Here is a 144179-nt window from a genome sequence, read left to right on the forward strand (position 1 = left end):
TCATAAATATGTTCATTTGTGTCACATTTTAGCTTCCACTTGTGAGTGATATCATACAGTATTTGTCTCCTTCTGACTTACTTTGCTTAGTATGATAATCTCTAAGTTTCATCCATATTGCTGCAAATGGCATTATCTCATTCTTTTTATGGCTGAGTAATATTCCATTGTAATATTCCATCATGGCATCTGGTCCCATCACTTCATGGGAAATAGATGGGGAAACAGTGGAAACAGTATAAGACTTTATTTTGGGGGGCTCCAAAATCACTGCAGATGGTGACTGCAGCCATGAAATTAAAAGACGCTTACTCCTTGGAAGAAAAGTTATGACCAACCTAGATAGCATATTCAAAAGCAGAGACATTACTTTGCTGACTAAGGTCCATCTAGTCAAGGCTATGGTTTTTCCCGTGGTCATGTATGGCTGTGAGAATTGGACTGTGAAGAAGGCTGAGTGCCGAAGAATTGATGCTTTTGAACTGTGGTGTTGGAGAAGACTCTTGAGAGTCCCTTGGAATGCAAGGAGATCCAACCAGTCCATTCTGAAGTAGATCAACCCTGGGATTTCTTTGGAAGGAATGATGCTAAAGCTGAAACTCCAGTACTTTGGCCACCTCACGTGAAGAGCTGACTCACTGGAAAAGACTTTGATGCTGGGAGGGATTGGGGGCAGGAGGAGAAGGGGACGACAGAGGATGAGATGGCTGGATGGCATCACTGACTCGATGGACGTGAGTCTGAATGAACTTCGGGAGTTGGTGATGGACAGGGAGGCCTGGAGTGCTGCGAATCATGGGGTCGCAAAGAGTCGGACACGACTGAGCGACTGAACTGAACTGAATATTCCATTGTATACCCACATCTTCTTTATCCATTCATCCACTGGTGGACATTTAGGTTGTTTCCATGTCTTGTCTATCATCAATAGTGCTATGGACACAGGAACAACACCCTAACACTGATTTCAAAATATTACTTTCTACTAAAAGGAAACAGAACTTCTTAAAGAAATGACTGATTCCAGGTCTAAGGGGGGAATGTACAAGGTAAACCTAACATATATATTGTTCCAGATTCTTTATTTGTTATTGCAGATTCTTTATTCTTTACCATCTGAGCTACAGGGAAGTCCCATAGGACAGTAATGAATACTGAATAAAAAAGAATCCAAAAGTCAATAATAAGTTGGTGGGGGTAATTTAGTAAATGGAGGAACTGAAAGAACTAAAAATTTATCATTTGCAATATCTGGTATAGTACCTGATTTGGGTAAGGATGGTCCAAAAATCCTTACACAATTTGGTAAAATTTTCTTAGGAAACAGGATTTATGCAATCTTGAAGTATCAACCCATAGATTACTAAATAAGAGATAAAAAAGTACTTTATGATGGAAACCCTGGCATGTACCACCTTAACCAAGTGATCACACTGACATCACCAGTAACTGGACAGTGACTTTACGTGCTGCCAGAATTGATTCTTTGAGAAAGACATAACATTGCTATTAATTGGTGATTTTAAGTTTGAACACTTGGTTGATGTGGTACATGCCCAATTTCTCCATCATAAGTACTTTTATCTCTGTTAGTACATAATGTATGGGTTGGCACTTTTGAGATTGCATAAATCTGTTTCCCAACAAAATTTCACCATTGTGTTAGCATTCTTTGGATTATTACAGTAAATATTTAACTCAAATCTCAACATGAGAAAACACTGGGAGAAACCCAAATTGTGGAACAGTTTTTTGAGGACAGCCCAAATTCTTAAAACACAAATGCTACGGAAAAAACAAAAAAGCAGGTAAACTGTGCAAAATAAAAGGAGACTAAACTTAATATACAATTACTGACTGGATATGGGATTGAAATAAATCAGTATAAAGAACAATATTGGGGCAATCTGGTGAAGTCTGAATATGGACAATTGAGCTGAATTTTTAAAAATTGTGACAATGCTGTTATAGAATATAGAATGTCTTTTTCTTTTTTAATTTTTATTTTTACTTTATTTTTCTTTACAATACTGTATTGGTTTTGCCATACATTGACATGAACCCACCACAGGTGTGCATGCGTTCTCAAACATGAACCCCCCTCCCACCTCCCTCCCCATAACATCTCTCTGGGTCATCCCCGTGCACCAGCCCCAAGCATGCTGTATCCTGCATCGGACATAGACTGGCGATTCGATTAGAATGTCTTTTTCTAAATTATGTACAGATATGGTGCCTGAACCTTTTAAATGAAGGCTGCAGGGAGGAAGGAAAATGCATGTGACAAAATATTAACTAGTAAACTTAAGTGAAGGGTATATGAGTATTTTTTTTTTCTTATAATAAAAATTTACAGAAAACCCCAGCGAAAAGAAAAAAAAAAGAAATATAATCACTGATCTTTAGGAGAAAATCTATTACATTATGATAATTATATTGCAAAAAGCAACATCATGAGTTTCCTGCAGTAAGTAATGAAATCTCCTGGACTTATTCTTGTTAAACCGGAGAGACACTGAAGCTCCTCATGAGGTTCCCAGAGTCCAAACTACAGGTGTAATCATGTCTATATCCATAGTTAATCAATTAAATCACAATCCAAAATCTATTTTTTCCCAATTTTGTGACTTAATCTTCATTACCCATGTAGGATTAATATTTATTTTCCAAAGAAACCCACTGTAATGAAACTCAATGTAATAACTGTACATTAACTTTTATATCATTTTAACATTAAGATAAAACAAGATTTATAAAATTAAAAAAGAAATCTTTTGAGACCTAAAATTTTAAAAATCCATTTAAAATAAAATTAACTCTTGAGTGGTCAGTATAATTCTTAGATGAGTATAAATAAAGTGAACACTTGAGTAGCTATTGAATAGAGTTCCAGTAAATATCCACTAACAGTTTCAAAGAGATATCAACTAAAAGCCAGAAGAGATTGGGACAGATTAGGTTTGGTTTGTATTCAGAATCATTTAAACAATCAAAGTTACCATTTTTTATCCAGTTTTCCCATGAGTGAGGCTTTGAAGAAGACATTGAGAAAGAAATCTCAGAGCTTACGCTTCTAGTCATTTGCAGTCTGGCTGGGGAGGTAGGAGTTATGTTTTTAAATATAAAAACAAAAACCCAGAAAATAAAATCAATACACAATTTAAACTTCTGCTTTTCAGATGTTTAAATTGTGTATTACATACCATATTATAAAAAATGTCATGGGAAAACACTATAGTCAGTGGAAAGTGTGATAACAGTGCAGTTTTGTTTTTTTTTTTAATGTACTTTTGTTTTATAAAAGCAACATGTATTATGAAGAAAAATAATACCAGAAACACACACACCAGGTATACAACTATGGTTATCTTAAGAGTGGTGGAATTTATGATTCTTTGATTTCTATATCAAATATTTTTGCAACACTTTTATAACCAAAGCACAAATATTTTAAAGAAATAATTTAAAGATATCATTAAAAATACAAAGTAATATACACTATAAGCACCTAATTGTCCTGAGAAGTTAGTTCCGCAACATCAACTTCATAGGGCTGGGGTGCCCCAGGATATCTTCCTAGAAGAGACAGAATGCCCACACAGCTGTAACAGTGCCCTGTGCATGACAGAGTGAGTGCTTAATAAAGTCACTCAGATTATATTAATTCTCACCTACCCCATTAGGTCAATAACCCCCCATTCTGGAGATGAGGAAACAGAGAAATTTACTTGACTTTGTAAAGATCACCGAGCTAGTAAATGGCTGAACCAGAATTCAAGTCTAAGTTGTCTAACTCAGTCTTTACTCATACTAAATTGGCAATTACTAGCAGAATATAAGCTCCCTCTGTAGGTCTGTAACACACGGGCAGGGGGACCTTGTCAGTCTTGTCATTATGGTTTATAGGTAATGGGAAACTTAAAACTGGCATTCAGAATCAGTCAATAAAGATAATAACTTTGTATCTGTGATCAAAATGATAATACTAAAATTTTTAAATTAAAATAGTGTAAAAGAATAAGATATTAATAACTGATGTTAAAAGTCACTAAAACATCTATTTCAGGATTATTGGCAAAGTACCTGCTTTTTGACTTAGAAAATTTACATCACAGGATCCCTTAGTGTTGCATAAGACAGATTCTATAAAAATGATAGCTGTCTGGTTTATTTTCTTTCTTTTAGGACCTGTCATACTTAACACCCCCCAAAAAACAAAAGGGGACTCCTTTATGCTAGTCTTATATTGCCTTATTGTAAGGGGTATAAATAATTTTTTTAAAAAACTGAAATTTAACCTTATACTCACTGAAATATCTGTGGAACTTAACAGCTAAATTTTATCATTTTGTAGAGTTTACCACTTACTTAAAATCTTAAATTGGTAGTAATTAAAATGTATAATTTTTCAAGCAAGGGTAAGATGGCATGATATGAACTGTAGTATAAAAGATGCATTTATAATTATGTAGACTTATACAAATAATACATCCTTACAGTAGTATATTTAAAAAGCATATTGAAAGTTAAAGGTGAAAGACCCACGACTCTCTTCTCCCACAACCAGTGGTAAGCAGTATACTCAAGTTACTAGTTTCTTATATATTTTTCCCCAAATATTCTAGGTGCATATATAATAGCACGTGCTGCCCACCAAACCCCAGATATTATTTACTACTCTTTTCTTTCACTTAGCACTATATCTTGAATATCATTCCAAACAGCTCATACAGATTATTTCTTGTTCTTTACAATAGCTGTATTAACACTCCATTTAACTTTATTCCATTTTAATAGACATTTAGATTATTTCCACTTACTAGCTATTAGAAACAATTCTGTAATATCCTTGGTACATTCACTTCTGTGTACACCCACAGGCTATTTGTCTGGAAGATAATTTTTAGAATTAAATGGAATACGCAGTTAACATTTTGAAGAGAGACTTCCAATAGGCTCTCCAAAACAATATCATAAAAATTTATACTCTGACATGTTTTCTTTGTTGGGCTAGGTCAATGTGCTATTATTGTTTTTAAGAAATGCGATTGTGAGAGACTGTATATTTAGTATATAATTTTTGAAACATCAAAGAATGTATTAACAATCCAAAGAAATTATTTGCCATTAATAAAACCTATTTCTCTGTAACTAAAGTAATTAACAGTATGTGCTTTGAAGACAGACAGAAATGGGTTCAAATGCTATTGTGTAATTTTGAGCATGTTATCTAGTCATTTTAACCCTTAATTTAAGTGTTTGCAAAATGGGGAAAACAGTGAATTATTCAGTTCAGTCGTTCAGTTGTGTCTGACTCTTTGCGACCCCATGAACTGCAGCACGCCAAGCTTCTCTGTCCATCACCAACTCCCGGAGTCCACCCAGACCCATGTCCATTGTGTCAGTGATGCCATCCAAGCATCTCATTCTTTGTCGTCCCCTTCTCCTCCTGCCCTCAATCTTTCCCAGCGTCAGGGTCTTTTCAAACGAGTCAGCTCTTTGCATCAAATGCCAATGTTTTGAAGTTTCAGCTTCAACGTCAGGCCCTCCAGTGAACACCCAGGACTGATCTCCTTTAGGATGGACTGGTTGGATCTCCTTGTAGTCCAAGGGACTCTCAAGAGTCTTCTCCAACACCACGGTTCAAAAGCATCAATTCTTTAATTTCATGGCTGCAGTCACCATCTGCAGTGATTTTGGAGCCCAGAAAAATAAAGTCAGCCACTGTTTCCCCATCTATTTGCCATGAAGTGATGGGACCAGATGCCATGATCTTAGTTTTCTGAATGTTGAGCTTTAAGCCAACTTTTTCACTCTCCTCTTTCACTTTCGCCAAGAGGCTCTTTAGTTCCGCTTCACTTTCTGCCGTAAGGGTGGGGTCATCTGCGTACCTGAGGTTATTGATATTTCTCCTGGCAATCTTGATTCCAGCTTGTGCTTCTTCCAGCCCAGCATTTCTCATGATGTACTCTGCCTAGAAGTTAAATAAGCACGGTGACAATATACAGCCTTGATGTACTCCTTTTCCTATTTGGAACCAGTCTGTTGTTCCATGTCCAATTCTAACTGTTGCTTCCTGACCTGTATACAGGTGTCTCAAGAAGCAGGTCAGGTGGTCTAGTATTTCCATCTCTTTCAGAATTTTCCACAGTTTATTGTGATCCACACAGTGAATTATTATGAAGATTAGTATGTAGTGTTTATTGAGATAACTGACAAAAGTATGTGCTTGGTAAACCATACTGTATGATCTAAATGATCAGCACATAACAAAGACATGTATTTACTTACATTGTCTAAAAACAGTGAACACTAGACATATCTAACAAAGAACTGATTTTTATTTTCTGAGTCTTTTAGTTCACAAGAGTATAAAATCTTTACCTGAACCATCACAATCATGAAGTACTGATTAGTGGGCAAACTTTAGTATGGAACACAATTCACTCAGGTTCAAAGAAGCTTAGAGAAACAGTTCTAAATAAAGAAGCAAATTTCAATAATAAGGAGATTTGGGCTTAGGTTTATCAGACTGCAAAGTAATCATAAATTTCTTTACCTATGATAACAGGAAAATTTGTAAGACAGTATTTTGATAATGAGGGTTGGTAGTTTATAAACACTATTAACTTGAGAATGGCCATAAAAAACAAGTGTAAAACTTCAATGTTGCAGCTGATTTCAAACATTTTTTTAAATAGATTTTTTAAGTGCTGAAATTTCCTAGAGGTATGATCACCTGTAAAGGAAATTATAACATGTTTAATCTGGGACATCAAAAAACATTTAAAATAGACACCACAAAAATGTTTCTGTAGTTTAAAGGTCAAATTTATTAGGAGATTAAGAGGTGTATTATACACAGACTATAAACACTGCACAGCTGACTTTATTCACAGTCAAGCACAGAGATACAGTCCATGCCAACCTATTTTGTGGATACTCTTGTTCTTTTATTCCAAGAAAAGTTTGCGCCATAAGACTTGGACTTAGGTTTTGGAACCTTTCTCTCCTCAACATCATAGCTCCATCCTAGAAAACAAAGACAATAATAAACCCACAAAAACACAATTAAAGAGGATCCCTGAAGAACACAGCAAGCAGAGGCTAACTTTCATAAATTTAATGTTCATTTATCAGGAGTATGTGTCAACACATCTTAAGTATAAATACTTAGTAATGTGTTCCTTTCTAATCCTATGTGACAAGAGGGTCCTAACTATTGCCTGAAGATGATTTATCATATCTTAAAGGTTCAAGCCATGATTTAATTTCTCTCTGCTGAATATTGTTCAATATTGATGGTTATGTATTATGTAAAAATTTACATTCCTCCTTGTGGTTTAATATGTGACTTCAGTATCTGAAATAAGGAGCACTGAACACCACAACCCATCTCACTGCTTTCTAAGAGCTGGTGCCTTTACAACAGTTTGGAGCTCACTTGAAGTGATTATAGAAAAACATGTACACAACTATATAAATCAGAGTTGGAAGAGACCATAAGAGATTACTTGGTTCAGCTCCCTTGACTATGACAGGCTACTGATTAAACTCAAGAAGTTTTTCAACATTTGTTTCAAGGGCTATCAACATTAGAATCCCATTCAAGTATCTGGTAACAATGCAAATTCTTAGGCCTGACCAGAGGTCCACTGGATCAGCTCTTGAGGGGACCTGGGAATCTGCACTTAATTGATTCCAGGAAATTTTTATGCATAGAAATTTGAGTTGTTTCTGCTTAGTCCCTAACTTGTGTCCAACTCTTCAGCGATCCTCGTGCACTGCAGTCTGCCAGGCTCCTTTGTCCTGGGATTTCCCAGGTAAGAATACTGGAGTGGGTTGCCATTTCCTTCTCCAGGGGATCTACCTGACCCAGGGATCAAACATGCATCTCCTGCACTGGCAGGTGAATTCTCTACCACTGAGCCACCTGAGAAGCCCTACCACTCGTCTAATCTGTTCATTCTCTTCTGAGAGTCATACCTTCTCTCTAAAGTCCTTCTCAGTGTTTCACAATTTTGAAAACTGGGTTTATATATGTCTGTGCTATGCTAAATGGCTTCAGTCATGTACAACTCTGTGACCCTATGGACTGTAGCCCGCCAGGCTCCTCTGTCCATGGGATTCTCCAGGCAAGAATACTGCAGTGGGTTGCTGTGGCCTCCTCCAGAGAATCTTCCTGACCCAGGGGTCAAACATCTCTTACACCTCCTGTATTGGCAGGTGCGTTCTTTACTGCTAGTGCCATGTGGGAAGCCCCATATATGTCTATACCTCTGCCTTGGGTTTTTCTCCATATCTTTGAAGAACTATACTTAAAGCAGAAGTATATCTATCTTATTCTATTAAACCAAACAAACACTCCTCCTTGAAAATATAATTACGTCCTCCTCCTATTCCCCAGTCTAAGCAACCTATCTATACAATTCACTTTTCTTCATTAGATCCATTTTCCATCCCTGTAATTTATCATTCTTCTCTCCCAGAACTTTCTTCAAATAACTCATCTTGAAACATTTGATTCATGGCTGAATCATGTAGTCATATATAAAATGTCCAAACTGAATATCATAGTCTAATTAAGTAACTTTCTTGATCTTAGGAGTTGTCATGAATTCTAGTGCCTCTAGGTGAGTATAATTTGCTACCACAAAGCTTATGTTTCCACAAGCCTCTTAGAATTCATTTTGCCATAAAAGTGAAACTTAAGAAACTCAAAGTAAACTGCTAGTGTGCCTATTTCAGTGTTCTAAAAGGGAAAGCAATTTAATAACTCCACTGCTATAACTCTTTGAAGAAAGCCCATTTGCTATAAGGAAATGGAGGAGGGAAGAAAATGAAACAAATGTCTTAAAATATCTTCCACAGACCCTGAACTTATTATAAGATATTAACAAGTAGTCATCTGAATTTAAAAAAATTTACTAAAGAGCATAAGAATAGTACCTACTTTACAGGCTGTCATGAAGATTAAACAAACGAATTCATTAAAGTGCTTAGCGCCTGGTATTTCAGTTCTGTGAGACAGGTATTTTTCTAAAACCTTTATATGAATTCATATTAGTTCCTTTACGAAACTGAGGCCCAGAATGATTAGGAAACTACCTAGCACAAGGTCCCTTTCCTTTCTCAGCTAGGAAAGGGCACAAGCAGAATCTGAATACACACAGCCTAATTCTGGAGCCTGTGCCTTAAATACACTATATTGTTCCTTGTGGTTTAACAGTAAGCACTTGATAAATGTTAAAGCTGTTATTTCTCCCTCAAGTTTGATTTTCAACTTCCTAGCAGCTTACTTTCTATTGAAGTAAAGTATTAATGTAAATAAACTTTCTGTCACATTGTAACCCATTAGTTTTGAATTTATGATGCTTTGAATATAGTTAGGCATAAGTTGGTCTAGTTATTTACTACAGAAAGAGGTTTTGGTAAGCAAACTAATACTATGAACTGAGCATAATTTTAACACTATAAACTTCTCAAGCATTTTCTACATTAATCAGCAAATGGTGCTGATAATTATAAAAAATATTCAGTTCAATAAAGCAGATATAACTATTTACTGTACATTTATTATACATTTAATAAGTATTATCAATTGCTTTCTCTGTGTCAGGAACTCTATGGAAACCAGAGGTGAAACGGTAAACAAAAAATCCCCAAGCTGCTTCAAGTATTTATGAGAAGAAGTTAACTAGTAAATGAATAGTATATTAGGTGTTGTTATAGTAAAACAGGGCTTCCCAGGTGGTGCTAGTGGTAAAGAACCTGCCTTCCAATGCAGGAGACATAAGAGATGTGAGTTCCATCCCTGGCTCGGGAAGATCACGTGGAGGAGGTCAGGGCGATCTAGTATTCTAGATCCACTTTAGTGTTCTTGCCTGGAAAATCCCATGGACAGAGGAGCCTAGCAACCTACAGTCCATAGGGTCGCAGAGTCAGACACGACCTGGCACCCACACATAGTAAAACATCCAATTAAACACACACACAGACAGACAGACAGACACAGACACACACAAGTACTTAAGAGAAAACAGTTTAAGAGAGGGCAGACAGGGCACCTTGCATCTGAGAAGATCACATTTGAATGAAGATGTAAAGGTCAGAATCAGTCATGCGGATGTCTGGAAAGACAGCTTGCAGGCAGAGAACCCAAGTACAAAGACCTCCAGTTAAGAATGTCCCTGGTATTCCACATTCTAGGTCCTGTGCTTAAATGTAATTGCATTGAGTTTTAAAATTTAGCTCATAGGTTTCTTGGTTTATGGGTTAGGCATTATAATTATCCTTATTTTGTATCTAATTATGAGGAAAAATAGAGGAGATAAGCAGCCTAAAGCCACGTTGTTAATAAGTGGCAAAGCTTGGATTTTAACTCAGGTTAAGTCTATGCACATAGCCACATCATAATAAAACTGTATTTATTTTTAAAAGTCCTGTAACTGTGATTTTTAAAAATCTGTTTCACCCATGTCCTTTCAATCTATGTGATTTCCTAACCATTTTTCCTATTTTTGTAAATGAGTTGAAAAGACTGTTTTAAGAATCCTTCCCTATGTTCCTCCCCTAGTTATGAAGCAGGTAAATGGTTTCTAGTGTCAATTCTATGTCTGGCTACAATGGTTACTGGTAAGTTACCTGAGACCTCAGTAAACTTTTATTGCCAAATGATGGGTGAGAGAACTTATCTTCCCTCCCCCTCAGCCTCCCACCCCAAACTCTCCAGACAAGAAAGATATCTTAAGAGGAGCTGAAGAAAAAATGAGAAATATTTAGGAATTGCTATTACAACACACACATACCTGGTAATCACTCACTTACACAGTTAATCTTTCAATCACAAGGGAGAAAAAGCAATTTTTTAAACTGCATCAGAATGCAGACATTAGCTCTATTATCTCTTCTGTCTGTGAAAGTCTAAAAATGTTGTCGGGGTCACTGCAATGTGAGAAGACTGGGGTTTTGTACACATAAAAGAACAACTGGTTTGAGTTTTCTCCTGGTAACTAACGAGTGAGCTGACTTGGGAATTGTAAGCCAGATTATAGTTGCTGTTGATGGTGATAACAACAATAAATAGAAGTATCATTATAGGGGTTGGAATGTGGATGGGCAAAACACCCCGTGAAAGCAAACAAAACCACACATAGAAGAAACGTATTAGCATTTGCTAATAGTATCCACCTCTGTATTACTTTACCACAGCCATCCATGATTTTAAGGATGTATGGGGGAAAAGTTTCTTTCCCTCACATTTTTCTGTGGAAAACAACTGTGTTCCCAAAACTAGACATGCACCTATGTTTCTCTGATTAAGTAAAAGCAAAGAAGGATATGGGGAAGTCTAATAACAATTCATAATAGAGACTGAAACTCAAGTCAGGGTCTACATAAATCTCCCTTTGGATTTTTTAGCAAAGTTTTCTACTATATAGGACTGATGTTACAATGAAAATCTGCTCTTTTCTGGAACCCTGTTAAGAATCTGACCACATTTCCAATCATCCTTTTCCAAAGAGTTTACCTTATAGTGCCTGGATGAACAAATTTACTGGTCCCACTAAAAACTTCCTATCATAGTCTCCCCCACATTTTTTGTGATATTCCTGGCAATATAAAGGACACTGGAAGAAGCGGTGAGCTTTAGCTAAAAAGACAAAATGACTGTTAGAGTAACAGCACTTGAATGGACATCAAACATTTGTACTTAATGAGCATGTTACATGAATTGTACTCATCTTTTCTATATCCTATTTGAAACTTCTTAGAAAGATAATATAACTTGCAGGGAATAAAACAACAGGCATTTAAGAATGCAATCTTATTTGTGAAATGTTTAAATTTCCATAGGAATTTCTTTTTCAGCCTGAAAGTTTTCTTTTTTTTAAAAGAAATAACTCAAACTTGAGAGTTCTTGAATGAGATTAGGAAAGTGAAAACGCATCCTCTGAAGAATGCTTGTATAAAATCAAGGTGTGTGTAGTCTATGACAATGGTTTCATGTGTTGTTCTTCTGCGACACTGAAAACCAGCCCGTCCTCCTCCCAGCTGTGCAACAGAAGATGATCAAAGCAACTGAGTCCAAGGCAGCTGCCCCAGGGATGGGGTAAAGCTCCTAGGGCTGCCGTCACTTCCCACTGAGGAGACCAGCCATATGGCATGGATTAGCTACAAATCCAACCACCGGCACCTACATGATGAGAAGCTGACTCCCTTGGCTGTTTCACACACTGGAATGCTTTCACAAAGATATTTTGAATTTTAAGCCCTAGTATCAGAGAAATACCTCTGGCAAATGTGCCAATAAAGTTAAAATGTGACCTGTAATATCCCATGCTCAATTTCTTTTTCAGAAATTCACCCATTTATTTTGCTGTTCTCCACTGTGGCTGGGATATTCTACTTCCTATAACATGAATGTCTGGTGTAATCTCTTCAAATACTACTAAAATACAAAAACAAAAGCCCCTGAACAAAACTAGATCCCAATAATTTATGAATTCCAAGTATTGTATGAGATAAAAGAAAATCCCATTCATTTTAATTTCAGAACCATTTCACTTACGTTCAGTAAAGCTGAAATACAGAGAAACATTCATCGGTATTTTTACTGCTTGTGAAATGTTACCTTTAGTAACCTTGGTTCAAGTCCTGTTAAAGGTCTGTCCCCTCCAGTAACCTAATGGCAAGCTCTGATAATACTCAGAAGTGAATGGTTTAATGATTTTTCCTACTGTGCATTTATGTACAAAGCAAGAACAACCACATAATCTGGCACAGACTGACATAACTGGCAGGCGCTGCTAAGGATAGCAAAGGCTTTGGGAGGCCACACTGATGTTTGTTAGCACTTGCAAAGTTTCAAGATGCCTCACCAGGCTATGTGCCCATAATATGCCTAGGTGAAAACATAGCATAAACATAAATTATATTTTAAGGAGGGAAGGTAACGAGGAAGAAAAGTAGCTTTATAAGCATTCGTTTTTAAAAAGTACTTCTATTTGAAATTCTCATGTACTTCATTTTGGGAGAGAGGAGAGGTTCAGATCAGAGTAATTTAAAAATATCTTAGATCGTCTTACAGAAAATATTATGGAGGGTAGATGTATTTTGGAAACATTGACAAAGCAATTCTTTCCACGAAAATTATATAAGATGGATTAGTAACACCCTATACCTGCCAAACCTGCAACACCCCCTCCCCACAAAAAAGAACCTTTGGTATGATAGCAAATGCCTCCATAAATTTTATCTGTTCAAATAATATAGTTGCTATATGGTATTACTATTTTGGAGCCACATTATTCAGAATTTGCCACAGAACAAACTGGTTTGTGTTCCAAAAGTACAACTGAAAAATTAGTCATTAGAAATTTAGAAACCATTTTTCTAGAAAACGAAACTATACAGCAACGGTAGAGATCCAAAAATCACTGAGATTTTGACATAATTGATCTGGGTGTGGTCTGTGCATAGGATTTCCACAATCCTATGTAACCCATAATATATTAGAACCTTACTAAGCTGCCATGTATATATAACACTACGAGAAAAATTATTTCAGACTTCTGACTGGGAATCTAAGGAATTCATGTCTGTCTCCTTAGTAGTCAAGTTGAACATTTCCCCAGCCAAAAAACAGACGGTACCAGGACTGGGGATTGGGAAGACAGTTATGTAGAAAACATTTCTGCTTCAATAGAGACTATGCAGTATTTACAGAACACCAGATCATAGCCCTGTCTGTTTTCTTTGAGTTATTTTGCAATTCAAAAAGTTGTATATACAAATAATCTTATTTGCTGATTCTGTATTTGTGATTTGCCTACTAGCTAAAATTCATTTGTAAATCCAAAATCCTCCAAGTGCTCCTCCGACCTGGGAACTCTGATGCTGGCATCTCTTTCAGACTCCCTGCAGGCCGCAACGGTGCCTGTGGGTGATGCTTGCATGGTCATTCGTGACACGCACAGAGCCGTGAGTTCTGAGTCACCCAGCACACATGCTCCAGCTGAGGTCAAACAAGGTAATGCTATGCCTTCTTGTTTCAGCTCTCACACTGCAAACAAGTGTCCTTTTCGTAGTCTATTAACAGCACATTTTTTTCATTTTTTTGCCTTTTGTTGGTAATTTCACTGTTTGAAATGACCCCCAAGAGTAGTGGTTTAGTGCTATTTAGCGTTCCTAAATTCAAGAAGGCTGTGATATGCCAACTTGGGTTAGATAAGCATCATCCAGGATAAAGTATAACACTGCTGGCCATGAGTTCGATGTTCATGAAGCAACAATATACATTAAATAAGGCACTTTAAACAGAAACACACATAAAAAACAAGATGATGTATTGAGCAGCTGACAAAACTTTGTGATCAGCGGCCCACAGGAATCTTTTTCCCTAGGAGCAATTTTTTCAGATTTTTCACTAGTGTTTGTGGTGACTTTACAGAACATAACTACCATGAGTAATGAGACTCAACTGAACTTGAGGGGTACAGAAATTCTGTCCTGCTTCGTGACTCCCCAAGCCTCAGAAAAACCAGTTTGTCTCCATATGCAAGTCATCTCAGCATTCTTTCACTTTATATAATTTTGGGCTGTACTGACTTTTCCTTTGAACTGGTTATAACACCAGCATGGGTCTCTTGTTTCTTTAGTAAAATAAATCTTCAACATGTGTTCATTTATATCTCTATTAAGTCATGATCTTATCTTTTTCAGGATGTTCTTTTAATAATTTTGGAGGTGCTACTGAGATGGCTAATAGCAACCAAAGTCAGGAAAACTTCCTTACCAGAAATGGTTTATGTTATTTTAAGCCCAAGATTATTTTTTCTTGGCTTCTGAATGTCAGAACTTTGCTTAATCTCTTGTTTATCAAATTTCAATTTTGTTCTCCACCAATCTGGGGAACTGATTTTTTAAGGTCTGATCATTTAAGATTCTTTTAAAATGGATTAATGGTTTTAAAAATCCATTCTCAGAGGAAAAAAGAAAATCTGGTTTGTCTTTTTCTGTATTTAAGGTCTAATGAAGTACTTCCTGAGTAGAAAACAGCTCTTTAGTATGGTATGGGCCAGTGAATGTTACAATTCTGTGGCCATTAACCCATGGCTTAAATTGTAGAAGTGAAATAAGTTCCCATCTGTCTGCATATACGCTCAGTCAAATCCGACTTACTGTGGCTCGCCAGGATCCTCTGTCCATCGGATTTTGCAGGCAAGAAATAGTGGAGTGGGTTGCCATGCCCTACTCCAGGGAATCTTTTCAACTCAAAGATACAACTCGCATAGCTTGTGTCTCCTGCACAAGCACGCAGATTCTTTATTACTGTGACAATTGTGTCTGGCTGCTGCTGCTGCTGCTGCTAAGTCGCTTCAGTTGTGTCCCACTCTGTGTGACCCCACAGACAGCAGCCCACCAGGCTCCCCAGTCCCTGGGATTCTGTCTACATACCTATTAATTCAGAAATGCATTTACTGCACATTCTGTGTATAGGTAATGTTTTTTCTACCTCCAAGTATAATTAATGAATTAAGATTATAAAATACTTTGAATGGGTTCTGTTTTGATTCTCTTACAGAGAAAATACATGCTTGTATAAGTGGAATATTCCTAATATAACACAAGCATAGATTTTTATTCTACATGGCCATGTTCTTTCTAAATTAGCACATGTTTTCTGATCAAATGAGCTAACATTATTTCTGTTTAATGTTTTACAATCCTGCAAGATGCAAATTTTTGTTTATCCACAATGATTCCCTGTTCTGACAATTTCAACATTAATTACATTTTGTAATATGTCACCTTGAAAATTAATTTCTATGATCTTTAGGTAACTTAAAACCCTAAATGGTATTAATGGATACTTATTGATTACTAAGCAAAAATTTAAACTTATTAACTTTTTTTTTTTTAATGCTACAGGGAGGCTGCATCTTTGAGTCTGTTAATGGACATGTTCATTTTTGCCATTTGGATAAGTTGGACTATAAAGAATGCACATAGTTGTGGCAAGTTTTGTTATGTGTATTTATCAACTTTGCCAGTCTACTAAAATGCTGGTGTGTAACAGTTTTCATCTCTACTTTTTCTATGAAATCAAAGTAACTTTGGCTAAAAGATAATTAAATGTACATAAATAAAACACTACTGGGAGTGACGGTGGAAAAGGGATGTAACCTTGTATACAAAGTAATGAGTTTTGTTTTTGGTTTACTAAGGGTGGTGACAGTGGTGAAGAACCTGCCTGCCAATGCAGGAGACAGTTGTGGGTTAGATCCTTAAATCCAGAAGATCCTCTGGAGGAGGGCATGGCAACCCACTCCAGTATTCTTGCCTGAGAAATCCCATGGGTGGAGGAGCCTGGTGGGCTACAGCTGATAGGGTCACAAGTTGAACATGACTGAAGCGACTTAGCATACTCAGAAGAAGGGAAAAAAGGTAACAGTTCTAAAGTAAAAAGTCTGTTCCAGAATAAGAAAGGAACAGTGAAGGACAAAACTTGAATGGGTACAGAAAGTTATATAAGATTTATAAAAAGTAAGTTTTATGTACCTTAGATTACAGTGTATCTGGAAAATAAGTCTGAAAATCTATGTTGCTGTTGTTCAAACTGACTCAGCCGTGTCCGACTCTTTGCAACTCATTGACTGCAACATGCCAGGCTTCTCAATACTTCACCATCTCCCGGAGTTTGTTCAAACTCATGTGCATAGAGTCGGTGAAGCCATCCAACCATTTCATCCTCTGTCGTCCCCTTCTCCTCCTGCCTTCAACCGTTCCAAGCAGCAGGGTCTTTTCCAATGAGTCAGCTCTTCGTATCAGGTGGCTAAAGTATTGGAGCTTTAGCATCAGTCCTTCCAATTTAGGGTTGATTTCCTTTAGGACTGACTGGTTCGACCTACTTGCCATTCAAGGGACTCTCAAGGGTCTTCTCTAGCACCACAATTCAAAAGCCGTCAATTCTTCGGTCCTTAGCCTTTTTTTATTGTCTAGCTCTCACATCCGATACATGGCTCCCGGAAAAACCATAGCTTGACTGTAAAGACCTTTGTCGGCAAAGTAATGTTTCTGCTTTTTAATATGCTGTCAAGGTCTGTCACTGCTTTTCTTTGAAGGAGCAAACGTCTTTTAATTTCATGGCTGCAGTCATTGTCCACAGTGATTCTGGAGCCCAAGAAAATAAAGTCTGTCACTGTTTCCATTGTTTCCCCATCAATTTGCCATGAAGTGATGGGACCAGATGCCATCATCTTAGTGTTTTGAATGTTGAGTTTTAAGCCAGCTTTTTCACTCTCCGCTTTCATCTTCATCAAGAAAGAGGCTCTTTACTTCCTCTTCACTTTCTGCCATAAGGGTGGTATCATCTGCATATCTGAGATTGCTGATAATTCTCCTTTCAATCCTGACAACTGTGCTTCATCCAGCCTGGCATTTTGCATGATGTACTCTGCATAGAAGTTAAATAAGCAAGAGGACAATATACAGCCTTGATGTATTCCTTTCCCAATATGGAACCAGTCCATTGTTTCATGTCCAGTTCTAACTGTTGTTCCTCGACACAAGTTTCGCAGGAGGTAGGTTAAGGTGGTCTGGTATTCCCATCTGTTTAAGAATTTCCCACAGTTTATTGTGATCCACACAGTCAAAGGCTTTAGCATAGGCAATTAAGCAGAAGATGTTTTTCTGGAATTCTTTTGCTTTTTCTATGATGGAATGGATGCTGGCAATTTGATTTTTGGTTCCTCTGCCTTTTCTAAATCCAGCTTGTACATCTGGAAGTTCTCACTTATGTACTATAGAAGCCTAGCTTGAAGGATTTTGAGCATTACTTTGCTAGGATGTGAAATGAGTGCAATTGTGCAGCAGTTTGAACATTCTTTGGCACTGCCCTTTGTTGGGACTGGAATGAAAACTGACCTTTTCCAGTCCTATCGCCACTGCTGAGTTTTCCAAATTTGCTGGCATATTGAGTGCAGCACTTTAACAGCATCATCTGAGAAGCTATGAAATGTGTTAAAATCTTACCAAAGTTTGTTCCATTTTGATGGGCTTGTTTCATTAGGTTACTGTTTATTGCCTTCACCTACAATAAGAAGGGTTCTACTTTCCGTCTAATCTGCCTAGACTACAAAGATTCTGTGGCTTACAAGAATAACTTTATATGCTTGTGTTGACTTTAAGTACTTGATAACTTATCTAAGAGCTAAAGTACAGTTAGGCTAAGTTCTTTGTAAATTGTATCACCAAGCTGAGCAGTCAAATACTGTTTATCAGCCACTTCTAATCCTATTCTTTCCTAAATATTCAAATCTTTTGAAAATTTTTGATTTTTGCCTCCTCCAAATCAAATCTTAAATATAAAATAAAACAGAGTATCTGTGCACCTAAAACTATCTTTGTGATATTCCACAGGCCCTCTGGGAAATCTCAAAGATGTATTCTTTCAACTTTGTAAAAATAAGTGCTCAAAGACTCAGACTCCATATGTCAGTCGTGTCCGACTCTCTGCGACCCCATGGACTGTAGCCTACCAGGCTCCTCTGTCCATGGGATTTTCCAGGCAATAGTACTGGAGTGGATTGCCATTTCCTTCTCCAGGGGATCTTCCCGACCCAGGGATCAAACCCGGGTCTGCCGCATTGTAGACAGACGCTTTGTGTTACAACTGATGAGCTACATGGGAAGAGCTGTCAATTTGGAATAGATGCTTAACCATCATGAGGTTAATTCTGTTTGTTTGGATAAATGTTAATGATATTTCTCAAATTACAAGCTATATGCCAAGATTAGAGATTTGTCAATACCTTCACTGAGCTCTGGTGCCTGATATCAGAAATAGTATAGGTTATCTTTCAGAATTTCAGTTATTTTAAAAAATATTAACTTAGTTGCATCTTTAGTTCTTTACTTTGTATCTTGTATATTCTTTAGTTTACTTCTTGTATCTTCTAGGCCAGTATATGCCAAATAGAAATTCATACTACATATCTATGGAGGTTTATTAATATATAGACATACAGGACCTACCCTAGAATAACTGAATCTTTTAACTTGATTTTTTGGGGGTATATTCTTAACTATATGTTTGGTAATTCATGGTATATTATATCTCAGGATTACTGTAAAATTTTTTTTCCTCTGTAAAGAGTATGTTTATTTTTATAAATTAGGTGAACATTTGCTATCTTCTTTGAAAACAGGCTTATTATCGAGTACAGATATTTTGTAACGCTTGTTGGAATGCCTTTAAGTTGCATTATTCTTGTTATGAACTCCCAATCATATTTCACTTTTGAAATTTAGCTAATGTTATACATGGAAGTTCAGTTCAGTTGCTCAGTCATCGCTGACTCTTTGCAACCCCATGGACTACAGCACGCCAGGCTTCCCTGTCCATCACCAATTCCCACAGCTTGCTCAAATCATGTCCATTGAGTCGGTGATGCCATCCAACCATCTCATCCTCTGTCGTCTGCTTCTCCTCCTGCCTTCAATCTTTCCCAGCATCAGGGTCTTTTCAAATGAGTCAGTTCTTCACATCAGGTGGCCAAAGTATTGGAGTTTCAGCTTCAGCATCAGTCCTTCCAATGAATATTCAGGATTGATTTCCTTTAGGATGGACTGGTTGGATCTCCCTGCAGTCCAAGGGACTGTCAAGAGTTTTCTCCAACACCACAGTTCAAAAGCATCACTTCTTTGGTGTTCAGATTTCTTTCTGGTCCAACTCTCAAATCCTCACAAGTCTACTGGAAAAACCATAGCCATGACTAGACAGACCTTTGCTGGCAAAGTAATGTCTCTGCTTTTTAATATGCTCTCGAGGTTGGTCGTGGCTTGGCTGCAGTCACCCTCTGCAGTGATTTTGGAGCCCGAGAAAATAAAGTCAGTGTTTCCACTGCTTCCCCGTCTATATGCCATGAAGTGATGGGACTGGATGCCATGATCTTCATTTTCTGAAAGTTGAGTTTTAAGCCAATTTTTTCACTCTCCTCTTTCATTTTCACCAAGAGGCTGATTTTGATTTTTGCCTTCTCCAAATACATGGAAGAGACCCAGGAGAACTAAGTAATTCACCAAAATTGCCAAAGCCCTCATCTGAAATACTATCCGATGCTAAAAACAAAAGAGAACACTGAGGATAGAGAGTCAATTCTGTGAGATTACCAGGAAAAAGAACAGTAAATAAGGGTGAGATTATTAGGCAGATTTAAGTCACTTCCTTCTCAGTTGATTAGAGTTTCTAGAGATAAGGTCATCCTCCTCTTTCAGGTACTTCCAGAGATACCCTTACAAATGGAAATTTCCCTTATGTATATAAATATTTCTTACAAAAGGGGAACTCCTACTCTGTTTTGAGAGTTTTCCCCAAGTTTGCAATTTCTTAGGAAAAAAAAAAATCAGCTTAAATAATATGCCAAAGAAACATTTTGTGGTGGAAAATTCTCCCCTATAGAGTAAAATAAATACTTTATGAAGAATTTTTATATATATTGAGTCATGGCATACTTTTGTTTTGAAATTTGTCTTTGTTCATTTTAGTTTCTGAAAGTTGTTTTTTAATAAATAGATGGATGTAAGGTTGAGACCCTCATGAGAAGGTTAAAGATAGGTGGAAATCCAGACCTTGCTGATGGTGTCCACTTCTGAGATAATTCTAAGTTCTGGTTTGCAACTCCCAAATTAACTCTGTATTTTCCTGAATCAGTGCTTCCACCTTCTGTAACTTTAGAGGTGGGTTTTTCCTCCCCAATACATCATGATAGAAGTTTCACTGCTTATTCTCTTGTCATCCTGTTTACTCCTGAAGAAAACCCTCCTCTATTGGAGAATTTTAGTAAGTTGTTACAGCTAACAGAAATGAGAAAAACACAAGGGGTAAAATGACAGACCAAAGGAAAGTCACAAAGTTTCAAATCAGATCAAAAGGGAAAGGGGATAAAACCATTTCTGGTTTCATTAGCATGTAAATGTAGGGATCCTAGCCCACTACAAGAAAAGACAAAAGCCACATGAGTGAGAAAGGTGGGTCTTTTCTGTACACAAAGAAAAAAGAAAGGTTCATCAACATTTGAGAAAACCACAGATTAACTTTCTTTATAAAAAGACAAAGCATCTTTGAAGAGTTCTTCTGGAATATAGGCTGAGTTCAAAGGGAGATGTTTAAGATGAGGCTCCGGTGATAAAAAGACACAAGGGTATTTATAACTTACTTAGTGTATGCTAATGGAGGGAGAAGTGAGAGGTGAGCAGGGGAAAAAGAAGCCAAGGAAGAGCATTCAGTCTTTCTTCTACCCCACTCAGCAGGTGACAGAACCAGGCTTCCACAGGAAGTGAGGTATGGTGAGAAGGGAGACCAGAGGCAAAATTATCAATAGCAGGAAGAAGAAAACCTTTAGTGTCAGACAGAAGAGCATTCTTATGTAAATATATGGCTTTACATAATGCCTTATTTAAGAAATTGAAAATAAGTGTTAACAGGGATTAGGTGATGTAATGTAGATCTTTTGCCCTTCCTTGGTGGTTCAGATGGTAAAGAATCTGCCTGCAATGATCCCTGAGTTGGGAAGATCCCCTGGAGAAGGGCATGGCAATCCACTCCAACATTCTTGCCTGGAGAATCCCCATGGGCAGACAAGCCTGGTGGGCTACAGTTCATGGGGTCACAAAGAGTTGGATACAACTGAGCGACTAAGCACTCACATAGATTTTTTAGCTATTTTATTTCACTATTGTATGTAATATAAAAGTTCACACTTATCCTTGATCCTAGGTAAGGGTCTGAAGAACAGAAGTGTGTTTCTTTTTTAAAAAAATTATTTTTATTTTTTTGGCCACGCAACACAGCTTGTGGGATCTCAGTTCCCCAACCAGGAACTGACTAAGGACCCCTGGCAGTGAATGTGCAGAGTCCTAACCACTGGACTATCAAGAAACTCTCTGCATTTCTTAAGTAATGTAACTTTTCAAAGTTGGGTAAGGTTTTCCTATTTCTTATATTCACTACAGAATATATAGAAATGATATATCTAGAATATGTATGTAATGTATGTCTTATATTGCTTGAAGTATTCTAGATTAGTGCTACCCAACAGAAACATAATATGAACCAGACAATTAAAATTTAATAATTTTACATTACTTAGGAGTAACATTTTTTAAAATGTCTAAAACGAAAAAGTAAGCCTTTAATCATTTAGGTTCCTAGCCTAATATACATCTTAAATATTATCATTTTAATATGTAATCCATGTAAAATTTATTAGAGATATTTAATGCTTTTTTTAAAATACACTTAACAGCACAACCCAATTCTAACTAAATATATTTCAAGTGCTACACAGCCACATGTGCCTACCGTACTGGACCATGCAGATCGAGATGATGGATGTAACATCTACAGCAGCATAGCAGTATCATGGAAAAAAACACTGGACTTGGAACCTAGAAACTTGGGCCCTATCAGCTGGGAGCTATGTGACAGACACTGGTCTTATAGGAGTTAACAGTTCTTCTAAAAGAAAGAACCAGTAGCCAAATAAATTTAAAATGATTTAAGGAAAAGTTTAAAACATGATCTGGAGAGTAATTTACAGCATCACTAAATGTACTGTTCAAATTTACCAATTTTTATTGAGCATATAAAAAGATTAAGATGACTGGGGTGGTCTCCCTGGTGAAAGTGAAAAAAGTGAAAGTGTTAGTCACTCAATCATTTGGCACTCTTTGCGACCCCATGGGCTGTAACCTGCCAAGCTTCTCTATCAATGGGGTTCTCTAGGCAGGAATACTGGAGTGGGTAGCCATTCCCTTCTCCAGATCATCTTACCTACCCAGGGATCAAAGCTGGGTCTCCTGCACTGCAGGCAGATTCTTTCTTTATCGTCTGAGCCACCAGGGAGGTGCTCATAATTCAGCAAATAAAGTATTATAGTTTGAGTAAGAGGACTATGTCTTATTTAAAGAATGATCCCCAGAACCTAAGCCAGGAGTGCTGGCATATGACAGGGTGCTCAACATATGTATGACTGAATGCAATACAAAAAAGTAAAATACAATACCACAGTAAGAGTTATAAAAAAGGAATAAGTCAATGTGGAAGCTAAAAGGAAGAGAGAGCACATCTATTTGGAGGTTGGAAAGGGAAGTAAGAAAAGCGATCAGGAAGGAGATAACATTTAAAATGTATTCTGAAGAGTAGGTTGGAGTTCGTAGGCAGGGAAAAAGAGGAGAAAGGGAACAGAATGAGGAAGAGATTGCAGAAGGAAGAAACTAAAGCAGAGATAAGGGCAGGAAGAAATGCTGAGGCACAGTAAGATAAAGGTAGGTTACTGTTTGAGTGACAGGCTACTATTGGAGTGGTAAGTTAATGCTTATATTGTGAAGAACTTGAATTATCAGCTGAGGAGTATATTAAGCATAGGCCTTTTGAAGTGTTTGAATAAAAAGTATTTCAGATTAACAAAGTCAGAGGAGAAAGGGTCTCAGTATTGATGGAGTACGTAATTGTTTAGACCAGAGGTCAGTAAATATTTACTGTAAACGGCCAAATACAAAATATTTTTAGACTGTGGGGGCCATATTGTCTCTATTACAACTATTTACTTTTACTGTTAGAGCTGCAGAGTTATCACCGACTATACAGGGATTGAACTTGTGTCTCCTGCATTGGAAGGTGAATTCTTAACCACTGGGCCACCAAGGAGCCAAGATATATAATACTAAATGTTAAGTAAGTGAAGAATGAGAAATAACCTCTTCCCTCGGAGATAAAAGTGCCTTCAAATTCCTGAGTAGGGAAAATATTTTAGAAAGGCAATAATTTCACCAGATAGCCAGTGTCCACTATATAGGTTTTGTGTCAGGCACTGGAAACAAAAAGAGTTGGACACAACTTAGCGGCTGAACAACAACTGGAAACAAAGAAGTGAATAATATCAACAGAATACCTACTACCTTAAAGGTTGTCAGGGCTTCTCAGGTGGCACAACAGTAAAAACTTCACCTGCCAATGCAGGAGACAAGTTTGGTCCCTGGGTCAGGAGGATCCCCTGGAGTAGGAAATGGCAACTCACTCCAGTATACTTACCTGGAGAATCCCATGAACCGAGAAGCCTGGGCACAACAGATACCCTAGGTTTTTCTGGTCAGTTTGTTCTCTCCCTGTAAACCATACTTCATCCTAACACACGATCCCTCCCATGCAGCTCTCTCTAGGTCTTGCTCCATAAGTTTGGTAACACCATCCCACTGTCCCACTATGTCCTGTGGTTTTCTTATACCTTGTCCATACTTCTATAAGTCCTTTGGGCTTCCCAGTTGATTCTAGTGGTAAAGAACCCACCTGCCAATGCAGGAGATGAAAGAGACGGGAGTTCAATTCTTGGGTTGGGAAGATCCCCTGGCGGGCGGCATGGTAACCCACTCCAGTTTTCTTGCCTGGAGAAGCCCACAGACAGAGGAGCCTGACAGGCTACAGTTCACAGGGTCATGACTAAAGCAACTTAGCATGCAAGCACTTAAGAGGTAAGAATTCCTGATTCACTGTTTTTCTCTTTGTTTTTTGTTCTATCTTGGCTGCGCCAGATGGTTCTGAGATCTCAGTTCCCCAACCAGAGAAGGAATCCGGGCCATGGCAGTGAAAGCGCCAAATCCTAACTATTCGATCACCAGGTAACTCCCCAGATCCACAGTTAGCTTACAGTTTTATACGGTAATATTCTCTAGGCTTTTTCAACTTACACTGTCTATCGACTTTGGTAATGCTCCTCAATTTTCATTCTGCTGTGGGGAGTAGAAATCAGATTGGAAAGGCACTTGATTTTATTAGTAACAGTAGCAGTGGTTAGATCGTATATCTGCAATTCACATGGCAACAGTCGAACAGTCCTTGTGCCCAACTCAGGAAGTAGTCAGGTTTAAGAGTTTAATTAGACTTCCTGTCATTAAACGCACATGATAGACTATTTGAGGTGTCAGACATGAAATATGGTAGGCTACAAAGATGAAAAACATTAACAGAACTGTTGCTGATGAGCTACATTACAGTTTAATTTTTAAGAGAGCAATGTAAATGTTACATCAAAATAATATTTTAAAGACTATGATCACTTTGAAAACAAGTATGTAATTTGGAAATTTGGTAATATAGGATATTTAAGAAAATTTTTTTAAAGTCTACTAATAAGATAAACAAATACTATTATATACTTAGCTATGTCCTAAGTACTTTACTTTTATAAACTTATTCAATCCTCACAACAATTCCCATTGTATTTGCATTTTCTCCTTGTACAAACCCAAACAAACAGAGATCCGACATGGACTCAAATCTGACAGTCTGGCTTCAGATTCTTAAGGTATAATATAAAGTGAACACAGGATGAAAAGCAAATATTTCAGATAAGAATAATCTTTATAGCGCTTTTACATTTATGTCAAATAGGTTGAAAAAACACTAATAATCATTTACACTTATATTGCCTTATAGTAATAACATACTTAAATGGACATGATCTCATTCAAATAGACAGCTGAATTAGATTCAAATTCAATTTGATCAACTAGAACAATAGAATGCATCAGGTACAAAGGCACAGTATTGCATTTAAACCTGAGAGAAACAGAAGAAATAACAGATGAACGGAGGTAAGGGAAAGGAATAATAGTTTCCAAATGGCCAGTTGTGTGTGCATGTGTGTGTTCAGTTGTGTGTAACTCCTTACAACCCCATGGACTGTAGTCCACCAGGCTCCTCTGTCCATGGAAATTTCCCAAGCAAGAATACTGCAGTGGGTTGCCATTTCCTGACCCAGGGATTGAACCTAACTCTCTTACACCTCTTGCACTGACAGGCGGATTCTTTACCACTGCGCCACCTGGGAAGCCCATTATGTTTTAAGTACTTGCCTAAGTACACCTTTAGATAAGTACCATTATTTGAACAATGAAGAAACATTAAGTACATGATGAATCCAAAATCATGTAGCTTTGAGTGGCATAATAAGGATTAGAATTCATCATGATCTGCCTCCAAAGCTTCCTTTCACTACCCATACCAACACTACTGTGTTGCATGGTTTAACAGCAGAAAAATGAGAAAAAAAAAGACATTCTATTCTGTGTTTCTGTTGAAAGAAAAAATAACAGGTCAAGAGTTTTAGGTGGCTACTAATATACTCTTAGGTTGTATTAATATAATTACAGACCCAACATATCAATAGAAGTGGTAAACACAGACATTTATGTTCACATGACATTTTAGAGGAAACATGATAACCAATTTATAATAACTGAAAAGCTGTTAGGTAGAGTAACAGACATGAGATTTTGTTTCAAAGTAAGAAAATAATAGATGTCAAAACTGGAATAGGTTGCCTTATGAGATGTTTAATGTTTTAAACTTAATGTTAGTGATTTTGCAGAGGCATTCATAAATAAGATAGGAGTTAGAGAAGTAGTTTTATTCCAAGCCTCGACTTCAAATTTAGAGCAGTTTGACTTTCACATGTTACATGTGCATTTATTTTTCAGATTTTTTATTTTTTGGAGGGGTATGTTCTCATGGTGTAAAAAGAAAAAAAATCTAAAACCACTAGACTAGATACATTGATTTCCTTCAACTTAATTATAGAATGTAGGTTAAGAACATAAAATCATATCTTACTTGTCAAAACAAAAGCAAATCATACTTACCATTTTTTTCTGCAAAGGCAATTGCATCTTCTTTAGTACTAAAAGTCAGAACCAGGTTGGATAAGGGATCAGCCCTGTAAGAAACAATTTTTTTCCCAGGATTTAACATTAACCTGTGATTGAAAATTACTTATGTTGAATAATTTCTTTAAAACTGTTAACTATCTGAATATGTTTTTCTATGTTAAATTACAGAGAAGGCAATGGCAACCCACTCCAGTACTCTTGCCTGGAAAATCCCATGGATGGAGGAGCCTGGTAGGCTGCAGTGCATGGGGTCACTAAGAGTCAGACACGACTGAGTGACTTAACTTTCACTTTTCACTTTCATGCACTGGAGAAGGAAATGGCAACCCACTCCAGTGTTCTTGCCTGGAGAATCCCAGGGACGGCGGAGCCTCGTGGGCTGCCGTCTATGGGGTCGCACAGAGTCGGACATGACTGAAGCGACAGCAGCAGCAGCAGCAGTGTTAAATTAGGGCAATTTTCTAACAAGTCAAATTAAAAACTTTAAAATGACAAAGACATTCAGCAATCTTTAGTCTCTAATAAAAATCATTTATTAAGCTTTTAAAAAAAGAAAATGAATGAGAATCCTCTTAGGTTTGTTTTTATTCTTTAAACATATCTTATAAATTCACTGTAATTAGAACGAGCTTGGCCAAAATTGTGAAGACCCTGAGCTTACCTCTTCTCACAGACACATCAAAACTACAACTGTTTACACAGCAACAACTGAGAAAACCTAGAATCTAGCAGAAAAGATCTTCTATAATCAAAGGTACAAAGAAGGAACCACAATCAGACAGGAGGCAGAGACCCATACCAAGTTGGGCAACCCAAAAACAGGAGGTAAGTACAACTGCAGAAAGTCAGTCGCTCAGTCGTTTCTGACTCTTTGAGACCCCAGGGACTGTAGCCTGCCAGGCTCCCCTGTCCGTGGGATTCTGCAGGCAAGAATACTGGAGTGGGCTGCCATTTCCTTCTCCAACAACTGCCGAGGTTCTCCCCAAGGAGCAATATGTCCAAGCCCCACAATGAGCTCCCAAGCCTGGGGATCCTGAACTGGGAAGACAAGCCCCCGGAACATTTGGCTTTAAAGGCCAATGGGGCTTAGTTTCAGGAGACCCAGTAGGCTGTGGCAAACAGACTATCTCGTAAAAGGCTCACAAAAAATCTCATATACTTCGGGACCCAAGGCAGAAGCGGTAATTTGAAGGAAGCATGGGTCAGACTCACCTCCGATCTTTGAGAGTCTCCTGCAAAGTCAGGAGACAACTGAAGCCCAGGGATGTAGAAAACTGGCAAGAGCCATTTGGGGGAGCCCATTCCACCATTTTGGAATCTTCTCAATAACTTCTAACCACCGGACCAGATTGTAAGCACCATTCCTGAGACATCTCAGGCTAAGCCATTAGCTGGATGGGAACACAGCTCTACCCACCAGAAGGCAGGCTGCCTTAAGAACTCCTGAGCCCATGGGCTGCCCCAGGAAACAACAGCCTTGTCCATCAGAGGGCCCTGCAGCCACCCCAGCAGACCCTTAGCCTGCCACAGAGAACCCAACTCACCTGCCAACACCCTAGCACTAGCCAAGACCCCATGGTCCCAGGCCCTGGCCCTGCCAACCAGCTGGACAAAAACAGTTCTGAGACACTGCAGACATCAGTCAGTGGGCCAACACACCAGCTCAAGGACTACTGGGGTTCTGGAGGCAGAGGTCCCACAATTTACCTCTGCTGAGCAGTGAACCATCACTAGGCCCAGAACCCCTTGGCCCTACCCACCAGTGGTTAGACATCTGCTCTAGAACCCCTGGGCCCTGAAGCAAGAGACTATTCGACTTGGCTTCATGCAACAGTTGGGAGGGGTGGAAGGAATTAGCCTCAAGATGCTCCAGGACCAGACCCTGTCCACCAGCAGGTGGTCACCAATCCCAGGACCACTGCAGCCCCACAGCCTGCCTTATCAGGATCCAGCCAACACCTCAGGAGGCTGACACCAGCACTCATCACTTGTATTCAACATAGTACTGAAGCTCCTAGTTACCCCAATCAGACTGGAAGGAGGAGTAAAAGGAATTCAAATTGAAAAGGAAAAGTTGTCACTGTTTGCAGATGACATGATACCCTCTATAGAAAATCCTCAGGATACCACCAGAAAACTGTAAGAGTTGAATCTGATAAAGTTGCAGGATACAAGATTAATATTCAAAAATCTATTGCATTTCTATACACTAACAATGAATTATCAAAATTTATAAACTCATCTAATCTCTAATAAAAAATATAAAGAAATTTTATTTTAAAAATAAATGTCATTAAATTATTAACACTATTCACAATATATTTTAAACTAATATCTACAGCTTGGGGACCATGTTAAGAGTGCTCACAGTGTCAGCCATTTTTATCCAATATATAGTACTCTGAAAAAAATTGTTCTTACAATATATTTTGCTGGGCCACACTTATATAAATATTCTTATATATATGTTACCTATGTGGAATGTATATGTCTATACCATTAAACATGGTGATATCTATGCAAAACTGTCTCAAAAAGTACTGTTATAAGGCATCCTGTATACAAAAGAGCCTGAAAATCAGTGTGTTTAAAAGGAAAATCTACACAGAGAAAGAGCCGAAAATAGTACTCAAATTAAACCAAAATACTCACGTTGACGCCCAACCCATCAAAGGATTTTCCCATCTCTCTCTGGTATCAAACTCCATCTTCCATTTCTTTGTGTTGTTTACTCCAGACTGCATGTTATTGCGAGCAGGAACAAAGATCCTGGCTTTTCTAGTTTTGATATGCTCTTCTGGAACACCAGTTAAAGTAGTAATATCCTACAGAAAAACAAACAAATGTGTTGCTAACAGCCCACTTACACCCTAATGTATTTTTGTTGCTTTCTGTATCTTACAATACATACTTATTTATAATTTTTTTAAGCTTTATTTCACTTCTTTGTTATTTTACCATGTAAAGTACTATTTTGATATTTGGAAAAAATATATTGGGGGAATGTTATGGTACAGTGGGAAAAGGCTCATAAAAAAATTTAGGCCCATTTTGTGCAACAAGGTACTGGTAATTTTTGAAGAGTGCTGGCAGAGAAGCCTGTACTGAGTAGACTCTGATTTCATGAGCTGGTATAATTAGCAGAGAAAGAATGTAAAGGGATATTAAAAGTAAACAAATATAAAAAGTGACTCAATTTTAAATAGAAAAGTATATCTATTACCAGTGGTTTCTGTGTTATGCTGCTTACAAGGCATTCTTTTCAGAGAAAGGCCTGACCCTTTTCGTAAACAATTAAAATCAATTAACTTTAATTACCATTTTGATTTATCTCTCTTTAATGAAACCTACTGAAGAGAAAAGGATATCAAATAGATGTCAAATTTATTCTGCAAAGATAAAAAAATCTGCACAATTTTTGCAGAAATGTTAGAGGAAAACAATGATAACTTGACTCTCTTTTTCTATATTTCTACCCAATAACAAAAGGTCAACTGATGAATACATACAATTTTGACTCCCTGATTAAATATATTTCAAACTATAGTAGCAATCAGGACAGAAAATAACAAAGTAATTTAGAGTTTAAGTCTCCATTTAGTAATGGTAAAAGACTTCATTCTAGCAATGTAAAATCATATTACGGTCAACTATATGATGCTCATAAAGCATTTTAAAATTATAGTTCCTTACTAAGGTAAACTTTAAAAAACTGGTTAAAAACAACAGGTTTAACGTGTAAATGATTATGTCAAAACTTGTGAAAACTAGAAAACTTAGCACATTTTGTTAATTTTAATTTCATGTTTATTTGTAGTTCCAATCTAATCAATGCTTTAGACCAAAGAAATACTCGGAGTTCTTAGCTGTAATATATACTGGGAAAAAACTAAATGTATTTCTGACTCAACTAATCTTTCTACCCACAGATTAAAGAAACAATTTCTTAAAGTTATTTTAGCTGACAACTATACCTTTTCACCTATATCAATAATTAGGTGTGGTTACTTTGTCACAGTTTGTCTATTTGGAGAAACTATTAAAATGATCCATAAAAATATTTACACAAAAATGTACTTCTAGTATATGCCTACATTTTTAAAGTTTATAGGATAAAATAAAAGCTAAATGAGTACAACTGATACATAATTTTTAAAGGCATCAATATGTCAAGTTACTACAAATTGTCAAGTTCATCCTCAAAGAAAAGTAATTTCAGGTTATTATTACATTCAATAACTTTCTAAAGAATATTCCTCTACTCAAGAGCTTGAAAGAAACTCAGCTCCTGGGAAGTCCTTAATGTTTATTTCCCCCTTTGAATTCACTACAGTGTTGGTAATCTTTCACATTAACTTAGTATTTAAATATTATATATTTTCACATTAAAAAATCTATTTAGTTATAGCTGAAGCAAAGTATAAACAAACAGTAAGTATATCACAAAATTATGGGATGAGGCATCCTTGTCAAATTCCATAGCAACACCTCCATTCTGAGCTGAGCTCATAAAAGATGAAGCTATTAAGTTGGTTATTCTTTTAATTAAGACTTACAGAAAAGACAGCATATTAACCTCTTAATACCAGTTCAGGAAACAGACTCACTTTTTCAATACTAGTTCAGGAAACAGACTTACTTTTTTTTTAATAAATGTCTATATTGTATGCATATACCAAAGTAATTAAAAAACCAATAAAGCTTTAGTAAAATGGAAAGAGTATTTCTTGATTTGTACTATCAAAGCAGAAAGGCACAGCATGATTTTTTAAGGATGGAAAACCACTTTAAAATCAGTGGCTACAAAATAGCTGCAAGTGCTTCCCTGCCTTCTCAAATTATGGCAATTATTTGGTATCTTCTCCAAATAAAACTGGCATTCAAACAAATGAGTTTCTGAAGTTTGAAGTCCAAGTTGTTCTGACATGGAAGCCCTTTGCTGGCAGAAGACATGTAAGGTACTGGAGAATTGAACTGCTGCCAAAGACGGAATAAAAAGGCTTGGCATCTCTCACATACTTGACACCTAAAGGGCACAGAAGCTCTAAAATTCCTAGTCCTTGTAGGCACACACTCAGTCTAGACAAACTGATTTCTCACACTTTTAAAGCGCATCACAACACTCTATTGTTATCATTTCATCCACACAGCTTCAGCAAGTGACAGAAGAACATGTCCTTTAAGCGACATTTCAATGGGCTAAAGCTCCCATTCCAAGATTCCATTAAAACAATGTAATACTTGAAAAGAACTATGAGGCACTATGAACTTTTTACGTGTCTTCAATGCTTTGCTTTCCCTCAAAGTTCTCACTGACCTATCTGTGACTCAACTTTTGAAAATAAATAAATCATCTGCAGACTACTGAAACTATACTGAACTAATGATACTCTAGATTTCTACTTTAATGACACTCTTTTTAGATGTCTACTTTTCTACTGCAGTATGGATCACATGTGATTATTTTTAAAAAAATATAAAAGATGTCAATGTTGCCTTTCACAGATTTCTCATTTGATTGGTAAAATAGGTTATTTATAAATAATAATTCATAGATTTTCTATGTCTACAAAAAAGTTAAAACACATAAGATAGGAGAAGGCTGCAAGTTGGCACCTGAAGAATCTGAAGACTCACCAGTTAGTATTTATAAATTCTAAGGAAACAAGTAACCCTATACATAATATATACACTTACTGAATTTTAAAACTTTTTAATTTTTAACAACTGGATCAAGCATGACACCTATGTTTACATTATTAAACTAAGTATCTTCATAAAGTTTCATAAATATGAACTTGTGTACAATATGCTATTTACGAAATAGTAACTAGTTACCTAATCATGATTCATAGATTAAAGGGCATTCATATTTAAAAATTTGCTACTTTGCTACAAGCATATCATAATTTCAAAGTTCTACTCTTTTAGCATGATCTTTTTCACAATTTTAAATTTATAAGAGCTGATACACTGACTTTCCATTTCACAAGTCTAGTTTAAATTGAAGAGTAATTTAAAAAATCATTAAGAAAGTATATGCCAGTATATGTAAATGAACTTTACTCTTTCAAATACTAATTTCCATTATAAAATATTAGTTTTCCATATAAAAACTGTATGATTCGGTTATCAACTGTCCCCATTTATCTTGTGTGAATTCAACTTTTTTTTTAAACAAAGGAAGCAGGGAACAAGCAATGGGAAGTTGGTGTCAAAATGCAGAAAAACCTCCCAGCAAGCTTCTTGCAACCACCCAGGATTTAGAGTCTTGCTGGCCGCTCTCTTTTCAATACCAGAATTTCACACATTTCAATGACTATTATGACTTCAAAGAATCAAATTTTCATCATTGTCTGTCATCTGCCGGTTGATTTGTATAAAGGAGTTCTTCTGCATGCACTCCAAACAAAAGCCTCCTTACTTTTGTGGCTATATATCAAGTTTAAAAGTTTTGTTTGTGACAGTTGTGTCTTTGGTAAATTAGGGTAACACTGAAGGAGTGCAGCTGCTCTGCAGGAACCTCCTTTTTGGCACCATTTCACTTAAATAAAAACTGAATAATTAGCTTCTGCCTTTATTAAACCACAAAAATGCCACTGGCCTTAGTAATTACTTCCGGTTGCCCCACCCACTTAACCTTAATACTTTACACCTGTCATAAAGAGAAATTAACGAAAAAGGCTTTCACCACTTTGGATGAATTTCTGATAGATCTCCCAGTATACCCAGAAGAGTCAAAATTCTTAACAGGCTTTTTGGTAATAAGTTCACTACACTGTATGTTATTTGTGGATCAATGTTGAAAAGTTTTAATAGAGTACATATTGGAACATTAAGTACAAATATTGCTTACAGAAACTTGTTCTACTGCAGGCTATTAGTTACCAATTATGTGTTTAAATTTGTTTTAGGACTAAAATCCATCTAAATTTGATGATTCTGTTTATATTCTACTTCAACAATGAAAGATGTTAAAAGGAAAACAATCCTGGATATATAATAAAAACTTCCTTTCAAGTACTCTATGGATACTTAATACAAGAAACTCATTAAGTGGTCTAATAAATAATGAAGGACACTATACTAAATAAACTAGTTTGAAAAATAAAAGATTTGGCAGATAGCATAACCATATGTATTTTATTTATCATGGAAGAACTTGAAACGCTTCTAAAAAGTTAGTGGCCATAGCGATTCAAGATACAACCAAAACTGTAAATGAGAAGTGTGCTAGTAGAACCAATTTTTGTTTGTTAAAGCAAGACATTGATGTAGGAGTCTAACAAGGTAATGAGACAAGCATTGAAACATATCATCCATTTTATCTTGCATATCGAGCAAAGCTATCATGAAACCAAACCTGGGTGGTGGTCTAGTGATAAAGAACTTGCCTGCCAATGCAGGGGCCACAAGAAACACAGGTTCAATCCCTGCGTCGGGAAGGTGCCCTGGAGAAGGAAGTGGCAACCCACTCCAGTATTCTTGCCTGGAGAATGCTATGGACAGAGGAGCCTGCCAGGCTACAGTTCATGGGGTCGCAGAGTCAAACATGACTGAAGAGACTTGGCACACATCAGGAAACCAAAAGTTCAGTTTTAAATGGAATATTGTTACAATACTAACAAGAGATCAAGCAAATGATACACCTAATCATATAATGAAAAAAAAAATCTTAAGAATTGTCTCATTCTCAAACTATTTTCATTACTCCTAGATCCTTCTGAGCACGTTAGGGTACAGCACTGGCCGAAAGCAAAGGGCTGAGTCAAAACTGGGTTAGAATCCCAGCTTTTGGGCAAATTAATAGATTTCTCCTAAAATATTATGTATAAGGATCAATTAAACAAGGTAAAATGAGGACTAAATAATGTACGTAAAGTGCCTGGGCAATAAAACAATGTCCCATGTATTTTTAGTGCCTATGTATTAGAATCTAGACACAATGCTCAAAGGTAAAGACATGATCTCTATTCTCATGAAAATTACTATCTGACTTTTTTTAAAAGACAGACTGAACAAGTAATGGGAGGTTGTTGGTGAGATGCAAAAAAATTCCCATCTTCTTGGGATGGGATAATATGAGTTAGTAAATAAAATACAACAAAAGATTTTGTAATTAGAGTCAATTAAGTTGCTTCAAGTCTAGAGAAAAGCCTCGTTTTCTTCCTAAAGGCTGGATATTCCATTTTTGTATGTGTCAAAATAAAAATAAGACTTTATTCCTGAACTTAAAAAGTCTATAATCTATGCACCCATAAGAAGGAGGGAGGATAACTAAATAATCATTACTGTAAAATACAGTATTAAGACTCAGATAAATCTCAAGGAACCCAAGCCCCACCATTTGCTACCTGTGCAATATTGACAAGTTGCTTAAATTCCATCAGCTTCCTCCTTCAAAAAATGTACTACAGAGAATTCCCTGGCATTTCAGTGATTAGGACCCAATGCTTTCATTGCCGAGAGCACAGGTTCAATCCCTAGTCAGGGAACTAAGATCCTGCAAGCTGTGTGGTAAGAGCCCCCCATCCAGGTACTACAAAACATACCTCATAGTAATGTTTGGAAGGATTAAGTCAGGATACAAAGTAAAATGTAAAAGAGAGTGCATTTGGTTTTAAAGGCAGAAGTATCTATCTCCTTCTTCAGTTACTTTTTCTAACTGAAGAAGGAGACAGAAGATGATTCTTTCAGGATAGTTATGATTTTAAGAAGTTACTGTTAAAACATTATAAAAAAATTAAAGAAAAAATTTAAAAATATATTCATATATTTGGACTTCCCTAGTGGTATAGTGATATAAGAATCAGCCTGCTGATGCAAGGGACATGGGTTTGATCCCTGGTCTGGGGAGACTCCACCTGTTGAGGAGCAACTGAGCCTGTGGGCCACAACTACTGAGCATGTGCTCTAAGACCTGCAAGCCACAACGACAGAGCCCACGTTCTGCAGCTACTGAAGTCTGGGCACCCTAGAGCCTATGCTCAGCAACAAGAGAAGCCACTGCAAGAAGAAGCCTGCAAACTACAACTAGAGTAGCCCCTGTCCTCTGCAACTAACGAAAGCCCGTGGGCAGCAATGAAGACCTGGTTCGACCAAAAACTAGAAAAATAAAAATATATCCATGTGTTTAAAATCTTAGCAACTGCTTTTCTTATGTATATTACACAATAATGATCTATATACATATCCACTTTATACAGCGATAATAGTTATTTTGCAGTATTTTCAAGTATCACATCACTTACTTTTTTTTCCATGTAGTTACCCTGTTTTGATATTTCTTGTTTTAATGGCCTCAGTAATAATCTATGAAGTTGATATACCACAATTTCTCAGCCAATCCATTACTGAAAAATCAAATTGTTATTATTTCTTTTACAGTATAGGTTACTACAATGAAAATCTCAGTACCCTAATTCTTTAAGGTTAGTCACTGAGGGTAATATTAACTGGGTCAAAGGTTATGATAAATTTCCATGGTTTCCGACATGTTATCAAATTCCTTTTTAAAGAGTAAAATTTTATGTTGCTACTCACAATATGGGTCAGTTTCTATTTATGCTTTAAAGGCACAGAGCAATAGTATATATTAATTGGACTGAATTTATTTATTGTATATTCTTCCTTACAAACCTATAAAGGAGAAGATGAATTTGATTTTTGACTTGTAAGAATATTTTTAAAAATTAACAAAATTTCCTCAAAATTGACTCAAATGATATTATTTTATAGGAGCTGCTACTGGTAGAAACAGGTGGTAAAAGGTACCACTTACCTAAAATCTAACTGACTGCTCAAAATGTAACTCCAGAACATACTACAAATGCATAATTTTTTTGTAATGGTATAAGGATGTATGTTCAGTTTCTTACTGTACAGTTATATCATAGTACATGATCGGATGTATGGCATAGCCAAATCAAGTTTACTAAACAGACATTTTAAGAAAGAACGCTATAAGTTTTTTTTTTTTTTTTTTTTTGGGACACTTCACAGCTTGAGGAATTCTCAGTTCCCTCACCAGGGATTGAACCCAGACCACAGCAGTGAAAGCCCAGCTGGAATCCTTATCACTAGGGAGCAACGGAACTCCCCTGGAAAGCTGTAATTGTTTTAAATAATATAGAAATAAACTTCCTCTCCCAATCAGGAAAATCCACTGGAAGACTTCATTTTTACAAGGAAACACTGGAAACAATAATTTTCTATTAACTTTGAAAGAAGTGAAAGTTACTTAGAAAAAAAAAATGCTTACAAAATAAATTGGTTAATACTGCCTCAGTGAAAACCAGTATGCTTCAATGAAGCATGTGAAAGTTATTAAGTAATTGTTTTAAACTTGTAAGATATAGCATATTAATAATGACCAACTTAATACCTAAACCCTTCCTTGTTTACTTTTTAATCCAATGATCCAGAATTTTTTTGATTTTTAAATTACTAATTCATGTAGCTACAATAGGTCACATAATAGTTTTTTCAGAAGCTGAAATAAAGGGAAAAAATGGCCACGAAACACTTGGAACTTCTATACCATATTACATTTTTAAAAGATCCATTCTGTTATTTCATAATCAAACAGTTCTCCTCATACCTTGGTAATAAATTAAAAAGCTGACGTACACACAATGTAAATTAAGAATTACAAGAACAAAAGCCACAGCAGCAGAGAACTAAATATGAAATAACTGCTGAATAAACAAACATCAGGGCAAAGGGAGAGAAGGTGAATAAACAACTGGAAAACAAGTGGTGGTTTAAACAATAAATGAAATTAGTTATATCTGGAAAGGAACTGAAAATAATCTAAAGCTGAATGTTTCTAGTTTAGTAAGACAACATTCAATAGGCAATGTGTGAAAGTCAAACTTCAAGGAGACAAAAAGTATAAGATAATCCCTCATTAATTTAGCATAAAAAGAAAAGTTAAGCTATGGATCGAAGTCTTTTTTCTGACTTAGGAACAGATAGTTGTTAACTAAAAATATTGGTGAAAACAGAAGATCATTAAGTGAATACACACATTCATGCATACACAGCAACACTTTAAATACTGTATTATAACTTAAAAGGTACACATGTACATTCTTTCAATAATCTTCAGATATACGGTCAGTACCTTTCCACTGAGTGTAGGTCCAGTGGTTAGAATTCCAAGTGTCGTTTCTGTCATAAACTACCAAGAAAATGCATATCTACAATCTACAGTTTTGTTTTTAAAAAATGCGAAGAATACAGAGAGATTTGTGAAACATTAAGTCCAAAATCAATCTAGATTTCCTTTTGTAGCACAACCTTTTATAACTGTTTCACCGCCACCTAGTTTGACAAAAATCATGTCAGAAATTCACCTTTATTATCTTTTCAAAGTATTCAAAAGAACAATCATATAAAGAACTCTTTGTCCCCCATATAGCAGCATTCAGACTGTAGTATCCAATTAAATTATGTAATTACAATGGCAAGTAAAACTGGCATAGAAAGGTATGGAAACAAGCACAGCTGAGTCTTGGTAAACATGACTCATTACTGAGAGCTAAAGTCTGGTAGTATATTTAAATTAAGACATAATATGCAGTACATTGGTAAGGATGTTTTACAGAAATAACTGAGAGCATCAATAACGGAGCAAATTGTTAAAAGGCTGGTTTAAAAAATAAAAGATTCATTAAACCCATTATTGTAAAAGGCTGTCACAATGCAATAGATGGATTTTTATTTGGATCCATGATACAGTAACACTGCAGACTACCATTGTGGCCTTGTAAAACTATAAAATTGGGAAAGCAATTTTTTTCAGATATTAGACAACTGGATAACAGGCAGCATCATACTGCTATCCCTCAAAGTAGGGAAATTCAGGATGAAGTCTTACAGTCATCCCAGTTTGACCTGGAGGCACACTGCAGACCATGACAGAGCCCAAGCAGAACACCACAGCCTTGAGGAGCAGAGACAGTATAGTGATTAGAGCACAGGGCTACTAACATTTGGGAGGCAGAGTTCTCAAGAAAAAGAAATTAAAGGCATCCAAATTGAAAAGGAAGTGGTAAAATTATCTCTGCTCACAGATTTATAGGATACTACACACAATCACAAAACCTATTAGAGCTAATGAACAAGTTCAACAAAGTGGCAGGATTTTTTAAAAAAATCATGCATGCTCTATCATTAAGTCATATCGGACTCTGTGACCCCACTGGATGCTCCTCTGTCCATTGGGTTTCCTTGGCAAGAATACTGGAGTGGGTTGCCATTTCCTTCTCCAGGTATCTTCCCAACCCACAGATAGAACCTACATCCCCCGTGCCTCCTGCATTGGCAGACAGATTCTTTACCACTGGACCACTTCAACACACAACAACAAATACCAGTTGTGTTTCTATACACTAACAATGAACTATATGAAAAGATTTAAATTCCAATTTAGAAGATATATGCACCTTTATGTTCACTGCAGCATTATTTATAATAGCCAGGATATAAACACAACCTAAGCACCTACTGATGGATGAATGGATAAACAAGATGTATATATAAATACAATGGAATATTACTTGGCCCCAAAAAGAAATCTTGCCATTTGCAACAATATGGACGGACCTAGGGGGTATTATGCAAAGTGAAGTAAGTCAGAAAAGACAAACCTATGATTTCACTTACATGTAGAATCTAAAAAACAAAACAGACTAATAGATACAGGAAATAAACTGGTCGTTATCAGAGGGAGGAGTGGTTGGAACGTGGACAAAACAGGTGAAGAGGATTAAGAGGTACAAACTTCCACATATAAAATAAATAGGTCATGGGGATGTAATGTATTAATACACCATATGAAATATAATCAATAATACTGTTACAACTTTAAGGCTTTAGATGGTAAAGAATCTGTCTGCAATGCAGGAGACCTGGGTTCAATCCCTGGGTTGGGACGATCCCTGAGAGAAGGGAATGGTTACTCACTCCAGTATTCTTTCCTGGAGAATTCCATGGACATGGGACCCTGGCGGGCTACAGTCCATGGGATTGCAGAGTCAGACAAAACTGAACAACTACCATTTTTTTCACTTATCACTTTTTTCAACAAACAGTAACTAGATTTATCATGATAAAAAAGGCCTGATAAAAAATGCCAAGACCATTTTAATAGGGAAAGCACCATCAAATGGTGCTGGGAAAACTGCATACCCACATGCCAAAGAATAAAACTGAATTCTTTACCTAATATCATACACAAAAGTTAGCTCAAAATGGATCAAAGACCTAAATGTAAATACTTAAAAATAAAACTCCCAAGTTTTGTGCACCAAAGGACATATACATGATAATAGATAAATATCCAGAATATATAAAGTGAAGTGAAAGTCGCTCAGTCGTGTCTGACTCTTTGAGACGCTATGGTCTGTAGCGCTCAAGGCAACCCCATTCATGGAATCCTCCAGGCAAGAATACTGGACTGGGTAGCCTTTCCCTTCTCCAGGGGATCTTCTCAACCCAGGGACTGAACCCAGGTCTCCCACACTGCAGGTAGATTCCTTACCAGCTGAGCCACCAGGGAAGCCCAGAATATATAAAGAACTCCTACCACTCAACAAAAAACAAGCCAAAGTACTTGAACAGACATTTCTCCAAGGATATGCAAATAACCAACCAGCACATGAAAGAATGCTCAATATCGCTAGTCATTAAGAAAATGCAGATCAAAACCAGTGAGATACCTTTTGACACACATTAGGATGGCTATTATCTAAAACCAGGGAAAGTAAATGCTGATGAGGAAGGATGTAGAGAAACTGGAACCCTTGTGTGTTGCTGGTGGGAATGTGAAAATGGTACAGCCACAGTCTGGTCGTTCTTCAAACTGTTGAACATAGAATTACTGTGTAATCCAAACAATTCCACCTAAGGTAGGGATTGTACAACAGATATTTGCACATCCATGCATATAGCAGCATTATTTACAACAGGCAAAGGTGGAAACTATCCAAATGTCCATCAACAGATGAACGGATAAACAATACAGCACACATATACAACATAAGCTCAAAAAGGAACGAAATTCTGACACATGCTATATAACATGGATGGACCTTGAAAACATCATGCTAAATGAAATAAGCCAGTCACAAAATGTCACATATTATACGGTTTCTGCTTATATCATACATTGTTTGGCAAATTAATATAGCCAGAAGGCATAAAAAAGGTTTACTAGAGACTAAAAGAAGGAGATAATGGGGAGTTACCATTTAAAGGGTTCAGAGTTTCTCTCTGGGATCACAAAAATGCTCCAGAAATGGATAGTGGTAATGGCTGCATAATACTGTGAATATGCTTAGTGCCACTGAATTATACACTTAAAAGTGGTTAAAACTGTAAATTTTGTTATGCATATTTACAATTTTTTTAAAAAGAAAGTGGAATGGCATCTTTAAAGTGCTAAAAACTTTCAATCTAGAATTCTATATCCAATGAATAGGTGGTTATGGACTGAATACCCATAACATTCAGAGTCCCCCTGCCCTCTCAAATTCACAGATTGAACCCTTAAGCCCAAATATGAGATATTTGGAGACAGGGGCTTTGGGAGGTAATTAGGGTTAGATGGCATGATGTGGGGTCCTTATGATGGGATTAGTGCTTTTGTAAAAAGAGATGGCAGGGTGCTTGCTTGCTTTTCTATGCCATGTGAGATGCAGCCACCTACAAGCCAGAGACAGTCCTAATCAGAAACTAACCATAGAGGCACCAGAATCTTGGACTTCTAGCCTCTAGAACTATGGGAAAATAAATTTCTGTTGTTTAAGCCATTCAGTCTATGGTATTTTGTTATGGTAGCCTGACCAAAAAAAAAAAAAAAAACAAACCTCTTTCAAACGCAGAGGCAAAATAAAGGCATTTCCAAATAAACAAAAGCTGAGATTTTTGTCCCCAAAGATCTGCACAATAAGCAATGTTAAATGAAGTTCTGTAGGCTGAAGGAAAGATACCAGATGGAAAGAACATCAGAAATGGTAAATTTCTGAGTAAATATAAAATTTTTTCTGCTTAAATAAGCAAGGTGACAATATATAGCCTTGATATACTCCTTTCTGGTATTCTCATCCCTTTAAGAATTTTCCACAGTTTGTTGTGATCCACAAAGTCAAAGGCTTTAGCATAGTCAATGAAGCAGAAGTACATGTTTTTCTGGAATTCTCTTGTTTTTTCTATGATCCAACAGATGTTGGAAATTTGATCTCTGGTTCCTCTGCCTTTTCTAAATTCAGCCTGTACATCTGGAAGTTCTCAGTTCATGTACTGTATAAGCCTAGCTTGAAGGATTTTGAGCATTACCTTACTATCATCTGAAATGAGTACAATTGTATGGTAGTTTGAACATTCTTTGGCACTGCCCTTCTTTGAGATTAGAATGAAAATCAACCTTTTCCAGCCCTGTGGCCACTGCTGAGTTTTCCAAATTTACTGGCATATTGAGTGCAGCACTTTCACAGCATCATCTTTTAGGATTTGAAATAGCTCAGTTGGAATTCCATCACCTCTGCTATCTTTGTAGTAATTTTTCCCAAGACCCGCTGGACTTCACACTCTAGGATGTCTGACTCTAGATGAGTGACCACACCTTCATCGTTATCTGGGTCATTAAGACCTTTTTTGTATAGTTCTTTTATGTATTTTTGCTCCTTCTTAATCTCTTCTGCCTCTGTTAGGGCCTTACCGTTTCTGTTCTTTATCATGCACATCCCTACATGAAAATGTTCCCTTGAAATCTCCAATTTTCTTGAAAAGATCTCTCGTCTTTCCAATTTTATTGTTTTCCTCTACTTCTTTGCATTGTTCATTTGAAGAAGGCCTTCTTATCTCTCCCTGCTATTCTCTGGAAGGCTGCATTCATCTGGGTATATATCTTTCCTTTTCTCCTCAGACAACCACTTGGTTGGTGCAAAGTAATTGCAGTTTTGCACTGTTGCACTTTGCCATTTGATACTGGAATATATTCTTAAATAAATGTGGTCATGTTACACATCATTTTAATGCACATTTCTTACTTTATGTTTTTTGTTAAGGACTAGTCACTTGCTACTTATTTTATATTTATTTTAGACTAGGGCAAGAAGGCAATGGCAACCCACTCCAGTACTCTTTCCTGGAGAATCCCATGGATGAAGGAGTCTGGTAGGCTGTGGTCCATGGGGTCGCTAAGAGTCTGACATGACTGAGTGACTTTGCTTTCACTTTTCACTTTCATGCATTGGAGAAGGAAATGGCAACCCACTCCAGTGTTCTTGCCTGGAGAATCCCAGGGACACGGAGCCTGGTGGGCTGCCGTCTATGGGGCTGCACAGAGTCGGACACGACTGATGTGACTTAGCAGCAGCAGCAGCAGCAGGGCAATGATGTTAGACAAAAAGCAAATTCGAATGATTTTATTTGAGTTCAAAATGGGTTGCAAAGCAGCAGAGAGAGCCCACAGCATCAACACTGCATTTGGCCCAGGAACTTCTAATGAAAGTACAGTGTGCAGTGGTAGTTCAAAAAGTTTTGCAAAGGAGATAAGAGCCTTGAAGATGATAATGGCCAGCCCTCAGAAGTTGAAAAAGACCAACTGAGAGGATCACTAAAGCTGATCCTCTTACAACTACACAAGAAGTTGCTGAAGAACTCAATGTTGACCATTCTATGGTCCTTTGGCATTTGAAGCAAAGTGAAAAGGTGAAAAAGCTCAATAAGTGGGTACCTTGTGCTGCTGCTGCTAAGTCACTTCAGTTGTGTCCAACTCTGTGCAACCCCATACACTGCAGCCCACCAGGCTCCCCCTTCCCTGGGATTCTCCAGGCAAGAATACTGGAGTGGGTTGCCATTTCCTTCTCCAATTCATGAAAGTGAAAAGTGAAAGTGAAGTTGTTCAGTCGTGCCCGACTCCTAGCAACCCCATGGACTCCAGGCTACAAGGTTCCTCCATCCATGGGATTTTCCAGGCAAGAGTACTGGAGTGGGTTGCCATTGCTTTCTCCAACCTTGTGAGCTGACTGCAAACAAAAAAAAAATAACATTATGAAGTGTCATCTCTTATTCTAACAACAATGGATTGTGATGTGCAACAAAAAAGTGGATTTTATAAAACAACTTGTGAAACCAGCTCAGTGGGTAGATCAAGAAGTTCCAAAGGAGTTCCCAAAGCCAACCTTGTGTGAAAAAAGGTCATGGTCACTGTTTGGTGGTCTGTTGCCTGTCTGATCCTCTACAGCTTTCTGAACCCCAGTGAAACCAATACATCTGAGAAGTATTCTTGGCAAACTGATGAGATGCACCAAAAACTGCAAAGCCTGCAGCCAAGACTGGTCAACAGAAAGGACCCAATTCTTCTCCCTGACACGACCTGTCAATGTCGCACAACCAAAGCTTCAAAAGTTGAACAAATTGGGCTATAAAGTTTTGCCTCATCTACCATATTCACCTGACCTCTCACCAACCAACTACCACCTCTCTTCAAGCATCTCGACAACTTTTTGTAAGGTAAATGCTTCTCCAACCAGCAGGAGGCAGAAAAAGCTTTCCAAGAGTTCACTGAATCCTAAAGCTTGGATTTTTATGCTACAGGAATAAACAAACTTATTTCTCGTTGGCAAAAATGTGTTGATTGTAATAGTTCCTACTTTGATTAATAAAGATATGTTTGACCTTTGTTATAATGATTTAAAATTTATTGTCTGAACCACAATTACATTTGCATCAACCTAACAGTTCACAGTCGACTGTACAAAGTTAAGAATGCATGTTGTAATCCATAAAGCAACCACTTAAAAAAGGAGGTAGAACTAAGACATAGAGGAGAAAAAATGAGCTTCCAAAAATGTACTCAATCCAAAATGAAAATGAGAAAGGTAAGGAGGAGGAGAAAACAAATCAAATGGAAATTAAAAGGCAGAGACTGTCAAACTACATAAAATAAAGCAAGAGCAAAATATATGTGCAAGGTACAAACTTTAAATGTAAGCTCACAAATAGGTTAAAAGTAAAAGGTAGAATAAGATGCACCATGTAAAACTAAGAATAAGAAAATGGAAGCTATATTAATACCATCAAAGTAGACTTCAGAACAAGGATTAGCACCAGGATAAAGAGAGATGTTTCATAAGGATAAAAACATCAATTCATCATGAACATGTAAGACTCTTCAATCAATGTCTATGCATCTAAAAGTAGAGCTTCAAAATAACTGAAGCAAAAAAGTGATCCAACAGAAGAAACAAATTATTTTTTGAGATGTTAACACTTCTCTCTCAGTAACTGACAGAAGACAGACAACAACAGCAATAAGGATAAAGAAAACCTGAACAACGCTATTAACCAACCAAAAACTTATTTGAAATTTATAGATCACCAAACCCCAAAAGAAAAAAATGCACATTCTTTCCAAATGTACATGAAACACTAATCAAAATATACCATATTCTGAGCCATAAAAAAGTCTAGGAAAATTTCAAAACTGAAATCATAATACTGTGTTGTTGATTACAATAAAATTAAATTAGAAATTAAAAATAATGTAGTTCACCAATAAACAGTGAAGATAAGTACTATAGATATATTAGTGGATGATCACCTTGCATTGTTCTGGAAAGGCTTTGGAGTAAAGAATACAAACTGACACATAAGATGTGGAGACTATCACTCAGATACATTCTTTACATAACAAACTCTGTTACAATGCATTATAAAAGAATAGTAATAGCAACAGTAGTACTAATTGCTATGCAGTGGCCTAATATTTTACATTTATTTATGATGTAACTATATCAACATACACACACACAACTTGATAGTACAATGATAGCTAAGTTCATAATGCTGGTCCTCAGGATATACTAAGTTTTGAAGTACTTTCTAATTCAATGCTACATTATTTAACTACGCTGTATTTTTATTGTTTTCTAATTTTTAGATGTACAGTGTTTACCCATTAGACAGAACATGTAACACCCTATGTGTCAGTCTGAAAGGCATCTTTAGAACTGGATAATGTATACTAGAAAAAAATACAGGGCATGAAGAGCCATATCTCTAAAATTATACAGTTAAAGTAAAAAAGTAAAAGAAAGAAAAACTTCTCAAAAAGGTTATTAACCATGTTTAGGTATCAAAAAATTAAAATATTTACAATAAATAAGCCCTTTAAGTTAGTAATCCCACTTCTAAGAATCAATCCTAAAATTGAAACGTTATCAAAAAGACTGGGCTTCCCTGGTGGCTGAGATGGTAAAGAATCTGCCTGCAATGCAGGAGACCCGGGTTCAGTTCCTGGGCCAAGAAGATCCTCTCGGAAAAGGAACGGCTACCCACTTCAGTATTCTTGCTTGGAGAATTCCACGAATGGGGGTGCCTCAAGTGCTACAGACCACAGGGTCACCAACAGCTGGACACGACTGAGCAACCAGCACTTTTATCAAAGATTAGCCTTAGGAATACAGATGTTCATTCTAGCATTGTATATAACTGCAAAAAACTGTAAACAATCTGCATTATATACAAAACATGTCACAAAAATAACACAAAATAAACACAACACAAAAATAACAAAAGATATTATTATGGGGTAGCCATATAATGGGAGGTTATATATCAATTTACAATCATTCTTTTGAATAATTTTAAAGATAGTCACAACATAATGCAAATAAAGTAAAAAAAAAAAAAGGACATCAAACTACAAAACATAATTTGTGTTGCATATGTTGGATGTTGCTGTTTTTAAATATTCATACAAAAAAGAAGTAAATTTACCAAGACTATGACATTAAAGGTGATTTAGTATTTCCAAGTTAATGTTTCTACAATGTATATGTTTTACTATTAAATAAGTAAAACAAAATTTTTTTAAGTTACATACAGTTTAATGACCAAATATTAAGTTTAATAACATGAATAAGCCCTTCAAAAACTTCTTCAGAAAAATAGTTTAAAATTCACACCATGAAAAACAGGTTATAAATGACTAAAGAAATTTATCATGAGAATGACAATTATATAGCAATATATCTACACAACTGACTGGCAGAAACTATGTAAAGAAAGGCAGTAATACCACAGATTATTTAGTAAAGTGCCATAGGCTGTAAGAAAAGGGATTACATGACAATGTCACTGAATACTCATTTGACATACACAAATGAATACACTCCACAGATATAAGACCACGGTAACTGAGAATCAATATTTTGCTCCAAGATCCCAAAGGAACTCAATATCTGAGTAGCAAATTGACTAAGAACGGCAGTCTCAATTAACTCAGATTCTAGGGTTATAATATCCATCTGATTTTCTTTTCAGATTAACAACTCTACATAGGAAAAAAGTGCAATGGGGCAGGGGAAGAGGATTTTTCTTGAAAGATGAAATAAACAAGATACTGTATTCTCCTGTTGTTTAATGTGGGTATTCTAAATTAACTTTCAAAACAACTCTAAAAAGTGTTTTCATTTTAAGAGAATACTCACAGAGGTTAAATAACATGCTCAAGGTCACACAACTAAAAGAAGGGATTTAAAGACCTAATGCTGTATCTATAAATACGCTCATGGTCTTTCTAGTATCACAAGCGTCTCATTAGGTTGAAAATTTCAAGTAATACAATGTACAAGTTATGATAGTTCTTCTTACAGTTTGTAAATGTCTTCAAGTCCCATATATTCCCAAAGGGGGAAATAAGACAATGAGAGGGAAAAAGTAATTAAAGAGTGGTGCCATCTTTGTCTCTCCTCTATGGATCTGATGTAGCTCTCCTATCATTTTGAAAAAAGAGGAAAAAAGAGGCAAAGATTGAAGAAAAACGGCAAAAGGAACAAAAGTGTGAAGACAGGCAGAACAATAAAGAGGATAGAAGAGACACAGAAGAATGAAAAAAAGAAATGAACAACGTTAGCCAAAGAATTGGCCAGAGAGTCAAAACCAGACAGAGATAGGGCGGAAAGAGCAGAGGAGAAAGAAATAGCCAGCCATTTGAAAAGGGAAACTGAAAAGAGGTAAGAGAAAACACAAGTAGCCAAAAAGATAAAGAGAGATGACTATCAGCTACACAGTCAGCAGAAGAGGAAGAGTCACAAAGACAGAGGGAAAAAAGACATACAAACATTGGGCAATACAAACATATCTGGGATCTGGGGCTTTGTCAGCACCTACCTGGTGGACAGCACCTCAGACAGCCTTACCTTCTTTTACCCTGAGGACAAATCTCCACTATTTTCCTGTTTTTTTTTTTCCCCCCGCCCCGGGGCGGGGGCTGGGGGGGGGGGTTTGATTTGGGGGTGGAGCAGGATCAGTATAGGAGGGCCAGTATAGAGAGTATAGAGAGTAGAAAATTCAGGGAAGATGAATTTGTTATTCCAGGTCCCAATAAGATCTATATTAAAAAAGCAATTTCAAATTTAGAAGAATCTTTAATAGAAGAATCAGTGAATTGTTACACCATATGTAAAATCTAAAAACAAAGATTTTTTTAAAATGGGGTCCTTTAAAAAAATAGTTGTTAAAAATTCAATCACGTGTAGAAAACTTGATGAAAACTATTTAAATTTCATGGAACGTCAAAAAAAGGCATATGAGTTAACAAAAATGCCAACAAACAGATCACTTCCTTTGAACTTCTTTGAATGACCTTTAACCATAATTAGCTAAGTAATTCTCAAGCTTTTTTGAGAAGTAAATCAGATCAAATCACTTTCCTACTTAAAACCCTATAATGATTTCCCATTAAAATTAGGATAAAATTTAAACTTGTTACCATGGACCCAAAATCTTACCTAACCCACCCCCTTCCTACCTGTCTGACCTTGCTTTATACCACTCTCCCTCTTACTCACCATGTCACAGCTTTTCTTCTCTTCTTTGACTACTGTCACCAGCTACACTTTACGGCACTACCTTGTTCCTCTACCTGGCACGCTGTTACCTTGGCTTCTCACGCGGCTGGCTCCTTCATCATTCAAACCTTAGTTCATATTTCATATCTTCTCAAAGTGTCTTTCTTTGATTGCCCTATTAATAACACCTATTTTACCCAAACCCCCAGCTATTCTCTAGCCTATCACCTTGCTTGATTTTTTTCTCTAACATTCATTATTCTATGAAAGTATCTTAATCATTTAGAAATAAAGTTGCCATATGCTTACACATGAAAATATAAGCTCTAAGGACAACAATGCTGTTCTTTATTTATTGGTATATCCCCAGGGCCAAGAATATGGTACATAGTGGGTGCTCAAATAACTGAATAAACAAATGGAAAAGCACAATACAGTTTTTATATTATAAATAAAATAATAAAAATTCCTTGCAGAATCTTTACAGTTACAGACTGTTGTAGTTACAGATTGTTGTAGTCGAAAACTCCTAGCCAGAGAGATTTCGTCCTCAGTCTAGGCACGTGCGGCTCCAGTCACCATGTGAATGTTTAATATATTATAAAGCTTATTAAAACAGGAACTTTATTTTAATTTTTTGGATGTAAATTTCTAACTAGTGAACTATGCTTAAATGTCTTTTAATTGATAAATTTTAACTAACAATACATATTCAGTAGTCACTGTAAATAACAGATGCAAATCAGTACACTAATTGAATCCTCAGCTCTTGAATTTAAATTAGCATTCTCAGCCCAACATTTCAGTTTATTTGTGTCCTATATATTGCTTAGAGAAAGCCAAGATCATTTTTAATACCTATTTTATTGGAAGCATTACAACTTTTTTTAAAAGACCTTCACCAAATAATATGCAATAAATTCAAAGTTGAAACAAATAAAACATTTAACATGAAACAGGAACTGAACAAAATGCCTATTCACACATATCTTGAAAAGTATGCCTTATAGAGAGAAAGAGTTTTATGAACACATAGTACACTGCAAGCAGCAAAGCTTCTATATCACTACCCTATGTTTTAAGCCTCCTTACCTTGTATAATGTAAGTGAAACTTGTAAGCTTGCAAGTGGCAAGCTTATCCTGAAGAATAAAATCAGAGCACAGACTAAGTCAAATAAGATCAGAAAGCCTGAACCCAGAAACAGATTGGATGATTGCTAGTCTCAAATTCTGATTCTTTCCTTTATTCCAACTCTAGTCCCAGAAATACATGATGAAAAATGGTCAATTTTCTTTCTACACATTGTCACCAAAAGATGTTACTGTTTTCTTCACTTCCTCTCACCCCTACCTTCATTAAGAACTTACTATCAGATGATGGACATGAGGCTTTTAACAAGTTTAATGTGGGTATCTAGAATTAATTTTTGAAATGATCTGACAAGCTGGCCAATCAAAAAAAGCCTTATAACTCTAAAAACAAAATTATCCTCTTTCTACTACCAAAGAAACAACAACAAAATCCCACCTACATTCAAATACAGTATAAAATGAAGCATTATAAACCTTTATGATTAGTTTATAATTATATTCAGTTAAACACAGTTAGACAACCAATTTCCAAGGAGATAATACGCAGCTTATGTACTTTGATTTCATTAAAAAGATAATGTATTTTTATAGGTAAATCTCTAAAATATGACCTGAAATAATCTCTAAAATATGACCAAAAAACCTGATATAAAATCCAAACAAATAAAATATTATCAATTCTACTTTATTGAGAGCCAAAGTGCCTACATAATAACATGCAAGAATTTTAAATTCTTGAAAGCAAGTGTCAAGTACTAGACACAATTTCCATACACAGCAGGTAGTAAAGCAAGAAAAGAACTGACACAGTTACTCTCCTTGAAAGAGACACACAATGAAGAACTGTTATACAGCGCTAACATACTACAGATCTATGCATTAAAGATGTTGTGGCTATTAACAGTTTAAACCTTTACTGTATTTTGCTAATTGGTACATAGAACTTTAAAGCTTTTGAAAGATAAAACATTCCAGTCAGTTCAATTCTCTAGCATTGTTCAAGTACCGCAAGTAGGAACAAAGAGGAAAATAAATCTGCTTTAATTGCTGAAGAATCACAAATAGAGATGGCTGAATACTGTAGAGGAAAGACCTTTTGTTCCTTAAACAATTTTAATAAAGATCATTCTCTATTTTAAGTTTAAATAGTTCTTGTCTGTGTATTAAAACTATTATAACATTCATTTTCTCTGTATTTAGTATAAGTTCTTATATAGTTTGACTGTATGTGAAAATAATTTATTTTAATTGGGAGTATATTTTAGAACATGCTGCTCTATATTTATCACTTTTATTTAAAATAACTATATGAAAATTGATTTGGCTTGTTTTAATCAGTGTTATATGTAAGAGTTAACTGAAATGTGTTGAAACAAATGACATGTCATTAATAAGAGGAGAAATATTTCTATTTAAATGATAAATTAATGCTATTTAATAGAATTCAGTAACTTAAGAGCATGTTTTTGCCATAAACATAAAATAAGCTATGTTAATATTAGTTCATATGCTGAGGTATATTACATCATATAATAGGAATATTATATGCAATTGAATGATCTTCTAAACATAAGCAATCACTAACTATGTGATTAATGCTACTGGTACATAATACATTTACTGATTAACCTATACCAAAAGTATAGAAAGAAGAACATTTATTTCTAGCTATACTAAGTCTTAACATTTTTCATTACTTGGATTTTTTGTTTTCCAAAATCAACACACTGCCTCCTGTACCCTGCCCCCACCAAGTACTTGAAAAAAGGCCAATTAAAGAACAGCCATTTCAGTATAAAATTTACACTACCAAAATTATCAGTCATTACTTCTTTACAATTTTAAGCAATCGTATTGCTACAATTTTATATAATTTTAACAGCTACTCAACAATTTTTTTCAGTAGTTTATGGGTAATGTAAAATCAACAGGGAGCAATAATACACAGTTAAACAAAAAAAAAACTATGCTGTTTCTAAAACCTAAAACTACACTGCAACCTAACATGTACATTTAGTCAACACCTCTCTTTTTAATAGTCTCATCCAAATATAAGAATATAAATAAGCAACTGCAAAGTAAAAAGCATTATTCCATATTTAGTGAGTCTTTAAGAAAAAAACTTTCATGCTAAACTGCCACCATGAAAGGTTCTCAAAGGCTGCTATTCTTTGATGTAAAATGAAATACTACTTAGTGAATAAAACATAAAAAAACTCCTGTCTACCCTTCAAAGAGACATATCCTTTGACCCAGTGCTCCAGACTAAAGCCTTGAAATTTTTGCACAAGAATGCTGCATGAGCAAAGTCCAGACAAAACAGACACTTGAGATGCTAGAAGGCTGTATAACCCCAATTGCAGACACTACTCCTTCTAATAATCTAGCAGAGATAGTGCTGCCATACACCAAAAGAAAGTAATCTCACCAAAAGAAAACTGACCCCTTTAAAAAAAAAAAAAAAAAGCAAGCAGTCAAAGCAAATGCAAGCCTTTAACTTAGGTTTATCTTTTTGTGCAGGTCACCTCATAATGACCAATTTTTAATTCAAGTTTGCAGACTTACAAAAAGTTTTCATCTATAAACTTTTAGTATTGTGGGAGGCAAAAATAGCATAAAATACAGGTGTTGCAAATATGATTTTATTTTGAAGACTTGCAAAAATCATTCATTTTTATAATGAGAGCAAATTCAAGCAAGGAAGAAATTTAAAACCTATTAAGTGACAATAAATTTCTATTAAATAACTTGTTGCTTGCAGACATTCTTAAATAGCAATATTATCACCCTGTTGGCTGAATGTGTTAATAACATGTGCTTAATCAAATAGCAATTACTTATTGTAAGTATCAACAAGTCACAAAGCTTTAATTACTGTGTTATTGCTATTTGGAAGTAATTGTCAAACAGTAAAACACAAATAGGCAACATTCAAATTACTGACTCTATTTTACACACACACCTAACTTTTAAATCAAGATATTAACACAGACTACTTAAAATGTCCAAAATATTAGGATTTTAGATTAATACTATATACTATCAAGTAATTTTTCAAAACAAACTTAGAAATTAAAGCTATCATTCACAACCCAAGTCACAGATTTGAGAGTCACAGATTGCAAAAGAGAAAGTTTCCTTTCTCACATGCATGTATGTTGTGAATGCATGTATTACTAAGCATAACACCTTTATAAGATATAAAACAGGTGGTGCTTAATAGTTTTTAGACAAAATAAGTACCTAAATGAAAACAAACCACTGAAAGTATCAATATAAACACTGAAGGCTAGTGCCTGGCACACTTAAGGGCTCAGTAAGTATATATTAAATAAATAAATGAAGGAATGAAAGATGGCATATAATAATTTTATGGAAGTAATATGCTAATGTCAAACCATTGAGACTTGTTTCACATTATTTTTATGAATAAACTGAAATAATTCTTGTATTTTATCATAGTAGTTTTTTTATCTTTTGTGTAAAATATTAACTATAGCAGATGACACTTAAATAGGTAATTGTGAAAAACAAGGAATCAGTATTTTCAAAATACTTAATACAAATGCTTAAAAAGCAAATAAAAAAATACACCTATGCAGGTCTAATTTTTATGCTTTGCTTTGTGGGGAGCCTTTACTCAAAATCTTCAAAGAGTACTGAAAATTTAACTTCTCTCTTTTGTGTAATACAAGTGAATATAAAAAGACAATGTGTTCACTGGACTTGGGTATTCATCAAATGTACTGAAAGGAGATTGGGGTGGGGTGGCATGAAGAAAAAAAGTTACTCTCTTAATAAAGCACAAAGACAAAGACATTCTTCACCCAACCTCCATGGTACAGCAATTCCTGCAACAGAAGCACAAGGGCCTAGCAAACAACCATTTGTAAGCTTTCCTTATTATCTGTAGGACATATTTGGAAATAACAATGGTACAACCCCAAAAAGTTTTTTCTTTTTAAACACTGTGCTTCTACATATATCAACAAGATTATTTTAAGACACTGTCATCTACTCTTTTAATATTTAACATTTTATTAGTTGCAAGAGTAAATGAAAAGGATAGTTAGCAGTTTATACACAACAGAGAAGATTTTAAGAATGATTAAAAATTTGCCATGTGCAGAATATAAAATTCATTATTAGCAGTAATCCAGGAATGACTACAACTTTATTCTCTGGAGATCTGTTTTCTAACAATGTCAACATTGTGTATAGTTCTAAAATGACAGAAAAGAATTCATTACACTAGAAAATGCCAAGTGGACTTCACCCCTCTACATTCTATACCTTAAAAAAGAAAAGGACAGGATACAAGTTATCAATATACAACTGATGCCCAGAATAAAACAATTTTTCTTCGTATGGTATTGATGTCCACAAAACACTATAAAAATTCCTTCAATTTTTTTTACTTGTTACACACATTAAATTTAGCCTGTCAGAAGTAACAGTAAAAAAAAGAAATTTACTTGGTGACATGCCCTTTGAGCTAATCTAGTAACAGTTTTAAATAAAAAGCAGCATATACCTAAGATGAAAGAAATGAAACAGGACAGTGCAAATAAAAAAGTGTCTGAGGTTCTACCTCTCCATGAAATCCACATAAGGAAGAAGTATGAGGACCTAATTTTAAGTTGCCTTACTAGACAGCTAAGATTAGAAGGAACAGAGGTAATAATCCCACCTTATCCTGCACCATACATCTGGAGCATCATGAGAAATCCTGGCAATAATGTTTTAAAACAAATTCAGTCAAACTAGAAGGTAATCAAGATGATGAATTAACTGAAACTCATAAAATGAATCAAAGCCCTGGGGATATATAGGCCAGGAAAGAGAAGACTTAGGAGAATAATTCTCTAAGATTTTGGTGTTTAGGATTCCTTTACACTCTCAAATACGATTGGGACTCCTATGAGATTTTACAAAATCTCATATATCTATAGGTATTTTATCATGTAAGAAATTAAATTGGAGAAAAACTTAGATATAGACTTAGCTTAAAATAATAAAATGATTATATACTAACATAAATAATATCATAAAAATAATTTTCAAAAACTAAAAAATTGAGAAGAGCAGCACTTTTGAAAATCTCTAATGTCTAGTTTTATAGAAGACATTCTAACTTCTGTTCTTACATTCAAACTGGCCAAGTTGTTTTGCTTGTAATATGTGAAGAGAATTGATTACACAGATATGTAATTAGAAAAGGGAGCAATAACTTAATATTCTCATTCTCACATTAAATCTATTGTTTGCTCTTGCACTTTAATTGATATCCATTCATGATTTTATAACATACGTTAAGTCATACGGAAAACAGTGGTTCACACAAGTATGTAGATCTTCCAAATGTTAAAATATTTCATTACATTAAAAGTCACATTCATTAATTTCACTACCAATCCCATTAAAATAGTCTTCAAGTATGGGGAAGCTGTCAAGCTCATTCAGATCAGTGACTAAGTTCTACAAAAATTCTCATTTTCACTTGAAATAAAGTTTATCACAGAAAACACTTTCTGGAAATGACGTTTATTTTTTAAAAAATGGGTTGGCTACCATGTACCAAAAACAGAACAATCATAATTTGCCTGTTGTCTGTTTTTTCACGTAAAAGTTCTTCCATGAAAAAAAGGACTAGATTCAGTTTGCAACACCAACTCTGTCATACAAGTGCTTTTCCTTGAGACAGCTGTCCTTCTGTATGCAGAAGAGTTTTATGCATACTTCTGTTTTGCTACATAGAACATTTTAAAAAGTATATGCACATTGAGATTTTTTTAAAAACTAATAATTTTCACTGCTTTATCAAAGATATTAAGTGAAACTAGCTTTTCTCCTTTTTTTAAAGGCTCAAATGCAAGGAAGTGAAGGGTACAAAGAAAGGATACACAGGGCCACTGCCTTGACTTAGGCTAAGGTGCTAACAGTTTTGCCACAGTTGTTTTTATAACAAGTGTCCATGTCAACACAGTGAAAGGGCAAATTAAGTCTTTGTATAATTATGAAAATAGTTTGACTTTGTAGGCCTTCTACAAAAGTCATGCTCCCTCAGCCCCAGCCAGTATTGTTTGAAAACCGTTGATTTTGGACCAAAGAACTGTTTTCAAATATACAGAAGGTGATCATGTAGAAAATGGCAAGCCCCGTATACTATCAGGCCAGCTCTTGAACCACTGGATATTATTTATAAAGAAGTAACTTGGGGCTTCCTTAGTGGCTCAGTGGTCAAAACTGCCTACCAATGCAGGAGACACTAGTTTGATGCCTGGTCCCAGAGGACCCCACATGCCTCAGAGCAACTAAGCCTGTGGACCACAACTATTGAAGCTGCGCTCTACAGCACAGGAACCAGGAACGTCAACAGTACTGAAGCCCACGTGCCCTAGGGAACTAGAGTAGCCCCCGCTCGCTGTAACTAGAGAGAAGCCTGTGCAGCAGCAAAGACACAGCACAGCCAAAAAAATAAAGTTATTTTTAAAAAAAGTATCTTAGCACCAAATTTGGAAATAATCTTTTCTGTTTAAAAAATTTGATTAATAATTTATGAACAGTAAAATCCAACCTTGGTTCTGACTCAAAAAAATGAACACCAGAGTCAAACTACAGAACTGTCTGATCACCCCCTAAAATTTTCTAATGCCCTTTATAGTTAACTCCTCCTCCTACATCCAACCCTGAAAACCACTGATCAGTTTTTCTGTCCTGAGAGTTTTGCCTATTCTAAAATGTCAAATGCCAAATAAATGAAATCACACAGGATGTACAAAGTCTTTGGGTCCGGCTTATCAGCATAAAGCACTTGAGGTTCATCCATGGTGGTTCCTAATCAGTGTGTATAAATCGACTGACAAGTTGTTTCCTGTTTTTGGAATTATTAATAAAGCTATTAAAAACATTTACATGCAGGATTTTGTATAAACATAGATTTCATTTCACTTGGATAAATATTTAGAAGTGAGACTACAGGATTATATGGTAAAAACATGTTTCACTTTATAAGAAACTGCCACACTATTTTCCAAAACAGCTAATAGTTGTCCCATTCTGGATTCCTCCTGTAAGAGTTCTAGCAGCTCTGTATCCTCACTAGCATTTGGTATGGTTAGTATTTTTTTTTAATAACTTATTTATTTTATTTTTGGTTGTGTCAGGTCTTCCTTGCAATGCATGGGCTTTCTCTAGTCACAAAGCACAGCTTCTAGGCACACGGGCTTCGGTAGTTGCAGCGTACGGGTTCTAGAACAGCGGGCTCAGTAGTAGTGCGCCAGCTTAGTTGCTCCGGGACATGTACAATCTTCCCAAACTAGGGCCCAAACCCATGTCCCTGGCACTGGCAGGCAGATTCTTACCCACTGTACCACCAGGGAAGCCCTGGTATGGTCAATTTTTTAAAGCCATTCAAATAAGTGTCTAGTGGTATCTCACTGTAGTTTTAATATGCAATTCTATAATCACTATGATGTTAAGCATCTTTTCATGTGTTTATATCCCAACTGAATATCTTCTGGGTACTGCCTGCTTGTTTTTGAGTTAATATCTTATTATTTAAAGTGGTTTTTCTTTTCTGGATACAATTCCTTTATTAGAAACGTGTTTTGTAAATATTTTCTCCCAAACTATGGCTTGTATTTCCATTCTTTTAACAATGTCTTTCAAATTTCTTTGAAAATTTTATTTGTGAGGGAAGTCTAACTATAATTTTTTTTAAAAAAATGAATTATGCTCCAGTGTTATAGCTAAAAAATATTTATCCAATCCAAAGTTACCAAGATTTTCTCCTACATTTTGTTCTAAAAGTTTAACACTTTTCAGTTTTACATTTTGGACTATGAGTTTACATCTAGGGCTTTGAGTTAATTTTTAAGTATGGCACAGGCATGAATGGTTTTTTTCCCCCTGCATTTCAATATACAATTATGCTATCTTGATTTAAAGACTATTTTTCTCAATAAGAAAAAGCCTTCTAATAATTATGACTGATCAGTAACATAAAGAGCAGCATCAAAAGAAATGAGAATCAGCTGTTCTGTCCAAATTACCTTTCCAACTCTCCCTCTATGAAGTCCCCAGAGGGGAATGTCTTGAGGAAAGACAGGGCTTCTTCCCTCATGCACTTAATCCTCACCCTCTAACAGTTCAGCTTTCATCGTTTATTATTAATTGAATTCTCACATAAAATTTCTCTTGAATAAGAGGTTAAATAATTTTTTAGATGAAAAAAAACCTGATGCAGTTAACAAAACTAGGTAACATCTGAAGTTATCCTTTGGTTTTAAATTCCTAAGATCCATTTTCTAAAAGTAGAATAACCACTGAAATTGATCCCCAACTAAGTTTAGTTTGTATGCTTAATCACTGGGCTTTAGACAGCATCACCTATATTAATTTTAAAAATATATTATGTAACAATATTCAACAGAAATCATAATAATGGCTATTTCCCTTAGCTTCCAATTAAGATTCTGCTGCTGCTGCTAAGTCGCTTCAGTCGTGTCTGACTCTGTGCGACCTCATAGATGGCAGCCCACCAGGCTCCCCCATCCCTGGGATTCTCCAGGCAAGAACACTGGAGTGGGTTGCCATTTCCTTCTCCAATGCATGAAAGTGAAAAGTGAAAGTGAAGATGCTCAGTCGTATCCGACTCTTAGCGACCCCATGGACTACAGCCCACCAGGCTCCTCCATCCATGGGATTTTCCAGGCAAGAGTACTGGAGTGGGTTGCCATTGCCTCCTCCGAATTAAGATTCTAGCTTCTATCTAATTTCAGATACAAATACAATAGTAGAGTTAAATAATAAAAATGGTATATTAAGTTAATAAATGGGTTTACCTTATGTATCAGTGACATTAAAATGCTGTTTCTACATCTTTTAAGACACTCATGAGGATTTACTTCACATTTTGAAATTTTTTTTATCATTAATGATATATATTTTTAGAATGATTTTTGTTCAAAATGCAAACATAATCAACTTCAACTGCTCAGTATTTCTGGAGGTACTCTTCAGACCCTAGTCTTATCATTTTGCCACTTATCATGTTTGCCACTCAATAGTGTGTAGGAACAAGAAGACATAAAACCCCTACTGGCATTATATTACCTATTCGATTACTTAATACTTCCATTTTAATATAAACCTAAATGAATGGGTAAAACTTTGGTTTGAAAATTACCTGTGGGTTTTAGTTTTCCATATTAAGTATCAATTCAAGAACTATGAATAATTATACATAAGACTTCAACTCATTTCAACTGGAATATCATACTAATATATTGACCATTATACTTTAAGAAAAACATAACAAAGCTGGGGAAAATCTAAAAAGAAGAACAAAACTCATTAAAAAAAGTATACAACTGACTTTAGGGAATATCATTAAAAACACAAAACTCAAAGCAGTTTGTATATCTCTGGTATGATTCACAGCACCTTTTTGGAGCAATGGATTGTTGTTGGACTTACTCATTTTGTGAACTAGTAAGAAACGCTACTGACAAACTCTAAAATTTGAAACTTTACTGTAGACAGTAAACCTCATATTACCGGAATGAGAGAGTAATCTCTTGAGGCTTAAAAGAGATAGTCAATGGAAAAAGTAAAATAATAGTATCCTCATTAATTTATGAACACGTGGCATGTGTAAATCCTCTTCCTCTCACACACATATCTGCCTCATTGCTTTCATACTTGACTAAGCAAATGATATTTAGGGAGTTTTTGTTTGTTTTTTTGCTACGCCTCACAGTGTGCAAGATCTTAGTTCTCCAAACTATGGATGGAACCCGGGGCTCCCCTGCAGTGGAAGCTTGAAGTCTTTACTACTGGACCATCAGAGAATTCCCAGCAAGTGATATTTGATTAACATTTGATGAATAGGTAGATGGTACTTGAATGAAGGGCTAGTGAATTGGTAAAAAGCAGCTAGGCATAATTAACTGAAATCTCAATGCCCTAAAGCAGTAAAGAACAGCAAGGGCCAGGCTTGGTGAGGCTGAAGCACAGTTATATAAAAGACAGAGATACAAGATAAACTTAGAAATGTAGGAGTTAAATCACAAAAGACTTCAAAGGCCATGATAGGATTTTAATGTTTACTCTCAGGTCAGTAAGAAACACCAAAGGATTTTAGACAAGAGGATGATACAACCAGCATTTTAAAAAGACTATTCTGGTCATCCTGTGGAAAATGAATTAGAAGATGATTAAAGAATCTATGGAGATCATTTAAGAAACACCACAGCAATCCAGCCTTAACTAGGATGATGGCAAGGTCAGTACAGAGATCTAAGAGAGAATTTAAAGACAAAACCAACCAGTGTTAAGCATAAGCAGACTTCCAAACTGTCCATTTACTTCTCTATTTATTTTTTATCTGTTTATATCTTTAAGGTGCAAATAGAAACTTAAATACGACCTATTATTTAAATTATGTTTACAGGTTCAAAATGAAGTCGCAAAAGAATGTACAATCGGAAGGAGAGTAGCGAAGAAACATACCCATATATCTGATCATTGTAAACCAAATATAGAATGAAAAGTATGTCTATACAACTGCATGTTTTTACTAGATGTCTTAGAAACTTTTTACAAAATGTATACTGTTGTACGATAGAAACATAATAACAAGTTGCATCTGAAGTAACACAGAAAAATTTTATGTGAGTACCAAAATTCAATCTGCTACTGATCAACAGAAGAACATTATTCATTTGTTGGTAGTTGTAATCACTCATACATAATGCAGAAATAGGGTGTGTATGAGTATATACACACATATATACGCACAGTAACAGTAACAATCATTGGTTCCAGAAAAACCCAATATACTTAATTTTAGATGGTACTAGTGTGTCTTACAATTTAACTGAGAAAATCACAAATAGTATATTCATTACAAAACCAAAAAAAAAATTCTGGTGTCTACTTATAAACATCACAAAAATGGAAGCCTTTTGTAATTTTAATTTGATGTTTGTGTATGACAATATTTGTGTAAAATGCTTAACACAAATTATCTTTTTATCTTAAAATTTATATACAGTCAAGAAATCACTATCCTAGAAGAACCCTGACCACCATACTGAAAAATCTGTTGTACAAAAATAACCCTGAAGGCAGAATCCTAGCAGTGTACAGCAGAAAATTCTTACCAATTTTTCATCAACTGTTATGAGCTGCGTGTCTCGAGTTTGGTCCTGTGCCAGCCTCCATGTGGAAGTGCTCAACGACCTGCAGTGCGAGACTTTAAGTTAAAAAATGATCCATGCAACGAGAAAAGAGAGGCAGACAAATCTTACATAAACCAGCTACTTTAACAGTATCAGTCTTATAAAACAAAAAGAACAGAAAGAAAGAGGGCACAAAAAATCCTTTTTCTCCACAATTAGTTCTGTCTGCTGAGATTTTGGCAGAGTCTCACTAGACAGTTCACAAAAGGCTGCACTTTATGGCAGTCTATAGGCTCTCAGTCATAGAAGGCCCCCAGTAACAAGAACTGTTCTGCTCTCTATAAATGTACACTGGCTAGTTTGTCATTATGAGGAGGAAAAATGCAGAGCTATATCAACCCTTCTGGAAGGCCAATTCCTAAAGGATGCCATCAGAAAGAAACAAATATCTCAATCAAATTCTTAGTGGAATAAAGAAAGGCTGTGCAATTAACACAAGATTAACAAAAAGTTTCTTTGCTCTAATTTCAAATCAAAAGTAGTTTAAATAGGAATGATTTGTATGATCATTTAATATTATTGTTTTAATCATGGATCCCATTCACAGAATTGAAGAAAGTCTGAATATTAAAATAGAAACATTAAGTCAGCAATAAAATCAGGACAGAATCTAACTCTTTTACATTAGTATGGTCTCACCCTCAACCCAAAGAAGCCTGGCGCTAGTGGTAACGAGCCTGTCTACCAATGCAGGAGATATAGAGATGCGTATTCCATCCATGGGTTGGGAAGATCCTCTGGAGGAGGAAATAGCAGCCCACTCTAGTATTCTTGCCTGGAAAATTCTATGGACGGAGGAGCCTAGCGGGCTACAGTTCATGCGATCACAAAGAGTTGGACACGACTGAGCGACTAACACTACTACTACTAACAGATTTCTAAATTTCATGTACACATTGTAGTTTATACCAATGAATGTAACAGCCATCAATGATTGTGACAATTTAGCTTTTTTAAATTTTGCAAAATATTAAGCCATCCTATGTAGATTTCTTTTTTGAAAGTAAATTAATATATACAATTGACTCAAGCCAGCTGAATATACAGTATTCAAATTCAATTCTTTCACTTAATGTAATATAATCACCATCATAATTTTGATGTTGCTGTTCAGCCACTAAGTCATGTCCAACTGTTTTAAGATACAACATAACCACCAATAATTGATGCAAAACTTCATGCCAATGTTTAATTTTCAATAGATACACGGTTTTATGAAAAAAATCTACTTACTAACAACATAAAGATGACTCATAATACAAAGGGTTTTATTTCATGAACATATTTCCTAAAAAAGGTTCATTATTTTCCCAAATTAATACCATTCATTACCAATGTAAATACCCTGCTCAGAAATATATCTACAAAAAAGAATATACTAACAAAGTATAATTAAGCACCTCTGAAATCTATTTACTCTGGAAATCACTAAGATCAATAACCACATTTTGAATACTTTTAACCAAATCCATATAATGCAAGGGAAAAAAAAGGCAATGAAAAGGGTACTCAGGAAAACCTGAAATATTAGAAGTATTAGAAAATGTAGCTATATTACAAGGAAATGAAACTATATAATTCCTCTAATGAACAGAAGTATTAGGCAAAAATAGTACAAATTAGATAGATTAAAACTATAATCCATGAACTGTGCAATTTTAAACTGTGCAGTAGATTTGACTGATTTAAAGAATTTTAAATTGTATGATAAAATCTTATTGTAAACTAGTCAAAACACAAAATAAATTTTTAAAAACTTCTAAAGTATATATACTTTAAGGATATGTTGTTTAGTCGCTGCGACTCTATGGACTGCAGCATGCAAGGCTTCCCTGTCCTTCACTATCTCCCACATTTGCTCAAACTCATGTCCATTGAGTTGGTGATCCCATCCAACCAACTCATCTTCTGTTGACCCCATCTCCTCCTGCTTTCAATCATTCCCAGCATCAGTGCCTTTTCCAGTGAGTTGAAACTTTGTGCCAGGTGGCCAAAATACTAGGGCTTCAACTTCAGCATCAGTCCTTCAAATGAATATTCAGAGTGGATTTTCTTTAGGATTAACTGGTTTGATCTCCTTGCAGTCCAAGTGACTCTCAAGAGTCTTCTCCAACACCACAGTTTGAAAGCATCGATTCTTTAACGCTCAGCCTTCCTTATGATCCAACTCTCACATCTTTACATGACTACTGGAAAAACCATAGCTTTGACTAGACAGACTTTTCTTGGCAAAGTGATGTCTCTGCTTTTTAATACATTAACTAGGTTTTGTCATAGTTTTTTTTTCAAGGAGCAAGTGTCTTTTAATTTCATGGCTATAGTTATTGTGTGCAGTGATTTTGAAGCCCAAGAAAACAAAGTCTGTCACTATTTCCATGCAGTGATAGGACTGGATGCCAAAATCTTTGTTTTTTGAACGTTGAGTTTTAAGCTAGCTTTTTCCACTCTCCTCTTTTACCTTCATCAAGAAGATCCTTAGTTCCTCTTCACTTTCTGCCATTAGGGTGGTGTCATCTCCATATCTGAGGTTATTGATATTTCTCCTGGTAATCTTGATTCCAGACTGCACTTCCTTCAGCCCAGCATTTCACATGATGTACTCTGCATATAAGTTAAATAAGCAGGGTGACAATATACAGCCTTGATGTATCGGGCTTCCCTGGTGGCTCAGACAGCAAAGAATCTGCCTGCAGCGTGGGAGACCCAGGTTCAATCCCTGGGTCAGGAAGATTCTCTGCAGAAGTAAATGGCAACCCACTCCAGTATTCTTGCCTGGAAAATCCCATGGATGGAGGAGCCTGGCAGGATACAGTCCATGGGGTTGCAAAGAGTTGGACACAACTGAGCCACTTCACTTTCCCACTTTTGAACCAGTTTGCTATTCCATGTCCAGTTCTAACTGTTGCTTCTTGATCTGCATAACAGGTTTCTCAGGAGGCAGGTAAGGTGGTTTGGTATTCCTCTCTCTTTAAGAATTTTCCACAGTTTGTTGTGATCCACACAATCAATGGCTTTAGCATAGCCAATGAAGCAGAAGTAGACTTTTTTCTGGAACTTTCTTGCTTTTTCTATGATCCAACAGATGTTGGAAATTTGATCTCTGGTTCCTCTGCCTTTTTTAATTCCAGCTTATACACTTGGAAGTTCTCAGTTTATGTACTGTTGAAGCCTAGCTTGAAGGACTTTGAGCATTACCTTGCTGGCATGTGAAATGAGGGCAATTGTGCAGTAGTTTGAGCATTCTTTGGCATTGCCTTTCTTTGGGATTGGAATGAAAACTGACCTTTTCAGAACCTGTGGCCACTGCTGAGTTTTCCAAATTTGCTGGCATATTGAGTGCAGCACTTTAACAGCATCAACTTTCAAGATTTGAAATAGCTCAGCTGGAATTCCATCACTTCCACTAGCTTTCTTTGTAATGATGCTTCCTAAGGCCCACTTGACTTCACACTCCAGGGTGTCTGGCTCTAGGTGAGTGATCACACCATTGTAGTTATCCAAAGTCATTAAAATCTTTTTTGTATAGTTCATCTGTGTGTTCTTGCCACCTCTTCTTAATATCCTCTGCTTCTGTTAGGTCTATACCGTTTCTGTCCTTTACTGTGCCCATCTTTGCATGAAATGTTTCCTTGGGATCTCTAATTTTCTTAAAGAGATCTCTAGTCTTTCCCATTCTATTGCTTTCTCTATTTCTTTGCACTGTTCACGTAAGAAGGCTTTCTTATCTCTACTTGATATTCTTTGGAACTCTGCCTTCAAATGGGTATATCTTTCCCTTTCTCGTTTGCATTTTGCTTCTCTTCTTTTCTCAGCTATTTGTAAGGCCTCCTCAGACAACCATTTTGCCTTTTTGCATTTCTTTTTCTTGGAGATGGTTTTGATCACCACTTCCTGTACAATATTATGAACCTCAGTCCATAGTTTCCTCATGCACTCTAACAGGTCATAACCATTAGTGAAAATATTAGTTGCTCAGTGGCAAGCAATTCTTTGCAACCCCATGGACTGTAGCCTGCCAGGTTTCAATGCCCACTGAATTCACAAGGCAAGAATACCAGAGTGGGTTGCCATTACCTTCTCCAGAGGATCTTCCCAACCAAAGGATCAAACCTAGAGTTGTCACCAGGGAAACCCTCATACTCATGAGGATAGTTACCAAAAAAATAATAATAAGTATTGGTAGAATATGGAGAAATAAGAACTCTTGTGCACTGCTAGTAAGAATGTAAAATGCAGTTGCTGTGGAAAACAGCATGGCAGTTTCTAAAAAAATGAAACTCAGAATTAACATATGGTCCAGCAATTCCACTTATGGGTACATCCACAAAATAATTGAAAACGAAGACTCAAATAGATACTTGTACACAAATATTCATAGCAGCATTATTAGCAAAATCAAAAAGCAAGAACTGTCAAATATTAATAATCATATTTTAGTTGACCATGTATCATAACACTAGGAAGTTAAGCATACATGTAGAAATAACTAATATGCAATGATTAGTAAATAAATGGGAATTTTATTTTGCTATTGTACTTATTTTAGAGAAACTTGGAAATTTAATTTGCTCCATGAACTTGCCTTGCTATCTATTCATTTCTTTTGTTAACTGTGTATGTGTGAAGTCGCTCAGTCATGTCCAACTCTTTGCGACCCCGTGGACTGTAGCCCACCAGGCTCCTCTGTCCATGGGATTCTCCAGGCAAGAATACTGGAGTGGGTTGCCATTTCCTTCTCCAGGGGATCTTCCTGACCCAGGGATGGAACCCTAGTCTCCTGCATTGCAGGCAGACGCTTTATCCTCTGAGCCACCAGGGAAGCCTTTTGTTAGCTGACCTGTTTACATTTCTAAGTTTCTTAAGTGTCAATCTAAATTCTGAGCTCAAAGGATAAACCATGAGAGCTGTGATGTTATCAATTATTATTAGAGTATACGATCAATTCTATTTAGTTTTTTGTATAAATTTCCTGAAAGAAAATGAGGTATCCTGGAAATGGATATTATAAGATATTATTTCTAACTCTGATTTTCCTACTTATTGTTGTGTCTATGAACAAATCATTTAACCTCTCTACATCTCAATTTCATTTTTGTATATTTATAACATGAAGACTGGTTGCTCTATTTTTTTTTCTAATGATGAGTCTATGTTATTCTATTAAGTGGAACAGATCATAGTTCTAGTTTGTTTTAAAAGGCAATCTTTTTGCCTGAAAATTCCCAAGGACAGAGGAGCCTGGTGGGCAACAAAGGGTCGCAGAGTCAGACATGACTGAGCACCTAAGCAAGCTTACAGAGAAAATTTAAACTGCCTTCATCATACTGCACTCACCTGACAGAAGCAAGAAAGACCTAATTATTAACAGGAAAAATAAACACCAGAGGTCAAGAGATCATTTAATATTCTGGGAAAATATGCAGAGTAAAAGGAAAGGCAAAGATCTACAAAAGACTTGGCTAAATTCAGTGGAAACAACAGAGAACATAATTTATAATATATGCACAAATAAATTATTTAATTCTAGTTTAAATTTATTCCAATAATGTCCAATCTTCACCTAAGCAATTAATATCATCTTAAAATGTTCAACTGATCAAGTAAAAATTATAATACCCTGCTAGTAGATATCTTATGCTTTTCTGAGCCAGGTAGAACTTGTAGCAGGAACTAACAGCTGTTGTGCCAGGGGGTACAACCCAAGCTAAAACCTTAAACTAATTCTTTGAGACTCATCCAACGGACTAAGAAAAAATCTGTGTAAGAGGGATAAGAGTAATTATGCTCACATACCAAACTTTGGAATGGAACTGAAGAGTATAAGGAGGAGAATGTGGGCAAGGGTAATTTTGGAGGGCAGTAACAAAGAACCTGAAGGGCATAATAGAAATCATAAAGGAGAAAGAAATATGCTTAAGTCTATACCAACAGGATATCAAAATAAATATATATGAGTTTAACAAAGGGGATAAGAAATATAAATGTTGTGGTGATGACAGTAATAATATTACAAAATACAAGAAATATATGAAAAGTTCATATTTATGAAGGCCAAATCATTGAGCTATATGGGTTATTAAGCAAAAACTTTACTGGTTTGGAATGCCTTAAAGAAAGGAATTGAGTTGCTGTACTTTTGGCATGTCTTGTAAATAATGAAAGCTAGTTTACCATAAAGATGTCAGTTATTAATCTACAAATTAAATATAATAATTATGAAACCTCTAACAGAATTTTTATAAAGTTAGATGATTCTCATGAGGGAAAAATGATTCACAAAAACAGCCAAGAAAACTTTGAAAAACAATCAGAGGCATATTTCAGAGATGTTGCAGGTTCACTTTGATACTGCTGCAATAAAGGAAATATAGCAATAAAGAAAGTCACGAATGTTTTGGTTTGCTGAAGCATATAATAGTTATATTTATACTATACTATAATCTAGTAAGTGTGCAATAGCAATGTATCTTTTTAAAAAAAATGTTCTTTAATTTTAAAATACTTTATTGCTAAAAAATGCAAAGCATCAACTGAGACTTCAACAAGTCACAATCTTTCTGAAATAGTAAATCAAGGATCAGTGATCACTGTTTTAAAAAAAGGTGGTAACAATAATGAAAGAGTTCGAAATAAAGTGAGAATTCTCAAAATGTGACAGACACAAGTGACCGAATGCTGTTGGGAAATGGTGCTGACAGACTTGATCAATGCAGGGTTTCCACAAACCTTCAATTACTGTATCTGTGAAGCACAATAAAATAAGGTATGCCTGTATAAGGCAGGATTCACCTTACCAATTAATAGGCTATAGCAATTAAAATATCTTGGTGTTAGCACAGGCACACACATACAGATCAAATAAACGGTTCAAAGTACAGAAACAAATTACTTAGATCTGTAAATTTATTATATAATAAAAGTGCAATTTCAAATCTGTGGTGAAAAGCTAGAATATTCAGTAAATGATACTGAGACAACCAGCTATCCTTCCATGGAAGAAAAATATTTAAATCCTCTTATAAAATAGTTATATACCAAGGAATTCCACAATTACTGGGATAAAACATAAGAATTTTAAAAATTTAAAAAATACAATATCCACTGGACTTTCTTGGTGGTCCAGTGGTTAAGAATCCACCTGCCAATGAAAAGACACGGATTCGATCCCTGGTCCAGGAAGGCCCACATGCCACAGAGCAACTAAGCCTGTGCACAGTGACTAAGCCTGCGCTCAGAGCCTGTGCAGTGCCGCCACTGAGCCCACACCTGGAGCCTGTGTCCCGCAGTGACAGGAGCCCCTGCAGCGAGACCATGCTCTACAATGAAGAGCAGACCTTGTCTGCCCCGACCAGAGAAAGCCGTGCGCAGCAAAGACCCCGCACAGACGAAAATAAGTAATTAATTTTTTAAAGAGGCTATCCATGAGCTGTAGAATATCTACAAAGCAAAGTAACTTCTGAACAACAGAAGGTGCTGCAGACTAAATTCAAGGAAAAATCAGAGATAATAAGCACGGTACACAGAGAGAGTAGAAGAATCAAGAAAAAAATCACCCCCAAAATTGGAGGAATAAAGCATAGGGTATGAACACAGTAGACATTAATGCCAACTATGTTGCTATCACCTTAACAACTTATTGACCAGAGACATATTAATACGTCTTTTGTTACCTCAGCATTACTAACCAGAGATGTTTCAGTATTCACTTACATAATAAATCACCAGCCACAGGCATTAGTTTCTGCAATAATGCCCCAGTCAATGTGTTAAATGTGAATAGACTACACCAACGGGAAGAGAAAATGTGTCAAGTAATGAAAATAAAAACCCAGGACCCAGTGATGTTTCCTGAAAGAACCCCATTTTAAATATAGACACAGACATTAAAAGTAAAGAAATGAACAACAACAAAACAGAAAAGAGATGGAGAAAGACACACCATGCTTACAGAAATCAAAGCTTACTTCTGTAGCTTTATTAACCTCTAAGCAAATTTCAGCAAAAAGAACATTATCACAAATAAAGAAGGGCGTTACATCATGATAAAGGAGTCAATTCTCCAAGAAAACATTAACAGTTCTAAAGGTGTATATCCCACCTTTAGAGCATGTCAAAATATGTGAGGAAAAAACTAAAAGAACTGTGAGGAGAAACAAAGAAATCCATTAGTATAGCTGGAGACTTCAATACTCTTTTAACAGTAATTTGACAGAGCCACTAGGCAGAATATCAGTAAGGATATAGTTGAACTGAAAAGCCCATTCAATCAATGGAATTTAATGGACATTTATGGAATGCTTCATCCAACAACAGAAGAATATACATTAATATATACACATGGAATATACATGGAACAGTCACAAAGACAGACCACCTTCTTGGCCATAATACACATTAACAAAAAAAAAAAAAAAACACTCCATGTATATGCTCAGTTAAAAATGAAATTAAACTAGAAATCAGTAACAGAAAAAGAGAAAATCCCTAATTACAGTTGACCCTCTAACAACACGCATTTGAGCTACACAGGTCCACTTACACATAGATTTTTTTAAAGTACATACATGTACTATAAATGCATTTTCCCTTCCTTATGATTTCCTCAACATTTTCTTTTCTCTAGCTTACTTTATTGTAAGAATATAGTATATAATATATACAACATACAAAATAACTTAATCAACTATTCATGTTATCAGTAAGGCTTTTGGCCAACAGTATGCTATTTGTAAGATATCAAGTTTGGAGGGAGTCAAAATTATACATGAATTTTCAAATTCACAGAGAAGCAACCCTAACCCCCATGATACTCAAGAGGTAATTGTATTTGAAGACTAAACAACATACTTCTAAATAACTTATGGGTCAAAAGAGGAATTCTCAAGAGAAATTTTTAAGTATTTTGAACAAAATGAAAATACATTTCAAAATGTTGTGGGATACACCAAATGCAGTGTTTAGAAATTTATAACACTGAATGTATATATTAGAAAAAAAGAAAAATTCAACCACCTAAGTTTCCACTATAAGAAATTATAGAAGAGAGCAATGAATATAAACCTCAGGCATTTCCACTGGGGCTTTGTTCTATACTCTGGGTTTGGGCCACAGGCTGTTCCCACAGCAACATGAACTTAAACAACAGCCTCTATCACAAAGCACACATTTCTGTCAGATTCTCCATTCGGGCCCTCAAAGACCTGCTATGGTGTGGACTGGACCAAAGCCCCCAGCTCATGTCTGAAGAACCTTCTTACACGAATGATTGGCTGTTCCTCTCAATCGTAGCTCCGAACTTGTGGACGTGAAACACCTTGAAACAGTCCCTGCAGAAGGCTTCTCCTCTTATATCCCCAGGGCAGGTAACCATCTCAACACTAAGACGTGGGTACACCCAACTGCCTGCAGGCCCGAGTGCTGGACACCTCGTACCAGACAACCAGCAAGACAGTAACACAGCCACTCTCATCAAAAGAGAGGATGCCTATAGCCATACTAAGCTCACAGACACCTCAAACCATACCACCTGACACAGTCCTTCCCCTAAGAAGATAAACAGTCAGCATCACCCACCAGAGTGTAGATTACTGTCCCTCCCACCAGGAAGCCTACACAATCCCCTGGACCAACCTCACCAACCAAGGGGCAAACAACAGAAGCAAGTGTAAAGGAGCCTGCAGCGAATAGAAAGGAGATCATCAACAAAGTAAGTAAAAAAAAAAAAAGATACAAAAGAAATATGCTGCAGATGAAGAAGGTAAAAACCCACAAGATCAAATAAATGAAGAGAAAATAGGCAATCTACCTGAAAATAATTCACAGTAATGACAGTAAAGATGACTCAAAGACTCAAAATGGAGGCACAGACCGAGAAGATATAAGAAATGTTTAACAAAGACCTAGCAGAACTAAAAAACAATCAGTGATAAACACAACTGAAGTGGAAAACACACTAGATGGAACCACTAACAGAATAAATGAGGAAGAAGAACAGATAAGTGAGTTAGAAGATAAAATGATGAAAATAACTGCTGTGGAGCAGAATAAAGAACAAAAAGAAATGAAGACAGTCTCAGAAACTTTTAGGACAACATTAAATGTACCAATGGAAACAGTGATGGACTTTATTTTCTTGGGCTCCTAAATCACTGCAGACAGTGGCTGTAGCCACGAAATTAAAAGATGCTTGCTCCTTGGAAGAAAAGCTCTGACAAACCTAGAGAGCATATTAAAAAGCAGAGACATTACTTTGCAACAAAGGTCCATCTAGTCAAAGCTATGGTTTTCCCAGTAGTCATGTATGGATGTGAGAGTTGGACTATAATGAAAGCTGAGCGTCAAAGAATTGATGCTTTTGAACTGGTTTTAGAGAAGACTCTTGAGAGTCCCTTGGACTGTAAGGAGATCCAACCAGTCCATCCTAAAGGAAATCAGTCCTGAATATTCAGTGGAAGGACTGATGCTGAAGCTAAACTCCAATACTTTGGCCACCTGATGAGAAGAACTGACTCATTTGAAAAGACCCTGATGATGGCAAAGACTGAAGGTAGGAGGAAAAGGGGATGACAGAGGATGAGATGGTTGGATGGCATCACTGACTTGACAGACATGAGTCTGAGCAAGCTTCAGGAGTTGGTGATAGACAGGGAAACCTGGCATGCTGCAGTCCATGGGGTCGCAAAAAGTTGGACACGACTGAGCAACTGAACTGAACTGACTGAAATGTACCAACAGTCAAACTGTACAGGTCCCACGAGAAAAAAAGAAAAGGTTTGAGAAAATATTTGAAGACATTATAGTTGAAAACTTCCCTAACATGTTACCAGCAGTCATGTACGAATGTGACAGTTGGACAATAAAGAAGGCTGAGTGCAGAAGAACTGATGTTTTCAAACTGCGGTGCTGGAGAAGACTCTTCAGAGTCCCTTGGAATGCAAGGAGATCAAACCTGTCAATCTTAAAGAGAATCAACCCTGAACATTCACTGGAACAAATAATGCTGAAGCTGAAGCTACAATACTTAGGCCACCAAATGTGAAGAGCTGACTCACTGGAAAAGACCCTGATGCTGGGAAAGATTGAGGGCAGGAGGAGAAGGGGACAACAGAGGATGAGATGGTTGGATGGCATCACTGACTCAATGGACATGAGTCTGAGCAAACTCAGGGAGATGGTGAAGGACAAGGAGGCCTGGCGTGCTGTAGTTCATGAAGCTGGAAAGAGTCAGACATGACTTAGTTACTGAATAACAAGAGAATAGGAAAGGAAATAGCTCACCCAAGTCCAAGTAGCACAGAAAGTTCATACAGGATAAACCCAAGGAGAAACACATCACAACACATATTTGTCCAAGTAACAAAAATTAAATTCAAAGAAAAAATATTAAAAGCAGAAAGAGAAAAGCAACAAATAATATCCAAGGGAATTCCCATAAATATATTAGCTGATTTTTCAGCAGAAACTCTGCAGGCCAGAGGCAGTGGCAGGATATATTTAAAGTGATGATAGGGAAAAACCAACCGCCAAGATAACTCTACCCAGCAAGGATCTCAATCAAATTCAACTGAGAAATCAAAAGTTTTACAGACAAGCAAAAGCTAAGAGAATTCAGCACTACCAAACCAGCTTTACAACAAACGCTACAAGAACTTCTCTAGGTGAGAAACATGAGAAGACATACAAAAGAAGAAAACATACAAAAAGAAACTCAAAACAAAATTAAGAAAATGGTAATGGTAACACACATTATGAACAATTACCTTAAATGGAAATGCATTAAGTATTCCAACCAAACAACACTGACTGGCTGAATGGATACAAACATGAGGCTTGTATAGTTGCTCTCTACAGGAGACCCACTTCAGATCTAAGAAGACATATAGACTGAAAGTGAGGGGATGAAAAATATGTTCTATGCAAACAGAAATCAAAAGAAAGCTGGAGTAGAAATACTCATATCAGACAAAATAGACTTTAAAATAAAGACTATTTCAAGAGACAATGAAGGATACTAAATAATGATTTAAGGATCATTTCAAGAAGATATTAATCATAAATATTTATGTGCCCAACACAGGAACACTTCAGTGTGTAAGGCAAATGCTAACAGACATGAAAGGAAGAATCAGCAATAACACAATAATAGTAGGGTACTCTGGCTCAGACAGTAAAGCATCTGCCTGCAATGCGGAAGACCCGGGTTCGATTCCTGGGTCAGGAAGATCCCCTGGAGAAGGAAATGGCAATCCACTCCAGCACTCTTGCCTGGAAAATCCCATGGATGGAGCAGCCTGATAGGCTACAGTCTAGGGGGTCGCAAAGAGTCAGACATGATTGAGCGACTTCACTTCACTCTAACACTACTCTTGTACCAATAGATAGATTATCCAAACAGAAACTTGATAAGGAAACGCAACCCTTAAATGACACATTAAACTAGATAGACTTAACATTTATAGGACATTCCATCCAAAAAAGGCAAAATACACTTTTGCTCAAGTGTACATGGAACATTCTCTATGACAGATCACATTCTGGGTCATAAACCAAGCCTTGGTAAATTTATGAAAACTGAAATCTTATCAAGCATCTTTTGCAACCACAATGCTATGAGGTTAGAAATCAATTACAGGAAAAAAAAAAAACCTGTAAAAAACACAAACATGGAGGCTAAACAATACGTTACTACATAACAAAGACATCACAGTAAAGAAATCAAAGAAGAAATTTAAAAAATACTTAGAAACAAATGACAATAAAAACACAACAACCCAAAACCTATGAGACATAGCAAAAGCAAATCTCAGAGGGAAATTTATAGCAATAAAATTCCTCCTCGAGAAACAAGAAAAATCTCAAATAAACAGCCTAACTTTTCACCGAAAGCACCTGGAGAAAGAACAAATAAAACCAAAGTTAAAGGAAAGAAATCATATAGATTAGAGGAGAAATAAATGCAATAGAAATGAAGAAAACAACAGCAAAGATCAGTGACACTAAAAATGCATTGTTTGAGAAGATAAACCAGATAAACAAAGTGAAGTGAAAGTTGCTCAGTCATGTCCAACTCTTTGTGACCAATGGACTGTAGCACACTGGGTTTCTCCGTCCATGGAATTCTCCAGGCCAGAATACTGGAGTGGGTAGCTGCTCCCATCTTCAGGGGAATCTTTGGAACCCAGGAATCAAACCCAGGTCTCCTATGTTGCAGGAGGATTCTTTACCATCTGAGCCACCAGATAAACGTTTAGCTTCCATCAAGGAAAAAAGGTAGAGGATTCAAATCAATAAAATTAGAAATGGAAAAGGAGAAATTACAATGGACAATGCAGAAATACAAAGGATCATAACAGACTATCACAAGCAACTATATGCCAATGAATTGGACAATCTGGCAAAAACAGACAAATTCTTAAAGAAGTATAACCTTCTAAGACTGAACCATGGAGAAATATAAAATATGAACAGAGCAATGACCAGTAATGAAACTGAAGCTCTGGTTTTAATAACTATTCCAAAAAACAAAAGTCCAGGACCAGATGGCTTCACAGGTGAATTCTACCCAACATTTAAGTAAGAGCTAAACTTTTCAAACTCATCTAAAAAATTAGAGGGAGGAATATTCCTAAGCTCATTCTATTAAACCACCATTACTCTGATACCAAAACCAAAGTATCACAAAAAAAGAAAATTACAGGACAATATCACCAATGAACACAGACGCAGAAAGTCATCAACAAAATACCAGCAAACTGAATCCAACAATACGTTAAAAAGGGGATTCCTTGGTGGCTCAAACAGCCAAAGCAATCTTAAAAAGGAAAAACAGAGCTGGAAGAATCAGGGTCCCTGACTTCAGACTATACTAAAAACCTACAATCATCAAAACACTATGGTACTGGAACAAAAAAAAGAAATATAGATCAATGAATCAGAAAAGAAAGCCCAGTGATACACCCATGCACCTATGAACTCCTAATCTATGACAAAGCAGGCAAGAATATAGAGTGCAGACATTTTTTCCCAATATGTGCTGCTAGAAAATCTCTTTAAGGGTGAAACTACAACACCCCCTAATGCCATATACAAAAAAAACCCCGAAACCTCAAAATGCATTAAAGACCTAAATGTAAGGCTGGACTTTATAAAACTCTCAGATGAAAACAGGCAGAACACTCTTTGACATAAATCTCAGCAAGATCTTTTTTGACTCACGTCCTAGAGTAATGAAAATAAAACCCAAAATTTAACCAGTGAAACCTATTTACACTCAAAAGCTTTTGCACACTAAACGAAACCATAAACCAGGTGAAAAGACAACCCTGAGAATGTGAAAGAAAGTATTTGCAAATGAAGCAACCAGCATAAGGATTAATCTCCAAAATATACAAAAGCTCCTGTACCTCAATATCAAAAAAACAGCCCAATCAACAAATGACACAAGACCTAAACAGGCAAAAGACCTAAATAGACATTTCTCTAAAGAATGCACGTAGGTGGACAACAAACACATAAAACGATGCTCAACATCAATAATTATTAGAGAAATAACTTACACCAATAAGAATGACCGTCATCAAAAAAATCTACAAGCAATGAGTTCTGGAGAGGGTGTGGAGAACAGGGAACACTGTTGGTGGGAATGTAGATTGATACACCCACCATATAACCAGCAAAACATACAGTATCATTTACATTATCACCAAAAAATAAATAATATTTAGGAGTAAGTCTAAAAAAGCATCTATATGAAGAATACTAGAAAACCCTGATGAAGGAAATCACAAACATCTAATAAAATGAAGGGGCTATTCCATGTTCACCCATGCTCTTCCTGACTTAATACTGTTAAGGTGCCAGCCCTCCCCAAGTTATTCTATAGACCATCACATCCAAATCGAGATTCCAAAAAGTTATTTTGTGGATATCAGCAAACTGATTCCAAATTCAAATAGGACAAAAGATCCAAAATAGCATGATACTATTAAAGAATAACAAAATCAGAGGACTAACACTGACTTCAGACTCACTACATATCAGTAATTAAGACAATGCAGCACTGACGAAAGGATAGACAAATAGATCAGAGACACAATTGACAGCCAGGAAATATACTACTTATAGATATATACTACTCATAAATATGCTAATAGAGTCAGCTGATCTTTGGGAAAGAAGCAAAGGAAATCCAAGGGGAAAAAAGATAATCTATTTAATATGAGGGACTAGAACACAGCTCCTGCAAAAGAATCAATCTACATACCTTTTACAAAAACCTTACACCTTACCTTACACCTTTTACAAAAATTAATTCAAAAACAGATCATAGCTCTGAATGTAAGAAACAAAACTATCAAACTTCTAGAACATAACATAAAAGTCTAGGTGACTTTGGGTTGGTGCTGAGTTTTTAGACACCGTAATGAAAGCACATATGAAAAAAAAACCTAGATGAGTTTGACTTTATAAAAATTAAAAGCTTTTGCTTTGTGAAAAACACTTTAAGAGAATGAAAAGCACAGAGTAGGAGAAAATAATTGCAAAACACACATCTGATAAAGGACTTTATTTACAATATAAAAAGTCTTAAAATTCCAACAGTAAGAAAACAACCCGATTAAAAAACGGGCAAAGAGGGACTTTTCTAGTGGTCCAGTGGTTAAGAATCTGACTGCCAATGCAGACGACATGCGTCCAATCCCTGATCCAGGAAGATCCCATATGACACAGGGCAACTAAGCCCAGGAGCCACAGCCACGGAAGCCCATATGCCCCAGAGCCCATGCTCTACAACAAGAGAAGCCACCACCACAAGAAAGCCACATACCACAACTAGACAGCAGCCCCTGTCTGCTGCAACGAGAGAAAGTTCATGCAGAAACGAAGACCTAGTGCAGACAAAAAAAAAAAAAAAAATTTTTAAAAGTGGACAAAAGATCTGAACAGACACCTCACCAAAGAAAATATATGAAATGTGTTTCAACATCATATGTCATTTGGAATTGAAAATTAAGGTAACAATGAGAGGCTACTACATGCATGAATTAGAATGGGCTTCCCTGGTGGCTCAAATGGTAAAGAATCTGCCTGCAAGGTAGGAGACCCAGGTTCAATTCCTGGGTTGGGAAGAAGGGAATGGCTACCCATTCCTGTATTATTGCTTGGAGAATTCCATGTACAGAGGAGCCTGCTGGGTTACAGTCCATGAGCATGTGGAGCAAGAAGTCTAATTCACAGTGGTAGAAATACAAAGTGGTACAATCACTTTAGAAGATAGTTTGGCAGATCTGTACAAGGCTAAACAAAGTCTCAACATACACTCAGCAACTGTGCTACTAGGGTTTACCTAAATGAACTGAAATTATATGTCCACAGAAACCTGCACAATGATGTTTATCACAGCTTTATTCATAGTTGCCCAAAATCTGGAAGCAACCAAATGTCCTTAAATAGGTAAACTGGCAAACTGTGGTGGAACCACACAATGAAATGTAATTTAGTGGTGAAAAAAGAAGAGAAATGGGCTGGAGAAAACATTTATAAATCACTTATTTGACAACCTTTATGCAGAACATAAAGAAAACTACTTAAACTCAACAACAAAATCACCACCAACTCAATCCAAAAATGAACAGAAGACTTAAACAGACATTTCTCCAAAGGAGGTATACAAATGGCCAATAAGCACATGAAAAGATCTTCAACATCACTAATTATTAGGGAAATGCAAATTAAAACCAAAAGATACTACATCATTCTCATTAGGGTGACAAAGCAGAGGAAGGGAAGGAGCAAGGGTATGCAAGGATACAGAGAAATTGGAACCACTGGTTAGAATGTAGAATGGTGCAGGTGTTATGGAAAACAGTGTGACAATTCCTCAACAAATTCAAAACAGAATTCCCAGATCATCCAACAATTCTACTTTGGATATTTATCCAAAATAACTGAAAGCAGGTACACAACTTGGTATTTGTTCACCAAATGTTAATAGAAGCATTACTGACAGTAGCCAACAAGAAAAAAAAAAAAAAAATTAGCTGTCCACTGGTGGATAGGTGGATTAAAAGTGATGTGGTATGTACGTACAAAAAAGTTTTTATTCAGCTTTGAAAAGCAAGAAAGTTCTGACATATGCTACAATAGGGTTATGAAACCTGAAGAAATGCTAAGTGAAATAAGTCAGCAAAGGATGAATGGTGCATGGTTCCATTCATACAAATTATCCAAGTAGCCAAATGCACAGACAGAAAATAGAATGGTGAGTGCCAGGGGCTAGTGGGAGGAATAATGGAGAGTTATTATCCAATGGATACAAAGTTTCAGTTTTGTAAGATGAAAAAAGTTCTAGAGCTTTATGATGGAGATGGTTTCACAACAATATGAATGTAGTTAATGTCACTGCGGCTGCTAAGTTGCTTTAGTCTTTGTGACCCCATGGACTGTAGCCCACCAGGCTTCTCTGTCGGTTGCCACGCCCTCCTCCAGGTAAAGCCACCAAACTACACTGTAAAATGGTTCAAATGGTAAATTTTGTGTATTTTAATAATTAAAAAACTATATATGCCTTATGAAGAAATTGCTGAACCCTGGTTTACACTACCAATAGAGAGCAACACACAAAACGTGTGTCAACACCAAAGATTTATAACTTTGCCTAGAGAAAGAAAGCCTCTCCGTGTATGTATGCCAAAGTACTCTGTCTATAACAATTACTCATGTCTTCACAAATGTTTAGAATACCAAATCTCGAAGTTGCTGAACTTCAGTGTCAATATTGATACTGTCTCACATAATGTATTTTCCAAAATTAAAGTTTTTAAAAACTTCTAGCTTGTGTCTATAGAATACAAATTATGTAATATTTTGGTGCCATACTTCATTACAATAACCATCTTTGTGATTTTTCAGACCATTGCACTGGCACATTCAACATGTTTTCCATTAAAACAGTTGGTACTTTAGAATTATTTCATTAATAGATTTATGTTACAAATAAGCAAATAGCAAATGTTTTAAAATATAGTTATGAAAATTTAATGGACAAAAGACAAGGAAAAACAAGCCCAGATGAACTCCCTGACTCCTCCACCAAAGTAAGTAAACTACTGAACATTTTCAGTTATTTACCTCACTCGCCTTTTAGAATTGAGATCCTTAATCACAGTAATATTACTTCAAAGGTTCTTAGTATCCTTTGAGGGGGGAAAAAAATGGCTTGTAAGAATCAACCGTGCATAATTCTCTATGTTCCTCTAAAGACTGTTAGCTGTCACGGCAGTGCACCAATATTCCAGTCCTCCATCCAAACACATGGTGAGAGTACACTTCACAGCCGTCTCTGAACTTGGTGTGGGCATGTGACTTACTTTAGCCATCAGACTGAAAGGTAGAGTATCCAGGAGAAGCTTTAAAAATTGGTGTGTTATTACCTATCTCTTTTCTGTCAGAATGATGGTAAGTCTGGGTCTCCAAGTAAGGACAAATGGAGGTATAGAATTCCCAGCTGTCCCACTAGGGACATGCACCATGAATAAGAAACCAATCTTTATGATTATAAGCCACAGAAATGTTGGGGTTTAGGATACTGACAGCTTGATAAGAAATTCTCTAGTCAAGGAATTTCCTAAGGAATGTCATATGAGAACTCAGTTATAGGGTGTCTTTTTACATTACCTGTCTGAGGTTAGAAGTGTTATAGAAGGAGAGTTTACTATGTTCAACTGAATCAAAATGTCACTTTAAAAACTACATTTTTGGTCTTTCAGGGAAGCATGATTTATCTTCTCGTGCCTCCAAAGCTCAGAAGGGGTCAAAAAAAATCATTATATGATTTGCTTCACACCAGCTTTAATGCTGTTTAATCATGAACAGTTCACTGTATTTTAAAAAAGGCTATGTATTTTATCAATAAGCTCAGGTATGCAGATGACATCACCCTAATGGCAGAAAGCAAAGAGGAACTAGAGTCTCTTGATGAATGTAAAAGAGGAGAATTAAATAGCTGGCTTAAAACTCAACATTTAAAAAACAAAGATCATGGCATCCAGTCCTTAACTGTGTGGATCACAAGAAACTATCAAAAATTCTTAGAGATGGGAATACCAGACCACCTTATCTGCCTCCTGAGAAACCTGAATGCAGGTCAAGAAGCAACAGTTCAAACAAGACATAGAACAACAGACTGGTTCAAAATTGGAAAAGGAGGGTGTTAAGGCTGTATACTGTCACCCTACTTATTTAACTTATGTGCAGAGTACATCATGAGAAATGCCAGGCTGGATAAAGCTCTAGCTGGAATCAAGATTGCTTGGAGATAGATCAATAACCTCAGATATGCAAAGACCACCCTTATGGCAGAAAGTGAGGAGGAAACTAAAATGCCTCTTGATGAGGGTGAAAGAAGAGAGTGAATAAGATGGCTTAAAGCTCAACATGCAAAAAACAAAGATCATGGCATCCGGTTCCATCACTTCATGACAAATAATAGATGGGGAAACAATGGAAACTGACAGACTATTTTCTTGGGCTCCAAAATCACTGCAGATGGTGACTGCAGCCATGAAATTAAGACACCTGCTTCCCTGGAAGAAAAACTATGACAAACCTCGACCACGTATTAAAAAGCAGATAGATTACTTTGCTGACAAAGGTCCATCTAGTCAAATCTATAATTTTTCCAGTAATCATGTAGGGATGTGAGAATTGGACCATAAAGAAGGCTGAGCACCAAAGTAGTAATGGTTTTGAACTGTGGTGTTGGAGAAGACTCTTGAGAGTCCCTTGGACTGCAAGGGGATCAAACCAGTCAATCCTAAAGGGAATCAACCTTGAATACTCATTGGAAGGACTGATGCTGAACCTCCAACACTTTGGCCCCCTGATGTGAAGAACTAACTCATTAGAAAAGACCCTGATACTGGGAAAGATTGAAGACAGGAGAAGAAGGGGATGACAGAGGATGAGATGGCTGGATGGCATCATCGACTCAATGGACATGAGTTTAAGCAAACTTTGGGAGATGGTGAAGGACAGGGAAGCCTGGGGTGCTGCAGTCCATGGGATCGCAAAGAGCTGGACACAACTGAGCAACTGAAGAACAATGTATTTAATCTTCATTTATCTTCACTTTTAACTACTGCAGCCTGTTGCTTATTTGCTTCAATTTAAGAATCGTTTACTTTAAAACTTTTAACTGCCATAAGACCATCAGGACTATATTTGATAGAGAACATATTTAAAATAAAATAAATTCAATCAGAAGAAAATATGCTGAAATTATAAGATATAACAGCTAAACAACACAGCATTCATTATCTAGTAATCTGACAACAAAAAAAGCTAGTTGGGGGACTTCCCTGGTAGTCCAGTGGCTGACTCCACGCTCCCAATGCAGGGGGCCCAGGTTGATCCCACATGCCCCAAGTAAAGATCTGGCATGCTGCAACTAACCGGGCACAGCCAAATAAATAAATTTTTTTTTTAAAAAAAGACAAAGCTAGTTCGCAGGTATTGCTTACTCTTCGATTTTTTCAAAGATGAAGCATATTTCCATCAGGAAATCTGGCATTCTTGGAAATACTATTTTTTAAAGGTTGATGATTACATGATTAAGAATAATTACCGATACAATGAGAAGGAAAGAATCACTAACATTCACATTTGCTTCAATTTTTTAACTTCATGAAACAATTTGGAAAATGGTCATGTAGTGACTCCAGACTTAACCAGAGCCATATTAAAATTTCATATCTGCCACTTAAGAGCAATACAATCTTGAACAAATTACTTCACAACTCTGCACTTTAATTTTCTCATCGACAAAAATAAGGATAATAATACCTCACAGGATGACCGTGAGAATTAAGTAACACTTTAAATAACTAGTCTTTTCTTCCTTAAATGCATCTTCCCCATCAGTCAATTACATCCTATCATTTCACTCCTTTACTTAAAATCTGTCATTCACTGGTAGTTTACTATTACCAGTTTACTACTGGTAAAAGTTAAAAGTTAAAAACTCTTACCAGTAGTAAACTGGTAATAGTAAACTACCAGTGAATGACAGATTTTAAGTAAAGGAGTGAAAAAATGGAAGTATTTGGAGATGGAGTACTATGATATTTGTAATTTACTTTCAAATAGCTTAGGTAATAAAAATATCTGTGTGTATGCATTTTGCTCATAATCTACACCCTAAGCTTGGTTAGTTACACTCTCCAGAAGTATCTTCTTATAGACATGAATTTCAAAAATTATCAAAATTCATAACAAAGGAATTTTTGGTGGGCATAAATCAAGACTGAATTTATTTTACCTTGATGACATGAGTGGTACCTGAAATATATGACTGTCTAGAAAAACTGCATGTATTCCACTGAATAAAGAATAGCAATTTAGCAAGCTTGGTAGTAGTCTAGAATTTTACACCACCACTCAAGGTTTAGAGCTCCATTTGGGTCTAGGATCTCCCACTGCTGCCCCTGACCAGTCCTGCCATCAGACTTCAGCTATTGCTTATCTTTAGTCAACCAAGATTCTCATCATAAGGCCTGTGGATTACCTCTTGATGGATGGTCCTACTACATAACCTGACTGGACTGCAGACCATTCCTATTATAAGTATTGGAGTTTCAGCTTTAGCATCAGTCCTTCCAATGAACACCCAGGCCTGATCTCCTTCAGAATGGACTGGTTGGATCTCCTTGCAGTCCAAGGGACTCTCAAGAGTCTTCTCCAACACCACAGTTCAAAAGCATCAATTCTTCGGTACTCAGCTTTCTTCACAGTCCAACTTTCACATCCATATACGATCACTGGAAAAACCATAGTCTTGACTAGATGGACCATTGTTGGCAAATTAATGTCTCTGCTTTTGAATATGCTATCTAGGTTGGTCATAACTTTCCTTCCAAGGAGTAAGCGTCTTTTAATTTCATGGCTGCAATCACCATCTGCAGTGATTTTGGAGCCCGGAAAAATAAAGTGTGACACTGTTTCCACTGTTTCCCCATCTATTTCCCATGAAGTAATGGGAACAGATGCCATGATCTTTGTTTTCTGAATGTTGAGCTTTAAGCCAACTTTTCACTCTCCTCTTTCACTTTCATCAAGAGGCTTTTTAGCTCCTCTTCACTTTCTGCCATAAGGGTGGCGTCATCTGCATATCTGAGGTGATTGATATTTCTCCCGGCAATCCTGATTCCAGCTTGTGCTTCTTCCAGTCCAGCGTTTCTCATGATGTACCCTGCATATAAGTTAAATAAGCAGGGTGACAATATACAGCCTTGACGTACTCCTTTTCCTATTTGGAACCAGTCTGTTGGTCCATGTCCAGTTCTAATTGTTGCTTCCTAACCTGCATATAGGGTTCCCAAGAGGCAGGTCAGGTGGTCTGGTATTCCCATCTCTTTCAGAATTTTCCACAGTTTATTGTGATCCACACAGTCAAAAGGCTTTGTTTAGTACTCAATTAATAGTTTTACATGTCTCCATACCATTTAAGAAAAATTCAGCATTCACTAAAATATTTATGCAAGAGACCTGGTATAAATTTTGGTGTGGTCAAGATGGCAAAGTAGGATGATGTTGAACCACTTCCTCCCATGGTCACAGCAACCATCTATTGATGATTGAAGACTAGCAGAAAAGATTTTCCACAGCTAAAAACACAATGAGATGGGTAAGAAGGGTAGAAAGGCTGAATAGTTAAGACCTACACTCACAGATACGCAACCTACAAGTTGGAGGACAGTCACAATTGCAGAGGTTACCCCAAGGAGCAAAGGGTCAAAGTCTCATGTGGCACTCCCCAGCCCAGAGGTTTTATACCAGGAATAGGAGCTCCCAGAACAGCAGGCTGTGAAGGCCACAGGGCTTCCATAAAGGAGACAGAGGGCTCTAGGAAACAGATTCCATTTTTTTTTAAGTGGCACAAAGAAAATCCCACACATTTCAAGTCCAAGCATAGAGGCAATAATTTGAAAGCTGCATGGGTCAGACACATTTACTAATTTTGGAGATCCTTCTAGAGAGGCAGGAACCAACTGAGATTCGCCCCCTGGAGAGTAAAGAGGCTGGCAGCAGTCATTTTGAGAAGCTCATTCTACCATGAGGACACTGATGTCTTCAGGTAAAATTTTGGAGTCATCCCTCTAGCCATTTAGTCCTGGGAGCTGCTAGCATCAGCTCTGGAAGGCCCGTCAGTCATATAGCCAACTATACTGGAATCCAACACAGTCCAGCCCATCAGCAGGCCAGTAGCCACCACAAAACCCAGGACCTGGCAGCCATCTAGGCCGGGGGCAAGCCCTACCTACCAGTGCATGCATAGTAGTTGGTCCTACCACAGCAGAAGCCACCCACACAGAGGCAGCCCTGGAGTTCACGCCTCATGACCAGAGCAGGTGTGCTGCTGGGCCCCATAGGATGCGTCCTACAGGCTTAGTTCTCAAAGCTCAGGAAATGTACTCAACCTATCTAACACACAGAAATAAACACAGAGATCTGTAGACAAAATGAGGAGGAAGATGAATGCATTTCAAACAACAAAACCCCAGAAGGACTAAATGAAGCAGAGATCAGCAATCTATCTCAAGTTCAAGGTACTGATCATAAAGCTGTTCAACAAATGTAAGAAAAGAATGAAAGAAAATAGTGAGAAGCTTAACAAAGAGATAATATAAAGGAACAACCAAACAGAGCTGAAGAATATAGTACCTGAAATTAAAAATCACTAGAAGGAATCAACAGATGATACAGAAGAACATAGCATGGAACTGAAAGAGAATTAAAATTAACCCAAGCTGACCAGGAAAAAAGAATTTTAAAAAAGAGATAGTTTGAGACCTCAGGGACAATATCAAGCATCCTCATATTATAGGGGTCCCAGAGCAAGAAGAAAGAGTAACAGGCTGAGAATTTATTTGAAGAAATAAAAGAAACATTCCCTAAGCTGGAAAAGGAAACAGACGTGCAGGTCCAGGAAGCACAAAAAGTCCCAAACAAGATAAACCCCCCAAAATGCACACCAAAACACCTTATAATTGAACAGCAAAAACTAAAAGTAAGGAATCTTAAAAGCAGCAAGAGAAAAGTAGGTAGGCACAACAGAATTCCCATAAGACTATGAGCTAACTTTTCAGCAGAAACTATAGGCTAGAAAGAACAGCATGATACATTCCAACTGATGAAAGAAAAAAATCTACAACCAAGAATACTCTACACGGCAAGGCTATCATTCTGTTATGCAAGAGAGACAAAGAGTTTTACAGACGAAGAAAAGCTAAAGGTTTCAGCACCAACAAACTGACTTCATAATAAGTGTTAAAGGACGGAAAGTTGGATGGAAAACATTCCATGTGAACAAAAATGAAAAGAAAGCTAGGGTAGCAATACTTGCATCAGACAAAAGAGACTTTAAAAAGAAAAACCATTACAAGAGACAAAAACGGTCATTTGTGTATAATGATCAAGGAATCAATGCAGCAAGAAGATAAAACAATTGTAAATAGATATATACACCTAAGACAGGTACACACAAATATATAAAGAAAATGTTAACAAATATAAAGAAACTGACAGTAATGCAATAGTAGTAGGTGACTTTAACACCTCACTTACATCAATGGAGAGAAAATCCAGACAGAAAAATCAATAAAGAAACACGGGTCTTAGCTCGAAACAGATGGACTTAACACACTCCATCCAAGAGGCAGAATACACATTCTTTTCAAGTACACATGGAACTTTTACATACTAGGCCACAAAACAAGTCTCAATAAATTTCAGTTCAGTTTTATTCAGGCGTTCAGTCATGTCCGACTCTTTGGGACCCCATGGACTGCAGCACACCAGGCTTCCCTGTCCATCACCAACTCCTGTAGCTTGCTCAAACTCATGTCCATTGAGTTGGTGATGCCATCCAACCATCTCATCTTCTGTTGTTCCCCTCTCCTGCCTTCAATCTTTCCCAGCATCAGGGTCTTTTCAAATGAGTCAGTTCTCTGCATCAGATGGCCAACATATTGGAGTTTCAGCTTCAGCATCACTCCTTCCAATGACTATTCAGGACTGATTTCCTTTAGGAATGACTGGTTAGTTCTCCTTGCAGTCCAAGGGACTCTCAAGAGTCTTCTCTAACACCACAGTTCAAAAGCATCAATTCTTTGGTGCTCAGCTTTCTTTATAGTCCAGCTCTCACTAGACGGACCTTTGTTGGACGTTTGTATTCTATGTATTCCTGCCACCTCAATAAATTTTAAAAGACATAAGTCATATTAAGCATCATTTCCGACCACAATGCTATGAGATTAGAAATCAACTACAGCCCAAAAAGCCTGCAAAAAAATAGAAATACATGGATGACAAATAATCATGTCACTAAACAACAAAATGTTCATGAAAGAATCAAAGAGGAAATCAAGAAAGATATGAAAAATGAAACAGTGATCCAAAGTCTATGGAATGTAGCAAAAGCAATACTAAGAGGGAAATTTACAGCAACACAAACCTACCACAAGAAAAAAAAACTTCAAATAAACAATCTAACTTTACATATAAATGAACTAGAAAAAACCCAAAGTTAGTAGAAGGAAAGAAACAATAAAAATCAGGGCAGGAATAAAGGAAATAAAGACTTTAAAAAACAAATAGAAAAGATCACTGAAACTAAGATCTGCTTCTTTGAAAAGACAGGTAAATTTGATACGCCTATAGCTAGACTCATCAACAAAAAAGACTAGACACAAATAAAGAAAATCAAATGAAAGAGAAGCTACAACTCACACCACAAAAAATAAAAAAGGATCATAAAAGATTACTACAAACAACTGCACTCCAATAAAATGAATAACCTGGAACAAATGAATAAATTTCTGCAAACATACAGTCTTGAATGAGAAAGGAAATATGGACAAATCAAATAACAATAATGGAACTGAATCAGTAAAACACGTTCTCAACAAAGTGCATGACCAGACAGCTTCACAAATGAATCCTACCAGACATTTAAAGCAAAGTTAACACCCGAACTTCTCAAACTACTTTAAAAATTGAAAAGGGAATACAAACTCACTCATTAAGCAAAATCACCCTACTATCAAAACCAACAGAAACATCACAAAACAGGAAAACTACGGGCCCAACTCATTGATAAAATAGGTGAAAAAATCCTCAGCAAAATATCAGCAAACAGAATTCAATGATACACTAGAAGTATCATATACCATAATCAAGTGAGCCTTATCCCAGGGATGCAAGAATGGTTCAGTACCTGAAAGTCAATCAGCATGATATACCGTATTAACAAAATGAAGAAAAATTGGAGAAAAAAGCATTTGACAAAATCAACATCCATTTATGATAAGAATTCTCAACAAACTGGGTGTAGAGGGAACATTCCTCAACATAATAAAAGCTATATATGACAAATCTTTTGCCCATAACATACTCAACAGTGAAAACCTGAAAGCATTTCCTCTAAAATCAGAAACATGAAAAAGATGCAAACTCTTGCCACTATAATTCAACAGAGTTTTGGAAGTCCTAGCTATACCAATCAGGCAACAAAAAGAATAAAAGGAATCCAAATCAGAAAGGAAGTGTAGAACTGACACTTTTTGAAAATGACATGATACTGTAAATAGACAATCCTAAAGATAATACCAAACACTAATAGAATAAATGAATTAATACAATTGCAGGATACAAAATTAATATATAGTAATCTGCTGTTTCTATACCCTAAAAGCAATCAGAAAGATATATTTAAAAAACAGTACAGATTCAGTGCAGTCTCTATCAAAATACTAACGACATTTTTCACAGAACTAGAACAAATAATTCTAAAATTCATATGGAAACATAAAAGACCTCAAGAGTCCAAAACAATCTTGAAAAAGAAGAACAAAGTTAGATTTTAACCAACCATATTACAAAGCTATAGTAATCAAAACAGTATGGTACTGGCATAAAAACAGATCAATGGAACAGAACAGAGGGCCCAGAAAGAAACTGACATTTTTATGGCCAGGAAGCACATTAGTAAAGCATCTGCCTGCCTACACGGGAGACACAGGTTTGATCCATGGATTAGAAAAATCTCCTGGAGTAGGAAATGGAAACCCACTCCAGTATTATTGCCTGGGAAATCCCATGGACAGTGGAGCCTGGCAGCCATGGGGCTGCGAAGAGTCAGACATCACTGAGCACAACGACTGGATTGGATTCTACAAAAAAAGAGGCAAGAATATACAAGGGAGGAAAGACAGCCTCTTCAATAAATGATGTTGGGAAAACTGGACAGCCACAAGCAAAATAATCAAACTGGACTACTTTCTCACACCATATACAAAAATAAACTCAAAATAAATTAAAGGCTTAAATGTAAAACCAGACACCATAAAAATCCTCAAAGAAAACATAATCAATATGTTGTTTAACACTGGTCTTAGCAATATTTTGGGGGGTATCTCCCCTCAGGCAAGCAAAACAAAAGCGAAAATAAAGAAATGGAATTAAATCAAACCAAAAAGCTTCTGCACAGAAAAGGATACTGTCAACAAACTGAAGAGGCAGCCTACTGAATGGGAGAAGATATTTGCTACAACATATTTGATAAGGGGTTAATATCCAACTATATACAAAGAACTCACACAACTCAACAACAAACAAACGACCCAATTAAAAAGTCGACTCAGGGCCTATTTGGGCGTTTTTCTAAAGATACACAGATGGTCAAATGACACAGGAAAACATGCTCCAATATCACTAATCATTAGGGAAATGCATATCAAAACCACAATGAGAAATTACCTCACAAATTTCAGAATAGCTATTTAAAAGATAACAAATAACAAGTGTTCAGGAGGATGTTGAGAAAAGGGAATGCTTGTGCACTGTTAGGAGGAATGTAAACTGCTAGTCACAACGGAGAACAGTATGGAGGTTCCCCCACAAATTTAAAAAACAGAACTACCATATGATCCAGGAATTCCACTTCTGGATAATTTTCTAAAGAAAACAGAAGCACTAATTCAAAAAGGATATACAAACTCCTATGTTCACCACAGCAATATTTACAACAGCTGAGATATGGAACCAAACTAAGTATCCATTCATAGATGAATGAATAAAAAAAGATGTGGGGGTGTGTGTCTGTATAAAAGATGTGGTATATGGAACACTACTCAACCATAAATAAGAATCAAATCTGGCCATTGTGACAGTACAGGTGAATCTGGAGGGTACTATGCTAAGACAGAGAAAGACAAATACTGTATGATTTTACTTGTATGTAGAATCTGAAAAACAAAACAAATGAACAGACATAACAGAAAGAGATTAACAGACAAAGAAAACAAAAGGGTGGTTTCCAAAGGGGAAAGGATAGGGAGGATGAGTTAATTAGGTAAGGGAGATTTAAGAGGTACAAATGATCAGTTATAAAATAAACACATCATAGGGACATAATGTTCAGTTTAGGGAGTATAGTCAGTAATACTGTAATAATTTTGTATGGTGACAGACTAGATTTACTGTACTAACCATTTTGTAATGTATAAAAATATTGTGTCATTATGCTATACATCTGAAATATAATATTGTAAGTCAATTACACTTCAACTAAAAAAAAGAAAAAAATTTTAATTTATCCAAATCCAGTAAAACTGTTGACTAGACCTGAATATAATAATTAGAACTCTTAATGACTTCCCTAAGTAAATTACATAACTAAATACGTAAGTCTATGACTTTTAAATAAGTATTTTCAAATTTCGATTTCAATTTGATTTCAATCAAAAAACTATAATAATCAGTAAGAAAATGAGACATGAATTTTCCCACTGACTTTTCATAATAACAGTCTATCTTTTAAATAGAAAAAGCAAGGGAATTTCAGAAAAACATCTATTTCTGCTTCACTGACTATACTAAAGCCTTTGATTGTATGGATCACAACAAATTATGGAAAATTTTGTGCTTAGTCACTCAGTTGTGTCTGACTCTTTGTGACCCCATAGACTATAGCCTGCCAGGCTCTGTCCATGGGGATTCTCCAGGCAACAATATTGGAGTGCGTTGCCATGCCCTCCTCCATGGGATCTTCCCAACCCAGGAATCGAACCCAGGTCTCTCACACTGCAGGCGAATTCTCTACTATCTGAGCCACCAGGGTAGCCAAGGGATGGGAATACCATATCGTCTTTCCTGCCTCCTGAGAAACTTGTATGCAGGTCAAGAAGCAACAGTTAAAACCTTAAATGGAACAACTGGTTGGTTCAAAACTGGGAAAGGAGTATGACAAGGCTATTTGTTGTCACCCTGCTTATTTAACATCTATGGAGAGTACATCACGTGAAATGCTGGGCTGGATGAAGCACAAGCTGGAATCAAGATTGCAGGGAGAAATATCAATAATCTCAGATAGGTAGATAATATCACTCTAACTGCAGAAAGTGAAGAGGAACTAAAAGAGCCTCTTGATGAGAGTGAAACAGGATGGTGAAAAAGCTGGCTTAAAACAACATTCAAAAACGAACATCATGCCATCCAGTCCCATCACTTCACTGCAAATAGATGAGTAAAGAGTGGAAACAAGGACAGATTTTATTTTCTTGCGCTCCAATATCACCACAGATGGTGACTGCAGCCATGAAATTAAAAGACTCTTGCTCTTTGGAAGGAAAGCTATGACAAACCTAGACAGCATATTAAAAGACAGAGACATCACTCTGCGACAAAGGTCTGTCTAGTCAAAGCTATGGTTTTTCCAGGAGTCATGAATGGATATGAGGGTTGAACCATAATGAAGGCTGAGCACTGAGGAATTGATGCTTTTGAACTGTGGTGTTGGAGAAGACTCTTGAGAGTCCCTTGGACTGCAAGGAAATCCAACCAGTCAATCCTAAAGGAAACCAATCCTGAATATTCATTGGAAGGACTGAAGAGGAGGCTCCAATACTTTGGCCACCTGACACAAAGAGTCAATTCAATGGAAAAGACCCTGATGCTAGGAAAGATCGAAGGCAAAAGGAGAAGGGAGCACCAGAGGATGAGATCATAGGATAACATCACCAACTAAGTGAACATGAATTTGAGCAAACTGTGGGAGATAGTGAAGAACAGGGGTGCCTAGTGTGGTGCATGCAGCCCACAGGGTCGCAGAGTCAGACGTGACTCAGCGACTGAAAAACAACAAATAATACATATATTATTTTACAAAAGATTCTTAAAACAGTGCTTCTTCCATCTGTCACTTTAGTCTTTGGTGTTAATGTTGACATAGATTTCACTTCCACATATTTTAGCAATTGAACAACAATCACATCTTTTAAAAACATTCTCCTAAAATTTTTTTAATTGAAGTGAACCGTGTATTAGTCTCAGATGTACGATTCACTATCTGTATATATTACAAAATGATCAGCAGAAATAAGCCAATGCCATCGGCAGAGTTACAAATTCTTTTTCTTATAGTAACTTTTTAAGTTTTACTCTCTTAGCTTTCAAATATGCAATACAGTATCAACTATATTCATAGACTATAGTCACGCTGCTATGGACCAAGGCTTGCAGGATCTTAGTTCCCTGACCGTGGCCTGAACCTGGGCCCCTAGCAATGAAAATGCAGAGTCCTAACCACTGGACTGCCAGGGAATTCCCAAAGAAGTTTTAACTTTAAATATTTTTGATTGCGCTGACCAATATCCAGACAATAAAATACTTTGAAGAGAAGTTTAAACAGCACCTGAGAGTTAATACTTGTCAACTACAAAATAGTGCATCTGTGTTCAGTTGAACTCTATTGACCATATATACTTAAGAAAGTATACCAAAATTCTAACTCTTATTCTCAATTCAAACATATACCGAAACATCTGCTATGTCTTATGCACAATACTAGATCCAGTAACTGGCTTTAAAGGTTTTATTGGAAGGAAAGCAAACATATAAACAGTAATTTCAATGTCACTGTTCTGAATGCTAGTGGTAATTTCTATAATAAAGCTATATCAAGGTGCTCTTCTTGCTATAGAAGGAAAAACCATACATTGTGGAGTAGAAGATGTAGTGGGTGGGATATGGCAGGACTGTCAGGAAAAACTTAACAATGTTGCCCATGCTGTCTAGATACATTTGCTTCTATTGAGCACCCAATGCTATAGGATTGAGAAGGGAACTACAAAAGGTGTTACTTTAATTTATTCACACATCTAGTGCCTACTGTATGTCATACAATCTTCACAAATAAGTTCATAATTTATTTTTAAATTAGGTATAATCCCACAAAGCCAGGAGTTTTAAATTGTGGTTGAAAGATCATGAATTTTTTATTTTCCAAAAAATGCTTATTTTTCCTCCAATGCTTCTCATTTTACCTCCTGCCAACTTCCTCCCAGTAAATTGAACGAAATGGTAACATTTAATAATATCTACAATACTCCAAAATTCTTTAAAAACTAGTAGATTCCATTGTTACTTGCTTTTACTTCTAAAATAAACAAAACTGAATGAATAGAACTAAGTAAAGTCATATGGTTTGCTTAATGCTGACTGTAACAGCAGAAAGTAATTCTCAATCTCAAATCAGGGTTTATTCTGTGTATTGAGCACTCTGTAATTACAAAATCTATAATATAATAGCTACAGAGCTATTTATTATAGAAAAATGGCAATTATTTAAATTTGCAATACATTTCCATCTTCTCCATTCTGTCTTTGATGGAAAACTTTGGAGTCATAGTGAAGAATCAATTCACCAAAAAAAGCTGGCTGACAGAATTATACCTATTCATTTCAGTAAATACTGCCATAAGATAAAGCTTACAACATGGATACCACACACATACACACACAAAAGAAAATTATAGGTCAGTATCACCAATGAATACAGGTGCAAAAATCATCAGCAAAACACTAGCAAACTGAATTCAACAATACATTAAAAGGCTCATATACCTTGATCAAGTGGGAATCATCGCATAGATACAAGGATTTTTCAATATCTGCAAATCTATCAGTTGTGATACACCACATTAACACCACTGAAGAATAAAAAACCTATGATCATCTCAACAGATGCAGGAAAAGTTTCTAATAAAATTCAACATCTATTATGATAAACCCTCTCCAGAAATATGGGCACAGAGGGGAACATACCTCAGTATAATAAAGGGCACATAGGACAAGTCTGCAGCTAACATCACATCCAATGATGAAAAGCTGAAAGCATTTCCTCTAAAATCAGGAAGACAGGGATACCTAATCTTGCCACTTTTATTCAACATAGTTTTGGATCCTAGCAGCAATCAGAGAAGAAAAAAGAAAGGAATCTTAATTGGAAAGGAAGAAGTAAAACTGTCACTGTTTGCAGATGACTAAAAATACTATACAGAGAAAATCCTAAAGATGCCACCAGAAAACTACTGGCGCCCATCAGTGAAAAGCTGCTAAACACAAAATTAAAATACGTAAGTCTGCTGCATTTCTATACACTAACGACAAAATATCGGAAAGAGAAATCAAGGAAACAATCTCATTTACGATCACATCAAAAAGAATAAAATACCTAGCAATAAACCTTCCTAAGGAGACAAATGATTTGCATTCCAAAAACTGTAAGATGCTGATGAAAGAAATTGAAAATGACAGACAGATGGAAAGATACACCTGCATTCTTGGACTGGAAGACTCAGTATCATTAAAATGACCATTCTACCCAAGGCAATCTACAGATTCAGTGCAACCCCTATCAAATTACCAATGGCATATGTATGGAAATACAAAAGACTCCAAATAGCCAAAACAATCTTGAGAAAGAAGAATGGAGCTGAAGCAATCACACTCCCTGACATCAGACTATATTATCAATGCAAACCTACAGTAATCAAAACAGTATGGTACCACCACAAAAACAGAAACATAGATTAATGGAATGAGATAGAAAGCCCAGAGATATAGCCATGCACTTATGATCAATTAATCCACAACAGAGGAGGCAAGAATATACAATGGAGGAAAGACAGTCTCTTCAATAAGTGGTGCTGGGAAAACCAGACAGCTATTTGTAAAAGAATAAGAGCATTCTCTAACAGCAAATACAAAAACAAAATTCAAAATAGGTTAAAGACCTACATGTAAGACTGGAGATTATAAAACTCACAAGGGAAAACACAGGCAGAACACTCTTTGACATAAACCACAGCAATATTTTTTTGGATTGGTCTCCTAGAGTAATGGAAACAAAAGCAAAAATAAACAAATGAAACCTAATTAAATGCTTTTGCACAGCAAAGGAAACCATAAACAAAATGAAAAGACAACCTATAGAATGTGAGAAAATATCTGCAAACAATGCATCAGCAAGGGACTAATTCCAAAATATACAAACAGCTCATACAGCTTAATACCAAAAACAAACAAAAAGCAATCCAAAAAATGGACAGAAGACCTAAATATTTCTCCAAAGAAGACATACAGATGGCCAATAGGCACATGAAAAGATGTTCAACACTGCTAATTATTAGAGAAATGCAAATCAAAACTACAATGAGATATCACTTCACACCAGTCAGAATGGCCATCATTAAAAAATCTACAAACAATAAATGCTGGAGAGGGTGTGGAGAAAAGGGAACCCTCGTGCATTGCTGGTGGAAATGTAAACTGATACAACCACTATGGAAGATGGTAAGGAGATTCCTTAAAAACTAGGAATAAAGCCACCATGTGACCCAGCAATCCCACTACTTGGCATATACCCTGAGCAAACAAAAACTGAAAGACACACGTACCCCAATGTTCACTGCAGCACTATTTACAATAGCAAGAATATACGTAACAGCAAGAAGCTGTTGCATATATACAATGGAATACTACTCAGCCATAAAGAGGAATGCATTTGAGTCAGCTCTAATGAGGTGGACGAACCTAGAGCTTATTATACAGAGTGAAGTAAGTCAGAAAGAAATATAAATATCATATACTGATGCATATATATGGACTAAAAAGATGAATTTATTTTCAGGGTATCAATGAGAAACACAGAGAACAGACCTATGGACACAAGAGGAGGGAAGGAGGAAGAGGGTGAGATGTATGGTGAGAGTAACATGGAAGTTTACAATACCATATGGAAAATAGACAGCCAATGGGAATTTGCTATATGACTGAGGGAGCTCAAACAGGGGCCCTGTGACAATCTAGAAGGGTAGGATGGGGAGGAAGATGGGAGGGAGTTTTGGGAAGGATGGGACATGGGTGTATCTATGGCTGATTCTTATTGATGTGTGACAGAAAACCACAAAATTCTGTAAAGCAATTATCCTTCAATTAAAAAAATAAAATGGCAAAACAAAAAAAAAAAGTCTACAAATAATAAACACTGGAGAGGGTGTGGAGAAAAGAGAACCTTCCTAAACCGGAGAACAGTATGGAGGTTCCTTAAAAAGCTGAAAACAGAGTTACCATATGATCCAGCAATCCCATTTCTGGGCATGTATCTGAAGAAAACTCTAATTCAAAAGGATACATGTACTCCAATGTTCACAGCAGCATTGTTTACAACAGCAAAAATGGAATCAATCTAAATGTCCACAAACAGATGAATGGATAAAAAATATGAAATATTACTACTAAATTTATTATAGAATATATATTATGGAATATTACTCAGTTGTAAAAAGAAAGAAACACTACAACATGGATGGACCTAGATATTATCACATTAAGTAAGTCAGACAAAGAAAGACAAATATCACATGACATCACTTATATGTAGAATCTAAAAAAAAAAGACACAAATGAACTTATTTACAAAATAGAAATAAACACAGAAAATAAACTTATGGTCACCAAAGGGGAAAAGGAAGGAGGAATAAATTAGGAATCTGGGATCAACAGATATGCACTACTATATATAAAATAAACAACAAGGACCTGCTATAGAGCACAGGAAACTATACTAATTATCTTGTAATAGCCTATAATGAAAAAGAATCTGAAAAAAAATAGGTGTATATATATAACTGATTCACTTTGCTGTACATCTGAAAGACTAAATCAACTATAATTTTTTAAAAGAATTTTTTAAAAATATAAAGTCTCCAACATGCAATACTAGTATTCAATATAAGGAAGAAGCAGGACACAACCTAACAAGGAAAAAAGTCATTTTCCAGTAATCTATAACATCATTGTCCGTGACACATTTAAAACCCAAATATTTATTTCATAAGGAAAACAAAAATCTAAAATGCTATCTTGCTTAAGGAGATGCTGGTATGAAATATTTTAAATATTCTATACTATTGTATAATCATATGAGCCCACAGACGTTACTGTAGTTAAGTACTGTGTTATGCTATGAAAGGCAAAAGGTGAAGAAAACAGTTCCAACTCTCAAAGAACTTACAACTAATGGGAAACATAGACAAAGAAACAGGCAATCACAATGAAGTATAACCAGTACCAGAAAGAGGTAAGACATAAGAATAAGGCATGCTAAGACCACACAGAACTGGTATTTAACCTAAGCTTGTGAATTCAAATAATGCTCCTTAGAGAAAGTGATGGTAATGTGCCATCTGAAGGACAAGTAGTACTTAAATATCCAAAGAGTGCTGAGGTGGGGTAAGAGACAGGAAGGTCAGAGAGGAAACCAGAAGAAATAGTCCGGGCAGACAGAATCTTAATTACGTAGGAGCAAGAGCATACACGTGCCAGCAGTCAGGGATAGCAAGTAGTTCAAGACAGCCAAAATATAGTTTGCATATGGCTGGAGACGGGGCCAGAATGGAACTGAGAAGAGGATGAAGGTCAAAGAATGAAAAGAAGATGCAGGCAGGGAATATGAAGGCCTTTCTGACATGTTGAGAAGTTTGGACTTTATCCTACAGGCAACACAGAGAACAAATTAAGCCCAAAGACAAGTAGACCAGTTAGGAGGTCGGATGAAAGTAAATGTTAGGAAAATGAATACTAGAACTGAATGACACTGATAGGAAGCCTAAGAGGGAGAAGACAGGAATGATACATAGGTTTACAGCTCAGATAACTGGCTAGGTATTGGTAACAATACTAAGGGAAAAATGAGAGGAGCAGTGGAAGAGATGATCATTATCAACTTGTTTCAGACATACTGTGATTCAGATGCCTGTGGAAAATCAAACAGTTCTAAGGGTCTAAAATTCAAGAAAAAGATGCAGTTATATTTCTTAATAAGCCAGTCCTCTAGCAGTAGAACAAATTACTGTTTCTTTGGTTGAAAAGTAAACAATCACTAAGGTAAAACATCAAAGATTTAACTTGAATTTTTAAATGTTACTAAAACATTTTCTACTCTTACTTGCCATGTGCATAGCCTGAATTCCTTGAGTAAAAAGTATGTATGATACAAATGAACTATATACATTCAAGCTTTCGTGTAAACAGGTGGTAACTGAAGTCACAGCAGATGATGAGATAGAAGAAGAGTATACTAGTTTCCTATTGCTGCCGTAACAAACTACCACAGAGTTGGAGGAGTAAAACAACATAAACTTACTCTTACAGTTCTGGAGGTCAGAAATCCAAAATGAGTCTCACAGGCTAATAATAATCAGTGTGTCACAAGGCTGGTTCCTTCTGGAGGCACCAAGGGAAAATCCCTTCCTTATCTTTTCCAGCTTTTATAGTCTGCCTCACCAGTGGTCACAGCACCCTAGTCCCCGCTTCTGTGGCGGTATTTCCTTCTCCTCGGACTCTTCCTGTGGCCTTCTTATAAGAACCATTCTTATTACATCAGGCCCAAAAGGATAAGCTGCCACCTCAAAAGCCTCAATTTAATCATACCTATAAAGTCACTTTTACATTCAAGGTCATATGTTCTGGGGATTAACACATGGACATTTTAGAGTGAAAGGGTATTATTCAGCCTATCACAGAGTATGCAAAGAAACAAGGTATTGGTAATTTTTAAATTGAATGTTGAGTTCACATCAATTCATTTTGCCATTGTGCTTCCTAAACATATATATACACGTATATATTCACATGTATATAAAGTATTATATAATATAAAACACTTTTAAAAGAGTAAAGAACTATAAATCAAACTCTGAGAAACACTGCCAGTTCAAGGAAAGGGCAAAAGCTGATGGGCATTCAAAGTGAGAAAAGCCAAAATAGAAGTGAAAGAAAGACTCTTTCAAGAACGAGAAAGCCATCCTTTTGGATTGCAAAGGCCATGTAAGATAAGGACAGAGAAAGGTCTTCTCATTTAGCAGCAGGTTCACTATCGACCTTGACGAAAGCTATTTCAGAGGAATGATGGATACCAAAAATAGATTACACTGAGCTGAGGGGTGCATGGGAGGTCACAATCTGGAAAAAGCCAGGTGCAGACACATCTTTTAGATACTCGCGAATAAAAAACTAAGTAAACACAAAATCCAAGATGCTCCAATAATCCAAGAAGAGGAACTAGAATCTGGGTAAGATTTACAAAAGGAGGGGACGAAAAGGAGAAGGAAGGAATAAACACTAAAAGAAGCTACAAGAATAATGACAATGATGATTCTGTTGTTACAACTTATTAGGCCTTAGCATATGCCAGGCACTGCCCTAAATACTTCATGAACTTTATGAAACAGAGGTTATTCCGTCCAATTTACACAACAGAAAACAAGCACAAAGACAGAGCTAAGCATTGTCAGAGTTGGACTTCAAATGTAGGTAGAGTTGACTCTAATAAAACGTGTGCTTCTAAATACTATATTAACTGATGTGATGGCTCCACTGGAGTAGTTCAAGTATGAAAAAGCTAAAATATAGCCTGGCAGCATGGCTACTATCAGCAGTTAACAGAAAATCTCTAGAAAGCAGTTTTTCCCAAAACTAGAGTCAAGGACACTTAGCAAAGAGACTATTAAGAGAGTTGGCCACATCAACAGTTTGAACTTAAAGCCAAAAGATTAAATTTGGGACCAAAATAAAAACGCGAGTCCTAAAAGGGGCCATTTACAAGCAGTAATTAAGATGCACGAATACTTAAACCAGTAACTTCAGTAGCAGCAGAATACCAATGTTTTAAGTCTCAACTAAAGGAAAAGGAATTTGTGAGATAACCCATGATGCACTGTATGCATCCCAGAGCTAACTACGCACGAATACGGTATGCTAAAACATGTTAATAAGATGGACAACAAGGCTGTCACCATAGTAATCAGTCACAGACAACAGTGGAACAGGAGCATGAGCCTAAACGGTAGAAGCAGAAAAAAGTCCTCAAAACTATCATTAAATCATTTAGGCAGTATCAGTGAAGAGAAAATATATGCTCATTCACCCAGGTTACTGGCCACTCGCTGGATCTGTTACATTCTCAAATTCAAAGAAAATTCTATAGGTTGCTCTTTGTCTGCTGGGATGTTATACAGTCACTGGTCAACTGGTACATAATACAGGAGTATTGTGCCATCATGAATTTTTTTTTTTTTTTAACAAGAATCATCTCCTTTATTTATTTTACAGAGTAATGGTTTAATCTGAAAACACTTGGGCACAGTAAATATTTTGACATGAAAAGCGTCAGAATGGGCATCAGAAAAATAGCAACTCATCTTACACACAATAACTAGAAAATATTTTTGTCTGATCATTTAAGGGTTACAAATCCTGAGAATGTTATACATTGAACAAACTAGGTACTATCTGATAATTAAATCTTGCTTGGAAATCATCGTTTAAAAAAATGCTCTGAGGTACAAATCACCTATGTATTAAACATGAATCTTTTACATTTTACAAAGACTTTAAACAAATATATCAAATGATTATACTTCAGTGGCTCTAAAACAGCTATCAGTCAGGTTCCAGGACACACTGTTTCACGATTTCCCCTAAGTTGGGGTTCTCCATGGCAGCCGCCACTCGCTCTGTCATTTATCTGCTTGTTGATATTCTCCTCTGTTGAGTGGGTTCCTTCAGAAATGTAGATTTCCAACTTATGTTTAAACGGTAAACACCACTGAAGTTTTTACTCTTAAGCACAGCCCAATAAGAGTCGCCAAAGAGCAATGAGATACCGTTGGCGTGAACCTTATAATAACCAAATAGTCATCTTCATTAATCTCCTGAACCTCCACACAACTTTCCGTTACCACTTCCAGTTCTTCTAAAGTATTGGGATTCTCTGGGTCCTGGATGGTTCGAATCAAATCATAAACTTCTAGCGCTTTCTCTTCCATGATCCGGGGCTGCCGGGCAGCTCCCACTCAGAGAGGCCCGAGAGCCACAGGAATCTGCACAGTGTCCAAGAGAGCAGTCTGGACACCCGCTCCATCCTTATGTTCCGCCATCCCTGGCGACTGTCCATGAATTCTTTAAACATGGCATTGTCCTCTCCCCTGGAGAACTTCTATTATTATTTACCGTTAAGTGAGTTGTAAGACTTCAGTTTCCTGATCCTTTGTCATGTCCTTCAAAATACTGGTGAATAAAGCAAATTCTAAAAAATATGAGTTATTTACAACCCTAGGAATAGATTGTGCTGTGCTTGGTCACTCAGTCATGTCCAACTCTTTGCGACCCTCTGGAGTGTAGCCCACCAGGCTCCTCTGTCCATGGGGATTCTCCAGGCAAGGATACTGGAGTGGGTTGCCATGCCCTCCTCAAGGGGATCTTCCCAACGCAGGGATCAAACCCAGGTCTCCAGCTCTGCAGGCGGATTCTTTATCTTCTGAGTCACCAGGGAAGCCCAAGAATAGATTAAACTATAAAATAATTATCAATAGATCATCTAAAATGAGATCATTCACTTTGATGAAATAACATACATAAAGCAATTACCAGTGTCTAAGTGTTCATAAATTATAGCTATTAAAATTATAGGACTTCCCTGGTGGCTTAGACGGTAATGCGTCTGTTTACAATGCGGAAGACCCGGGTTCAATCCCTGGGTTGGGAAGATCCCCTGGAGAAGGAAATGGCAATCCACTCCAGTACTATTGCCTGGAAAATCCCATGGAGAGAGGACCCTCAAAGTAACAGGTTACAGAGAGTCTTTTGAGTTAAAAGGAAGCCTATAACCAATACCTTTGGTGCTCACATTACATCCCCTAGACCTGTTTTTCATTTCAGCCCCAGCCCCAGAAGCTCAGACTCACGTCATCTTCCAGTATTCCAACTGAAGTGAACCCATTATGCCTCAGGGTCTTAAGGAGCACTATAATAACTCAAAAGCACCAAAAAAGCTAACACCTTCAACCAAAAGCAAACAAGAACCAGTGGGTAACTGTCTGAGCGTTCCAGCTTTCAAATGGATAATACTGAAAGGCATTCTGTATAATTCTTAAGTGATTCCATTGAAATTAAACCTCTTACTGCTCACCGCAAGCACTCTCATTTATCACCCTTTTTTCCTCCTTCCCTGTCTCACTCCAGAGCTCCTCACTTCTAGTTCCTAGGTCAGTTTTCAAATAAACCACCTATATCCATGTTTTTGTTTCATACTCTTCTTTGGGAAATGCCAATCTAAGACAAAGCCCATCCATAAGACCCTAAGAAATGATCATCCAGCCTCTGCTTGAACACTTCTATCCTACTATGTTCATCCTCAAAGCAGATGTTCTAAGAGTTCACATTCTAGCAAAGTGCAGAAATGCAATCTTGGAGACTAGAAAAGAATTACAAATATTTATTGAATGAGTGAACAAACTTTAACAAGCGAAGTGCCAGAGTTCTTTAAGAAAAAGGTTAAGAGGTCAGTCTACACAATATATACAGACATTATTTGTTCTCTGGACATGACTGAGCGACTGAACTGAAGGATACTATAAAATATTACTGGTTTTTAATTTTTCCTCAAGAGCCCCAGCTTTCATTACAACTGACTTCCAGAGTTCCTATAATCTACATGCATGATACCTGTAGGATAACTAACATGTATCCTGTTGTATGGTACAACAGGAATAATAAAATTACAAACAATGACCGTAGTCTGTTTAATCTGACTCAGTTGAATATTCCCAAGACTTTTAAACTTGGTACCAAAGAAAGGGATTTTTAGTCCCTTTCTAATGATAAAACTATAAGATATAAGCCTGAAAACACTTCCATCAGCTATATCTGCCACATTGAAAAAAAAACAATCTGACACAGTAGTTGACAAATGACAGAGACAAGTTAGAGAGTCTGGCAGCTTTCTAGCTCTGATCCCTGGGACCAGTTAGCTACCCTTCCCCTTCCACTGCTTGATGATATAAGTCAATTGCCTTTTCCTGACTGTGCTACCTGTTTGAGTTTCTAGGCTTCTGTAACTTGTAACTGAGAACAGCCTAAAACAAGAGCTAGTATAAAGAAAATGTTGCATAAGATCTAATGCTCTCTATGGAGGGCTGCAAAGCCTGGGATCCATGAATCCTCTAGAAATCTCAACTCTCAATTTTATATATTTCTAGAGATATACATATCTCTAGAAGGAAGTCAAAATAAAACTCAAAATAAAACTCTGACTTCTATACCCTCTCAAAGAAATTAAGATCTATTGGTTGGTGGTCTAAATCAAGGACTCGATGTATTTTTCTGCCAATTAACATGGACAACAATCTTCCATCGTTGATTAAATGCAATAATTTTCTACCAAGGGAACATGTATTTTCTTTGAAACCCTTTCTCTGGCCCATTTCTAAGATTCTTTCTCCGACCACAGTTGAGAATCAATGGTTTAGAATATGATTGTATGAAGAACTGTTGGGAGTCGCTTGATCTTTTATTCAGATGTGCTAAAATATGAGCAATTTTAGAACTAGATAATTCATTCTAGGCTGGCTGGCCGTGGTAAGATGTAATAAGCACACTCTATTCTGTCCCTCCCACTGAATGCAATCATAATCTCTGGACATGATACACGGAAAAGTTATTTTAACACTGCAAAGTAAATAGCAAGCAGATTAGGAAAAGGTTATCAGAATTCAAAGTATCACTCAACCAGAGACGAGTCTGTCATATTATTTTTCCCTCTAGTATCCCTTGCCTTCTGCTTCACTGATTATGCTAAAGCCTTTGACTGTGTGGATCACAACAAACTGTGGCAAATTCTTAAAGAGATGGGAATATAAGACCACCTTACCTGCCTCCTGAGAAATCTGTATGCAGGTCAAGAAGCAACAGTTAGAACCAGACACAGAACAATGGACTGGTTCCAAATTGGGAAAGGAGTACTCAAGGCTGTATATTGTCACCCTGCTTATTTAACTTATATGCAGATGACATTATGTGAAATGCCAGGCTGAATGAAGCACAGGCTGGAATCAAGATTGGCAGGGAAAAATATCAATAACCCCAGATATGGAAATGACACCACCTTTATAGCAGAAAGCAAAGAGGAACTAAAGAGCCGCTTGATGAGGGTGAAAAGTTGGCTAAAAATTCAACATTCAAACAACAAAGATTTTCATGGGCTCCAAAATCACTACAAATGGTGACAGCAGCAATGAAATTAAAAGACGCTTGCTCCTTGGAAGAAAAGCTATAACCAACCTAGACAGCATATTAAAAAGCAGAGCATTACTTTGCCAACAAAGATCCATACAGTCAAAGCTATGGTTTTTCCAGTAGTCATGAATGGATGTGAGAGTTGGACCACAAAGAAAGCTGAACGCTGAAGAATTGATGCTTTTGAACTGTGGTGTTGGAGAAGACTCTTGAGAATCCCGTGGACTGCAAGAAGATCAAACCAGTCAATCCTAAAGGAAATCAGTCCTGAATATTCATTGGAAGGACTGATGTGAAAGCTGAAGCTCCAATAATTTGGCCACCTGATGCGAAGAGCTCATTGGAAAAGACCCTGATGCTGGCAGACTGAAGGCAGGAGAAGGGGACAACAGAGGATGAGATGGTTCGATGGCATCACCAGTTCAATGGACACGAATTTGAGCAAGCTCCAGAAGTTGGTGATGGACAGGGAAGCCTGGTGTGCTGCAGTCCATGGGGTCACGAAGAGTCTAACATGACTGAGCGACTGCACTGAACTGACTGATCCCTTGCCTAACCTTAATGGAACTGCAAACTTAGAAATGAGCACTTCAAGAGAAGCATCCTATCCCAAGAAGCTAGAAAGAGAACTAACAAAAATGTGTGACTGTGTAAATCATTCATTTTTTTTCTATTTACTTTGTTTTCTCATGTACCAAGTGGTATACATGGAAACCTAAAAGAGCCAAAAACTAGAAGCAAGGAAATCTTTTTCTTCATTCATTGAGGTGTTGGTCCTACCTTCTTATTAACAGAATGACAACCTCAATGAGGTACAGAGATTGGACAGAAGAAATAAACAGTCCCTATGCACAGAATGCATGATCACCTACTTTAAAAAATCCCAAAGAATCTACAAAATACATAGAAAACTAACGAATCAACTTAGCAAGGTTGCCTGCAAAGTCAAACACACAAAAATCAATCATATTTCTATACATGGCAATGTTCAATTAGAAACTGAAATCCTAAAAACAAGGCTATTTACCATAGCTCCCCCAAACTGAGATATGTAGGCATAAATAGAACAAAACATATAGGATCTGCACATTCAAAACTATGAAACACCAATGAAAGAAATCAATAAATACATGAAGACACATCCATGTATACGGATTGGAGGGGTCAGCATAATAAAAACGACAGCTCAGGACTTTCTTGGTAGCCCCATGTTGAAGTCTTCGATTTCATAATGCATGGGGCCCTGGTTCGCTCTCTGGTCAGGGAACTAGATCCTCATACCACAACTAAGAGTTTGCATGCAACCAAGACCCAGGGCAGCCAAATAAATATTTTATTTTTAGAAACGACAACTATGCTCCGATTTTGTTGTTGTTGTGCAGTTGCTAAGTCATGTCTGATTCTTTGCAACCCCATGGACTGTAGCACACCAGGCTTCCCTGTCCTCCACTGTCTCCCAAAGTTTGCTCAAACTCATGTCCATTGACTCAGTGATGCTAACAATTTCATCCTCTGCCACCCACTTCTCCTTTTGCCTTCAGTCTCTCCCAGGATCAGGGTCTCTTCCAGTGAGTCAGCTCTTCACATCAGGTGGCCCAAGAATTGGAGCTTCAACTTCCACATCAGTTCTTCCAGTGAATATTCAGGACTGATTTCCTTTAGGATTGACTGATTTGATCTCCTTGCTGGAGGGATCTTGAGGGACGCTCAAGAGTCTTCTCCAGCACCACAATTCAAAAGTCTCAATTATTTGGCGCTCAGCCTTCTTTATGGTCCAACTCTCCTCAAATTAATCTATAGATTTAAAGCAATACCAATCAAAATCCCAGCTGGAATTTTCAGAGATATGGATAAAATGATTCTAAATTTTAGATGGACAAGTAAAGGAACTCAAATAGCTAAAAAGTTTTTGAAAAAGAATGAAACAGGAAGAATCACAACTCCTCAATTACAATACATTAACCATAAAACTATAGTAATCAAAGTCTGTGTGGTAATGGCAAAGGGATTTAGATCAATGGAATAAACCCTGACAAATATTACTGAACACTGACAAAGGTCCAAAAATAATTCAATTATAAAAGAATAGTCTTTACAATAAATGGTGTTGGATCAAACGTACATGTGTATGCAAAAAAATTAACCTCAACTTAAATCTCACATTGTATATAAAAATTCACTCAATATGATCATAGATCTGAATAAAAACATTTCAAAGCCTCAATAAGAAAACAGAGTAAAAAATATTCATGCCCTAGGGTTAGGCCAAGAATTCCTAAATACGACAACAAAAGTACAATAAATAAGAGAAAACAGCTGGTGAACTGGACTTTATCAGTATTAAGAACTTTTACTCTCGAAAAGATACTGTTAAAAGAATGAAAAGAAAAGCTACAGATGAGCAGAAAATATTTGCAAACCACAAATCCAACAAAGGACTTATAGCCAGAGTATTTTAAGAACTCTCAAAATTCAACAATAAGAAAATAGACACCTCAACTTAAAAATGGGCAAAAGATATAACAGACACTTGGCCTCAATATTATCAGCTATCGGGAAATACATATTAAAACCACAACGAGTTATCTGCAATGGAAATGCAAATCAAAACCACCAGACACCACTTCATACTCACTGAAGTGAAGTCGCTCAGTCATGTCCAACTCTTTGCGACCCCATGGACTGTAGCCTACCAGGCTCCTCCCTCCATGGGATTCTCCAGGCAAGAGTACTGGAGTGGGTTGCCATTTTCCTTCTCCAGGGGATCTTCCCGACTCAGGGATCGAACCCTGGTCTCCCTCATTCCAGGCAGATGCTTTAACCTCTACGCCAGGACAGTTATATAAATACAGTAATAAGTGTTGGCAAGGTTGTGAAGACCCTCATTCACTGCTGGTGGGGATGTAAAGTGGTGCAGCCAGTTTGGAAAGAGTCTGGCAATTACTCAAAGGGCTAAACACAAAGTTGTTATATTATCCAGCAATACAACTAATCTGGATATACCCAAAAGAATGAAAATCTGTGCCACACAAAAACCTGTACACAAATGTTCACAGTATTGCTGTGTGCCTTTGTAACCCCAAGAACTGTAGCCAGCCAGGCTTCTCTATTCATGCAATTTTCCCAGTAAGAATGCTGGAGGTTGTTGCCACTTCCTCCTCTAGGGGAATCTTTCTGGTCCAAAGATTGAACCCATGTCTCTGGTGTCTCTTGCATTGGTAGGCAGATTCTTCACCCCTGGGCCACCTGGGAAGCCAATGTTCATAGAACATTATTCATACTAACCAAAAGGTAGACACTCCCAATGTCCATCAACTTGTGGATAAACAGTGTGCTATGTCCATTCAACAGAATATCATCCATCAATAAAAAGGAATAAAGTACTGATACATGCTACAATTCAGATAAACCTGGAAAACATTAAAAGAAGCCAGTCACAAAAGGTAACATATGATTCTCTTTGTATGAAATGCCTAGAGTAGGCAAACTTAAAAGACAGAAAGCAGATCATGGCTGGCTAGAGCTAGAGAATGGAAAAAAACACACAGTGAAGGCTAATGAGCACAGGATTTCTTCTTGGAGTGATTGTCTAAAACTGACAGTGAACAGTAGCAGTTTACAACTCTGCTAAGTCATATCTGACTCTTGCAAATCCATGGACTGTAGCCTGCTAGGCTCCTTTGTCCATGGGGTTCTCCTGGCAAGAATATTGGACTGGGTTGCTATTTCCTTCTCCAGGGGATCTTCCCAACCCAGGAATCGAACCCAGGTCTCCTGCACTGCAGGCAGATTCTTTACCAACTGAGCTATGAGGGAAGCCCATAAATATACTGCTGCTGCTAAGTCACTTCGGTCGTGTCTGACTCTGTGCGACCCGATAGACGGCAGCCCACCAGGCTCCGCCGTCCCTGGGATTCTCCAGGCAAGAACCCTGGAGTGGGTTGTCATTTCCTTCTCCAATGCATGAAAGTGAAAAGTGAAAGTGAAGTCGCTCAGTTGTGTCCAACTCTGTACGACCCCAGAGACAGCTAGAAACCATGAAATCATACATTTTATGAGTGAATTATATGAGTGAATTATGTCTCAAAAAAGTTGTTTAAAAAAATACAACGAATTATCACCAATTAAAATGGTTAAATTTTAAAATATTGACAATACCAATGTTAATAAGGATACAAAGCAACTAAATTTTATACATTGCTGCTGGAAAAGCAAAATGGTACAACTACTCTGGAAAATGGTTTTGCAGTATCTTATAAAGTTAAAGAATATTACCTGAGGCTTCCCTAGTGGCTCAGTGGTAGAGAATCCACCTGTCAATGCAGGAGACACTGGTCCAATCCCTGGTCTGGGAAGATCCCACATGCCGCGGAGCAACTAAGCCCATCTGCCACAACTATGGAGCCTGTGCTCTAAGGCCCAGCAACTGCACCTAGTGAGCCCATGCACTGCAGCCACTGAAGCCCCCTTGCAGTCTAGAGCCCATGCTCTGCAATGAGAGAGGCCACCTCAGTGAGAAGCTCACACACCAAAATCAGAGAGAAATCCCCACTCACTGCAATGAGAAAAAAGCCTATGCACAGCAATGAAGACCGAGAACAGCCCCCAAAAGTGTTACCTATGGCCCAGGAATCTCCCTCCTAGATATATATGCTAGAGAAATGAAATGTTTACACAAAATCTTGTATACAAATGTTCAAAAGTGGCTCTATTTACAACTGCCAAAAACTAGAAATAATTCAAAAGACCTTCCAGGGTTAAATGGATAAACTGTGATACATTCAAACAATGGAATATTATTTAGCAATAAGAATGAGGTATTGATATACACAACTTAGAAGACTCTCAAAGGCATTATGGTGAATGAAAGAAACCAGTTTTCACAAGATTGTATACCATATGGTTCCATTAATATTACAGTCTCAAAAATCACAAAACTAAGGAGATGAAGAAAAGATTATTTGTTGCCAGAGATTACAGGGAAAGAGAAGGAGTTTTTTTGGGTAAAGTATTTTGTTATTCTGTACCCTGATGACTGAGGTAATCACACAAATCTATACACGTGTTAAAATTCTAAAAACTGTTCACCAAAAGAAGATAGTGAATTTTTCTTAATAATTTAAAAAATTTAAAAATGTTAAATCCAATCAAGAGTCAACTCTTTTATGATTTCAATTCACTAAACTACCACATTTGATCATCTCATTTAGTTAAAAATACAGTATATAGTTCAAAGATAGATACGGGAAAAAATGAAATACATCCTAAGGAGTACCAAGAAGTATCAGGAAACTTGGTCATTAATTAGGGGTAAACAAACTAGACATGCTAAGCCTGGAGCAAGAACTCAGAGGGAGAATGACTGATGACAAATGTCTTCAATTAACTAACGGGCTGACATATGTATAAGGGTTACAATTTTTCCATATAGTATTAAAGAGAAACTTCATTTACCAGTAAGTCTAAATAAAAGTACAGAGGGCTTTCTAAGGCTACCAGAAATTCACCATATATTCCTCAAGTGTTAGATAATCAAGAAGCAGAAAGTTCTGGGGATTCCTGCATTAAACAAAGGATCAGACAGGACGGTCCAAGAGTTTTCTTCCACCTCAAACATTCTATGAATCTATGAACTGTAGCTTCTACAGTTAACCTACCTACCAAAGTAGAAGACACTGAAAATCAAAAGAGTATCCCAATCAAAAAGGTATCCCTATCAAAAAGGTATCCCTTTGTGTAAAATATCACCTTTCATTGCACAAAAATATTTAATAGTACTCTAAGTCTCCAATTTTAAAAAGACCAAATAAATGCAAAACCTTAACAAAAGCCTTATTAAGACCTATTTTATTTCTCTAAATTTCACTTGTACTAAGGACATTAAATTCAAATTATTAATGACCAATTAAATCTCATTTCATTAGACATAAAAGACAAACGTTACAAATATAAATTTCATGCAAACATCTGTAAGTTTATTGAAGAAATTTCTTGAAAAAGTACTCTTTCCACACAAAGGGTTGGTAGTCCTCAAAAGAGCCAAAACATCTGTATTCACTTTAAAGCTCATCAGGACGGACTGACATTTTTAGGAGAAGCATATGGCTTGCTGAACAGTCATCTAGAACAGGATCTTTTGTCTAGTAAACCTATTCAAGGACCATTTACTTATGTATGGAGTGGCTGAATAAAGAAAAGAACATATTTTTGAGTCCTAGAAAATGCAAAGAATTAAATCCTTCATCTAGCGTTGTTAAGGATACAGCAAAACACATTACAGAAGCAGCCAGATCTTTACTCTCAGAGATAGTGCTCTCACACATCTGAAACAATTCTAAGAAATCACTGAAACAAAAGAACTCTAGAAAAGCTTTCTTAGAGAACTATATCCAGCCAAAGACCACCTCCCTAAAAAAGTCATTTCCATTTTAAAGGATAAAACACTTTCTTCTTAAAACTCTGAAGGGCAGAGTTCAACAGCTGCGCTATATTAAACCTAAGCCCTTCCAAAAGGAAGAACAAGAGTCTCTGGAGAGTGAGTAACATGGCCTGCTTTCTCCAAAATTATCAAAATGCCTGCTCTGCCTCAAAGGAAAGTATCTCCTGGAAAAAGCCTCTATAAAATACATGGGTAAAAAACATAAAACTTAGATTAGGAAAATATACAAAAACAGAAACATTTTTGCTGGTTTTTTAAAATCTCCACCTAAGGTAAAATGTCGTTTGACATCCTTCAAGATATAGCATGGAAACTATGAAACAAAAACAGTAGTTTTCAGCCTTCCCTTCCCTTCAGAATCACTACAGAGCGAGATCTCAACCTAAACTTAGTGAACCAATATATACTGGGACCCAGACATCTGAATTATTTATGCACACAACAGGTGATCTTGATGCATAGCAAGAGTTTAAAGACAACTGAACTAGAGCACGATCCCATAAGAAAAAATTTAAGTCTAGACAGTAAAGTCAAGAAAAAAAGGTCACATTTGAACAACTAGTTCTAAGGAACATTAGTACTTTAATCTATGAAATACCATTTAATATTTAATACATTTAATATTAATTAAATATTCAATATAACTTAAATTTAATATTTAATATAATTTAATGTTTACTCTATTAAAATACTCAGTAACAGAATTTGAAACAGAAATTCTGAATTGTTCTCATGCCATTACATAAAGGACAAAAGACTTCAAATAGTTTGCTAAAATATTCAAATATTTGGATGAAAGTTGTTATGAAGAATATGATCACTGCAAAGATTCCATCAGGGTGTTTGGATACTGCAAATTGAAAAAAAATGTTATAAAGAGCTCACGTAGGACAGAGGAGCTTGATGGGCTGCAGTCCATAGGGTCACAAAAGAGTCAGATACAACATAGTGACTAAACAACAATTATACGTATTATCCGTCAACATTTAAAAAGTTCAAGGCTGTAATCACAATAAAGTAAATTTCAGCCACCAACAAAGCTTTAATTCTATTTTATACAAAATTCTAATAGGTTTATTTGCTCGGTATTCAAATCCATTATAAATGAAAAGCAGTAATGGAAATGCTAAAGGGGAGCAGACCAGTCAAGGAAGAACACAAAAACACTATTAAAAAACAGACACAAGAACTCAGAAAGCATAGCAGACACTTGATAGTTTTTAAAGGCAGCAGAATACAATAACTTTTTCCCAATGATCACAAGGGTAAGGAAGAAAAATATGGTCAGTATTCTTTGTTCAATATATATTACATGGATTTTGTTTAAGAGGGAAAGACAGTATAATCATGAAGTTACCTACAGTCTCTTATCAGAAATAATGACAAACTTTAGGGGAAAGATCCTTACCACACACACACACACCAAAAAAAAGCCCCAGTTCCTCAATTGGAGACTCTCATTGTATAAAAGGAATAGTGGAGTGAAAGTAAAGAGCATCAGAGTCTTTCAAATAAAAAATATACCTTGCTAAAAGGAAAAAAAAGAGAAGACAAGTTATAGGTTACTATTATCAGACATAATATTTCTTCCTGCAAAAGTCACATATTCCTTTAGCTAAGTCAGACTATTTCCTAGTAATGTAAACTTGAAAATGTTTCCTCATCTGACAAATAAGAATAAAAACATCTAAGTTTGTAGGATTACTTTGAGAAATGGGATAACGAAGGTAAAGTCCTTGGCCCAGTGGCTAATACACAGTAAGTGAGAAATGTTAGCTGTTATTATTAATTTGTACTCAAAATAAAAATCACAAAAATTATTCTCAATGTTCACCAAAGGATATATTTTAGAAGCTTTTTCATTTGAAATGGTCTTATCCTGTTTTCACCCTATCCCCAGAGACCTCTTCTAACATGTATTATACAGGAACCAAGTTGGCTCATTTGTCTTCACTAAGTCCCATGTACTATTATTAACTTTTAAAAACTTCAAGTAGATTGCAGATAGCAAGTTTAATAATCACCTTTAGTTACTATTATTCCTAAAGAGTTCAGAGGTTCTGTGAGTACACTTTCTCAAATAAATTCATTTCCATGTCTTTTTTAAATTTGAAAACAAAAGAGGAATCAGGACACTTCTCAAAGAAATGTATGAATACAAAAAAGATCTATTCATGAGACAACTTCAATCCAGAAGTTAACAGGGTTTTAGGTGAATATCCTAAACTCAGACCACTGCAAACGATTAGAAAACAATGTGTGTTGTAGATATTTTATATCCACATTTAGTAGGTTATTGCCTATCTGGTTTTCACTGATGAGGCTATTAATAGAAATACTACCTAGGGCTTCCTGCTTTTCCTTACCATCTCTGAATATGTATTTACTCATCTATGTGATAAGCATTGTTACTGTAAGACCCATTACACTAGATGCTATGAAGTATAGAAAAATAAATTAAAAATTTTTTTATCCCTCCAAAAGCCTGTGACCTAATTACTGATGTATCAGTGCACATACCAAAACCTGCTTATTTTCATGTGTATGTGCAAGAGTCAGTATAGGCTATTACGCTGAGGTAGTCGACAATCCAAACATCTTTGTGGCTTGTAACAAATTTTATTTCTTAGTCTCTTTATATTTTATATAACCTATAATAATCAGCTCTGCTTTTCCCCATGTTATCTTTATTCCAGGATCTAGGCTGAAAGGAAAAAGCCCACCTGGGACAGCAGAGGAAAAAACAACATGGCAAAACATGGGAAAGTTCCTGGAGCTAGTGTCTGACGTGACCTAGCTATTTCTGGTTAGGATTTCATTGGTCGAAACAAATCATTTGCCAAATGGGGCAGTGATGCATAACCCTGTCACAGGGAATGTAAATGTTATAAATAATATTATCATCTACCACGATATCCATCAACAAGATTAAAAAAAGAAAAATATTCGGCCTATTCAAACCAATAATAAAATCAGCATATATTAAGGTAAAATTTACTATGTGCCAAGACATTATTCTAATATTAGACTAATTAGAACTAGTCTCTACACAACTGCACTCATTTCACAGGCTAGCAAAGTAATGCTCAAAATTCCCCAAGCTGGGCTTCAACAGTACATGAACCAAGAACTTCCAGATGTTCCAGCTGGATTTAGAAAAGGCAGAGGAACCAGAGATCAAACTGCCAACATCTGTTGGATCATCGAAAAAGCAAAAGAGTTCCAGAAAAACATATACTTCTGCTTTACTGACTACACCAAAGTCTTTGTCTGTGTAGATCACAACAAACTGTGGAAAATTCTAAAGAGATGTGAATATCAGACCACCTTACCTGACTCCTGAGAAATCTGTATGCAGGTCAAGAAGCAACAGTTGGAACTGGACATACAACAATGAACTGGTTCCAAATTAGGAAAGGAGAACATCGAGGCTGTATATCATCACCCTGCTTATTCAATTTATATGCAGACTACATCATGCGAAATGCCAGGCTGGATGAAGCACAAACTGGAATCAAGGTTGCAGGGAAAAATATCAATAACCTCAGATACGCAGATGACACCATCCTTATGGCAGAACTAAAGAGCCTCTTGAAGAAAGTGAAAGAGGAGAGTGAAAAAGCTTGCTTAAAACTCAACATTCAGAAAACTAAGATGATGGCATCCAGTCCCATCACTTCATGGCAAACAGATTGGGCAACGGTGGAAATAGTGGCAGACTTTATCTTTTGGGACTCCAAATCACTGCAGATGGTGACTGCAACCATGAAATTAAAAGATGCTTACTCCTTGGAAGGAAAGTTATGACCAACCTAGATAGCATATTAAAAAGCAGAGACATTACTTTGCCAACAATGGTGCATGTAGTCAAAGCTATGGTTTTTCCAGTAGTCATGTATGGATGTGAGAGTTGGACTATAAAGAATGCTGAGCACTGAGGAATTGATGCTTTTGAACTGTGGTGTTGGAGAAGACTCTTGAGAGTCCCTTGGACTGCTAGGAGATCCAACCAGTCCATCCTAAATGAAATCAGTCCTGAATGTTCACTGGAAGGACTGATGCTGAAGCTGAAACTCCAATCTTTGGCCACCTGATGCGAAGAACTGATTCGCTGGAAAAGACCCTGATGCTGGGAAAGATTGAAGGCAGGAGGAGAAGGGGATGACAGAGGATGAGATAGTTGGATGGCATCACCAACTCGATGGACATGAGTTTGAGTGAACTCTGGGAGTACTGGTGATGGACAGGGAAGCCTGGAGTGCTGTTGTCCATGGGGTCACAAAGAGTTGGACACGACTGAGTGACGGAACTGAACTGAGAGTGCTCTAGACTCACTCTAGAGCAGGAGCTCAGAGTGTTAAAATGTTTAACTAGTTTTTAAATCTCCTAAGACTCGATGGACGAGAGTCTGAGTGAACTCCGGGAGTTGGTGATGGACAGGGAGGCCTGGCGTGCTGTGATTCATGGGGTCGCAAAGAGTCGGACACGACTGAGCGACTGAACTGAAGAGGAATTCAACAAATATGTCTGCTGATGAAAACAGACCAACTAATTATGGATATTTTTAATGAGGAAAATAAGCAAAACAATGAAACCTATTAGAAAACACATTATGAACACTGCAAGCTCACAAAACTTGGTCTTGATACATTCCAGACAGCAAAAAGTAGCTGCCCTTAAGAGAGGAATTTGTTTATCTAGCAGAAGCCAACCTACCAACTTTAAATGTCCTAATAACTGAAGCTCCAATACTTTGGCTAACTGATTCGAAGAGCTGACTCATTGGAAAAGACCCAGATGCTGGAAAAGAATGAAAACAGGAGGAGAAGGGGCAACAGAGGATAAGACAGTTGGATGGCATCACCGACTCAATGTACATGAATTTGAGCAAACTCCAGGAGATAGTGAAGGACAGGGAAGCCTGGCCTTCTGCAGTCCCGGGTTCCAAAGAGTCAGATATGACAGCAACTGAAAAACAAGTGTTCCTCAAATTTAGGCTGAGACGGTTTCTCAGCAAGGTGTAATATACAGAGAACCCTTATCAAACTTAGTACCTCTTAACTCATTGAAGGTTCCTGCAAATTCGCAATTTCATACTGGCTTATCTAACGCTGAAAAAGAAAACAGAGCAAGAGAATACAATACAAAACAGGCCTCACAAAAAGGTCCCATACATTTAGCTCCCACCAGTATTAACAGCACACCCTCTGAAGAACCTAAGGAGCTATTTGAGATAAACACAAGACAGTCCTGTCGAGAGAAGTGATAGAACAGGGCTAGGTGAGATAAGTATACATGAACAGGTTAAAGAAAACAGCAACACTGTATCAAATGTCCTGAGTCCTAAATACTGCTATTTTGAAATAAAATGCCATTTTTCTCTGGGCTTCCCTGATAGCTCAGCTGGTAAAGAATCCGCCTGCAATGCAGGAGACCCCGGTTTGATACCTGGGTAGGGATGATCTGCTGGAGAAGGGATAGGCTACCCACTCCAGTATTCTTGGGGTTCCCTGGTGGCTCAGCTGGTGAAGAATCTGCCCACAATGCGAGAGACTTGGGTTCGATCCCTGGGTTTGGAAGATCCCCTGGAGAAGACTAATATCTAAATAGTTAAACTTACTCTGGACAATCCCTTAGGAAAGTCAGGGAAAGTAAGGAAAAGAGCAGGCCATATATCCAGGGTTTTCTCCCTTCTCCTTCAGTCCAGGGAAATAAGCAGCACCTGGAAACACACTCACTCTAGAGCAGGTGCTCAGTAACTAGATCAGCTGAAATCAACTACACCTTTTAGTTTTTTCTCTGTCTTGTGTGTACATGTTGTCTGGCTTTTGGGTCTCTTTGGTTTTTTACAGATATACTGCAGTTAAATTCACACATTAATAAGCTAATGTAACAGTTAACTGCTTCTTTCCTTCTGCTAACAGTTTTTTTTTTTTTTTAGGTATTTGATCACTACCCTCTTCCTTACCAAAGGCCTTACTGATTCTCCCCTCTCATTTTACTCAAGTGATCTGAAATGTCACATCATTTACAAATAAAGTAATAAAATACAATGAATTTTAGATGTATATTTCCCCATTAATTGGCTCTCTTTCCACACTCCACTTTTCCAGATCCTCATTAATCACAAGTCATAATGTAAAGAGATTTTAAGGATAAAAAGCAAATAGTATGTAAGAGAGAAGTGCCATACATTTCCCTCAAGATGAAATTAACAACATAAGCTCTTTAGGGAAAAAAAGAAAAAAAAATAGTAAAGAAAGCAAACAAGTGTATCATTTGACTTGTGTTTAAAATTCGCTTTAAGAATTTTAATATCTGAAACTGGAGAAGGAAATGGCAACCCACTCCAGTATTCTTGCCTGGAGAATCCCATGGATGGAGGAACCTGGTAGGCAACAGTCCATGCGGTCACAAAGAGTCGGACACGACTGAGCAATTTCACTCAATATCTGAAACAGTTCGTCTTTACATGGTTTAAAGTTTTATTTTCAAATCTCTTCTAACACATTTGCAAGCAGAAGCTTTTTAAATGTGGATAAGACTAATTACCAGTTTCCAGAATCTAGTATCTTAACTACTGTAAATTGCTAACAAAATGGCTGTGACTTAGACATACAGCACAGCCACGTTTTGTTTGTTTATTTTTGGCCACGCCCCGGAAGCTTGTGGGATCCTAGTTCCCCACCTGGGATTGAAGCTGGGCCCTCCCCCAGTGAAAGGGCTTCATACTGGCTTATCTAAGAACTAGTGTGTGTTAGCTGCTCAGTCATGTCCGGCTCTGCGATCCCACAGACCGTAGCCCACTAGGCTTCTCTGTCCATGGGATTTTCCAGGCAAGAATACTGGAGTGGATTGCCGTTCCCTTCTCCAGAGGATCTTCCCCACCCAGGGATCGAACCCTGGTCTCCTGCACTGCAGGCAGATTCTTTACCATTTGAGCTACAGGGAAGTCCTTCTAACCCTTAGAGCACCAGGGAATTCCCTACAGCCACGGTTTGATTGGCCATGGACCCTTCAAATTTGCTCTCAGTTCTAGGGCTACTGTGAATTACTTGGAAATACAAAATTAATCTCCATAGTATCTAGGAGTATAGCTAACCTGGGTCACCTCTATTCTAGTCCTAGGTTAACCAGTGGAGTATCTTAGAGAAATACTTTCCATTCTTTAAGTTCCCCATAAGTAGAACAGTTAATTACAAACTTATATTTTTGAATGACACTATATTATGTATATGAGCTTCCCTGATGGCTCAGAGGTAAAGAATTCGCCTGCCAATGCAGATAACACAAAAGATGCGGGTTCCATCTCTGGGTCAGGAAGATCCCTAGAGAAGGAAATGGCAACCCAATCCAGTATTCTTGCCTGAAGAATTTCATGGACAGAGGAGCTGGGGGGCTACAGTCTATGGGATCGCAAGAGTCGGACACGACTTGGCAACTAACAACAACTAACAGTATTATGTATATATTGCACTCAAGACTTTTAATAAGCCACTGACCCTACCTAGGGCATTTTTCCCATCCATCATCCACTATTTAAAACCTAAATAAAACTTATCTCCAAAAATCCTTTTTGATTAACTCTTTCCAAATCTCTGTATTCCCTTCATGTTTAATATAACACTAAACTAATTTCAATAGACTCTCTTTTCAATTTTTAACACTCCCATCCCTCACACCCGCTTCAGTTCTGTCCATCCAGTCTTTGCATCACTGTTCTAAGCACTCCTGTAGAAGACAACAAAAGCGCTGGTTTATATTTATACTAACAAGCTGTGAAAACAGCAATTTAACAAAATAATAAATTTTTCGCAGATAAAAATGCTAGATGTGTGTGGGCGCGTGAGCTGTTGTGTTATACTAAAATCAGGAAAATTCAGAAAAACAGGGAAAGGAAGGATTAAATAATGCAGTCAAAAAAGAAAACACCACCACAAAAATGCTTCAATGCAAAACAATGAACAACAACAATCTCTGAATTACAGTGAGGCTTTAATAAAATTCTAGATGGGAAAACTCTCGGCATTACCACCAGCCTTTTAAAAATTACTTTCCAGTATTACTAGCAGCGGTAATTTCACTAACATTGAATACCAACCAAGTTTTCCTCCCAAGCAGCCTGACAAAATGTTTCAGTTCAGAAACCTAATCAATACCACTTAAAGTCGTGGAAGGGAAAAAGAGATTCAACCCTCCAGTAAAAACTGGAGTGATGGGCAAACAGGTGAAAAATGGACGGTTTCGGAAAGTGGGGAAGAAAAATGAGACTCCGCCTCCTCTCTGGGGGCTCAGGCTTGGTTCATGGCTTCGGAGACAACCCCATATCCTAAACCCTCTCCCACAGCAGCAATGCAAGGTTCCAAGAAACCAGGGGTCCCCCTCCCCTCATGCACGCCCCCACTCGCCTGGCCAAGCTCCCCTAGATCGCCCCAAATCCGCCCGCACTCTCCCGAGGAAAGGGTCAGCAAAGGACGTTTTCCCGAGGCCTTCTCCGAGACCCAGCTAGCAGAGACCTCCGCAAAGGTAGAGAGACCCGAGAAGGTTGAAGAAGAAGCCTCATAATCCTGTTACCTGGTCGAAACCTTGGAAACGGAAACGGCAGCTACAGTCGCTACCCTTCTCCCCAACAACGCTTGCCTCAGCGCCACTGACATTGAGACCGCCGCCATCTTGCCACAGGCAGACACTAGGACGGATCACCGCGAGGGACAAGCTTCCTTCGTTTTCAAGCCCATGGAACCGCAACGCAAAAGAGTAGAGGGGTTTTGGTTAACTTCATTATTGTTAGGTGTTTTGTTACATAATGGAGTTTTAAAAAGAAGTGCAACGTTTGGTTGCAAGAGATAAGAAGGAAAATGGACGGAAGAAAAATGCAAGAAGTGCATTAAGTGTAAATATCAACCTCATAAAGTAAAATCCTTGTCTGTTAGGACTGGTTTACATACCGGTTAATGAAGAGATCGAAAGAAAATGCTCGAAAATTTCAACACCTGCAACTCATAATTTTTTCAAAGGACTCAATATAAAAGGCTGAGGCCACTAGAAGAGCCAGAGGGCTTGTTGGTTCTTGAGAACCTAAAGTAGTACTTTTCCAAAATGTTGCCAGATTCAGTTTGCAAGCCCTCAGGAAAGGGCTGTATTCAGTTTGATGTTCTGTAGTTGATAGTTATAATGATCATATTTTCCAAATGAAAAATCTAGACACATGGCCGGGCAAAAGTTTTTTGCTTTTTTTTTTGATGTGTGTATTCATATGAAAAATTTATGAAACATACTATTTTATATCAGTCTTTTCCCAGTAAATCCTGAATGTGTAATCATAATTCATGGATACTAGACATACAAAACAAAAATTATCTTCTGAGGCAATTGTTAGAAATATGTTGGTATTGTGGGCTACTAACCTTGAACAATGATTAACTGTGGATTATAAAATAAAAAGCAGGTTCGTTGTACTTTTTTTAAGTTAGAATGCCCCTGCTTTTAAAATTAAGCAGGTGAAAACAATTTTTATTAAAAGAATAGTATTAACAGGTGGATGGGGAATGCCTTGGTTTTGCATTAAAGCCAATTAAAAGAAAATGAAATACATAAGGGAAAGGGGTTAAGAAAGAGATTGAGTGGGGAGTGAAATGGGATGGGTATTTAAGATGGAAGGGGACATAGGAATACCTATGGCTGATTCATGTTGCCGTTAGGCAGAAACCAACACAATGCTGTAAAACAGTTATCCTTCAATTAAAAATAAATTAATTTAAAAAAAAGATTGAGCACCGCAGCACCTAGTACCAGAGAGAAAGCCTTGTCCAGGGAAAGAGGAAAAGCACAGAAAGATGAAGAAAGAGATATCTCACAGAGAATTTTCTTTTAAACTTTTAATTTTGAAATAGATTTCACAGGAAGTTGCAAAAACAGTACAGAGAGCTCTTGTACCAACAACCCAGTTTCCCGCATTGATTACGTCTTATATAATTGTTGTACAGGATGGAAGCCACGAAACTGACATTGGTATAAAGTATTTATGCATTCCTTTGTCATTCTATCACGTGTCAATTCATGAAACCCCTAACAGAATCAAGATACAGAACTGTTCATCACCACAAAGATTTCCCCTGGTGCTATTCTTTTATATACCCACCTCCCAACCCCTGGCCACTACTACTGTTTCCATTTGTATAATTTCGTATTTCAAGAATGTTATGTAAATAGACTTGTAGTATATATAACTTTTTGACATTGGCTTCTTTCACTCTTCATAGTACCTTTGAGATCCATTCAAGTTATTGCATTTAACAATAGTTCTTCACTTTTTATTGCTGGGTGGTATTAGTACTCTGTGGTGCATTAGTCTAGATTCTCCAGAAAAACAAAATAAATAGGATATATGTATCTGGATTACCACAGTTTGATTAACCATTCACCTGTTGCAGAATATTTTGGTTTGGTTAGGACTATTACAGATAAAACTGCAATGAACAATCATGTAAAGGTTTTTGTGTGGACATAAATTTTCATTTCTCTGGAATAAATGCTCAAATGTGCAATGTATATTTATTTAGTTTAATAAAACTGCTAAACTATTTTCCAGAAAACCTGTACCATTTTTCATACCCACCAGCACTGTATGAGATCCAGATTCTCCGTGTCCCCACCAATATTTGTTGTTTTTAATTTCAGTTCAGCTAACATAAATAATAGGTGTGTAATGATAGTTCATCAAGATCCTAATTTATATTCCCATGATGACTAATGATGTGGAATATCTTTTCATGTGCTTATTTGCCATTATGAGTATTCCATTCAGTTCAATGTCTCATTTTGTCCATTTTCTAATTGCATGATTAGTTTTTTGCTGTTACATTTTGAGAGGTTTTATGTAGTCCAGATATGAGTCTTTTAGCAGATACGTGGTTCACAAATATTTTCTCCTATCTGTAGCTTGTCTTTTCATCCTCTTAACAGGATGTGTTGCTCAGTAAATATTTCTAATTTTGATGAAGTCCAGTTTAGTCATTTTAAAATTTATGATTATGCTTTCTTTTGCTTCCATGTTTTACTTATTCATTTTTGTTGCATTATAATTAACATGCAATATTGTAGTAGTTTCAAGTGTCTAACAGTAATTCAATATTTTTGTACTTTATTAAATGATTATGGCAGTAAGACCATTTGCCATCTATCACCATACAAAGTTGTTATGACATTATTGACTGTATTCCCTATGTGTACATTATATCCTTGTGACTTATTTATTTTATAGCTGGAAGTTTCTGCCTCTTAATCCCTTTCACCTATTTTGTCCATCTCCCTACCCCACTCCCATCTGGCAACCACCAATTTGTTCTCTGTATCTATGAGTCTGTTTCTGTTTTGTTTGGTTTGCCCATTTGTTTTATATTTTACATTCCACATGTAAGTAAAATCGTACAGTGTCTGTTTTTCTCCATTTGACTTATTTCACTTAGCATAATACCCTCCAGATCCATCTATGTTGTTGTAAATGGCCTGATTTCATTATTACTCGTGGCTGAGTAATATTCCATTTTATATATAGACCACACCTTCTTTATTCATTCATCTATTGATGGATACTTAGGTTGCTTTCATGTCTTGTCTATTTTAAATCTTGCTGTAGTAAACATAGTGGAGCATATATCTTTTCAAATCAGTGTTTTCATTTTCTTTGGATACATACCCAGAAGTTGATTTGCTGGATCATGTGATAGTTCTATTTTTAGTTTCTTGAACCCCCATCCTGTTGCTTTTGGTATCTTGTCCAAGTACTGTTTACCAACCCTAGGTCCTAAAGATTTTCTGTTTTTTCCTAAAGGTTTTTTTGCCTCACCTTTTACATTTAATTCTATGATCCACTCTGAGTTAGTTTTTGAGTTAAGTTTTAAGTTAATAAGGTGTGAGGTATAGGTCAAAGTTCAGTTTTTTACCTGTGGATATGCAATTGTTTTAGCACTATGGATTGAAAAGATTGTCCTTCTCTCACTGAATCGGTTTTGTACCTTTGTCAAAAAAACAGTTAGCCATACTTGTGCGTGGCTATTTCTGGATTCTCTATTTCAGAAGAATTTTAAGGCCAAGGGTGACTTTGATTTTAGATTAAATTTTTATGTTTGTTTTCTTTTTTAAGGAGTAACATATGATCTGTCCAAATATTCATAAGAGCAACTTACTATAGCCATGTTTCTAGTCCTATTGGCCTAAACCCAACCTTTCCACCTCCTACCACCTACTGTAGTACCTTCCTTCTGTGAATCTGCAATCCCCAGCAAAACCTTCACTCTCTGTTTGTTTGTTTGTTTTTTTTTTTTTTTGCCCTAACCTGTGTCTTCTGTGTTGGCAGGTGGACACTTTATCACTGAGCCACTTGGGAAGCCTAGATCATAAGGTAGCTCCATTTTCAGTTTCTTGAGGAACCTCCATACTGTTTTCTATCATGGCTTTCTAATTTACACTCCCACAAACAGTGCACAAAGGTTTCCTTTTCTCCATACCCACAGCTCATGACCCCAAACCCGCATTGCCAATAATACACTCCTGTGGAATCTGGTTCTCCTGACCTTTTGCTGGATTTCCTCACCCACCCATACATGAGTTCCTTTCTGACTTCACATACACAATATAAGCCTGAGAATGAAACAGAAATAACTTGCTGTGTGCTTTTTTCTTTTTTTCCCAGCAATTTCACCTAAACTATAGATTCTACCACTAAGCTGAATAGAATGTCTAGGTCCAAATACCATTCTATTATCTCAGTTGGAGTATTAAAATATTAGTTGACTTTAACTTTTGCTTGCATTTCTTGCAAGTTTCCCAGAATACTCCTCCTGAGCCACTCATGATAGCTAAATAAAATAGCAACCTAAAATACTTATTTTACTACCAACAATTACTCACTATCTAACCTTATCTGATCAGGACCTTTGTGCTAGCTGTTCTTTGTGGCTAGAATGCTATTCCTTGTGTCTGGAATAATCTCTCACCTTTCTGTCTCTCACACAAATTACATTTTCAGTGAGGTCCTTTCTGATTACCCTGTCTAAACTTTTGACCCCACCACAACACTTTCTGTTCATCTTCCCTGCTTTAGTTTTCCTCCTTAGCATTTTTGTACGTTTTAGCACTTTATGAACTTTCTATAATAAATGTGAATTATAAAAGAAGGGAGAAAATTGTCCAGTAGTTAAGATCAATCTTTTTCTACTTATGAATGTAAACTTTTTCTAACCAGGAATGTTGCCAGGAATAACTATTCAATTTCTGCAATCAACCAAATGAAGATATTTTACTAGTTACAACAATTAGTGAACTATATAATTCTACTCTCCCTGTACCTGGAAATCTGCAGTGGCCTCTATTCGATTACCACACTTATTCTGGCCTCCCATTTATATCCAGTTTGGATATAAATGGAAAACCTAATTGTGTCACCTGTATAAATCCCTCCACTGGCTTACCAGTGTCCTCAGGATAAAGACCAAAATCCCTCACCTGATCTGACAGGCTCCATACTTCCCCACCTTCTGTCTGTCCCCACCTTCTTTCCTGTCTACCTACTGACTGTCCTACACTGAACTCTTCACAAATGGTCACCTACTGCAGTGCTCTTCTTTGCCTCTTCTCTAGTCACCCTCCTTGCCTTTCAGATCACAGCATGAAAGTCCTTCCCTGTGGTAGAAAATGTAGGTATCTTATTAGCATTTCCCACCTCCCCCTTCCTGGATGACAGAGACTGAATCCTACTATAGAGGATTTAAAAAATGTTGTATTCTTGCTTTTCCATCAGCTTGCAGCTAGCACAAGGCCAAGAGATCTGACGTTCCTTCTGAGAAAGCAGGCTTCTGAAAAAAAGAGACACAAGTAAGAAGATCTCTTTTTCTGCCTTCTGATACAGTTGTGTGAAGAAATAATGCCTAGAGCTGTCACATCTTCTCAGCAAGAGAGACAAAAAAGAACTTAGCCAGCAAGAAATGTTGGAAGAGCAGAGAGAGGGTAAGAGCCTAGTGCTTTAATGGCATTGTTGAGCTTCTGAATCAATCCTGATCAAAACACCTCTAGACTTGTTTTAAGTGGCTTTAAGTGTTGAAGCCTCTACTTGTTAGATACCCTGTAGCTGAAAAGATTGTTGAAAGTGAAAGTTGCTAAGTCATGTCTGACTCTTTTCGACCTCATGGACTACACAGTCCATGGAATTCTCCAGACCATAATATTAGAGTGGGTAGCCCTTCCCTTCTCTGGGGAATCTTCCCAACCCAGGGATCTAACCCAGGTCTTCTGCACTGCAGGCAGATCTTTACCAGCTGAGCCACCAGGGAAGTCCAAGAATACTGAAGTGGGTAGCCTATCTCTTCTCCAGCGGATCTTCCCAATCCAGGAATCAAACTGGGGTCTCCTGCATTGCAGGCAGATTCTTTACCAACTGAGCTATCAGGAAATGTTTTTACTGATGTTCTTTTTATCAGAAGTTTCACATGCAAGAATTACTTCTCTGACCTCCCTGACCATGTCAATTCCTCTTTTTATAGACCGACCTAGCATATCTTTCCCTTCAGAGCACCTCCTATGCTGCAGTTTCAATAATGTAATGTAGTCATCTCTTTCTCCAGAATGTAAAGTTCTCTGAGGACAGGGATCAATCCGTTTTTGCAGATCGTTTGCCTGTATCTGACACATAGCAAGACCCAAAAAAAGTGTAGAATCCATGAGTAAATGAATGAATGAATGAAGCTAATTAGAACTTTAAAAATATCAAAAATAAGAAGAGCCTTTTTCTTTTTCCTACTTTTGCTCATAAAAAGTTGATACACATTGTTTTTAAGGTGATTTTTGCCTCAGGTCTACAGCTCTTTTTGGTTTCTAATATTTCATCTTTGATCAAGTACCATTTCATGAAGACCTTGGTGGGATACTGAGGATAGGGGTCAATGTTACCAGCAAAAGACTAGAAACCATATATCTACCTTTTACGAGGCCTGCATTAAAAAAAAAATTTAATAACCCCTTTCATTTCCTTATTTCTCACATTTCAAATATAGGATATAAGCCTAAAAATGGAATGCAAATAATTTGCTGTGTACATTTATATTTTTAACAATTTCACCCAAACTATGATTTCTACCACTAGGTTTAATAAATGTTTAGGTCCAAATACTATTTTATTTCAGATACGAGTATTAAAATATGAATTTGTTTTGCTTTTTGCTTGCATTTCAAGCATGGCGGCCAAAGGAAACATTTAGTTTAGTTTTTCTAATGCCATGTGAAATTTACAGTGGATTTGAAGTTGTCTGGTTTTATTTTTTTCCCTTTGCACATGGGTCTTCAATAAAGCATCCAGAAGAGAAGTAAATTAAAACCAGACATTTCTATCAGAAGTTTCACATGCAATCACTATAGACATGAAAAAATTCCACCATCACTTATTGGCTACAAACTAATATTTTAAATCGCATCTTATTTTTCACAGTTAATTTAATTGAAAACCTTGAATTAATACCTTATCATCTTATAAAATTATTATGACATCTGGCAGGGTTGCTGAGGCTTTGGCAACAAACGAAATAATTTTTACCAATAGTGAAGAAATACCACTTGAAATTATTTTTGGAAATCAAAGTGTGCAAACAATCAAAATTCCTAAAAGCTGAAAGAATTTTCCCACATAAATTTGATCACATGCCCCATCACAACTTGGAGTTCTAGTCCTAAATTTTCAATGCTTATGGGTCATTCTCAAACTTGACAAGTGACAAATTAATTATATTTTTTCCCTTTCTCTTACCTAAAGCAAATCTGTCCTTCACATTCACTCTCTCTGTCTTGGCAAAATGCTGTCATCTTTCTTCCAATATAAGATGTCATCAATGTAAAATGTATTGTTTTTCTGTACTAATAAGTATAAAAAATGCAACAATTAAACTATGACACAATACCAACTCTATTATACATCCTGCTTTCAGAGAGGTAAAATGTGGGGGAAATTCACATTTTAGAAGCAAAGAAACATAGTAATTACCTAACCTATGTCCTCCCCTTTATGGTAAGGAATAGAAGTCATTATTTACTGGTCTCTGGAATAAATATTTTATTGCTAGGAATAACCATGTAACAAGTTCTGACCAAAGAAATATAACAAAAAAGTATCATGTGACACTTTCTGGGAAACCTACCATAAATATAGACAGTAATTGCACCTCTTTGCCCTGCCCCTCCCCTTTTTCTTTATTTCTTCTATCATCCTGCTATGAAGATGCAAATGTGAAGGCTCAGACCATGAAAACAAGAGCTCTGTGATGAGCAAATAATGAGGTGAAGAAGACTGGATACTCCAACCATCTTTTGATTCCTTAAGCACTGTATTAATCCTACCACGGTTTGCCTGTTCTTCACTTTCTTGATGATGGCTCTGTGTGTGGGTGTGTGTGTGTGTGGGTGTGTGTGTGTGTATGTGTGTGCGCGCACGCTCCGTCACTCCCCACTGATCCAGATTAAATTCCATGGCTGGTTATTATGATCATTTTCTTGCTTACACTTGCGATTCCCTTGTCCCTCTCTGTTTTTTGTATCCGGTGAAATTGCCACCTAGGTTAAGTTCACCTGTCTTTCTATCCTGCATCTTCACCTATGCAGCTAAACACAACTGGGGGAAAGCACCAAATTATACTGACTTGTCTCACTTTACCACAACCCTCAAGTTGGCCCTTAATGCCACTTGCCAAACATATTGTGTGTGCATGCTTAGTTGCTTCAGTCATGTCTGACTCTTTGCGATCCCATGGACTGTAGCGTGCCAGGCTCCTCTGTCCATGGGATTCTCCAGGCAAGAATACTGGAGTGGGTTGCCTTGCTCTCCTCTAGGGGATCTTCCTGGCCCAGGGAACGGACCCATGTCTGCTGCGTCTCCAGCATTGGCAGGCAAGTTCTTTACCACAAGTGCCATCTGGGAAGGCCAACTTTCCTATGTTCTATATTCATTTATTCTTAACCCATTTACCTTTTTACGCATTCTTCTTTCTCCTGAAACTTCTGTTTCCTCTTCTCCTATCCTTACTCCTTGCAGTAACTCTTCTACTTCATTGAGAAATTTCATCAATCAGAATAATTTTTCTCAAATCCTCCTACACTGTTGGTGAGAAGGTAAATTGTTATAGCCACTATGGAGAAGAGTATGGAGATTTCTTTCAGTTCAGTTCAGTCGCTCAGTCGTGTCTGACTCTTTGCGACCCCACGGACTGCCTCATGCCAGGCTTCCCTGTCCATCACCAACTCCCGGAGCTTACTCAAACTCATGTCCATTGAGTCAGTGATGCCATCCAACCATCTCATCCTCTGTCATCCCCTTCTCCTCCTGCCTTCAATCTTTCCCAGGATCAGGGTTTTGTCAAATGAGTCAGTACTTTGCATCAGTGGCCAAAGTATTATAGTTGCAGCTTCAGCATCAGTCCTTCTGATGAATATTCAGGACTGATTTCCTTTAGGATGGACTCTCTTTAGGATGGTTGGATCTCCTTGCAGTCCAAGGGACTCTCAAGAGTCTTCTTCAACACCACAGATCAAAAGCATCAATTCTTCGGCACTCAGTTTTCTTTATAGTCCAACTCTCACATCCATAGGATGATCTCTGTTTGTTTCTAAGGCAAACCATTCAATATTATAGTAATACAAGTCTATGCCTGGACAGTAATGCTGAAGAAGCTGAAGTTGCACAGTCTATGAAGACCTACAAGACCTTCTAGAACTAACACCCAAAAAAGATATCCTTTTCATTATAGGGGACTGGAATGCAAAAGTAGGAATTCAAAACATACCTGGAGTAACCTGCAAATTTGGTCTTGGAGTACAAAACAAAGCAGGTCAAAGGCTAACAGAGTTTTGCGAAGAGAATGCAAACTTTTCTAGGCACTGGTCATAGCAAATACCCTCTTCCAACAACACAAGAGAAGACTCTACACATAGACATCACCAGATGGTCAATACTGAAATCAGACTGATTATATTCTTTGCAGCTAAAGATGGAGAAGCTCTGTACAGTCAGCAAAAACAAGACCGGCAGCTGACTGTGGCTCAGATCGTGAACTCCTTATTGTCAAGTTCAGGCTGAAATTGAAGAAAGTAGGGAAAACCACTGGACCATTCAGGTATGACCTAAATCAAATCCCTTATGATTATACAGTGGAGATAACAAATAGATTCAAGGGACTAGATTTGAGTGCCTGAAGAACTATGGACGGAGGTTTGTGACATTGTACAGGAGACAGGGATCAAAACCATCCCCAAGAAAAAGAAATGCCCCCAAATGCAAAATAGTTGTCTGAGGAGGCCTTACAAATAGCTGAGAAAAGAAGAGACGCTAAAGGAAAAGGAGAAAAGGAAAGATACCCATTTGAATGGATGTTTCTTAAAAAACTAAAAATAGAATTACCATATGACCCAGAAATCCCACTACTGGGCTTATACCCAGAGGAAAGAATAATTTAAAAAATACATGCACCTCAATGTTCATTGCAGGACTGTTTTCAATAGCCAAGACATGGAAGTAAGCTAAATGTCCGTCAACAGAGGAATAGATTTAAAAAGATGTTTTATATATATATATGTATATATACATATACGTATATATACACACACAATTGAATATTGTTGTTTAGTCACTAAGTTGTGTCTGACTCTTGCAACCCTGTGGACTGTAGCCTGCTAGGCTCCACTATCCATGGGATTTTCCAGACAACAACACTGGTGTGGGTTGCCATGTCCTTCTCGAAGGGATCTTCCCAACCCGGGGATCAAACCCACGTGTCCCGCATTGGCAGATGGATTCTTTACCACTGAGCCACTACAGAAGCCCACATATATACAATGGAGTATTGAGTGAGTGAGTGAGTGAAAGTGAGTGAAGTCGCTCAGTCGTGTCTGACTCTTTGCGACCCGGTGGACTGTAGCCCACCAGGCTCCTCCATCCATGGGATTCTCCAGGCAAGAATACTGGAGTGGGTTGCCATTTCCTTCTCCAACAATGGAGTATTACTCATCAATAAAAAAGAACACAATACTGCCATTTGCAGTAACAGAAATGTACCTAGAGATCGTCATACTGAATGAAGTCAGACACAGAAAGACAAATACATGATATTGCTTATATGTAGAATCTAAAAAAGAGGGATTCCAATGAACTTATTTACAAAAAGAAGTAGTCATGGATGTAGAAAGCAAATTTATAGTTAAAAGTGGGTAAAAGGCAAGGGGGATAAACTATGATATCTGGATTGACATATACACACTACTATAGATAAAATAGGTAACAATTCTAATAAGATCCTGCTGTATAGCACAGGGAACTCTACTCAGTACTCTGTAATGGCCTATATGAGAAAAGAATCTTAAAAGAAAAAAGGAGATATATATGTATAACCGATTCACTTTGCTATACACCTGAAACTAACACACTGCAAATCAACTATATGCCAATAAAAATTTTTAATTAAAAATAAATTGTTAATTTCAATATTTGTTATGCTATTTTCTTTCAGATGGCAGTGAAGTGTCTTGTCCTAACAAAAATTAGAATAGTGTGATAGTTTAAAATGTCTTGAGGAAGGAAATTCTCTTTCTAATTTAAATGAAAGTGATATATTAAATTATCTTTTTTTATACATTTACTGAAAATAAGATAACGAGTTTTTGTATATCACAAACATTTTGTAACACAGTTTTAAATTGTCTTTTGAGCTGGTTTAAATTCTTTTTATTGCAGAAAAGTTTTTTAAAAACTTTTGTGTCATGAAGTTTATTATGTTTTCTTTTATCATCTGTGTTTATATCCTGCTTAAAGAACCCTTCCCAGTGATATTGGAAATGTAGGGATTTTCATGCGAGAAGGCAATGGCACCCCATTCCAGTACTCTTGCCTGGAAAATCCTATGGATGGAGGAGCCTGGTAAGCTGCAGTCCATGGGGTCGTTAAGAGTCGGACACGACTGAGCTACTTCACTTTCTCTTTTGACTTTCATGCATTGGAGAAGGCAATGGCAACCCACTCTAGCGCTCTTGCCTGGAGAATCCCAGGGACGGCAGAGCCTGGTGGGCTGCCGTCTATGGGTTTGCACAGAGTTGGACACGACTGAAACGACTTAGCAGTAGGGATTTTCATATACTAATTACGTAATCACCCTTGTTATTATTTCTAAACTTTTTTCAAACACATGCTGAAATAATTTGTTTTTTGTCCACCTTGGATGGATAAATGTGATGATTGATAAAAGAATAAATAAAATTTACAAGTTTGGGGGAAAAAATAAAAAGAAGAAGAACTCTTTTCCAGACACCCATCACCATTTCACTGACCAGAAGCTGCACCTACATACTCTGCCTTCCCTTGGTTATCATGGATGAACTATTCCCGCTCCTATCTAAACCTGATCCCTCAACCTGTGCACTAGATCCCATCCCATCCTGAACCACTTTCCTGAGAACACTGCCCCATTAATTCTGTCTCATATGCACCGTAAATCTTTCACTATTTCCTGGAACATTCTCCTCAGTTCACAAGCATGCTGCCATTTTTCCCATTTTGAAAAACAACACTGGATGGTTCCATGGTGACTCAACAGTAAAGAATCCTCCTGCCAATGCAGGAGACACGGGCTCCATCCCTGGACAGGGAAGATCCCACATGCCACAAAGCAGCTACATCTGTGTGCCACAACTATTGAGCCTGAGCTCTGGAGCCCGGGTGCCCCAACTCCTGAAGCCCGCATGCCCTAGGTCATGTTCCTCAACAGAAGAAGCCACTACAATGAGAAGCCTAGTCACTGAAACTACAGAGTAGCCCCCACTTACTACAACAAGAGAAAAGCCCAGACAGCAACGAAGACCCAGCACAGCCAAAGCTGATTAGTAAAAAAAAACCCGCTTATCTTGATTCAATTTATCCCACAAACTACTGCCGTATCTCTTTGCAATAACATTCTAAATAGTTGTCTCCATACACAGTATCCAATTCTATTCTCACTTCAACCCACCCCAGTCATGCTTTGATTCCACTTAAACTGTTTTTTCAAGATCACCAATATCCTCTTGGACAGCAAGGAGATCCAACCAGTCAATCCTAAAGGAAATCAGTCCTGAATATTCATTGGAAGGACTGATGCTGAAGCTGAAACTCTAATCCTTTGGCCACTTGATGCGAAGAACAGATTCATTTGGAAAGACTGGGAAAGATTGAAGGCAGGAGAAGAATGGAATGACAGAGAATGACATGGTTGGATGGCATCACCAACTCAACGGACATAAGTCTGGGTAAGCTCCAGGAGTTGGTGATGGACAGGGAAGCCTGGCACCAGGCAGTCCATGGGGTTGCAAAGAGTCAGACATGACTGAGTGACTGAAATGAACTGAACTGAATATCCTCTATGTTGCTAAAGCCAATGATCAATTCTAAGACGTCATGTCATTTGACAAAATTGATTACTAAGTGTTCAGTATACTTGCTTCACTTGGTTTCCAGGACACCATACTGAACACCTACCATTTCATGTAAATACCCCTTCTCAAACTTCACTTCCTGATTCCTCCTTCTCTCCCAAACTTGTTAATGCTGGAGTGTCCTAGAACTCAGTCCTTGGCCTTCATTTTTCTCCCTTGACAACCTCATTCAGACACATAGCTTTTAAATATCATCTATTTACCAGTAGCTCCCAAAACTTTATCTCCAGCTTAGCCTTTTATCATGAATTAAAGATTTATATTTCCACTTATTACTTGATTTTTCTCACTTGGGTATTTAATAGATATCACCAACTTAAAAATGTCCAAAAGTGAATTCTTGATCTCCCCCAAATCTGTTTAATTACATCCTTCCCCATCTTAACCAATGGCAACCTTACCCTTTCAGTTGTTCAAGCTAAAAACTTTCGAGTTATCCTTAAATCCCTTCTCTCTCTTTGGGACACTAGTTCTGAAACATCTTGGAATATTTCTGAAAAATAATTCTATACTAAGGAGTGACCACAAAGTCCCTCTACATGAGGTTCAAGAATAATCAGTTAAAGACCTAAAAACAGTTCCCAGAAATCACATTAATGATTTTCAACCATTGACTCTGGAAGAGGTCCAGAAGAACATAAGGGAAAAAACTGCTTGTGTAGCTATTAGAGAAGCGCATGCCCATGGCTTCTCACTGCTGTGCCCAAAGACTTCTGGTCGTTTTGTGTATCCCTAGTTAGACATCGACAACATCACTACAATCCTCCTTCAGTCCTCTCTTTCCCACGCCAGTAAATTCCTTTGGTTCTGCCTTCAAATTATAGCTATAATAGAACCACTTCTTACTACCTCTATTGCTAGCTCATAGGTCCCAGCTACCGTCATCTCTTGCCTAGAATGCTACTAGAGTCTTTGAACATGACTTCCTTCTTTTGCCTTTGTCCCCTATCATATATTCTCAACACAGTTGCCACAATGGTCCTTTTAAAATATAAGGCAATTCATGATACCCCCTTGATCAAAACCCTCCATCAGATGATCAGGCTCCATGACCTCACGTATCTCACCTGCTATTATTCTTTCTTTCACTCTGCTGTTTTCTTCAACATACCAGGCATTTTCTCACCATAGGGTCTTTGCGCTGTTCCTGCTGCCTGGAATACACTTCCGCACACATATCAACAGGGGTAACTCCCTCCTCTCAAGTCTTTGATCAAATGTCACCTTTCAAGGAGGCTTTCCTCAACACACATATCAGTCAATGTCCTGCCAGGAAAAGAGAAACCACTGTTTCCTACAGAGGAAATTTAATTCAGGGAATTGTTTACACAGGTGATGGAGTTGCTGAGGAGCCAAACAAGGAGGATTAAGAGGCAACTCAGATATCAGAATCAGCAGGAGTTGCTGTCACCCCTAGGGCTAAGCGCCACAGGGAGTGAGTGGTGTGAATAGAATTCCAAAGCTGGGGTGAGCCATAGGCTCTGAAGTCCTAGCAAAGAGGCTGAGCCAGAGCTGGGATCAGGGAGGGAGAGATAATCCAATAGGAACTGGAATAGGATGATGGGAAAAGTGTCAGACATCACCCCACAAGGGGAGAGGGGAAGCAGACAAATACCCAACTTGCCTTCCAGTCTGCCAGTACCTCCCATTAACTGAACCCACCTGAAAGTTCGAAGTCAAGAGAACCTGGGAGAGGTTGTTCTTTATGAAATGGTAGAGCAGGGAAGTTAAGGAAAGAATCTAAGGGAAACTGGCAAAAATTCAGCCTACCACCCCACCTAAAATTGCAAGATCCAAAACACCACTTCTACCATACAGTCCCTCTTACTCTGCTCTGTGTTCTTATCTGTCAGGATTCCTAGTTGGTAGGATCAGAAACCTAGTGTGACTTTTGAAAAGCAAAATTGTTGAAGAGTGTGTGCTTAGTCCATCAGTCGTGTCGGATTCTTTGCAACCTCGTGGACTGTAGCCTGCCAGACTCCTCTGTCCATGGGATTCTCCAGGCAAGACTACAGGAGTAAGTGGCCATTCTCTTCTCCAGAGGATCTTCCCAGCTCAGTGATCAAACTCAGATCTCCTGCATTGCAGGCAGATTCTTTACCGTCTGAGCCATGAGGGAAGCTGTGTTGAAAATGTATTGAGTAGCAAATAGAATTACAGGAGTTCTGGAGAACTGAGCTCAATTAAAAAGAGGGCAATAGTACAGGAAGCTGGGCAGAAAGCGGGACCAAAGCAAAACGTGCCACAGAAACTAGCCCGCCGAGGACCCTATTATGGCCATGTTAAAAACGGATGCTCAGCAGTTTTGTGTATCACTGGAGACTAGATCCCACTGCTGGAACCATGGCTACTGCTATTCGTGAAAACTGGGTGTCACTGCCATTACTACTGCCACCTGTCTCCAGAATGGTTTCTCCACTACCCTGGGCCCTTGGTATTAATGACTTCATATCTGGAATCCAGGGCAAGTGTGTCTGAATGCCTGAGTCTGAGTCACCTACTTATATCCTAGCTGCAAAGGAGGGCTGGGACTGGGTGATATTCTCAGATTTCTTGATGGGAGGCAGTCTGTACGACTCATCAATATTCAGAAAGTGATAATTTCACAAACACACAAAGGAGACTTACATGCTGGGCCAGAAAATTACAAACATTTACAACATCTTTGCATGTATTCAAACAAACTGTAACTTTTCTATCTTGGACTCCCTTTACACTCTTTTATTCTTTCAGAAAAGTCTAATACAACCTTCAAGATCCAACTTCAGTTTCTTTTTCTTCATTTTATGCCACCCCTCCCCGACCCTGCAAAGGGTATCCATCAAGCTTTCTTTATACCACCACTTGTACAAATGTCTGCATTCCTGTTCAGTCGCTTGGTTCTGTCCAACTCTTTGTGACCCCATGAACTACAGACTGCCAGCCTCCTCTGTCCATGCAGTTCTCCAGGCAAGAATACTGAAGTGGGTTGCCATTTCCTCCTCCAGGGGGTCTTCCCAAATCAGGGATCAAACCCACGTCTCCTGTGTCTCCTGCATTAGCAGGTAGATTCATTATCACAGCATAGAGGAAGCCCCTACTATGACACTATTAAAAAAGTAAAAAAGTAAATCTTACATACCTACTATGTGCTGGATAATATGTTTTATAGTTTCATTTAATCATCCCTAGGATGTACTGTTTTTGCTGTGTTGCATGTGAGAATATTGCATTTTACAGAGGACAAAGTAACTTGCAAAACACGGATACAGCTAGAAAGTGACAAAAACAAGATATGAAGTCCAGTAGTTTCGTCACTAAGTTGTGTCTGACTCTTACAACCCCATGGACTACAACCTGTCAGGCTCCTCTGTCCATGGGATTCTCCAGCATGGAGAATCTGAAGTGGGTTGCCGTTTCCTTCTCCAGGGGATCTTCCTGACCCAGGGATCGAACCCTGGTCTCTGGCATTGCAGGCAGTCTCCTGCATTGCAGGCAGAGGCTTTACCATACCAGAATCTAAATTTCTAACCATTCAGGAGATATACTGCTTTTAAAAAGTGTGTGTGTGTGTGTGTGTGTGTGTGTGTGTATGCACATAGAACCAAGAGTGGCAAAAGGCCGAAAATTGAAGCTGGCTTCAGTGGGAATTTATTATACTTTTCTCATATTTAAAACATTTAAAACCTGCAAACATACATGTCCTACTCAATATTTTTTTCTGGAGTATTTTTTTTCACTTCCTAATTCGGCTGTGTTGGCCCCCTTCTTAGTTGCATCATGTAGGACCTTCCATTGCGTTGCACAGACTCTCTAGTTGTGGCGTGTGTGCTCAGTAGTTGCAACAAGTGAGCTTTGTCGCTCCAGAATATGGATGTTCCCTGACCTAGTTCCCTGATCAGGGATCAAACCCTTTTCCCCTGCATTGCAAGGTGGATTCCTAACCACTGGACCACCAGGGAAGACATTTTTCTGGAGTATTTTCAAACAAATCTTAGACACTGCATCATACCTTTTGTAGTTGTTGTTGTTCAGTGACTAAGTCATGTCCGATTCTTTCTGATCCCATGAACTGCAGCATGCCAAGCTTCCCTGTCCTTCACTATCTCCCAGAGTTTGCTCAGGCTCATGTCCATCGAGTTGGTGATGCTATCCAACCATTTCATCTCTGTCGTCCCCTTCTCCTGCCTCCAATCTTTCCCAGAATTGCTCGGCATCGGGGAGTTTTTCCAAGGAGTTGGCTCTTCACATCAGGTGGCCAAAGTATTGGAGCTTCAGCTTCAGCCCTTCCAATGTATATTCAGGGTTGACTACCTTTAGGATTGACTGGTTTAATCTTGCATTCCAAGGTACTGTCAAGAGTCTTCTCCAGCATCACAGTTTGATTTTACTTATTAATCAGTAGAAGTTTATGGAGTTCACACTAGAATCCCACCATTAAAATAATTCAGTTATGGTCAGTTCCTACTTAGTAGTGTTGCTACTTTCAACTTCCTATGAGAGAAGAATCATATTGGTCCATACTGGGTCAGATCTCTACCCCTGCCAGTCAGCTAGATTGGGTCATCCTACTACATCGACTAGATATGGCTGACTATGACCATCCCTTCAGAAGAGACAAATCCTAAGGAAAGTGTGTGAGCAGGTAGATATTTCAACTTTCACCTAGGAAATAGAAGCTGTATTTTTCTCCTGAACCAATAAAAGAAAATAAAATCTTAAAAATATTATTTGACAATGAACACAACTGGGTTTATTGATCATAAATAAGACTGACGCTAGTAATTTGTGAATCAGATAACATTTATCTCTGGTACCTTTAATTTCCTTGTGTTAGTTAAAATAATGCTGACTCCTTTAACAAATAAACTGTAAATTCTCAGTGGCTCATCAAAATAAAAGTTTATTTGTCACATAACAGTAAAATCAATTGCTCTCCATCGGATTAAGGACCCAGGCTCCACCCTTCTCAAGGTTCTTGAAGAACTTTGTCTTCAATAAGTGGATGAGAAAAGATACCATGAAGTTGAATGCAGCTACTCAGTGACTCAAACTGATTTCTTGTGGAGCTGAGTTAAGACATTCATCACTCTGAGCTATTTCACAGTTGCACAATTACCAGTAGATAAATGGTTGTGTTTTAATCTACTAAATTTGGGATTGTTACACAGCAATAGATAACTACGTAATGCAATGACTTCCCCCCACACTCCCCTTAAGTAGCCAGCTTCCCACGTGCTGCTAGAGGTAAAGAATCTGCCTGTCAATGCAGGAGACGTAAGAGACGCAGGTTTGATCCCTGGGTTGGGAAGATCCCCTGAAGGAGGACACGGCAACCCACTTCAGTTTTCTTACCTGGAGAATCCCATGGACAGAGGAACCTGGTGGGCTACAAGTCTATATGGTTGCAAAGAGTTGAATATGACTGAAGTGACTTCGAACTCACTCATCTAGCCAGCTACCTTCAAAGTCCGGGTTAGGAAACTACATCTATAATCTGATATTTATCAGAATGAGTCATATTCATACTATTAATACTTAGGCAGAAATAAGAGGTGTGAACAGTGAATATCCCAGGCAAACAGAAACATATAGTTACCATATAGCCCTATTTTTCAGTCTTTTTTTCCTCTTTCAATGGGTTTAGAAATAGTTGAATTTTCCAGTCCTTTGAGGAGCTAAATGTCTGGACTCTCTTCATTCCCTTTCATCTCTGTTTGGAAACTCGGATATTCTTTCTTTCCGAGGTCATCAGTTTCCTTGTGATAGCTTGCTGAAAGCACTTATGCTTACTTTTTCCAGTCACTTCCACTAGTACTATGGATTCAGAGGTTATACATTCTTTCTCTTGTAATAGGGAAGAACGTTTTGTATCCTATTACAAGTTAATCACTAAAGGGATGTTGCCTATAAGCTTGAATTATACCTAATAACCTATGTCTGGGAACCCTGCCTCCCACGTAGTGAGCATTAAGCTAAAGTACCTTTGTTTAGGACTTCCCAGGTGGTGCTAATATTAAAGAATCTGCCTGCTAATGCAGGAGACATAGGAGAGCCCTGGGTCAGAAAGATCCCCTGGAGAAAGACATGGCAACCCACTCCAGTATTCTTGCCTGGAGAATCCCATGGACAGAGGAGCCTGGCGGGCTACAGTCCACAGGGTCACAAACAGTCGGACAGGACTGAAGTGACGTAGCACACACCTACCTTTGTTTAATTCACAGGAAACATCTTGCCCAGCCCCAGCTGAGAATGACTACAGGGAGGAAGAAGTTACCACATCCCCTCCAGAGGCTGACCAGGCCCAGAACTAGAAAATGTTTGACTTAACTTCTTCCCTTTTTAGTATAAAATACATCTGAGGACTTCCCTGGTGGTCCAAGGCCTAGGACTCGGCACTTTCAATGTAGGGGTCCCAGGTTCAATCCCAGGTCAGGGAACTAGATCCCACAAGCTGCAACTAAGAGTTCACATGCTGTAACTGAAGATCCCACATGCTGCAGCAAAATTTGAAGAGCCTGTGTGCCTCAACTAAGACCTAGCTCAGCCAAACAAATAAATATTTAAACAAACAAACAGTAAGAAGCCTGACTAAGCCTGAATTCTAACTCAGACAAGATGTTTCTTTGGGCCACAAGTCCACCATCTTCTCCATTTGCTCTCTTTCTGAAAAGTCACTATTCCAACAATTCTCTCGATTTACTGGCCTATCATGCATGTGGGGAGTTATAGGAACTTGGATTCAGTAACATTTTAAGCTATCATTGGAATGGTAGGTTCCCCCTGAGTTTTCTACTCCCTGGCCCCTCAGCACTGCTCTTCATCCTTCCCCTAGCTCCTAAAAAAGAAAAAATAAGTTATCATTGGAGACACACAATATGCTTGTTTGTCTCCAAACACATTCTAGGTGTTTGCTTCTAGGTGTCATGGTTCTCTATCTTTCCAGCTTCCAATATCAGTTTCCTCACTGCTTGATGCCCAACCACTAAACCAATGTCACAAATGTGGAGTTATTTTCAGCTGCATTCCACTTCCAGTATGAAATGTGCAATGGCTTAAAAAATAATAAAAGTTAATTTCTCCGTCAAAAGTCCAATGAAAGTGTTCTTGATTGGTGGGGAGTTTTACTGTAAGTAAAACTGTAAGTAAAGCACTACTGTAAGTAGCGTTTCTGGAATTCTTGTGGGTCTGCCCTCTTTATCACAAGTTTTCAAAGTCACCGTGCTCTGAGTCAGGCTGGCAGGGGGAGAAAGGGCATGAACGAGTACACGTGGGAGACTTTTATGGGCCAGGTCTGGTGGTAAAGCACATCCTATTAAGTAAATACACCCTACAGCTGAAACACAGTCAAATAATTACAGCTAACTGCAAGGAAGGCAGGAACGTGTGGCCTTGCTATGTGCCCTAGAGAGAGAGAGAAAAAAAAAAGGTGTTCTGTTTGCTTTTACTTATTTATTTTTGGCTGTTTATTATTTGTGGCACATGGGCTCAGTTGCCTCTCAGGATGTGGGATCTTTAGTTCCCCAACCAAGGATCAAACCCACGTCCTCTTCATTGGAAGTTGGATTCTTAATCACTGGACCACCAGGGAAGTTCCCAGAAATAAGTTGTTTTGAAAAGCCAGCCAGTCTCTGCTATCCCGGGTCTCAGAGTGACAAGATATTCATAATTTTCAGTTTTTCACCCTTTAGGAATAAAGGCAGATTTGTGGATTAGCTAAAACACATTGTGCATTGCAGTTTGGAAGGTGTTTTCTCTTTGTATTTGAATATGTATGTGGCTGATATTCTTGGAAAAACCCTCTAACCAAATGACATGCATTATATAGATTTCATTCTTGCAAGGCCAAGAAACTGATCAATTTTGTTATCCAGTCTCCTCTGCTCAGCTCTTCCTTTGGAACAATTGAAAGACGAATCTAGTGTTCTGTCTTTCAAATCTTCTTTGAAGCTAAAGGTAGTATTTCAATAAACTTTCCTATCGGTCTCCTGGCTAACTGCAGAATAAGACATAATAAGTATCTAGTCAGTATAGAAACAGATATCATCTGTTCCACTTCCTTTAATTTTCAAATGATTATGTTTATTCTACTGTCTGTGGGTGCTAGCAGTTAGTAAGCATGAAAAGAATATTCTCAAGAAACGCAAAAAATATATCAGTGCTGAGCAATTGAGTTGACTAAACAAAATAAAAAGACCTATAAACATTTTTGTATTAAATTTGGTTTTGAAAAATTGTTTTCAAAATATGTCACCATTATTTGTAGAATTTTTTAAAATAGAGATGATAAAAACTGTCAACAGTTTTTTCAGACACTGTTAGGAAAACTCTTAAAATCTAATCATAAAGGAATTTACCAATTTTGTTTGCTGAGTCTTTATTTTTTTCTCATTGCTCTAGAGTTTCACCAGGACTGTACGTCCATGCAGGCACTAAAGAATTAGGCAAGAAGCGTCAATAGATTATATTACCAGAAGGAATATTAATTTCTGGAAGACAGCAAGATTCCAAAGCTTGCCTTGAAATCATCAGTTTGTCACGTGGCCCAATTGCAACAATTGAGGAAAGCAGGATGGAGCTATCCCATGCCACTAAAAGGCTTAGCATACTAATGGCCCTTTGACACTACCAGCCATTCAGAAATCAGACTTTGTCATGCTCAAGAATAGACCACTCACCCCCAACAGGAAGCACTGGGGAGGCAAACGTGACAGTAATTCCCTGTCAGATAAAACTGAGGTATTGTTTTGGATTCCATCATATGTGAAAGGAATTACCCAGTCATAAATTTAAAATATTCTTGCTTTACCTGTTAGTCACTCTGTGTTAGAGTTAAGGATCTATGACAGGTTAACAATTTTGAGAATCTAGGTGTTTTTGAACAGGTTATGGAAATCAGGATATGACCACCTGCTATATTTTGATAATCTAAGTATTGCTAAAGATTACACATCCCGCCATCAAAGAGAACAATTAAGCAAGACTCAAGTATTTTCTATCTTTTCTTAGCTAGCAGAAGACAGAAGGCGGTGTGAGAAAATAAGCAAAGTAGGGAATGCTCTGATTTAGAGCTGTTTTTTTCTGTATTTACATAGCTTTAAATGACATAGCTTTAAATGACTTCACATTAACATGCAACAAAACTCTAGAAACGATTCAGGGAAAGCCAGCGTAAAACCCCAGTAATGGTCCATGGAAACTTGGGGATGGGGAACTCACACATTAACACATCAAAACTAATTTGAAGAGGATTTAATTGATCCGTGGGCTGTCAAAGGAAGACTTCAGCTCCTAAACTACAAGTGGTTGTCTGCTCATTACCTTTTTTCTTTTGAAAAAAAAGAGAGTGATAATCTTAGTGTTTTATCTGTTTCTATTTATTTATTATTTCCCACATTAACTATATGTTTAGTACCTTATTTTGCCCACTTATCTTTTGTTTAAATCGGGGAAATATTTATTTCAGAGAGATTATCTCTTGTTCTATGAAAGAGGTAAAAACAGGTTCAAATCAGGGAGACTTCATCAAAGAGAGTTGTAATCCCTATTGTTTCTGTGTATTCTTCCCATCAGTTTAGAGAATGTGATAAATATCTCTTTGAATCAAGCATTGGCTTTTACTTTTCCTGGCTCCAATAATTTAAATGTGGTACAAAAATAAGACATTCAGATACAATAATTTACTACACTGTGTTACTTTGTAATGTAAAAAAAAACTACTTGTTCTTTAAAAAATGCCACTTTGGTTAGAAGCAGGTTAGTATTTTCCTATAATTTTTATTTATAACACTAAATGTTTTGAGGGGAAAAGGAAAATAAAAATAAGATCATTCTTTGTGACCTAACACATTTCACTGAACTCAAGAAATGAATAATTGCAAAACAAAAAGAAGCCTTGTAAGGTTTCATTTAACACTGAAAACCTTCCCAGACCTTGTCAGCAACATTCTCTTGCGAAAAAAGATATTATTTTAGAGTTTTGAACAGTAACTGGTTTACAACAACATAGAATTTATTTTTCTTGATCGCTCAGTTACCCAGATTGATTGTTAAATTGTAATTTGGTTGTCCTGGCTTTCTTGCCAAGTTTCCACATGGTTTTAATTTCATTTCATCAGCTGGTATCTTTATTACTCCCTGCCTCCCTCTTACACTGGATAATTATGTTTTTCTTTGTAAAAAGCAGAGTAATAAATACATTTAGAACTATTAAGTGCTTACTAAAAGTTTTTCTTAAGTTCAAGGATTGTCAGAACAGTTTTCTTAAAAGAGAAAAATATCATGCTTTAAAGGATAACATTATTATCCGGAGAATAAATATGTATTATAAATTTTGTTTCGTTGTCCTGAAAGAGAAGGAAAAAAAAGAAACACTTTATTTTAAAATTAAATTTGACATTGTGAGTGATTTATGAATATCTGGGGCTTATTCATTTTCTAATGATCATTTGTAAGTATTTTATTTTATTTTTATTTATTTTTTATTTTTTGAGTATTACTTCATCTTGTACTTTCTTAATAACTTTCTTTTTATTTATTTTTTTAATTTAATTTTATTTATTTATTTATTTATTTTAATTTTTATTTTTACTTTATTTTACTTTACAATACTGCATTGGTTTTGTTTTACAAAGCATTTGCAGTAAAGGTATAATATTGTCAGAATATCAGAAAGATTAATACAAAGTCTTTTGAAATAAAAACTTTATTTCAGCTTTACCTGATTTTTTGATGTGCTAAAATGAGTACTCAGTAAATATGTCTTACTTTATTACTAGTTAATATTTTACTTTTTTAAATGCTGTTTTCATTTTTAGGACTTGAGTGCTAAAGACAACTGGTAAAATGAACACAATTTTTGAAGTAACGGTAGAAGCCAATGCAGTCTATGACATTCTCATCACGTGTTTTCTTTCCTGTTCTGTGATTTCCATCAAGCGCTGAGACACCCTGTGCAAAGTTGGAGCCTTATTTCACTAGAGCAGCTGGTCGGTCAGTGATACTGATTTTAGGAACTCCACACTTTCTAGACTAACTTTCTTCTCTACTGGGGTGAGTTACTCCACCCTCTCAGCCCACCAGGCACTAAAACTGCAAGAAAAAACCTGGCCAGTTTTTTCATGGAGCATCATTTTTACTCTAGGATAAATACATTTAAACTTCATTTTGCATTAAAATTAAAGTTATGTTATGGATGCAATGCAAAATTCTCATGATTTTTTGTCTCAAACATAAAACTTTAATAAAGAAGTTTCAAGATTATGAAGGCATCCCAGATTCTTATCTCCACAGTCAGGGTGTCCAAGTGGAGAAGTGTGAAAAACACTGAATTAACACACTAAAATGTGCAACCTTTTTGTCTTTTCCCAACTTTATGGTAATGTGTGTGTGTATGTGTGTGTGTATATATATATATAGTTATATACGATGAGTTTTTCTCATTCAAATTCTTCAAGCTCTGAAAACCTTAGGACTCTAAAGTCAGGGCGTTTTGAACTAGAGAGGACCTGCAATAGCAGAATAAAATCTATTGAAATCCAAATTGAGTGATGAATGTATAGGGAAGTAATTATGGTTTTTTTTTTTCCTGTTTTTTCCTTTTATAAAAATGAAGATATTTTTCTACTTTTAAATATATCTGTTTGTTTGGAAAAAATATAGAAAAAGAAAAAGATGGAACCAAAATTTACCTTAGGTCTTATCACTTTGAGACTAATTGTTCATTTAACAAAATATTTATTCAATGCTCACTGTATAGCAGAGACAACTTTCTACCCTCTCTCACACACACATACACACACACACAATATTTCACATAAATAAGGACACACCATATAGGCTATTCTATTATTTGCATCTTTATAATAAAAAATACATTGTCGATAACAAATGTCTGTATCACCGTTTTTGATAGTTGTCTAGCACTTCTCTATGCAGCGCTAGACTGTTACTTGATCACTGTTGTTATGGCCTTTCTCAGTTTCTTATACCTGGCCCAATCTCTTGAGACTGAAACTTTCTCAAGTTTACTTCAAAAATGAATGTTTCTGTCATTTAGTGATTTTTCAACTGAAGAATGCAAAAGGCAGTCCTTGTACACATTTATGGGTTTATATATCCATATATGTATGTCCGTTTGAAATGTTTGTATGCTCCATCTATATATGGGTTTATTTTTGCCTTATTTATTTTTAAGTCTCTGCATTTAAAACTATTTCCTCCACAGGTTATGATAAGAAAACAGACATATCTTTACCAGTTCCATTAAATAATAGATTATTTGCAAATTGAGCCTACATCCGTTCCCTGCTGATAACAGAGTCATTTCCTTTGAAAGATGTCTTTTAGAATTGTAACCACTGTCCTGAGAATGAATACACCTAACTGGATCTTAATTTTCAGTATATTTGCACAACTTCAGCAAGTCTTTCTTGGTTATTCTTGTCCTTTTCTTTGTGCTTCATCTTCTCTTGGAGTTAGTCATCCAAACTGAATTTCCTCTGGGGAAACTGTAAGCACATTTTCTGCATAATCTCTTGAGGTTAAAAGCTTTGAGGATCTTTGTACATAATAGAAGAGGAGAGTCCTTTGACTACAATTGTCTTAATCCTTAAGATGTTTTGTGTGTCCTGAATGGGGAAGCCATCATTTCTTTTAAGGCTTCCTGAGACAGGATCTGCAAGATTTTGCTTCTTGGTGATTTTATTGAGTAACTCATTGAATAGACAAAGTTAATTATTACTAAATAAGCATGTGTTAAATAAATCCTCTGTAACCATATTTTAAAATTATTTGGTGCACTCAGGTTATATCTAATGTATGTGATAACATGTAATAATGAAAAAGACATTTGTCTT

General features: G+C 37.0%; 1 protein-coding gene and 1 pseudogene across 1 annotated transcript; both read right to left on the reverse strand.

The window, feature by feature from the left end:
- Positions 1-6815: 6815 nt before the first annotated feature.
- Positions 6816-118532, reverse strand: NDUFS4 (NADH:ubiquinone oxidoreductase subunit S4). Its single transcript, XM_052659194.1, has 5 exons — positions 118423-118532; positions 60858-60936; positions 29383-29555; positions 26704-26777; positions 6816-7032 (listed from the first exon to the last, which is right to left on the reverse strand). The coding sequence occupies exons 1-5, from the start codon at positions 118518-118520 to the stop codon at positions 6929-6931; spliced, it is 528 nt and encodes a 175-aa protein (XP_052515154.1). The 5' UTR covers positions 118521-118532; the 3' UTR covers positions 6816-6928.
- LOC128066112 (cytosolic iron-sulfur assembly component 2A-like) lies at positions 99777-100257 on the reverse strand (annotated as a pseudogene).
- Positions 118533-144179: the final 25647 nt, after the last annotated feature.

This window comes from Budorcas taxicolor, chromosome 20 (assembly GCF_023091745.1).
Source record: "Budorcas taxicolor isolate Tak-1 chromosome 20, Takin1.1, whole genome shotgun sequence".
Classification (NCBI taxonomy): Eukaryota; Metazoa; Chordata; class Mammalia; order Artiodactyla; family Bovidae; genus Budorcas; species Budorcas taxicolor.

Excerpts from the sequence above, each read along its gene's own strand:
- NDUFS4 (XM_052659194.1), bottom strand. The coding sequence starts at position 118,520 with ATGGCGGCGGTCTCAATGTCAGTGGCGCTGAGGCAAGCGTTGTTGGGG. Across the intron at positions 26,778-29,382 it reads TTGATGGGTTGGGCGTCAAC|GGCTGATCCCTTATCCAACC; the intron begins GTGAGTATTTTG and ends TGTTTCTTACAG. Across the intron at positions 7,033-26,703 it reads TGCCTTTGCAGAAAAAAATG|GATGGAGCTATGATGTTGAG; the intron begins GTAAGTATGATT and ends TTTGTTTTCTAG.